General features: G+C 39.5%; 1 protein-coding gene and 1 long non-coding RNA gene across 3 annotated transcripts in view; both read left to right on the top strand.

Moving 5' to 3' along the window:
- Positions 1-28152: 28152 nt before the first annotated feature.
- ACTR3 (actin related protein 3) lies at positions 28153-104431 on the top strand. 2 transcript variants are annotated; one of them, XM_063595110.1, is made up of 12 exons: positions 28153-32298; positions 55150-55205; positions 58876-59000; positions 69335-69445; positions 73289-73384; positions 76276-76383; positions 81650-81793; positions 83876-84049; positions 97304-97396; positions 97545-97670; positions 101462-101545; positions 103196-104431. In XM_063595110.1, the coding sequence occupies exons 1-12, from the start codon at positions 32255-32257 to the stop codon at positions 103289-103291; spliced, it is 1257 nt and encodes a 418-aa protein (XP_063451180.1). In that variant the 5' UTR covers positions 28153-32254; the 3' UTR covers positions 103292-104431. The 2 variants fall into 2 exon arrangements, with proteins under 2 accessions (XP_063451180.1, XP_063451179.1); XM_063595109.1 differs by having other exon boundaries at positions 101462-104431.
- A 21213-nt stretch (positions 104432-125644) lies between these two features.
- The window catches only part of LOC129397246 (uncharacterized), a 24914-nt gene continuing 6379 nt past the window's right edge, over positions 125645-144179 (top strand). The window contains exons 1-3 of the long non-coding RNA XR_008624469.2: positions 125645-126116; positions 133209-133333; positions 134536-144179. The exon at positions 134536-144179 is cut by the window's right edge and continues 5567 nt beyond it. This is a non-coding gene — a long non-coding RNA (uncharacterized LOC129397246). The remainder of the gene's footprint in view (positions 126117-133208; positions 133334-134535) is intronic.

Below are 144179 nucleotides of genomic sequence, written 5' to 3' on the forward strand. Positions count from 1 at the left end.
ACTTTCTGTCTCTGTTTGTCATAGGCATGTTTTAAACCCATTTGAATTATAGAAGCCTTCTTTGTTTCATTTAAGTGTCTATCAGAAACAAGCTTTCCATAAGTGAACAGTCTTCAATCTTTTGCACAGAAAATCAACTCTAAAATGTTTGCAGAGGGCAAAATATAAAAGGAAGAAAAACAGAGAGAAAAAGGGTCATTCCAGGATACCTATTAAAAGATGAAAATGTACACAATTTATAAGCAAGTATACAACACAGGTCAAGAAGTGAATAGGGATTCTTTGATTCTTTCACTTTCTTAGTTTAAAAAAAAAAAAAAAAGAAGAAGTAAATAGGGCCAGGAGCGGTGGTTCACGCCTGTAATCCTAGCACTTTGGGAGCCAAGGCAGGTGGATCACCTGAGGTCAGCAGTTCAAGACCAGCCTGGCCAATATGGTGAAACCTCATCTCTACTAAAAATACAAAAAATTAGCCAGGCATGGTGGTGGGCGCCTGTAATCCCAGCTACTCGGGAGGCTGTGGCAGGAGAATCCCTTGAACCCAGGAGGTGGAGGTTGCAGTGAGCCAAGATCGTGCCATTGCACTCCAGCCTGGGCAACAAGAGCAAAACTCCATCTCCAAGAAAAAAAAAAAGTGAAACAGCACTAGGTCAGATTATTGAAGAAAGGAACCTTTTCTTGGGTCTGATGGTTTTACTATTGTGTTATCCTCAAAAAAATTTTTTGACCAAGGCAGTACATGCACATATTTACAAAAAAGTCAACAATGCTGAAGAGCTTATTGTAAGAGGTAAGAAAGCTTTGCCAGTCCATCCCGCCCCCAACCCACCCCGTTGCCTTCCACTCAAGCCCTAGAACAAGTCTGACTTTTTAACGGCTACAGTTTTAAAAATTCTTCTGGGTGGTTACTTCCCTATCTCTAAATAATACAGTTATATCACCACTTCTTTATTTATCAGACAGACAGGCTTTATCTGTGGACTTCCTTCCTATTCTGATAGATGAGAACTTAGTTCACTTACACCCTCCTCCCTCCCAATATGGATGTCTCATTATTTTTAGTTCCTCTATTGTAATTTTAGGTAACTTATTTACTTGAATTCCTCTTTGTAATTTTCTTAATATATGAATATTTGCTTCCTGTTCTGCTAACTGTAACTTGTATCTCTCAAGTCCCCACTTTGTGTGGATCTTCTTCCCTTCTACTTCCAAAATTCTGTCTGCATGTTGTTTTCTATAAGATTTCAATAGACTAAGTGAAAAAGTTCAAAGGACCAGCACAATGGAATATGAAGTTTTAACAAATGACATTCAAAAAACTGTGAAGTGGTTCACGCACATAAGCAAGAAACTAATATAGGAACACACATCCATCCATCATTCAGCTTTTTCAAATCTTAACATTATCACATATTTGCTTCCCTTTAAAAAGAGAAAGCATTGTCAGTCCACTGAGACCCCATGTACTATTGATTGTATTTCTCTTTTACCTCAATGTTCATCATTATATCAAAATCGCTCTTATTAACTCAGCATTTACCATTCTACCACTTGATTTTATACTTTTGACACATACTTTGGCATCCATAAACATTATATATTAGGCTGGGCATGATGGCTCACTCCTGTAATCCTAGCATTTTGGGAGGCTGAGGTGGGTGGATAGCTTGTGGTCAGGAGTTTGAGACCAGCCTGGGCAACATGGTGAGACCCTATCTCTACCAAAAATACAAAAACTAGCTGGACATGGTGGTGCACACCTGTAATCCCAGCTACTCGGGAGGCTGAGGCAGGAAAATCACTTGAACTCGGGAAGTGGAAGCTGCAGTGAGCCGAGATCGTGCCACTGCACTCAAGCCTGGGTGACAGAGCGCGACTCTGTCTCAGAAAAAAAAAAAAAAAAAAAATATATATATATATATATATAATATACAATTTTGTATGTCACACTTAAAATTTAACATTTTTATTGACACAATTTCATTCATTAGACTTACCATTCCAAATATCATTTGATAGTGTGCCTATCATCCTAATTGCTTACTATTATAAATGATGCTGCTATAAGTACATTGGGTATTCTTAGCATAAATGGGGGAAGGGAATGCTAAGAAAAATTAGCAAATAAATTTTTAAAAGGAAAAAAGATAAATGTGGGATATTTAGAATTTACCCTTGGATTCAGTGGAACTGGGTTCTGTCTCTTATACATTAATTATGTTTTAGCCTAACCTAATAGCTATGAAGTTCTGCTCACAGAATTAAAAAAAATCTGGAGACATTTATAAATGAGAAAAAGCATAGATGATAATAAAAAATATATGTGTACCTACAATTAATCAATGTTCATCACAGTTTTTTTTTTTTTTTTTTTTTTTTTTAGAGGCAGGGTCTTGCTCTGTCACCCAGGCTGGAGTGCAGTGCTGCGATCATGGCTCACTGCAGCCTTGAACTCCTGGGCTCTGGCAATCCTCCTGCCTGAGCCTTCTGAGTAGCTGAGACTATAGATATGGGCCACCACACCTGGCTAATTTTTAATTTTTTTTAGTAGAGATGAAGTCTTGCTATGTTGACCAGGCTTGTGGGAGTTCAGTCAGGCTGGTGGAAAAAATTTTAAAGATAGTTATAAGAAACAGACACAAACCTTCTTGTAAGGCTGGAGAGGGTTTACATTGCTTCAGTAACAGATTTGGCTGAAAGCAGCCTAATCCTCTCTACCTTTAGCTGATAGGAAAAATGAAAATAACAAGGGAATGTGAGGAAGTTTATCTAAATAGCTTGCTTACTCATGTGGTCCTAAAACCAAACTTTGATCAACCTCAGGTGCATAATTGCTCTCTACTCAGGGGGTGAGCAATGTTAATTACCCTCTAGTGGTGTTTACTCGAGACCTTTGTCATTTAATCTGTATTAAATAAATGTGAACTTTGCTAGCTTATTGAGGTGATGCTCCAGATGCAGAGCAGAGCCCCTTAGCCAGACTGACAGGCAAAATATCTGTGTCAGTGTATGTCTCTCATCCATGACTGGTTCAGGGTCTGCGGGCTGGATTCCTGCACAGGCTGGTCTTGAACTCCTGGGCTCAAGCAATCCTCCCGCCTGAGCCTTCTGAGTAGCTGAGACTACAGATATGGGCCACCACACCTGGCTATTTTTAAAATTTTTTAGTAGAGATGAAGTCTTGCTGTGTTGCCCAGGCTGGTCTTAAACTCCTGGGCTCAAGAGCTCCTCCTGCCTTGGCCTCCCAAAGTGCTGGGAGTACAGGCATGAGTTATGGTGCCCAGACGGACATTTTTTTAAAAATAAAGGAATACTCCTGAAACGCTGAAGTCTTCTTTGTACCTCTCTGTGATGACATGAATAGCCTCTTAATGACACCAAGGAGCAAGACAAGTTAGTCCCAAAGTAGCTCACATAGATGGTGATAAAGGAATGAGGGGTGGGTGTGATCCATGCAAAAAAACCCTTACTCTTTAATGGGTTGCTGTTTCCAACACAATTGCAACAGTACCCTATGTTGCTATAATGCATTATAGTTTTCAAAGTGCTTTTGTGGCCTCCATAATAGAGAGGTTGTGAGGTAAGCTTCAACCACGGCTGCCCCACTACCCAAGAGTGGACACACAATGATGAATAGGGCAATTTCTGCCTCTTAGTTTCTTAGCTAGGGAGGGGCACTTACTGGAACAGCACAGAAAACAGAGTCTTTGGCCCAGTTGGGGAATCTTTATCAGGTTATGCTACTGCAAGCTTTCCTCCCATTAAATGTGAGAGGAATAAAACCCTGTTCCTTGGATCAGTGTGACTCTGAAACAGCTGGAGGAGAGACAGCTTTAGGCAGGTTGAAACAGAGAGCTCCAGCATATGTACTTTTTTTTTTTTTTGAGACGGAGTCTTGCTCTGTCGCCCAGGCTGGAGTGCAGGCTCGATCTCGGCTCACTGCAAGCTCTGCCTCCCGGGTTCACGCCATTGTCCCGCCTCAGCCTCCCGAGTAGCTGGGACTACAGGCTCCCGCCACCACGCCCGGCTGATTTTTTTGTATTTTTAGTAGAGACGGGGTTTCACCATGTTAGCCGGGATGGTCTCGATCTCCTGACCTCATGATCCGCCCGCCTCGGCCTCCCAAAGTGCTGGGATTACAGGCGTGAGCCACTGCGCCCAGTCTTAGCATATGTACTATTAAGAGAAAAGACTCCTAAGGGCTAACAAGAGAGCAATGCTGGGCATGGAGCATCTCCTCCAAATAAAGAAAGCAGCACTTTCTAAAGCGCAAGCCGATTTGAAAGTTGCTGAATCAAATGGAGCTTTGAAAATAGAAACAGGGGCTACATATAATACGATAATACTGGGCTTGCTCAGCTCCCACCTTTCCAGGGATCCAGGTGCACACTGCCGGGTCCCAGGCTGGTTGATGCTGGCAAACTATAAGACAAGCATGGAGAAGAAAATACATGGTGAAAAGTAAAGATGGAAGTCTTAAAAAAAGAAGAAAGAAAGATATTTTTGGAATTAAAGTCAAAGGAGTGTGTGTGTATGTATGCATATACATACATATATATAATAATAACTGTACAGTAAGGTGACCCCAGTTTCAGCTTATTCAGGGGAAATCACCAATTATATCTACAATGTATAACAGAAGAGGCATGGCTTCAAGCCCTTGAACATTTAAGCTAGAGAAGCAAGAATAGTCACAAAAGAAAGCCCAGTATTTCTTTTTATTTTATTTTAATTATTATTATACTTTAAGTTCTAGGGTACTTGTGCACCATGTGCAGATTTGTTACATAGGTATACATGTGCCATATTGGTGTGCTGCACTCATTAACATTTACATTAGGTATATCTCCCAATGCTGTCCCTCCCCCCTCCCCCCACCCCACAACAGGCCCGGGTGTGTGATGTTTCCCTTCCTGTGTCCAAGTGTTCTCATTGTTCAATTCCCACCTATGAGTGAGAACATGCAGTGTTTAGTTTTCTGTCCTTTCGATAGTTTGCTCAGAATGATGGTTTCCAGCTTCATCCATATCCCTACAAAGGACATGAATTCATCATTTTTTCTGGCTGCATAGTATTCCATGGTGTATATGCCACATTGTCTTAATCCAGTCTATCATTGATGGACATTTGGGTTGGTTCGAAGTCTTTGCTATTGTGAATAGTGCCGCAATAAACATACGTGTGCATGTGTCTTTATAGCAGCATGATTTATAATCCTTTGGGTATATACCCAGTAATGGGATGGCTGGGTCAAATGGTATTTCTAGTTCTAGATCCTTGAGGAATCGCCACACTGTCTTCTACAATGGTTGAACTAGTTAACAGTCCCACTAACAGTGTAAAAGTGTTCGTATTTCTCCACATCCTCTCCAGCACCTGTTGTTTCCTGACTTTTTAATGATTGCCATTCTAACTGGTGTCAGATGGTATCTCATTGTGGTTTTGATTTGCATTTCTCTGATGGCCAGTGATGATGAGCATTTTTTCATGTGTCTGTTGGCTGCATAAATGTCTTCTTTTGAGAAGTGTCTGTTCATATCCTTTGCCCACTTTTTGATGGGGTTGTTCAATTTTTTCTTGTAAATTTAAGTTCTTTGTAGATTCTGGATATTAGCCCTTTGTCAGATGGGTAGATTGCAAAAATTTTCTCCCATTCTGTAGGTTGCGTGTTCACTCTGATGGTAGTTTCTTTTGCTGTGCAGAAGCTCTTTAGTTTAATTAGATCCCATTTGTCAATTTTGGCTTTTGTTGCCATTGCTTTTGGTGTTTTAGACATGAAGTCATTGCCCATGCCTATGGCCTCAATGGTATTGCCTAGGTTTTCTTCTTGGGTTTTTATGGTTTTAGGTCTAACATTTAAGTCTTTAATCCATCTTGAATTAATTTTTGTATAAGGTGTAAGGAAAGGATCCAGTTTCAGATTTCTACATATGGCTAGCCAATTTTCCCAGCATCATTTATTAAACAGGGAATCCTTTCTCCATTTCTTGTTTTTGTCAGGTTTGTCAAAGATCAGATGGTTGTAGATGTGTGGTGTTATTTCTGAGGGCTCTGTTCTGTTCCATTGGTCAATGTATCTGTTTTGGTACCAGTACCATGCTGTTTTGGTTACTGTAGCCTTGTAGTATAGTTTGAAGTCAGGTAGCATGATGCCTCCAGCTTTGTTCTTTTGAGAAAGCCCAGTATTTCTAATATATACATATCCCTGACACACATATGCATACATATATGTATGTATGCATACATTCACCCACATATATACACATATGTATACATATATATACACACATTTGTGAAATAAACATTTATGTATAAACTGAAAAAATCAGCCAGGCACGGTGGCTCATGCCTGTAATCCCAACAATTTGAGAGGCTGAGACAGGCAAATAGCTTGTTCTCAGTTCAAGACTAGCCTGGGCAACATGACAAAACCCCATCTCTACAAAAACTATAAAAAAATTAGCCAGGCATGGGGGCATGTGCTTGTAATCCCAGCTATTTGGGAGGCTGAGATGAGAGGATCACTTGAGCCCCGGAGGCAGAAGTTGCAGTGAGGCAACATCATGCCACTGTACTCCAGCCTGGGTGACAGAGCGAGACCCTGCCTCAAAAGAAAATAGAAGAATAAGGACAAACCCGAGCTTTCAGAAAACTCCATAACTTATTTCATTTTCACATAATAACTGCTGGCTAGATCCAACATGAAGACCCTAATTAGCATCTGTATTCCCCATTGTGTGACACTTTCTCTTTATCCCCTAGCTAGAACTGACCATACCCCCTCTGATAACCACAGAGGATTTTCATCTTGGCTGACATTTTAGCATGAACCACCATCATAATGTGTTAATATTTCATTTGTCCTTTCCCACTAGGCTTTGAAGTCTTTAGGATAAGAACCATGTTCTTACCTTCCCATCTCTGGCACCTGATGTGGTATTTGGCCAATGTAGGTACTCAGCACATCCTCACTGAGTCAGCACATCCACTGCCAGTCACAGAGAGATGGGTTGTGCTGTTGAAGCAACTTCTTCCTACCATCTCGTGCAGCCCTTGCAGCTTGTTCTCTTCTTTAAGCAGACAATCAACACTATGGTATCTAATTCACAGGGGTTTTCTTATATTTTCTCCCATGGGGGACTAACTAACATCCCTTTTCCTCCAAAGCTAAGATACAAATTCTTCCAATATGTTGTTAAAAAACAAAAAAGACTATTAGGGACCTAAGATTGTGACTGAAAGGAAAAGTTTTACTGCCAAGTGGGGAATCTGGCACAAATAGAGGCAACAGTCTAAGAGACCCTCAGGGATGAGGGTCTTTAAAACAGAAACACCGTAACTGTCTCTATCCCACATTATGAAAGTAAAATGTCTGGGTGATGTTGATTGGCCGGCGAGGTCTGGGTTTGTTGTTACATAATTCTGGGGCTCATTGGGCTGGTCACTTTGCACTATTGGGGCCATCTTGGGATTATGGTATCCAGGTGGACCTCAGGCAATCTGCCTGCCTCAGCCTCCCAAAGTGCTGGGGTTACAGGCATGAGCCACCGCACCAGGCCTCACTTCTCTATTTCTATGGAGATCGCATCCTACCCTTGTCTCCTAAGCGGTGGGTGACTACTCTGTTTGGCAGTGCTCCTTTGATGAGACAAGGGAGAGAAATGAAACTCCTTCAATGCCTACTAGATAGCAGGAACCCTACCGCACTCAGAAACTTACAAACAACATTAAGTGGATATCACCATTTACAGAGGACACCACAGAGCTATTAAATGGTAAATTTAGGGTTCAAAGCCAAGTCTAGTCTGGCTTTCAAACTTTGGGTGATAGCCCTGGATGACCTTCAACAGCCTCAATAGGCCACAGTGGCTCTCCCACTACCAATGAGTGACCGGGCAGCTGGCTATGACACAGGAGGCCAGATATGTATCCCAACCTAGACTTCTAGGTCTTACAAGTCCTGGTTAGTTCACTAAGTGAAGGACTAGCAATTTGCCAGAGTCAAGAGAACTGCCCAACAGCATAAAATGCTCTCTAGTCAGGAGAAAAGAGAAAGGAAACAATAAAGAGAAAACTGTGAAAGTTTGAAGTATTGAGGTTACAAGAAACTAATTAACTATGTTAACCAAATATTGGTTTTGATAGTGGAAAAAGCAGTATGTAAAAAACACATGGTATAGAAAATGCCTTTTATGCTAGACTGTACTGAAATTTAAATGAGGTAATGCACCTGAAAGTGCATTAATTTTTTTTTTTTGAGATGGAGTCTCACTCTGTTGTTCAGGCTGGAGTGCAATGGCACGATCTCGGCTTACTGCAACCTCTGCCTCCTGGGTTCAAGCGATTCTCCTGTCTCAGCTTCCCCAGTAGCTGGGATTACAGGCACACACCACCACACCCAGCTAATTTTTTGTATTTTTAGTAGAGACAGGGTTTCACCATGTTGGCCAGGCCAGTCTTGAACTCCTGACCTGAGGTGATCCACCTGCCTCGGTCTCCCAAAGTGCTGGGATTACAGGCGTGAGCCACTGAACTTGGCCAAGTGCACTACTTTTAAAAGTTAAAGTATTACGCAGCCATGAGGGAATATTTGTGCAAGAAGAAAGCTTTTACAAGAAAAACTTGAAACATTGGTATTTTTGCCTCCTTTTTAACAACTAGAGTCGTTTTGGGAGTTGTTTCTTGTCGAAGAAACAACCCATGTTTATTTTCCCAGTATGGCAGGACCATGTAGGAAAGCAAAATTACCCCTCAGGAGAGGAAATTCTCTGACACTCTATAAGGCTCCATAACCCTCCTCTGAACTGTGGCCAACAAGATTGGGTAGCACTTTTTAAGGTAGTTTAAGAAAAATAGGCTGTGCGTGGTGGCTTATGCCTGTAATCCTAGCACTTTGGGAGGCCGAGGCGAGTGGATCACCTGAGGTCAGGAGTTTGAGACCAGCCTGACCAATATGGTGAAACCCCATCTCTACTGAAAATACAAAAATTAGCCGGGCGTGGTGGCGGGCACCTGTAGTCCCAGCTACTCAGGAGGCTGAGGCAGGAGAATTGCTTGAACCTGGGAGGCGGAGGTTGCAGTGAGCCGAGACTGTGCCACTGCACTCCAGCCTGGGTGACAGAGCAGGAATCCATCTCAAAAAAAAAAAAAAAAAAAAAAGAAAGAAAGAAAAATATATAGTGAGCACAATAAAGCTGTATAATCTAAATCAAACATGACTTGCATGCCTGGAGACTTTGCACTAGAAAAATATTTCTACCTAAAAAAATCAAATTTTATTTTCTTTCTCACAAATATTCAATCTGCTTTCATCTCAGTTCTTCCTACCTTGTCAAACCTCTCCCCACATTTCCTATTCTTTTTCTCTCCAGCCTGATGTCTCTCATTATACTGCTTAAGAGAAATGTTATGTTACTATTCTTTTCTCCCAGAACTGTTTCTCTGGTTCTTTAAGGTGTCTGAGTACACACTGTGCCTTCTTCCTTTTAGCCCTCCCTTCTCCTTGTTCCCTGAGCCCTACCTTTACGACCTTAGAACTTCAAGTTCCCACTACAATTTTAAATATAGACTATTTTGCTTTTCCTCCTACTAGGGAGCTTAAATTGCCTCTAATTACACTGTTTTCCCGAGTCCTTCCTCTCCTTTGCAATTTAGATATAGCACAGAAGCACATTTTGCTTGACTGTCCTCTCAACTGTCATGCTGTTTTGATGTGGTTCTGTTGTCCAAGAGTCTTGGTTAAATAATAGCCCAGCACCCCACCTGTGTTTAAAAGAACTGCTTCACAGGCAAATCAAAAAGCCCATGGATCCGAAGTCACAATGGGCGTTGCTATTCAAATAGCACCAGATTGCTATTCAACGCTTGGTTGAAAAATAAATTTCAGTTTCATTCACCTAATATATTTCCTTCTATTTTGTAGGATGATATGCTCTTACTTCAATTTGGACTTCTTCACAATTGAACGTTAACATAGCCTTATAGATTAGCCTGTTTTCATTGGTCCAGAGTATTCTCCAAATAAAGCAGGGTCTGTGCATTTTAAGCAACTCCCCTGAACAATTTCATGGGCATTCTCAAACTTGAGAACGACCTGAAAAGCTGTGTTGGAGAAAAGAACAACCAATGAATGTGGCAGGACAGAATATTGAACATTAACTTCCTTTTTCCTCTTCTCTCATCTGTTCTCTTCCATTATCCCTACCCGTCCGCTCAGTCTCGTTATTCAGGCAACAGTTATTTTGCCTTTATTTCCTCAAGAAAGGAACAAAAGTAAACAGAATTGCTTTCTGATTTTTTTTTTTTTTGCATTTTAAAATGGACTTTGAAACCATAAGCAAAGAGGTGTTTAAGAGTCTTTCCAAAGCCAAAAATGAAGGTTTTGAAATTTCAAAGTCACTGCCTTGAAGAGACTCGAGGTTTGGAGTGTGTACAGTATGTCAGAGCTGGACTTTTCTCCTTCCTGAGACTAGATAACGATCTGAATCCAAGACAGTTTCATGATTTCAGAGGAAGTGGTCAAGTGGTCTGTGAGGTAGACCTTCTGCTTAAGAGCAGTCAGGAGGCTGGGTGCCGTGGCTCACGCCTGTAATCCCAGCACTTTGGGCGACCGAGGTGGGCGGATCACCTGAGGTCAGGAGTTCAAGACAAGCCTGACCAACATGCAGAAACCCTGTCTCTACTAAAAATACAAAAAATTAGCCGGGCACAGTGGCACATGCACTCCAGCCTGGGCAACAAGAGTGAAACTCCGTCTCAAAAAAAAACAAAAAAAAGAGAAGAAAAGAAAAGGAGCAGTCAGGATGTGTGCCTCCAAAGCTGAGGTAGACAGAAAGATACCAGAGTTCTAGAGGCCTGCCAGGCACAGCAGCAGCAGCAGAAGGAAGGTGTGGGGGAGAACAGGGCAGCCAGGCGTGTGCCACCTCCCAGACACAATTATTGGGAATGGAGGGCAAGTGGTGATGGGAGAAAATCTTGACTTAATTGATGTCAAGATTAAAGAAATGCCACCTGGTGGCATTTAAGTTCACACATAGGTAAAGAAAGTTATGCATTTACTGTGAAAGTCATCCCACTATTTAATAGAAACAGGAGATCTGGATTCTGGTCAAGAGTCTCTTTTGCCAACTGTGGCACCACTGAGCAGTGGCTCAGCTTTTGTGAATCCTGGGTTCTTCATTATTAAAATGGGGACATTAGCGTTGGGTTGAGTATAAGAAATTGACATTTTTGCAGGTCAAAAATGGTTGAATATTTGCATTTTCATATGATTCAACCGAATACTTACTTCACAGGCATAAGGAAAAAAACAGAATAACATACTAACAACTGTCCCTGGAGTAAGCACTTAACAAATACATGATTGATAAAGAAGACATGTGAAAGATATTTGTAAGTACATGATTTATAGAAAGATATGAAAGTATGTAAACGCTTGTGGTCTAATGGTCACAGAATAATCTGAGCTTAATATCCCTGCTCCCTACCATACAGAAGGCAAAATGCCTATTAGGGGTGTTCTCTCTTCACCCTCTCCTTCTATTTCCTCCTCCTCTTGACTCCTCCTCATCCTCCTCTTTCTTCTTCCCCTTATTAATGTCTAAAAAGGGGCTGAGCATGGTGGCTCATGCCTGTAATCCTAGCAGTCTGGGAGGCTGCGGCGGGAGCCGCACCACCTGAGGCCAGGAGTTTGAAACCAGCCTGGTCAACATGGCAAAACCCCATCCCTACTAAAAATATAAAAATTACCCAGGTGTGGTGGCAGGCACCTGTAATTCCAACTACCCGGGAGGCTGAGGCAGGAGAATCGCTTGAACCCGGAAGGCAGAAGTTGCAGTGAGCCAAGATTGTGCCACTGTTCTCCATCCTGGGTGACAGAAGGAGACTCTGTCTCAAGATAAATAATAATAATAATAATAATTTCTAAAAAGGTAATACAGTTTCATAGTTCAAAAACCAAAAAGTATAAAAGGAAATACAGTAAAAAATTTCCTATCATATCGCTGTCTAGAGTACTATTCCTTATATATTTTCCTGATTTTTGAGTATTTTAAAATGTGAGTGTTGGATATGAATGTTGGATTTAAAAAGTTTTATGATAATTTGTGTATATTTGTGTGTGTGTGTGTGCGTGTGTGTGTGTATAGTAGTCCAAGACTATCAGTTTATGAATAATAAGAGGAGACCCATGGAAAACCAGTCCCTTTGACCGAGTTCACTCAGATAATCAGCAGCAGGGCTTGGACATTAATTACACTTATCCAACATCCTTTGAGGTCTCACATGACAAATTACAAATATGGAGTGTAAATGGAACCCACTTTGCTAGGCAAAAAAAGCCCTGTTTTTTAAAAATATATATATTTTTGGCTTATGGGCAACAGAAGCCAGGGAGACGTACAGTCAAACCTCATTTCTCATGGCTTTCACATCTGCAAATTCTCCTGCTCATTAAAAGTTATTTGTAACCCCCAAATCAATACCCACAGCACTTTTGTGATCATTGGCAGACATGTGCAGAAAAGAAAAAAAAATCGAGTTGTTGATTGCACACATTCCCAGCTGAATTTCAACAAAGCAACACTCTGCCTTCCCACTTCAGCTTTCTTACTATATGTGTGTCCTTTTTCTGTTTATTTAGTACCATATTTTTCACACTTTTGTTCTTTTTGGTGGTGATTTTGCTGTTTAAAATGGCCAACAAGTGTAGTGCTAAGTGCTGCGTAGGGTTCTTAAGCACGAGAAGGCTATGAGGTACCTTATGGAGAAAATATGTGTGTTGGATCAGTTTCACTCAAGCATGAGTTATGGTGCTATTAGCTGTGAGTTCAATGTTAACAAATCAACAATATATGCTAAAGTGTCTTTAAACAGAAACACACATAAAACAAGGTTATATGTTTGGTTGGCAAAAATGTTATAACCAGAAGCTTGCAGAAACCTAACCCTGTACTTCCCTTAAGAGCAATGGTTCATTATTCACTAATTCAATGTTTAAAGCAACTTTATAAACTATAACTACCATGAATAATGAGAATTGACTATGTTTTAGATCATAATACCTGAAGTGAAGTTTTCCATCATGGTTTTTAGTTCTTAGAGTCCATTTAAGTTTTTTAAAAATATGATAGCTATCCTAACACATCCCACATTCTTGAGATTAAAAAATTAATCTTTTATTTGGTACAGAAAAGGCTCCTGCGTGCATTTTTGGAGGGGCTGGACCGCTGAGGAAGTCATGGTTGGCTCAAGTGGTTTAAATGTATTGCTAATTTCATAGCCTCTGAACCACTTATGAAACAATACTGATGATATGTCAGTAGCTATGTTTGCAGCTCCTTCAGGAATGCTTATATCTTTTACTGCTGGTAAAGAAGAAATTTATAGTAATAGATTTTTTTTTTTTTTTAGATAGAGTCTCACTCTGTCGCCTGGGCTGGATTGCAGCGGCTTGATCACGGTTTACTGCAGCCTGGATCTCCCAGACTCTCCTACTGTAGCCTCCCCAGTAACTAGAGCCCCCACACAGGCATCACCACACTCAGCTCATTTTTTTATGTTTTATAGAGACAGGGTCTTACTATGTTTTCCAGGCTGGTCTCAAACTTCTGGGCTCAAGCAATCCTCCTACTTTGGCCTCCCAAAGTGCTGAAATTACAGGCATGAACCACTGCACCTGGTTTATGGTCATCTTAAGTAGAGACTTATGAGTGTGTATCATTGTATCACCAATCTGAGACTCAATTTTATCTTTCTGTTAATAGACAATGCAGTTTTTCTGTTAATTACAATGAAAATCAAGGGTTGCTTAGCAAGTTTTTACTCATAACTCCAAGTTTTGTGACTTACAGTGAGAAATGGGTATAATTCTTTGTGATTTGTTAAAATGCAGTATTTCGAGGAGGGATAACATATAAAATTTAACAGTTTCCTATCATTATTTTTATCCTTTTGAACCACTGTATACTACAGATAGACAAAGGCAGCTTTGGCCACTTACTCCTCAGTGTGACTAAGTTGACCAGATGTTTTCCAGACCACAGGTTCTGTCAAGAGACAGTGTGGAGAGAAATGGGTAGGCAGGTATGGAAAGAAGAGTCAGAAACAGATAGTGAGCTAATCTCTACAAATGGCTTGTTATGGGCTGAGCTGTGTTCCCCTCCCCGCAAAAAGATACGTTGGAGTCACAATCCCCAGTACCTCAGAATGTGGCCTTATTTGGAGATTCGATATTTACAGGGTAAGCAAGTTAAAATGAGATCACTATAGTGGGTCCTAATTCAGTACGACTGGTATCCTTACAAAAAAGGGGAAATTTAACCACAGATACAAACACACACATAGGGAGAGTGCTAGTGAAGGTGAAGTCAGAGATTGGAATGATGTAGCAGAAGCCTAGGAATGCCAAAGATTGCCAGCAAACCACCAGAAGCTGGGAGAGCCACATGGAACAGATTCTCCTTCACAGTCCCCTGAAAGAACCAACTCTCCTGACACCTCGATTTCAGACTTCTAGCCTCCAGAGCTGGGGTCAATGAGCTTCTCTCATTAAGCCATCATCCAGTGTGTGGTACTTTGTTACAGCAGTCTTAGCAAATGCATGGTTCCTCACTGGAACCATGCATTTCCATGCATTTATTTCATTTAAATAATAAAACGGATCCCCTTTGTGGCTTGTAGTTCTGTTCCATTTCAAAAATCCAGAAAAAAGATTTGTTCAGAAGCTAGACACGATGAACTGGATCTTGCCCAAGGTCATAAAATCACAAAACCCCTTACAGAGCACGAAAGTCTGATTTTTCAAAGCTTGTCTCAAAAGATGGGTCACTCCTTAGTCATTTAGGCCACTGACAACTGCCCTGGACTCTTTATTTATTTATTTATTTATTTATTTAATTTTTTTGAGACAGAGTCTTGCTTTGTCGCCCAGGCTGGAGTGCAGTGGCGTCATCTGAGCTCACTGCAAGCCCTGCCTCCCGGGTTGACGCCATTCTCCTGCCTCAGCCTCCCAAGTAGCTGGGACTACAGGCACCCGCCACCACGCCCGGCTAATTTTTTGTATTTTGTTTAGTAGAGACAGGGTTTCACCATGTTAGCCAGGATGGTCTCGATGTCCTGACCTTGTGATCCACCCGCCTTGGCCTCCCAAAGTGCTGGGATTACAGGCGTGAGCCACCGCGCCTGGCCTGGACTCTTACATATAATAAGCTTGACTTATTATACAACTTATAATTGATGCTTTCACATCATGGGAAGATCAAATTAATGCAGAGAGCGACTACATTTCTGGTGGGAGAGCAGCAGGGGTCTTGAGAGGAACAGCAGTGTTGACTGTTTCGCTACCTACTCTGGGTGCTGATTACATCTTTCTTTTGTGCAGGCAAATCCACTTGGAGCTATTTTGGGCTCACTGTGGGCATCATTCTTTGTATACTCTGCTCCTTTCCCCCGTAGTTTCTCTATTGATGGGGGATTACTAAAGAATGAAGAAAAGAACAAAATGAAAGTGGCTTTTGAAAAATTTTAAATGACTGTCACTATGTAACATATTCATTATTTCATGTCTCCACTGGACATTTTGGAGATGTGAGCCTTGCAATACCTACATGAATGCTTCTATGATTGTGATTATTGTTTTGCTCTTCGCCTAACAACTTGCCAAGTATTGTCAACCTCAGTGTGTGAGATGGGGTCCACTCAAACATCAGGGCCGAAGTCAGGTAGTTCAGTTAAGTGAATTTAATACCAGGAACTAGTTACGAAGGAGTTGGAAGGGCTGGAAAGCCAAACTGGAGAAGAAGGGGAACCCCAGAGTAACAATAGCAGGAAGCCTCTACCGTCTACCTCTAGAACTGGGGAGGAGCTGAGTTAACAGAGTCCTGGACCCATTGCTGGGGAAGAAGAACCCCAGTTGCAGAGGAAAAGTGGCCATTGTGAAGAAAGTGATGGTGGAGAAGTCGTCTGAATCAAAGGGGAGAGGATATGTTGGCTCCTTTATCTTTTTATCTTTCATTGTCCTAATTCCTTCCGGGCATGGTTAAATGAGCCCAGGAAATGCAGTTGGCAGGAATCAGCTTCCTGTGACATAGACAGAGTAAGAGAAGGACAAAAATAATGAATCTGAGAGCAAGCAGGCAAATGACCAGCACATTAAGCCTAGCATACAGTATGTTATACGGGATTTGGGGTAGCAAAAGATGAAGGCAGGTCAGAGAAGCCACAACTAGGGGATGGGCAAGGTCAGTGAGGTATTGTATACAGGAAGAGGGTCATAAACAGGAGTGGAGTCAATACAGGAGACTAACATAGACACATCATAAATATTAGTAGAGAAGCATAAAATAGTCTCCTGGAGATCAGGGAAACAGGAAATTATAGATTTTCAGGATAATTCAGCCATATCCAGGAAACACACACAGTGAAGTAACAAAGAGTCAAGAGGCTTAGAGTGGTACAATTCATTATGCACATGTAGGAATTCATTCCAAATAATAGGCTGAAATGTAGACATGAGAATCCAAAAAAGATGTTTTCTTAGTTTTTGCCAATATCTTAGCTACGTTTTTTTTTGTTCAACAAAGTAAGTTAACATTCATATCTGCTTGGAAATTGTATTTAGGCCAGGTGCAGTGTCTCACGCCTGTAATCCCAGCACTTGGGGTGGCTGAGGCAGGAGGATCCCTTGAGCCCAGGAGTTAGAGGCTGCAGTGAGCGACAACTACACCACTGCATTCCAGTCTGGGCGACAGAACAAAAACCTATTAAAAAAAGAAAAAAAAAAGGTTGGGCGCGGTGGCTCACGCCTGTAATCCCAGCACTTTGGGAGGTCGAGGTGGGCGGATCACGAGTCAAGAGATGGAGACCATCTTGGTCAACATGGTGAAACCCCATATCTACTAAAAATTCAAAAATTAGCTGGGCATGGTGGCATGCACCTGTAGTCCCACCTATTCAGGAGGCTGAGGCAGGAGAATCGCTTGAACCCGGGAAGCAGAGGTTGCAGTGAGCTGAGATCGCACCACTGCACTCCAGCGTGTGGAGACTCTGTCTCAAAAAGAAAAAAAAGGAAAAGAAACTATTGAAATAGCTGATATTAGTTTGCTTACTTGTCGTTACTCTTTTTCATGATGGATTATAAAGAAAAGTTATAACTATTTGAATTTTCTGCTGATTTGAAATCTCTATAAACAGTACATTCCTTTTTGGTACTCAGAGGGCACTTATCTGCAAGAAAGGCAAAGAAAATGGAAAAGTTAATGAAAGAGGAATCATCCAATCCACGAACAGAATGAAACCACATACACAGTGAAGAAACTTGTCTTACATTTTCTTCCTGATATTACTTATCATTCATGGTAGTGACTACTTTGGGGCTTGAGTAAAGCTTCTCTAATTTATTCCATGTAGCATCATATGTGAAAAAGACAAATAGATACTTTAGACATGATAATAACACTTTATTTTTTATTTATTTGTTTATTTTGAGACAGAGTTTTGCTCTTGTTGCCCAGGCTGGAGTGCAATGGTGCGATCTCGGCTCACTGCAACCTCTGCCTCCTGGGTTCAAGCGATTATCCTGACTCAGCCTCCCAAGTAGCTGGGATTACAGGCACGCATCACCACACTCAGCTAATTTTTTGTAATTTTAGTAGAGACAGGGTTTCTCCGTGTTGGCCGGGCTGGCCTCAAACTCCTGACCTCAGGTGATCCACCCGCCTTGGTCTCCCAAAGTGCTGGGATTATAGGTGTGAGCCACCATGCCTGGCCCATAATACCTTATTTAAAAATAATCTGTCTGGATCCATACAACTTGTCTGAATAACTAAATTGAAAATTATTCCTTGTTTTAAAGTAATTCAACTGAAAATTTTTAAATTTTTTTGTTAATCAAGCACTTTTTGGTGGAATCTAAATTAACACATGTAGGAGATGCCTGTTTCACTAATTACACAGGCATCTTGCAGTAATTAATGTCTGGGAGGAAGGAATGTCTTTTGCTTACTCTCTTCTTCTTCACAAAAATGTGAATTTTGGAAAGTAATAATGGAAGCATGTAGAATTATAGAAATACAAATGTATATAATTATCACAAAAAAATGAGGCCAAAGGACTATTCAGATATAATTAGGCTATGGTAGCTGTAATTATCTAGGAAATTAATAAAATTCATTCACCTAGAAATTATTAGTGAGCATCAAATATGTGTCAGCACTAGGCTAGGGTCTGAGAACATACAGATAAATCATAGTTCTGGCTTCAGGGAGTTATATAGATTAGAGATAAAACCTAACTACAGGGGCTGGGCACGGTAGCTCACACCTGTAATCCCACCACTTTGGGAGGCCGAGGCGGGTGGATCGCCTGAGGTCAAGGAGTTTGAGACCAGCCTGGCCAACATGATAAAATCCTGTCACTACTAAAAATACAAAAGTTAGCCGGGAGGTAGTATGTGCACCTGTAATCCCAGCTACTCGGGAGGCTGAGGCAGGAGAATCTCTTGAGCCTGCGGTGGAGGTTGTGGTGAGCTGAGATCACGACACTGCACTCCAGTCTGGGCAAGAGAGTGAGACCCTGTCTCAAAACACAAAACAAAACAAACAAAAAAAAACCAAACCTAACTACAGGGCTATGAGAGATGACTACTGGCAAGGAGCCACAGGTAGAACAAAGGGGACGTGTCCCCAGGCAAAGGGTAGTCAGCAAGCCTGCAACCTCAGGGTTCCCGGATCTGAGCCTCTGGCTCTTGGCTAAGCAAGCCCCAAGCCTTGGCCTCCTGCCATGGCAAGCTCCAGCCTGGTCTCCCACCTTGAGCTAACATTCATATGTTGTATACACAGCCACGCTTCCTGCTTACCTGTCACTTCCAGTTCTCGAAGGCACCCTTTTCAAATTAAAATCCACCCCTTTTCACATCAAACAGCTCATTTGGTCCTGTAGATTACATTTCTCAGAAATGCCTCTGAACATTCGCCTCCTCTCCACCCCCACTGCCTCTGCTACAGTGCAGGTGCTCACCATTTCTGATTTGTTCTGTCACACACTCTCTTATCAGGTCTCCCCATCTCCTGTTTTGACATGCTGTAAAGCAATTTGCCACTGGAAAAAAGGGCTCTTTTTTTTTTTGAGACGGAGTCTCGCTCTGCTGCCCGGGCTGGAGTGCAATGGCATGATCTCGGCTCACTGCAACCTCTGCCTCCCAAGTTCAAGTGATTCTCCTGCCTCAGCCTCCCTAAAGTCTGGGATTACAGGTGCACGCCACCAAGCCCGGCTAATTTTTGTATTTTTAGTAGACGTGGGGTTTCACCATATTGGCCAAGCTGGTCTCGAACTCCTGACCTCAGGTGATCCACCCGCCTCGGCCTCCCAAAGTGCTGGGATTTCAGGTGTGAGGCATCGTGCCCGGCCTCTCTTTCCAAAGTATGTTATTATTTTTCCCAAGACCCTTTGACGGATCCTCATTTCCTACACACAGTGGTTCTCAAACTTGGATGTACTCCAGAATTACACAGGAAATTTTTCATTTTTTTAGACAAGGCCTTGCTATGTTTCTCAGGTTGGTCTCAAACTCTTGACCTCGTGTGATCCTCTGGCCGCAGTCTCCCAAGTAGCTGAGATTATAGGTGCGTGCCACTGAGCCCAGCTGGAAATTTTTTTAAAACACAGATTCCTCCGAATCAAAATTTCTAGAAGTGAGGTCTGAGCAATCTGTATTTTTAACAAGTTATCCAGATGGCTCTTTACTGTCAGTCTGGTTCCAGCTGAGGGAGTTTTAGAATTACAAGGCAAAGTCCAAACTTAGCACACAAAGTCATTCACATCAACTCTTCCCCTGTACACACCCTATGTCGTAGCCAGAGTTGTAACCCATTTCTTAAACACCCAGGGTTCTTTTAAGTCTCTGTGTCATTGCATGTTATTTTCTCTAGAATTGCCTTTAACCTCCTTTCCACCCTGGAAAGCATTCCCTAAGCCATCTTTGAAGCTTTCTTTGATCTCTAACTTAGAGTCCTCCTCTCCTTCTAAAGCCCTGTGTTAATCACTTGCCATGGTGTACTTTAATTTTTACTTGTCTGTTTCTCTTTACGGTACTTTGACTTCAAAGGGTGGGACTGCAAATTAGTCATCTCCTTAGAGTCCAGCCTTGTTCCTAGTTCCTAACTGGCACTTAATATAAACGAATGAATGAATGGACAAATGAAGAGAATGCTAGTTATGATAAAGAATTGGCTGTGTATGAGACTACTTCTCTTTATGAACTAAATAATTATATGCCTTTCAATAAAATACTATTACATGTAGCTAGCACAAGCTCATCAGCATTTGAGATGATATGGAAACCAAAATAAACAAATGCTACCACAAAAACATAATGACTGCTTTCCCCAGTGCAGGACTGATGGAATCATCAAACATTGAGATTAATGTAATGTTTGGCAGATGTCCAGTGTTTTTATTTTTCATTTGCCTTTGTGTTCATTTATGGACTAACAATATAATAAACACACACATACTCACAGTACATCTTTTTTTTTTTTTTGCAAAGCCCAGTTTTCTTCATCGCATATCTTCGTTTTCTTCAAGTATCCCCTTACTTAATGTTGGTAGTATTTTTTTTAATGAAATATAAATCCCTAACCACTAAGCAAGAAATGAGACTCTAAATTGCATTAGTTTACAGTGCAATGTGAGTGTAAATAGTGTAAATTGAATTTTTAATGGACTTTTTTTTTCCCCCTGTTTTTGCTTGCCTTACATTCATTATCCCTCTCTGGGTAATAAACATTTATTTTTCCCTTTGTAACCACTCCTCCCCATCTGTCCATGTGGTTCTTTTTAGTGGAGCTGGTGGTAGGGATGTGGCATGAGATTCAAGCTTGGCCACCTGGAGTCACTGTGTTGTGCTCCAGAAGGACACCTGATCCAAGTCAGCCAATAAGAGTGAGCCCCAGGATTTTTGCTTGGACCACTGAGGAAAAGTGTACTCTGCCCTGTGGTGGATCAACCATTAGGATATAAGCCATTGTTGTCGCTGTGTGAGTCAAGCTACCTGAGAATGAGGACAACACAGTGGCAAGCAACACCAAGAGAGAAAAAGAGGCAGATTCTGATGACATTTTTGAGCCTTTGCATCCAGCTATGCCTGAATCCAATTTATCCCCTGGAATTTACACTTACTTGAGCTCCACCCACTTAAAAGAAAACATTTCTTTTTATTCTTAGCCTGATTTGAATTTGGCCTCTCTCATTTACTACCCAAAGTGTCTTGACCACTAGAATATTATGCCAGACTTTATAGCATCATTGAATTTGCCATTTTCCAGAAGAGTTGTGTGAATTTTCAATGTAGCTTTTACCTTCTATGAGTATCTAGAGATATATTTAAGTAGAAGTACTCCACTAGTTTGTTGTGAGATCCCAAGTCACTTAATTTCTCTGTACCCTAGTTCCCTCATTTGCTAGACTAGGGAGCTATAATGTTCCTTCTGCAAAATTCTTATTTTGTGAAATATTCTAGAATGTCTAACTGATACACTGCTAGAACAACTGACTGCTATTTAAGAACAGTTGACTGCTATTTAAGGATCACAATTCTCTAGGCATAAGTGCTGTGATGGCACAGCGTGTGCATCAGGGGCTGGGGGGTGGGGTGGAGCAGAAAGTAGGAGGAGAAAGTTTGATAAACTTCCTTTTGGATAAATTGAAAACAGTCAAATAATTTATAATTTATTATATTATCATTATTAGCTTCTTCTGTAATTAGGAGACTTGTTCCAAAATGTGAGAATTGTCACAAATTGTCAAATTCATCAAAGGAAGAAAATGGATGTCTCACAAAAAAAGTATTCTCGGTCCAATTTCTTCTCGTCACACTGGAACAAACTGAACAGTTTTACACTGAGATGAGAAGCCTGGACATTTTTCAAATATGTTTTGAAGAGAATGGCAATGCCTGAGACAGAAGTAGGAAAAAGCAATGAATATTTAAAAATCTGAGCTGGTGTAAAACTAGAAATAGTTTTAATAAGAACAATGTGATGTGCTACACTAAGTGAAATGTATACACTGGGCCACATTATAATCTAAAATAAGAATGTACTTTTATTCATCTTTTATTTAAACAATAATCAAGGTGGCGGGCGCGGTGGCTCATGCCTGTAATCCCAGCACTTTGGGAGGCCAAGGTGGGTGGATCATGAGGTCAGGAGTTCAAGACCAGCCTGGACAACGTGGTGAAACCCCGTCTCTACTAAAAATACAAAAATTAGCTGGGTGGGGTGGCATATGCCTGTAATACCAGCTGCTCGGGGGGCTGAGGCAGGAGAATCGCTTGAACTTGGGAAGTGGAGGTTGCAGTCAGCCAAGATTGTGCCATTGTGCTCCAGCCTGGGTGACAGAGCAAGAGACTCTGTCTCAAAAGGAAAAAAGAAAAAAAAAAATCAAGGTACCATTTGTACCATTTCCTGGATTTTCTCCAAAGTGGCAAGGTCACATGTTTATACATTAGACTCCCAGTTTAACACACAGCAGACAATAACTTTTTTTTTTTTTCTTTGAGATAGAGTCTCGCTCTGTCACCCAGGCTGGAGCGCAATGGCACAATCTTGGCTGACTGCAACCTCCGCTTCCTAAGTTCAAGCGATTCTCCTGCCTCAGCCTCCCGAGTAGCTGGGATTACAGGCATATGCCACCATGCCCAGCTAATTTTTGTATTTTTAGTGGAGATGGGGTTTCACCACATTGTCCAGGCTGGTCTCGAACTCCTGACCTCCTAATCCAGCCACCTCAGCCTCCCGAAGTGCTGGTCCACCCTTCCTTCTCTCCCTTCCATCCTTCTCCCTTTTATTCCATTTTTCTAAATATTAGACCATAGTACAAATCAAAAGTCACAAACTGATAGGCTGCAATGTAGATACAGCTGGGAAAATGTTTTGTTTGCAGAACACTGGGGAAATTTAACATGAAAAACTGGAAGATCTCAATCCACATGGCCACATGGTAATATTATTAATGTTGCAGGGGCTTTCCAATTCAACATGCCCTCTGCATCCCTACTATTTATACTGCCACTCATCCACCTTTCTATATTACTGGCCTATCACCTATACACGTTTGAGTTTATATTCTTCTGGCTTTGCTTAGCAACTTACCTTTTATATTTAACATTACAACATGGTATTATCAATTAGTATTCGATTCAGTTGCGTATAACCAAAAATGCCAAATTATACTGGCTTAAACACTAAGGATTTATTTTTCTGTCATATAAAACAAGTCTGGAGGTGGGTAGTCCAGGGCTAATATGACACTCCAGTGTCACAAGGTACCTGGGCTCCTTCTATTTATCTTTTTTTTTTTTTTTTTTTTGAGACGGAGTCTTGCTCTGTAGCCCAGGCTGGAGTGCAGTGGTGTGATCTGGGCTCACTGCAAGCTTCGCCTCCCGGGTTCACGCCATTCTCCTGCCTCAGCCTCCGGAGTAGCTGGGACTACAGGCATCCGCCACCACGCCCGGCTAATTTTTTGTTATTTTTAGTAGAGACGAGGTTTACACCGTGTTAGCCAGGATGGTCTCGATCTCCTGACCTCGTGATCCACTCATCTCGGCCTCCCAAAGTGCTGGGATTAGAGGCGTGAGCCACTGCGCCTGGCCCTATTTATCTTTTATAGGACATGGCTTCCAGTCTCAAGTTCAGTTTGTCACCCATAATGGCCAAAGAGCAGTAGTCACCTTACCTGTTTCAGGCAGGAAGAAGGGTGGAGGGCAAGAAACAAAATGGTGCTCCTCCTGATTGAGTCAGCATTCTTTAAAGATGTTTTCCAGATGTTCCACCCAGCCACGTATTTTTTTTTTTTTTTTTTTTTTTGAGAGACAGGGTCTTGCTCTTGTCACCCAGGCTGGAGTACAGTGGCATGATCACGGCTCACTGAGGCCTCAATCTCCCAGGCTCAAGCGATCCTTCCATTTTAGCCTCCCAAGTAGCTGGAAGTAGCTGGGACCACAGGCACATGCCACCATACCCTGCTAATTTTTTCATTTTGTGTAGAGACAAGGTGTCACTATGTTCTCCAGGCTGGTCTGCAGTTTCCAACTCCTGAGTGCAAGTGATCCTCCTGCTTTGGCCTCCCAAAGGGCTGGGATTACAGGTGTGAGCCGCTGTGCTTGGCCAAGCTACTTCTACTTATATCTCATTGGTCATAACTTGATCACACAGCCACATCCAGCTACAATGGAGATTGAGAAATGTAGTCTTTTGGCTGGGTACACAGCATCTGAATAAAATCCAGGCATTGTTACTAAGGAAGAAGGAGTAAGTGTCAATCTCTGCTCCATAACTCTCTAGGTTAATACACACAGATGGAAGAGATTGCTAGTTGCCCCTCAAGATCCAGCCTTGCCTTCTGGGCTAAGAAAGCCCCTGAGATTTACCTGGCCATAGTGGCACTGGGAACAAACAATGTATTTCTAAATCTTCTGATTTTAAAATCTTTCAGAATCACGATCTCTCCGACATCAGTATTTTTATGTCTTTAGAATTCGACAAAATGAAATTCCTAAGTCTAATATATGTGAATATTAAGTTTTAGCAGATACTGCTACATAACTTTCCAGAAGGGTGTGGCAATTCACATCTCCACCAGTGATCAGCATGTTCATTTTCCATACAGCTCTGGATATTTTGTCTATTTTAAAATATCTTCTTCTAATCTATAATTTAAAAATGTAACTTAGTAGGAATTTAATTGTTCATGTAACCAAATCTTCCCATTAATGGCTATGGGTTTCTTCTTTTACTTCAGAAAGTCCTCCCCACCTTGAGAGTATATAAACATTTTTTTCTAAATTCCCTTCTAATTTCTTATAATTTATAGTTTTATTTTTGTTATTTGATTCATTTATTCTCTCAACAGATATTTATTGAGCACTTATTATATGTCAGGCTCTCTTCAAACTCTGGTGGGAGTATTTTCTAACTGGGAGAGACAACCCTAGTTGATAAGAAACAAACAAACCAATAAGTAAATAAGACATTTCCCCCAGATAATTAATACTTGGTGACGGGGGAAGACAGTGAGACAGGCTACTTTACACTGGCAGGTCAGGAAAGGCTTCTCTGAGGAGGCAAGTGATTCAGGATTAATTGATGACTGGTGGAGAAGTCCGGGGAGTGGATGCAGGTGGGAACAGCCTGGTGGGTGTGAACAGCAACAAGAAGGTTAATGTGGCTTCATGGAACAGGGTGAAGATGAGACAAGCTGAACACTGAGGTGGGCACCAGAACATGGAGGGCTTTGTAGGTCCCAATAAGGAGTATGGATTTTATTGTATACTGGAGATTTGTCATCCATCTAGAATCTGTTTTTATATATAAGAGAAGGTGTATATGTTTGCGCAAGTGTGTGTGTGTGTGTGTGTGTGTTTGGGGGGGGGCGGGGTGGGGGCAGACAGGGCGTAACTTTTCTTTAAATTAGAGTCAAAATTTAATTAAACTATTCATTCTTTACAGGCAGTGAGGGGATTAGGATCTTATCCCACAGAATCTCACCTCATTTCAAATGTTGTACAGATATTATCTGAGATATATTTTCAGGCCGGGTGCGGTGGCTCACGCCTGTAATCTCAGCACTTTGGGAAGCCGAGGCGGGTGGATCATTTGAGGTCAGGAGTTCAAGACCATCCTGGCCAACATGGTGAAACCCCATCTCTACTAAAAATACAAAAATTAGCCGGGTGTGGTGGTACATGTCTATAATCCCAGCTACTTGAGAGGCTGAGGCAGGAGAATCGCTTGAATCCAGGAGGTGGAGCTTGCAGTGAGCCGAGAACACGCCACTGCACTCCAGCCTGGGCGACAGGGCAAGACTCTGTCTCAAAAAAAAAAAGAAAAAAGAAATATATTTTCAATGAAATCAAGCATATAATGACTATTTTTATCCCAGTATCTTGGCTTCTTCAGGCTGCTATAACAAAGCATCCCTAGTGGAGCATCCCTAATCTGAAAATCCAAAATCCAAAATGTTCCAAAATCTGAAACCTTCTGAACACTGACATGACACCACACATGGAAAATTCTACATGTAAATACACGTAAATACAAACTTTGTTTCATGCACAAATTAAAAATATTGTATAAAATTACCTTCAGGCTATGCGTATAAGGCATATATGAAATATAAATGAATTTTGTGTTTACCCATGGGTCTCATCCCCAAGATGTTTCATTTTGTATATGTGCATATTCCCAAATCTGAAAAAATCCAAAATCTTAAATATCTGTAGTCCTAAGCATTTTAGATAAGGGATATTCAATCCCTTATCCATAAACAATTTATTTATAAACGACACAAATTTAGGCTTTGTAAAAAATAGAAATTTGGCCGGGTGTGGTGGCTCACGCTTGTAATCCCAGCACTTTGGGAGGCCGAGGCAGGCACATCACTTGAGCTCAGGAGTTTGAGACCAGCCTGGTCAACATGGTAAAACCTTGTCTCTACCAAAAATACAAAAATTAGCAGGGCTTCGTGGCATGCGCCTGTTGTCCCAGCTACTCGGGAGGCTGAGGCAGGAGAATTGCTTGAACCTGGAAGGCAGAGGTTGCAGTGAGCCAAGATTGAGCCACTGCACTCCAGCCTGGGCAACAAGTGAGACTCCACCTCAAAAAACAAACAATCAAACACAATATAAATTTATTTCTCATAGTTCTGCAAGCTGAGAAGTCCAAGATCAAGATGTGAGCAGATCCACCTTTGGTGAAGGGCTGCTTTCCATTTGATAGATGGCTGTCTTCTTGTGTCCTCACATGGTGGAAAGGGTGAGGCAGTTTTTTGAGGTCTCTTTTAAAAGAGAACTAATCCCATTCATGTGGGGGTCTGCCCTCATGACCTAATCACTTTCCAAAGGCCCCACTTCCTAATACCATCACCCTGGGGGTTAAACTTTCAACACACGAATTGGTTGGAGAGTGAGAGAACATAGACATTCAGTCTGTAGCCCCCAGGGATGTAGCCACTGAATAAAATAATCTAGAACTTCATCTAGAGGCAGTTTATAAGTCACATAAGAAAACCAGTTTTACTTATAGTCACATAAAACTTTTGATAAAAAACAACCCTAGTTGATAAGCCATTTGTTTACTGGACTTGGCTCTGAAGAAATGACTTTTGGCTAATCCTCAAAATGAAATCTACTCACAGAGGGCAAGATCTGCCACCAGTGAAGACGTTGAAAACAATGTGCTGTAGGCTTTGAAGGCAAGTCTAAAGAAGAGCTTCTAAAAGTATTTTGCACAACGGTAGCGTTAAAAGAGTAGGCACATGGGCCCCGAGATAACATCTGTGAAGAGGAGGACCAGGGTGTGTTTCCTTTTGTATGTTTAAGTAATAAGTCAGTGATTACTTTATAATTAAACCATATTCCTCTTGGTCTGTCCATAATAAGGTCACTCTGTAATTTATAATAGGCTTCTCACCAAATTCAAGCTTTACAACAACCCTATAGGTTAAATATTCCCGTGAATTTTATAGATGAAGAAACAGAGTAAGTGAAAGAGTTCATACTCAATTCAAGTCTCTTGAGTCTAAAATCAGTGCTCTCTCTACATAAGAAGTTAGTTGCTAAGATCACACAACTTGAGAAGGGAGAAGACAGTTTTCACAGTCCCTCCCCTCTGACCAGTAGGCTGCTTGGGGTACTTTTACAACTTACCTGCTCTGAATTAAGGCTCTCTGTGAATCTGATTCATCTGCCAATTTGCAAACAGTCAGCCCTGTAGTACGTACCTAAGTTGATTTTTAAAATACTATTTCTCATCTTAAAATAATGGAAATTGAGTGACATAAATTTCCTGGACACTTTTTAAGATCCAAAGACAATTTGCTAATTTGTCGTTACAATCAAAGAGCCCCCCAAAAGGCGTAAGAACTGGATTTTGATTTGGACTCTGTTCCTTAGTTTCTTTAACATATTGGGGGCCGGGAGTGGTGGCTCACACCTGTAATCCCAGCACTTTGGGAGGCCGAGGCGGGCAGATCACGAGGTCAGGAGATTGAGACCATCCTGGCTAACACAGTGAAACCCCGTCTCTACAAAAAAAAAAAAAAAAAAATTAGCCGGGTATGGTGGCGGGCGCCTGTAGTCCCAGCTACTCGGGAGGCTGAGGTAGGAGAATGGCATGAACCCAGGAGGCAGAGCTTGCAGTGAGCCGAGATCGCACTACACTGCACCCCAGCCTGGGCGACAGAGCAAGATTCCATCTCAAAAAAAAAAAGAAAAAGATATTGGGAAAACTCACTTAAACTCTATGGGCTTCTGTACCACTAAGGCTTCTCAAATTTGATGCAAGTAATGAGAACTTGCTGTGGCTAACTTAAGCCACAGGAGAAGGATACTGCAAGACTCACAAATGCTTGAAAGTTTCGGAACAGGTTTGGAAATGGGTAAGAACCAAGGACCGGGTTGACCTGAACTGAAAGGAAATTGAGGTGCTATTAGGGACAAATATGAAATGAAGGATGAACTGTCTCTGACATCCTTTGCTTCTGTGTTTGGAGATGAGTAAGCAGGGAGGGGGTGCATATGCAAACAGGGTGGTCAGAAATGCTTTGGCCGGATGTGTGACTGAAGGCTATGTGCAGCTGAAGAAGGCTGGGCCACCACAGTAGCAGAGAGGCTGACCAATTTGGCATGCAGCAAGCAGGAAGTAGAAGGGATCTTAAGCAAGCAAAGTGTTTGGGTAGACAAGATTATGAGGAATGAGCACCAATGACATTTCCAACAAGCACTGAAAGCTTCCAAATGCTTCTAACAGTTACTGCCTTTACAAACACAGGACAGTCTTGACTATGTGAGACTGTGACAGTTTCCTCATGCCTATGAAATGAGAGATAGTACTTAGCACTGACATGAGCTTCATATTTGAAGGCAGCAAACTACTGAACCACATGTAGCTTCCGAAACCAAAAGATGCAAACTGGCAGGCCACAGGTCAGATATGACATGAAGAAAAAAATTAGTTACTATCTTAGCCTAGTTTGTGCTGCTTACAGAATATCAGAGACTGGGTAATTTATAGAGAACACAAATTATTTTTCATAGTTTTAGAGGCTGGGAAGTCCAAGATCAAAGGGCCATCACCTGGTGAAGGCGTCCCTGCTGTGTCAAAACATGGTGGAAGGCATCACGTGGGCAAAAGAGAGAGAGGGAAGCGGGGGCAAACTCCTTTTTATCAGGCACCCCGTCCTGTGATTCCTTCATGAAGACAGTGTCCTCCTGGCCTAATCACCTCTTAAAGCTCCCACCTCTCAGCACTGTTGCACTGGAAATTATATTTCTCACACAGGAACTTTGGGGAACACATTCAAACCATTACAGTGACCAAAGATAAAAATGCAGATTTCAGATTTCTCTTGCGGAAGAAAAAAGGCTCTGGCAATACCAGGGCTGTATTTCCACATGGCAACAGTTGTCTGTTGCCCTCTGTTGGGTTGTGGGCTCTCACATTGCCATACCCTCCTCACGGCCCCCTTCACTCATGACAGTACCTGCCTAGACCTCGAAGCACTAGTTTCCAACCCTGCTTGAGTTAACTACTTCCATGACAACTGTGCAAGGCCAGAGTGTGGGCAGCTACCTTGAGGGCCACCGGCATGGGCTGCCCAAGTGACCGAGGGCACTAACCTCTGCTCTCGAAACTTCTTTGGTAGGATCTCTTCACTCCTGACTTACTACTTGTAACTGCTGGAAACAACCATTTATTCTACCCCTACTAAACCACATCTGTCTTTTCTGTCAGAGCCAATCTTCAAGCATATGCTTCCTCAAAAGACTTTAATTACCAGGTAGTAGAAGCGGCAGCAAAGAGTCCCCATCTAGCATCTTCTAAAATGTAGTGGAGAAACCAACGACAACGAATCCGAGACAACCAGTTGTTTGACTTCTCTGAAAACAACCTCTAAAAAAAGCCTTCTCTCGTGAATAGCTGCAGACATGCTGGGCACTAATTGATGATGATGCCCTTTAGTGAGTCTCCTCTGCACATACCTGATTCCATTTGGATGCTGGCCCTCACATACTTCTATCTGCGAACTCCGGAACACAGAATATCATACAATGTATGATTCAATCTGGACTCGCCGGAGCCATTCTCTACAAAGCAGACACAACTTTTTCTTGCCTAAATCCTTTCAAGTTGCTTTATTTTTATTTTTAAACTAATTACCATAAATCTAATTTATCAAGCTGCTTTTAAGATAAACTTTAAAATGCTTAGAGCAGTCTACAAATTCTTGCACTGTTTCACTCTTCCTTATCTCTCAGGCTTCATCTCCCATTGCATCTTCTCTGTCTCTTTCATATGGATCTTCTTTCAATTTGTGGAAGAAGCCAAGCTTGTTCCTGCCTCAGGTCCTTGACACTTGCTGTTCACTCTCCTGGGAGACTCTTCCCCCCATCTCAGCTTTTAAACACCAGCTGGTCAGACTCCTTACCCGCCTTCCACCTTCCTCTCATTCTCCCACTCCTTGCCTTCATTTCTCAGAGTCCTCCGCTCTCTTCTTTCTATTGCTCTTAACACAATTTGTCTGTTTTCCGCTAATCTGTAAACTCTACAAGAGAACTTAACTATTTTGCATCCCACCGAATATTCGGAGTCAGCACAGACCCCGTCATAATAGAGTAGGTAAGCAATGCTTACCTGTCAAATGAATGAATGAAACACCCGATTCATCCCCCAAGCCAGCTTAATACCACATTAGATGATCTTATGGACTGAATAAGACATCCTTCCTTTTAAAGAATATTTTTATTTTAGCTTCACATCAGCAAACCCCGAACGGTTCATCCTAAGATAAGCCTGGTAGAGAGGAAAGATATTAACCTTCTAGGGTCCTAAAGTGGAACTAGGAACTTATTAGATATGCAAATTCTCAGGCATTATTTCAGATAGCCCAGTCAGAGAATTCTGGGGGTGTGGCCGAGCAATCTGTTTTAACAAACCTTTCAGGTAATTCTGATACACACTAAAGTTTGAAAGGTTTCCTTAAGGCTTTCCAGTTTTCTTTTCTTTTTTGGAGGGATGGGGGGGGGTCTCCCCATGTGGCCCAGGCTGGTCTCGAACTCCTAGCCTCAAGCTATCCTATCCTCCCACCTCGGCCTTCCAAAGCATTGAAATTACAGGCATGACCCACTGCGGCCCGCCTCCGTTTTTAACTTAAAAAATTTTTCTTTGGGGGGGAGCCTTAATCCTTTCTATTACCCTGCTAGTAGAATCTTACTACTCCTGAGGGTAATCTTTGTCATAATCCAAAAGCCTTGAATAAAGGCCTATTTGTATAGTTATGCAGAATATATTCCTGGGAGGTTTGCCTTCCTTAGGAGCACAGGTCGGTCCTGGGAGGTGGGGGTTGGGGGGCAGGGCTACATTCTAAAGTCCTGTAACAACGCACAAGTACAACTGAATAAAACTCGGAACAAAGGCATCAGGGCCACGGTGCAAGTCTTTGTTCATCCGTTCCCCGACTGCTCACCCTGTCTGATACCGCTCTTTTCCACCCAGAAAAGCAGCCACTCAAGTTTTAAGAATGGATGTATGCCGCGGACGTTTTCGATTAGGCCGTTTTCTCCCAGGCACTGGAGGATATTCGTGGCTGCAGGAGGCGCTTCCACCCTTTCCTCAACCTAGCAAAGAAGTAACTGAAACTAACCCAAGGGTTACAACCGAAAAGCCCCTTCCAGCTTCAGAAGCAGAACTGGAAGCTCGGATAGACTTCTCCGCCTCTACACTCCTGGAAAACCCGCAGTGGATTTCACTAACTTCAGGATCGGAGCCCAGGCAGGCGAACGTACCTTATTGCGCATGCTCGCTAGCCCCTCCCGCTCGGAGCGGAAGGGGGAGCGCTGGGGGCCTGGGCCTGGCCTGGCCGGGGCGTCGGCACCGGCGGCCATCTTGGCTTCCCGGGGAAAGGCGGCGTGAGGGGAAGAAGTTGTAGGGTGGGGGCAGGAGTGAGGAAGAGGGAGGAGAGAGGGGGAGGAGGCCGCGGCGGGGCAGGGCGGGGACTGCCTGCCTGCCTGGGTTGCGGAAGTGATAGCCGCTGACCGAGCCTGCTGCTTTCTTGCTACTGCTTCGGCTTCCCGGCTACCCCCCGGACGGTGAAGGCGGCCCAGCTGTGGATGGTCAGATAGCCCTTGTCTCCCGCCGCCAATCTCTGGCCCCTAGCAGCACGGAGCACACGGCGGCAGCAGCAGCAGCAGGCGAGGAGGAAGATGGCGGGACGGCTGCCGGCCTGTGTGGTGGACTGTGGCACGGGGTAAGGGGGCTTACGGGCGGGGGTGGGGAAACTGAGGCGGAGGAAGGAAAATGGCGGGGGAGGGAGGAGGCCGGGAAATGAATGGTGCGGCGAGGTGCCGCCGCCGGCTGTCAGTCCTAGACCCGCCGGCCAGCGAGGGGTGGGGCCCGGAGCCAGGGCCTCGCGGGTCCCCTCGTTTCTCTCTCCTAGGACTGGGGCGGGGGCGCGGGCCCGAGATTCAACCCCCAACCCTCCCAGCGGCTTTCTCCGCGCGACCCCTCCCGGCCCTTCCCCCACTACGGTGGGCAGTGCCGCCCAAAGAGCGCTGGGGACGGTCGTCTTGGGGGTGGTCCCTGGGCCCGACCCATCCGGCTTTCCTTTCTCTCCGCGCCCGTTTTTGCCAGTCGGTTTGGGGACCCGGGGGCCGAGCTCGGGGACTGGCCTGGCAGGGGAGCTAGAAAAGAGAAGCGCTCCTGGTAGGTTTTGCAAGATCGCTGTGACAACATTCTGCCCAGGGTGTGGGTGGGGAAAGGGAAGAATCGGACTCTGCAAATGGGAACCTACAGTGGGGCTTTCATTTGACCACCCACCTTCTCCTTTCGACTCCTGGTCATTTCCATCTCCCTCTGCGTTTTAACCGGTGAACCAAGTCACATTTTAATTCGAGGGAGAAACATGTCATGTGTTACTTCTGGAGCCTGAAAAAAGTCCCCCAGTGAGCAAGCGCGCTGCAACTTCCTTAGTTTTGTCAAAGCCGCTTCCTGCTTTCAGTCTTTTATACCCTTATAAGGTAGTTTTTAGTTTCCAACCTGAGCACATCTTACTAGAACTTTTAAAATTAAGCAGGTTTTAAAGAGACTGAATTACCGGTGCTTGGTGTCCATTTATATGACTTAAAAAAATGTACTTATGTTTCATGGAGTGGGGGAAAGGAAGCACCCTGGAAAATAAACTAATTTAAGTTGTATTCGTTCATTCTGTGATGGTATCTTGAAGGAAGCAGGAAGGTATAGAGGTATATAGGAATGTGTTTAAGTTGCAAATAGTTACTCGTAGATACGTAGGGTAGTTTGCGAAAATGTAGAATGGCTTTAAAGTGTGGTCGTTCATTTTGTATTAATAGACATTTTAGAGAGTTGTACCACACTCATAACTGCATAGAGAATAGACTACCCTTATTTTTATGTAGAATCACTGCTTCACGATGACATATAGGAAAGTGTTTTTTTTTTTCTGTGCTGATTACATCTCTCCAATTCCCAGAACACTCCCAGTTTTTTTTTTTTTTTTTTTGAGGGGGAAGTCAGTGAGGGGTGGACTGTCAGGCTTGTTTTTTTTACTATTAATTATAATTATTGATTTCATTATTGTTACTTAAAAGATTGTGTGTCCTTCACTCTTTATGTGAAATTTCTTTAATCTTCATTCTCATAACTAGCTAGTGTGGCAGTTTCTAAAATCCCAGTTAGGTAGAGAGAAACCACCAACTTCTTAATATTCTCCTAGGAAAACACTAGCCTTGGAACTTCTATGTATTTTTTTGATGAACACTTTATTTAAAAGTTTTTCCTTAATTCAGTCTCATTTCTCTGAACCAATAATTTTTTTTATTTCTCCCTTCTTAGTCTAATTGGTGAGTATTTTTATGTCTAGGTTCAGTTTTAAAATTAGATTTGGCCTGAGTCAGTAGGATAGGACTTTTCAAATGTGTTTTGTTAAAGTGACGAATATTGCTACATAATTAATGCTTTAGAAATTACTGAGTTTTCAAAAAAAATAGTGTAAATAATTGTGGCCCTGAGAAATAATATGGTAACATCTCAAGTAGTATGTTACTTTTCTAATCTCCATTTTCCCCCTTTTGAAATAGTTTCGAATTAGTATACAAGATGTCTCATTGAGGTAAACTGTCCTTAAGTGACCTCCTTTCCTAAAGGGCAACCTTGAATTTAAAACATGCTGAATGACCAGTAGGATCGGGAAGAGGGGTTCAATTTCACCTAGGCTATTTCTGTTTTAAAATTACGATTATCACAATAGTATATTTTTAAGTTATTACATTGGTTTCTCCAATAAGGAGAGGTTATTAACTGCACGTTGATGATTTGAATGGAACTGATTAGGAGTCCCCTTGCCACCTCACTCTCTTTTACCATTTGTCACAATCTGAAATTCCCCCTTTAGAGTTTCAGTTATTTTGGTTCTCAAAAGGCTTTTTGGTCTTACAAGTTTCCAGTGGTGCCTCCTGGGAAGTTACACCTTCAGCTTTATTTGCACATGGAGGATAAGTCCTTGAGGTTGAGGACCCTGAGATAAACATCTCTAAGTATGGCCTTAACAGGGAGCTTTTACATTTCAAAATTCTGTGGTCCCCGAATGCAAATTGTGCACCTCTAATTTGTCTAATTTTTTTTATGCTTTAGAGAATGCATTCAGCTCTTAGGTCTCTAAATTACAATTACTCACTTAGTTTAAGTAAAAAGTTATAACCTGAATCAGGTTGCTCGTTTCATTCATTATATAAATTAGGGGAAAGGTGGCTGAAAAAAAAGTGGCCATCTGTAAAACTTGATCGTCTTAGATAGGAAAGCTGTTAAGAGTTAGGAAACTTGAAACTTAATCCCAAAACTTTTAGGGATCGTCCAGCAAAACTCAACATATGAATCACCTAGATTCAGGTCATAAAAGAGAATACTTATTTTGAAAACAATTTGAAAAGAAATCATTCACATTGATACCCTTATCTACACACTTTTTTGGTCTGTATTGGAAAGCATGGTAAAATACAATTGGGGCACATAGATTCCCATTGGTGGCTTGAAAACTAAATAACAGAACTCAAACCTGCTGTTACTGGTGAGAAAAGCATTTTCTTTAAAAGGCATTCACAGACATTTTTTAAAAAAACATTGTAACACTTGTACGATCATCCTAAGGTTTTTTTTTTTCTGGGCGGTGGAAGGGATCGTTTTTTAAATGTGTTTTTTGCTTTTTGTTTTTTTGTTTGTTTGTTTGTTTGTTTTGAGATGGAGTCTTGCCCTGTCGCCGGGCTGGAGTGCAGTGCCACGATCTCGGCTCACTGCAACCTCCACCTCCCAGGTTCAAGCTATTCTCCTGCCTCAGCCTCCCGAGTAGCTGGGACTACAGGCACATGCCACCACATCCAGTTAATTTTTCTATTTTTAGTAGAGATGGGGTTTCACCATGTTGACCAGGATGGTCTCCATCTCCTGACCTCGTGATCCACCCGCCTCAACCTCCCAAAGTGCTGGGATTACAGGTGTGAGCCACTGCGCCCAGCCTTAAATGTTTTTTTTTAAATGCATGTTTTTACTCAAGTTTCTCCATCATTCAAGCCAAATGAGGGCGCTCCTTATTAACTCCTTGTTATATCGTAGCTTGGTTACAGAGCTGCATTGTGAATTTCCTTTTCCCTTTTATGTCTTTTTTTTTCCCCTGGTAAATAAAATATTGGTAAATTAGTTCCACTGATTATGATAGCAGAGGTTAATATAGCCCTATGGTCAAAGTCTTGGATATATTCATATCTGGAGCGGATTAAGGAATTTTGCTAACTGACTTCAACTTCTTAGCAATCTTAAAATGTAAGCTTAAATATCTTGTAGGAGTCAGTGAAAGAGGAGCATGTTCATCTTGTGGCCACAATTCAGCAATTAGTGCAGATAAGAATGATCTTGTTTGAAGAGCCGTGGGGAAAAGCTGGGTAAATGAAGGAAGGTGTATGTGGGAAGTTCATGTTTCTTCCATGAATTCTGTGCGTATTGTTTAATAATAATGCTGTTTCTTTTTTTTTTTTTTGAGATGGAGTTTTGTTCTCATCGCCCAGGCTGGAGTGCAGTGGCATGATCTTGGCTCACTGCAACCTCTTTCTGCCTCCTGGGTTCAGGTGATTTTCTGCCTCAGCCTCCCAAGTAGCTGGGATTATAGGCGCCCACTACCACGCCCAGCTAAATTTTGTATTTTTAGTAGAGACAGAGTTTCACCATGTTGGCCAGGCTGTTGAACTCCTGACCTCAGGTGATCCACCCACCTCATCCTCCCAGAGTGCTGGGATTACAGACGTGAGCCACTGCACCGGCTTAATAATGCTATTTCTTTAGCCATCTCCAAAGGCAGAAATATTCACAATAGCTTCTTAACCAAAAAGCACTCATTGAAATTCTTATTCCTTGATGAGTCATGCTTTGCATGCTGTTTGAAGTAAGTACAACAGACATGCTCCTAGTGAGAAGTCAGACTCTTACTTAGACTTAGTGGAAAACTCTCCCTCCTTTCCTGCCTGCCAATTTTGTGTTGAAATATTGACTTTGGATTGCAAATACTATATTGCGGTGAACGAACTTTCAGGCTTATTGTAAAACACAGTTCAGAATTTTAGGCACAGAACGGAAAGGTCCTGTGGAGGACCTGCTGGCCATGCTTTCTGTGACAGCTATTTTTTAACCTAATTTTATAAGTGAAAAAACAGAATGAGAGAATTTAAATTACCTTTTTGATGCCGTCTACCTGGCAGGTGGTTCGATCTGCTATTTGGACCTGAGTTCTTCTTTATTTAAGTCCTGTGTTCTTTCTGTTAACACTCCGGGGACTCCTGACTGCCTTTTCAGAACTTTATGTGTTGCTTCATTGTTGTTAGTAAAGTTAACTGTATTTCTGTTTAAAGAACTCTTACAAAAAAAAATCTCAGCCTTATGAATTTGATTCACCTAATTAGAGAAAACCCTCTGTGTAATCTTTACTTGGTTTAGGTCCCCCCCCCACCCCCCCGCCGATATGTGAATGCCTAGACTATTTCCTTGTTACTTTGCTTAAATTTAATCTCTAGAAAAAAATTACTCTGTAGGTTGTGTTTCTCAGGAAATAATAATAGCTAGCATTTATCGAGAATTGTATGTCAGCCCCTGTGCTAAATGCTTTATATTATCTCATTAACTTTCACAACAACCTGGAAAGTATTATCTTTGTTTTATAGGCTAGAAAATTTAGTCTTAAGAGAGGTTAAGCTACTTACCCAAGATACTGTAGCAAGTAAGTATGGCAGAGCCACTACACTAGATCTTCCTTCCGTAGAAGATGAACGTTTGACATGGCTTGGTGCATAGTAGGAATTCAAATCTTTGTTGTATGAATGAATGAACAAGAATTAGGAGTATGGTTTTTAAAAAAACTATGCATCAGAAACACCCCATACCCAGTGACTCAGAATCTCAAGGGTTGGACTATGAATATTCATTTACATAGGCTTCCTAGATGATTCTTCAGCAGCCCATTCAAGGGCTAACTTTGCAGAAATTCTGAAACCTGGTATTGGTGGTGGAGTTGGAGCAGAAGAGATAAGTTAGGAAAAGATTGTTTTTTTCCTTTCTTTTTACGTTTCTTCTGGCAGTTATATTTTGTGTTATTTTATTTACGGGTAGCAAAGGCTTTGTAGTTATCTGTTGTTGAGTTCAAGCTCTATCACTTAATAGCTATATGACTTTATACACTTCAACCTCTGCAGGTCTTATTTCTTCCCACCTGTAATTTGGAGATGATAGTGTATACCTTATAGGTTTTTTTTGTTTGTTTTTGAGACTGGGTCTCTGTTGCCCAAACTGGAGTTCAATGGCAAGATCATGGCTCACTGCATCCTCAAACTCCTATGTTCAAGCTGTCTTCCTGCCTCAGTCCCCCGAGTAGCTGGGACTACAGGCACATGCCACCATGTGTGGCTACTTTTAAAAATTTTTTGTAGAGATGGGGTCTCACCGTGTTGCCTCAGGCTGGTCTCAAACTTCTAGCACAAGTAATCCTCTTGCCCTGACCTCTTAAAGTGTTGAGATTACAGGAGTGAGCCACCATGCCCAGTTTTGTTTTGTTTTGTTCTGTTTTTTGATAATGCTTGAAAATGGTTCAGCACAGTGCCTGGCACACAGTAAGGGCACAATATATTTTAAATATAATAATTGGTTGGCTTTCTTTTTTTTTTTGAGTTTAAGTTCTTAAAGAAAGGAATACAGTGTGTTATGCTTATTTTCTTATCTCCTGCAGGCCTTGGCCTGCCTACCACACACAGTCCTCTGCACAGTCAAAATGTTTTTGCTGATTTGAGAGATTGAAGGAGGTATAGCTAGGACTTGGCAGTTGATTCCAGTGGATTGTAAATAGGCATCAATGAATAGTTCAAGATTGTAAGCCTGAGTGATTGGGACAATAAGGGAGTTAGTTTTAAGAAACTGAGTAAAATTGGAATTTGTTGTTGAATTTGGAATGATGATTTATAATTGGAAACATTCTAGAGGAAATTAGAAATACAGGACCTTTGGGAATGAAGGTGGATATTTGGGAATCATAATTTGTTAACTGAAGCTAATAAGATGAGAGCATTCAGAGAGAAAAGAACGGAAAGATTGACTATCAGTTTCCCTTCTTTAAAAAAATTGTGGATATGTGATCTAGCTTCTTGAGCATCACAGTGACTGATTGGCTCGTGGTAATTGATCGCTATGCTGACAATCTTATCTCCACCTATGTCATTCAGTTTTCTAAGAGGCAAAATCCTTAATCAGGAGGAGAGTTTAGCTCTAGCTAAATTTCCCTTGTCCAGCATGCTCCTGCTCCCCCAACTTGTGGAAACAGCTAAAGGATTGGACTAGGAGCAGAAGTTTGGAATGGTTAAAATGTAGCAACATGTGTTTCCTGAAACAAAATTCCACTATAATAAAAAAGCATTTGAATGCTCCCCTGTAATTCTGTTGGAGCTTGTCGCCTTTTTTATGACACAACCATAATCAGTGATAGACAGTAGCATAAAGAAGCAAGAGCAAAGCAATTAAGTAATAATAGCACTACAAAAATGTGTGCTGTAGCTTACCAAGCACAACATTTATGAATTATTAGGAGATAAGGTGCTGTTATTGGATTGTTTTAAATTTAGTTCTTTGAAATAGGATAGTGACTAATATTAGTTTGTGTGCTGATTTTATAACTTTATATGGGCCTTTATATCAGGAAACAACGTAACCTACATAATTGACTAATACCAGAGCAAAAAAAAGAAAAAAAATTCTAGTTTTTTTAAAGGACGATTTTGCAGAATTTTAATAATAATTTTGTTTCAGAATTTTCAAAATTCTTTCCAAACTGTCGATTTAAACTCAAGCCATTCTTACATACTCCTTGGAACCAGGAAAGGAATAGCTTGAATTTGTGTGGCCAGATGTATTTTTTTTTTTGTTTTTTGAGGCAGAGTGTTGCTCTGTCACCCAGGCTAGAGTGCAGTGGCGTGATCTTGGCTCGCTGAAACCTCTGTCTCCAGGGTTCAAGCTATTCTTCTGCCTCAGCCTCCCGAGTAGCTGGAATTATAGGCACCCGCCACGACGCCTGGCTAATTTTTGTGTTTTTAGTAGAGACCGGGTTTCACCATATTGGCCAGGGTGATATTGAACTCCTGAGCTCAAGTGATCCACCCGTCTCGGCCAGATGTATTCTTTCAGCTTTCCTTCTGCTCCCCAACCCTAATACATACCTGAGAAGAATATTCATCTGTTCGGATACTCAACATGCCATCTTTTCCTCCTGCCGAAGGACACTACCTAAACGTTTTATTTTTAAACATTTTGTCCTTGCTTTAAGACTTTGTGTCATTTGTGAAAATGCAATGCTCTTGGGAAGGGTTTCTGTGCTTTTCAGTATTTAGTGTAAAGGAGAGGTTACAATGAGGAGGATAAAAGTCCTAGAGAGAGAATTAGGGTGCAGAAGACCTTGTAGTTTAGGGTTGGCTTAATCTACTGTAAACATGTAAACCATGTTTTTAGTATTAGTGAATGACAGGACACAAGTGTTTGCCTAGTTATAGAGATTATTTTAGTTAAATCTAGTGTGCTTCTGCTATAAGCATTTTTAAAATTCAGTTACTCAAGGGTGCAAATATAGCATTTAATGTGTATTTGTGAAACTTGCTTTAGTGAATTAAGGGAAATGCCTAATGACTCACACAGAATTATAGAGCTGAAAAGGGATTTTGAGAGATAATTTAATCCAGTCTTCATTTACAAATGAAACAGAGGCTCAGAGTTGAGAAATGTCTTTTGGGAGTGTTCCTAATTATTAATTGATAGTATTGTTGAGTTCTCTTAAATTTTCTTGTTGAGTTCACATTTATGAGTTAATAGTTGAAATTAAGTAATTGGAATAACATAATGTATTTTATTTATAGTTAAAGTAGTTTTGGTTGAGGCCTGCATCAGAATTCTTCAGTGTTTCGTTGTAATGCAGAGGCATACTGTATGGCACACATGAGAAACTAATTTTATGGTTCCCAATAATAATGTTTTAAACCAAGTTTAGAGATATTTTAAAAGTTGTGCTCTGTAGGTGCCAGGACAGATGACTTTCATAAAATGAATGCTCTTTTTAAAAAAATTTTTCTTTATGGTTTCAGAGATTTATATCTTTGGATTTTAATTATTAAAGATGTATTAAATGGGATGTGTACCAATCAGCCATTTCAAGGCCCTTTGCACGTTTTGTTTTGGATGTTATTACCTTTTCAGAAGCCCTGTGAGGTAGTTACTATTATAAATAATCCCATTTTAAAGATAAGTAGTAGATTTAGAATTTTAGTCCTGGGGTAGTCTCATTCCAGAGCTCACTGCTCTACTGTTCCCTAATTGAGATACATCCAAGGAGAGTGGTCAAATTATTAGTCCAGTTTTTAAGTGTCCATTTTATACATACTTAAACCCAAAGCTACTAATTTTTAGTACAAATATGAAACATATAGGGAGGTCTTAGTGACCAGTTCACTGATTTGATTAACCTGTAACACATTAAAGTGAAATATGGATTTGCTTACTGCTTATTTGAGTATTGCAAGGACTGATAATTGCTGATAAATTCAGGGCAGCTCAAGGAAATGATGCTAATTACATATATCTTCAAAAGGAAGGCATACATATTTCTGAAGCTGCAATTTGAAAATGAATAATCTCCACTGATGCATTACTTACTGTAATTATTTTACTCACTATGTATTATGTGCTCATTAATGACTGTACAAAACACATATGAAAGTAAAAAAATAGAAGAACTTAAAGTAATCAAGTATTTATTTCAGTCTCAGTTCTGTGCTGAACACTATGGTATATACAAGAAAACTAAGGCATGATTTTATACTTGAGGTTTACAGTTTAGTTTCAAAGATGAAACTAATATGTGTGAAATAATTATGGATGGCTTACTAGCATTTAATTGTTTGGGCAGATTAATAAGGGCTGTAGTATTTGGAGGATGATTTATGAAGAAGCTGAACTTGATCAGATCCTTGGAAAAGCATAAATAGGATGTGATAGATATATGGGAAGAAGGACTTCAAATCTAGGATGTGAGCTAAATTGAAAGCTCCGTAGTGGCAGGGATTATTTCTTTTTTGTTCATTCTCTATTCAAGTGATAGCGTCCTGCATAGTATTTAATAATGCCCAGCAAATATTTTACTGATAAAGGGAAGTCATGAAGGAGTTTCAAAGTATTTGGGGGATGGATCAGTTAGGAAATTGCCCTGCCTGGAATTCAGATATTTCTGTTGGAAGCTGCGGGACAGCAAGTAGTTTATTTACTCATCTTGCCTTATTTCAGAAGGATTTTAAATGGGGCAGAATGGTTTGCGATTTATTTGATAGACAGTAGTGGATTGTGTAGATCATTAAGCAAAAGAGTGATAAAAGGTAAATTTATGCACTATTAGTCTGGGTCTAGTATTTTATTTTATACAGCTTTATTGAGTTATAATTCACATACTGTAAAGTTTACTCTTTTAAAGTGTGTAATTGAGTAGTTTTTAGTATAGTCACAAGGTTGTGCAACTATTTCCAGTCAATTTCATTTTTTTTTAATGCCTGGATGCCACTTATTGGAATCCAGTCAATTTTAGAACATTTTCATGACCCCAAAAAACCCCACACCCAGTAGCAGTCACTCTCCGTTACCTGTACCCTCAACCCTTAGCAAACACTAATTTACTTTCTGTCTTTATGGATTTGCCTATTTTGGCCATTTCATGTAAATGGAATCATACAATTTGTGGCTTTTTGTGACTGATTTCTTTCATGGGGCAACTGCTGACTGCTGTAGTCGTTGTCTTCAGTGGTGATGGATGTATAGCAAAGGGACTGGGAAAACGTTGAGAATCTTTGAAAGCAAAATTAAAGGAATGGGTAGAGGGATAAAGGAAGGCCTATGGATAAAGGAAAATCATCTTGGGAAGGAAATGTTTACCAAATACTTAGTGAGTTTTATTCACTGTTAGGTCCTTTAATCCTTACGACAACCTCATGAATTTAGTTTTATTCCCGATGCATTAGGGCTAGTCTATGATCACAGGATCACAGGCTAGTAAATAGTGGAACAAGCATTCACTCATGTCTTTTTTATTTCAAGGTTCATGTTCTCCCCACTAGTGAAAAGGAGTTAAGATTTTAAGGTTTAGGCTTGAAGGGACCAGGAGAATGTTTCTGTTGACACACAGAGTAGGCGTCCAGGTTCTTCACTCAACAGTCCATCAGTATTTTTGTGTCAGGTTAAACATTGACTTGCATGTCGTGAGAAAAATGTTGGAGGGAATTGGAAAAGTTTTTTAAACCATTGCTGTTTATCTTTATAGCTAATATTGTCTTACTCTACTTGACAAATTTCCCTGTGAATCAGCCACTGCATTCTTGTTTTAAAAGTTTCTGGCTGGGCACGGTGGCTCATGCCTGTAATCCCAGCACTTTGGGAGGCCGAGGCCGCAGATCACCTGAGGTCGGGAGTTTGAGACCAGCCTAACCAACATGGAGAAACCCCATCTCTACTAAAAACACAAAATTAGCTGGGCGTGGTGGCACATGCCTGTAATCCCTGCTACTTGGGAGGCTGAGGCAGGAGAATTGCTTGAATCCAGCTACTCGGGAGGCTGAGTCAGGAGAATCGCTTGAACCTGGGAGGCAGAGGTTGTGGTGGGCCAAGATCGCGCTGTCGCACTTCAGCCTGGGCAATAAGAGCGAAACTCTGTTTCAGCAACAACAAAGTTTCTAACACCAAATTACCTTTTTGGGCTTTGGTATTGTATGACGAAAACTGGGTAAGCTGAGAATTAAGATATGGGAGTAGGCATTGGGATCAATTAGTAAACTCTATTTTCATTTGGGATTTATTTGGTAATCATATCTTACATAAAATTATATAAGATGTACTTTATTTTTATGATATGGTAAGAGTATAAGCAAGTCATTCATATTAGGATAGAATTATTTGAACTTTAGTGGTTGTCAGTGTTAAGGTTTTGGAAAGAGTTGTGCTAGATCATTAAAGTCTCTTCTATCCTTAAGCTCTGGGGTCTTATATTTATTTTGTTATATCATTTCATTTGTTGAACTATTGAAAGTTAAAACTTGTTCCGTATGTAGAGGCACAGGCAGAGTAGATTTAGCATCATTCTTAAGGGCCCTATAATTTTCAGAATTGTAATGGAACATTGGCTTCAAAGTCACCACTGTATTAGCCCCTAGCAAGAGAGTGTAATTATACATGTTTTAATGTACAAGCATTTGCAATTTGTAAAATTAAAAATAATATCCAAGGCAAAGGATGTTAATGCTTTTACAATACAGGCATAAGTTGTTTTACTACTGAAAAAGATTCTATTAATGGATTTCTTTTAGGTAAGTACAATCAATAATATAACAGATAACTGCATTTGTTAGAATTATGACCCATGAACATTTAATTATACTTACTTTATCTTTCTTGTTTTAAGGAACAAAAGAGCATTATTGATGACTGTCCCCAAATCCACTTCCCCTTTCCTCAGAGGCAGTTACTGTTGTGACAGACTCGCCTTTTTTTTTTGTATAAAACTCATCTTTCTTTTGCTGTTGATTTCTGCCAGTCCAGCCTCCTCTCTCACCTAGCCTTCTTATATTTCTACTATTATTCTTCTAGTCACCAAGGCTTTGATAGCTTCAAAAGTGCTTTTGAATTCTTTTCTCTATATTCCTTTCTCTAAGCAAGTTGTTTTTCTTTTTTTTTTTATGTAAAATGATGTATTATATATTTTATACAAGCAAATTGAGTACAGCTAAACCTCAGCTACAGGATTTTAGAGTACAATAGCAAGTTGTTTTTTAAGTCCCTTACCATCTCCCTTTCCCAGCCAAAATCAGCATTGTAGATTTTTTTCATTACTGCCATAGTAAGAGCTTTTCTATATATTTAACTTGTTTCTCTAGATCACAAAGAAACATTTTTGGTTTAGTTTTTTTTTTTCTTTTTGGAGACAGAGTCTCGCTCTGTCACTCAGGCTGGAGTGCAGTGACGTGATTTTGGCTCCCTGCAACCTCTTTCTCCCGGATTCAAGCGATTCTCCTGCCTCAGCCTCCTGAGTAGCTGAAATTACAGGTGCCCGTCACCACGCCTGGCTAGTTTTTGTATTTTTAGTAGAGTTGGGGTTTCGCCATGTTGGCCAGGGTGGCCTCAAACTCCTGACCTCAGGTGATTGCCCGCCTGGGCCTCCCAAAGTGCTGGGATTACAGGGATGAGCCACTGCTTCTGGCCACAACATGGTGTTTTGATATAAGTAAACCTTGTGTCAGGAGTCTTACAATCAAGCTAATTAATGTATTTGTTACCTGACATAGTTATCTTTTTTGTGTGATGACACTTAAGATCGCCTTTAGGCAAATTTCAACTGTAAAATACTGTATATTATTAACTGTGGTTACTATGCTATAGCTTAGATCACTAGTACTTATTCATCTTATAACTGGAAACTTGTACACATTGATCAACAGCTCTCCAATTCCTCCATTTCCCAATACCTGGCAACTCCCATGCTACTTATTTATCAGGTTCTATTTTAGATCCCCATATATGAGTACATTGTTTTCCTTATCTTTGATTTTCAGTGGTTTGTGCCTAAGTGTGGTTTTCTTTATATTTATTCTGCTTGGGTGTTCTTGAGCCTCTTAAATCTCTAAATTTCTGTCTTTCACTAAATTGGGAAAATTTTTAGCTACTATTCCGTTTTATTTGTTTGTTTCTGAGACTGAGTCTTGCTCTGTTGCCCAGGCTGGAGTGCAGTGGCGCAATCTTGGCCCACTGCAACCTCTGTCTCCCAGGTTCAGCGATTCTTGTGCCTCAGCTTCCTGAGTAGCTGGGATTACAGGCTTACACCACCATGCTCGGCTAATTGTCTTTTTTGTTTTTGAGACGGAGTCTCGCTCCGTTGCTGGGCTAGAGCGCAGTAGCGCGATCTCGGCTCACTGAAACCTCTGCCTCCTGGGTTAAAGCAATTCTCCTGCCTCAGCCTCCCATAATTTATTTTTAGTAGAGATGGAGTCTCGCCGTGTTGGCCATGCTGGTCTTGAACTCCTGGCCTCAAGTGATCTACCCACTTCGGCCTCCCTAAGTGCTGGGATTACAGGCGTGAGCCACCCCATCTGGCCTGTCACTATTTCTTTTTAAAAATATTTTTACTACACTCTCTTCTCCTTCTGGGACCTAAGTGTGTCACCTTTTTTTTTTTTTTTTTTTTTGAGACAGAGTCTTACTCTGTTGCCAAGGCTGGAGTGCAGTGGTTTGATCTCAGCTCACTGCAAGTTCCGCCTCCTGGGTTCACGCCATTCTCCCGCCTCAGCCTCCTGAGTAGCTGGGACCACAGGTGCCTGGCACTGCGCCCGGCTAATTTTATTATTGTGTTTTTAGTAGAGACGGGGTTTCTCCTTGTTAGCCAGGATGGTCTCGATTTCCTGACCTCGTGATCTGCCCACCTCGGCCTCCCAGAGTGCTAGGATTACACGTGTGAGCCACTGCGCCTGGCCGCGTGTGTCCCCTTTTTGATATTGTCCTTGATGAGTCCCTGAAGCTCTTTCCTTTTTCTTTGTTTTCTTTCCCCCTGATTTCAGAATGAATAATTTCTACTGCTTGGCCTTTATTTTCATTTATCTGGTGATATTTCCTTTATTATCAATTACAGGTCTATGTTAATACTCATTGTTGATTGGAAGTCTTTATCTGATAATTCCAGCATTTGGGTCATGTTAGAATTGCCTTCTGTTGAGTGTCTTCTCCCAGGAGAATGGGTTATGTTTTCCTGGTTCTTCCTATGTGAAGTAATTTTGGTTTGTATGACTATAACACTCTTGTTTATTCATTCTCTTGTTAAACATTTGTTTTTCTTCCAGTTTTGGGTCTTTATGAACTATTCTGTTGTGAACATACATGTACACAATTGTGTGGACAACTGTTTTTATTTTTCTTGTTTCTAGTAGATTCTAACTAGAGGTAGAATTCCTGGGTCAGATGGTAAGTGATAGTGAAATTGTTTTCGTAAGTGGCTGTATCATTTTGCATTCTAACTAGTAATGTTTTTTCTTTTGTTGTTGTTGTTATACAACCCTCCCTCCAACTAGTAATGTTTGAAAGCACCTCAGTGCACTTTTAATTTGCATTTTAAAAATCCCATGGAGTTGAGTCTCTTTTCATTTAATAACCATTTCTGTTGTTCTGGGAATGGTTAGTGTCTTTTTGCCTTTCCTTCTTTTGTTTCCTCCCTCCCTGTCCTTCCCTCCCTTGTCATTAACATCTAGGTACCCTTTATATGTTAAAGAGATTATATCTGTCTAGATAATTTGTGTAGATAATTTTTCTCTGTTACTCATTTTTCTTTTGGCTACTTTGGGTGTGTTTTTGTAAAGAAGTTTTTAATTTTTACATAGTTGAAATAACCTTTTATAGTGTATGGGTTTTAAGTTATAGTTAGAAAGTCTCCTGCACTCCAGGGTTATAAACTATATCACATTTTCTTTTAAACTTTATATTTGATACATTTAGATTTATCCTGCTTTAACATGTGCAGTAGGTATCCAGTATTATTTTCTTGGTGGTAACTGCTGAGGCTGGCAGGTCACGAGGTCAGGAGTTCAAGGCCAGCCTGGCCAACATGGTGAAACCCTGTCTCTACTAAAAATACAAAAATTAGCTGGGCATGGTGGTGGATGCCTGTAGTCTTAGCTACTTGGGAGGCTGAGGCAGGAGAATCGCTTGAACCCAGGAGACAGAGGTTGCAGTGAGCCGAGATGGCGCCACGGGACTCCACCCTAGGCGACAGAACAAGACTCCGTCTCAAAAAAAAAAAAATTTTTTTTTTTTTGTGGTATAATACTCATAAAGTTTACTGTTTAACTATTTCTAAGTGTGCAGTTTAGTGGCATAAAGTACATTCACATTATTGTCTAACCATCACCATCCTCCATGATCCATAACTTTTTTATCTTCCCAAACTGAAACTCTGCCCATTAAACAGTAACTTCCCGTTCTCTCCTCACATGCGAAGTCCCAGGCAAATACCATTCCACTTTCTGTCTTTATGAATTTGACTTTTCTAGGTACCTTCTATAAGTGGAATTGTACAATAGTTGTCCTTTTGTGATTGGTTTATTTTACTTATAATGTATTCAAGGTTCATCCATGTTGTAAGCATGTATCATGTGTTTCCTTTTTGAGGCTGAATAATATTCCATTGGAAGTATATATCATATTTTGTTTATCCATTCACATGTTGATGGATGCTTGGGTTGCTTCCACCTTTTAGCTATTGCAGATATTGCTGCTATGAACATGCATGTACAAGTACCTGTTCAAGTTCCTGCTTTCAGTTCTTTTGGGTATATACCCAGAAGTGGAATTGTTGGGTCGTGTAATTACTGTATTTAATTTTTGGAGGAACTATTTTATAGTTTTCCACAGCATTGCACCATTTTAAACTCTCACCAGCATTGCACAAGGGTTTCAGTTTCTTTACATCTTCCCCAACATTTGTTATTTTCTTGATAATAGCCATCCTAATGGGTGTAATGGGGTATTTCATTCTGGTTTTGATTTGCATTTTCTTTATTATTAGTAAGGTTGAACATCTTTTCTTGTGTTTGTTGGCCATTTGTATATTTTCTTTGGAGAAATGTCATTACAGGTTGATTGCTGATTTTTCAGTTGGGCTTTTTTTGGTTGTTGTGTTGTTCTTTATTCTGGATATTAATCCCTTACAGATAGTGATTTGCAAATATTTTCTCCCATTCTGTGGATTGCCTTTCCACTGTTGATAGTGTCCTTTGATACACAAGTTTTTAATTTTGATGAAGTTTTTCTCTTTTTTTCTTTTGTTGCTTGTGCTTTTGGTGTCATAGCCAAGAGATCATAGCCAAATTTAGTATCATGAAGCTTTTCACCTTATGTTTTTTTTCTAAGAGTTTTATAGTTTTAGCTCTTGTGTTTAGGTCTGTGATCAACTTTGAGTTAACTTTTGTGTATGGTGTAAGGTAAAGGTACAACTTCATTCTTTTGCATGTGGATATCCAGTTTTCCAGCACCATTTGTTCAAAAGACTGTCCTTTCTTCATCTTAGTAGTTATGGCATCCTTGTTAAAAATCATTTAATTATATATGTGAGAGTTTATTTCTGGGCTCCTGATTCTGTTAGTTCTTATGCCAGTACCATACTGTTTTGGTCACTATAGCTTTGTAGTAACTTTTAAAATGAGGAAGTGTGAGATCTCCAACTTGGTTCTTTTTCAGGATTATTTTGGCTATTCAGGATCCTTTGAGATCCATATGAATGTTAGGATGGATTTTTCTATTTCTGCAAAAATGTTATTAGGATTTTGATGGGAAATGCTTGAATCTGTGGATCGATTTGGGTAAATAGCTTTCAGATATGAAAGTTTGTCCCACGTCTGAATTCTGTACTAAATGCAATTATCCAGATGGCAAATTTAAGAAAAAATGAAGCCATTTAAACTTATTTTTAAAGCTTATTAGGAGGGAATGAGATCAGGTTGTTTACTAGCTGTCCAAAAGAGAGTTTTTGCTAAATGTAACTTAGAGCAGGGGAGAAGCTGCTTTTATGAATTACTTTTTTGTTTATTTTTTATTGTAATATTATAATAAGTTTTTAAAGACGGGGTCTTGCTCTGTTGCCCAACTGAAGTGCAGTGGGGCAGTCATAGCTCCTCCATGGCTCAAGTCATCCTCCCTGCCTCCCAAGTAGCTAGGACTACAGGTGTGAGCTGCTATGTCCAGCTGATTTTTAAATTTTTTGTAGAGATTTGGATCTTGATTTGTTGCCCAGGCTGGTGTTCACCTCTTGTCCTCAAGTGACCTTCCTGCTTTGGCCTCCCAAAGTGCTGGGACTACAGGCGTGAGCCGTCACACCCAGCTCATAAATGACCTTTTTGAATATCCAGGAAATCTTTACAGAAAATTGCAAGGGCTGTAGAAAAATAAATTATACTGATAGGATTTATAAATTCAAAGCAAAAATTTATTTTGGAAAAGTAAGGTTAAAAGTGGGTTGTTGGCCACGCACGGTGGCTCACAGCTGTAATCCCAGCACTTTGAGAGGCTGAGGCTGGCTGATCACCTGAGTTCAGGAGTTGGAGACCAGCCTGACCAACATGGAGAAACCCTGTCTCTACTGAAAATACAAAATTGGCCAGGCATGGTGGCGCATGCCTGTAATCCCAGCTACTTGGGAGGCTAAGGCAGGAAAATCACTTCAACCCAGGAGGTGCAGAGGTTGTGGTGAGCCGAGATCTCGCCATTGCACTCCAGCCTGGGCAACAAGAGCAAAACTCTGTCCCAAAAAAAAAAAAAGAAAAAAAAAGTGGGTTGCTGTGATACACTTGGTCAGTATCCTGAAGAACATCATTATTCTTTAGAGAGCAACAAACATGTGTATATGCTTAGAGAAATGCTTAATAGGAAAGTCATTTGAAACCTATTTGTATTATTACAAAAATATTTGAACTTTGTGTCACTGAAAAACAAGAGCCTTGAATTTAAAGATAGTGATTACATCCTTAAATTACAATTTAAAAAGTTCATATGTCAAATGCCAATTAGCTGTTAGCAGTTTTTTTTTTTTTTTTTTGTCAAAGAAAAAGCGAGAGAAACTTCTACCATCTACTTGTACAAAATTTCTTCTTTATGGTGACTATCAATTTTTAGAGTTCATAAAAATATCTTAAGGATAATATGTAGTTATTTCATGTGTAAAACTCAATAGAATTGGTAGGTTAATGGAGGCTAGTTTACATTTGAAAAGCTTTTATTTTGGAGTTTTAAATAAATTTAATATTTAATATACTTTCTAATTTTTTTCTTTTTCTAATAACAATTTTCAAACCTCTTCCTCTCCTTAAATGTTCCTCATCTCACATATAAGCATTAAAGTATTTTTATATGAGCATTAAAAAGTATTTTTTTAGTCTGAGATTTCTACGGTTGTGTTCTTATTTTTAAAATTATTGCAATGTATTTTCTGTACGCTTATTCTCTGAACTTTGACTTGTGTTTTTTTTAATTTTCAAATCTTAATTTTTAAAGTTTGCTAGTAGTATAAAGCGAGTGGTTTTAAAGAGTGATTTTTTTTGTCATTCAGCACTTTACTCCCTGCTGGAGAAAATGTGACTTTTTGAAGGTTGAGCCTTCAAAACCTTTTTTAAAGTTTAGGAGATAACTTTATTTTTTTAGATTGTGTCCTGTACCACATTTTTTTTGAGCCAGGAACCAAATTAGCTTTTAGAGTCTAAGCAACTTATGAAGTTAAGTAAACTGTGATATTTCCCCTCATATTTTTTAAGAATTGGTGAAAATATTGTTGTCTATGATTATTATCAAATGCTGTAATTTAGCAGTCTGCCTAACTAATGTAGACAGACTTTACATGATTTAGTTCTTTTGGGATATTTAAAATTTAAATCTAAGGTAGTAGAACATTAGTTACTGCTCCCCAAAATGTAGTAGATTATTTTGCTGTGGCATTTAAAATACATTAGAAGTGATTAAATAAATTATGGTATATCCATACAATTGGATACTGTATGCATTTATTCTTGTGTTTTGAGAAGAGCATTTTTGTTTTGATTACATATTGACTGTTTTGTATTAGGTTCATTTGATCCTTTTGGTGTTTATTTTGAAAGTAATTCATTGATGAATATACTCAGCCTAGGAAATTTGATTTTGGCCAAGAATGGGGTCTTGATCAGTCTGGTAAGCTGGTTAAATGAATGTTTCTTAAGGGAATTTCTACTGTAATGTGGTCTGTACTTCAAATATTACTGTAATATTTAGGAGATGATATTTACACACATAAAAATATGTGTGGCTTATGGTTGAAATGAAGAGTAGTCGAAAGAAAGGATGCCTGATAGTTAAAATGATCAGGAAAGACTTCCTGGAGAAGTTTTAAGTTGTGATAAAAGTTTTTTGTTGTTGTTGTTGTTGTTTTTTGGGAGGGTGCAGTGTAAGCGTAGGTAATATGTGAGGGGGGAATAGGGAATAGACAAGATATAAGGGAAAAAAGAGTAGCAGGTGTAGTATGCTTAGAGCTGGGTTTATGTAAGCAAGTGATAGCAGATGCTTATAAAAATTGGAAATGATTATGGAGAACTTTCATATTCAGCTGAAGGAATCAGAGAATGATATAATTGTTCATGTGGATGGGCCTTTAGGAACAATTTTACAATGAACAATTTTACAGAAATGGAAACAAGCTTGTACTTAATCTTGTAGGCAGTAGAGCATCATTTGAAGATTTTTGAGTTAGGCCGTTTGAAATTGGGAAATATGTATTTGGTCTTCAACTCCATTTTCGGACATACAACTCCTATAATTCTTAGAAACTCCAAAGTGATGTCTGTTTGAGTGCTAATGGGATGACTGTTGGCTGGCAGCCCCTAGGTAACTTCAAGATGGGGCTGGTCACTTGAAAGACCAAGGCATGATTAGTGAGTTGGGACTTCCAGCCCCACCCTCCAGCCACTGGGGCTGAAGGTTAAGTTGATCACCAGTGGCCAATGGTTTAATCAATCCTGTCTATGCACTGAAGCCTCTATAAAAACCCAAAGGACAGAGTTTGGAGAGCTTTCAGATAGCTGAACACGTGGAGGTTCTGGGAGGGTGGTACGCTCGAGAGGGTGTGGAACGTCTACGTCTCTTCCTACACACCTCACCCTGTGTGTGTCTTTATCTGTATGCTTTGCAATATTATTTATAATAAACCAGCTAATGTGTTTCTCTGAGTTTTGTGAGCCACTTTAGCAAATTAATTGAACTCAAGGAGGGAGTATGGGAAACTCATCTTCAAGCAGGTGAGTCAGAAGTTCCAGAGGCTGGGGCTTGTGACTGGTGTCTGAAGAAGGGGGGCAGTCTTGGGGACTGAGCCTTCAACCTGTGGATTCTGATGTTATCTCCAGGTAGATAGTATTGGAATTGGGTTACAGAACACCCAGCTAGTGTCCACTGCAGAATTGATTGCTTGTTTGTTGTTGGGAGAAACCCTCCACACATTTGGTCCCAGAAGTCTTCTGTGTTGATTGCTGTGGTGGTGGTGTGAAAGCAGAGGAAAAAACAATTTGAGCATTGTTTTTTAGGTATATTATTCTCTTGTCCTTTGTAGGAGTTCTAGAATTGAAAATACTGTTTTGTCCTGTTTTAGGGTATTGTTGGGTATAGCAGCTTGAATTGTGGTGGTGACAAATAAGAATAAAAGTAGAGAGATTAATATGTGGGATCAGACCAAGGAATAGTTAGGTATTAATAATTCACTATTGGTTAGATAGTAGTAGGCTTTTAGGTAGAGTGTTTTGGTTCAACAGTTTCAGACTGCTTTGTATTAAACACGTTTTTATTTTGGTATAGTAGACTAGTCATTTCCATTTGTCCACTGGTAAGGTATTAAACTATACTGGATGGGAAGGACAGCATCTAATGTAGTAGGAGCAGTGTTAATAGTGGCTTGGTGGCATGAAATGAGTTGGAGTATTGAGAAATTGTCAGCTGTTTTTATGGTTAGGGAGTTTAATGTGGTGTCAGGGCAGCTGGGAGAGGTCAGAGGCCAAATAATAAAGGGACTTTTTTGTATACATTACAAGGAAATTTTTTGTTTTTCGTTTTTTTTTTTTTTTAAACGTGAACAGTGGGGAACTGTTGAAGAGGTTAGTCAGTAGACCAATATCACTTTTTTCAACAGTTTATGGTTTCCCCTTATTTTTAATGATTTACTCTTATTTGGCACACTTTTTTTTTTTTTTTTTTTTTTTGAGACGACGTCTTGCTTTATCACCCAGGCTGGAATACAGTGGCATGATATTGCCTCACTGCAACCTCTGTCTCACGGGTTCAGGCAATTCTCCTGCCTCACTCTCCTGAGTAGCTAGGATTACAGGCGCCCGCCACCACACCCTGCTAATTTTTGTATTTTAATAGAGATGGGGTTTCACCATGTTGGTCAGGCTGGTCTCGAACTCCTCACCTCAAGTGATCCTCTCTCCTCGGCCTTGGCACACTCAATTCTTGAACTTAATTTGGAGGCTAAAACATTCCCCAAAGATATTGTTTATTTATTTGTTTATTTTTTGAGACAGAGTCTCACTCTGTCTCCCAGGCTGGAGTGCAGTGGTGTGATCTCGGCTCGCTGCAACCTCCGCCTCCTAAGTTCAAGCGATTCTCTTGCCTCAGCCTCCCAAGTAGCTGGTATTACAGGTGCCCACCACCATGCCTGGCTAATTTTGTATTTTTAGTAGAGTTGGGGGTTTCACCATGTTGGTCAGGCTGGTCTCGAACTCCTGTCCTGGTCCAGTAATCCACCTGCCTCAGCCTCCCAAAGTGCTGGGATTACAGGCATGAGCCACTGCTCCCAGCCTAATTTCTATAGTTTTAGTAGCGAGGGTGTTTCACCGTGTTGGTCAGGCTGGTCTTGAACTCCTGACCTCAGGTGATCCACCCACCTCAGCCTCCCAAAGTGCTAGTATACAGGTGTGAGCCACCACGTTAGGCCCCCAGTAGATTTTTTTTTTTCATTTTATCTTAGAAAAAAGATTCTTCAGATATTAGAGTCCAAGAATGTCACAGCAATTACCTGTCTGCTATTTATCAGTGAGTTTGAATATGAAATAATATAAAATGTTACATTCTCTTTAAAGCCTGCTTATAGTTAATAGCTTTTCCCACATAGCTAAAAAATGCCCCACTATCTCCTAAGTAGCCCCCACATACTGCTTGTCAGAGCTCAGCTTTTATAATTTCTAATCCTTATTTATGTTGTTATTTTGTTAGAAGAATGTAGGCCAAATCTACTGTGACAAAACATTAAATCTTATATTTATTTTTGAATAGTAATTAATTTGAATGGTATGAAACAATGTACAATGAAAACAAATCTCCTTCTCATTTCTGTTCATCACGCCCCAGTTCCCTTTTTTGGAGACAACCAAAATTATTCTTGTGTAGTCTTCCAGAGATACGTTGTGCCTATACAAAATATTTCATATGTTTTTACTCCTCCCCATTACTTTTATACAGATATACCATACTTGATACATTGCTCTGTATCTTTGTTCAATAAGTAATATATTTTGGGAATTGTTTCCTATCACTATACTAAGAGCTTCCTCATTCTATTTTTTGTAGCTGCATAATATTCCATAGTATAAACTTAGCATATTTCAATAGTTTCCAGTTTGATTGATATTTAGGTTATTTCCAGTCTTTTGCTGTTAGAAGCAAGATTGTAGCTAATGACCTTGATTGTGTATTATTTCACATATATTCCTGAAGGATCAATTTCTTGAAGTGGAATTTCTTTTCAGAAGCTCTGTGCATTTATAATTTTGATAGAATTGTGAAAGTAGGGGTTAAATGAAGTGAAACTATGGAATTTGGTATATTATTTACCTACGATGGAATCTCACTTCATAACAAATGAAATTCTAAGAAAGAAATGTATAGTTGCTAAAATATTAGTGAAATCTTTATAAATTATTTTGTTTTGCAGGTATACAAAACTAGGATATGCTGGAAATACAGAACCACAGTTTATCATCCCTTCCTGTAAGTATTTCTTTTAAGCCACAAATGAGCTGATTTAAAAGATCTCCTTCCCTAATAATTTAAGTAAAAGAAGTAATCAGTTCTGAAATCCTAAAAGAGTTAGTCCTTTTAAAAACATGATTTGCCAGGTTCTAAGTGTGGCCTCATTTTTGTACGTCTGACTATTCATTTCAGCTTTATGTTTAGCTCCCCATTTGCCATGTCTACTAAATACCTCTTTTTAAAGAAAAAAAGAAATTAGCTGATAATGAAACAGTACCCCAATTTTTAGGGTGATATTGCAGTTAACAGTATGGGGGTATAACTAATTATCAAGTAGTCCATTCCCCATCATATACCTATGAAGACTGTCCTTTGGTTTGTGGATATGACTACTGTTTGTAGGGCCCGTATCTGTTGACGTCCTCACTAAGTGCCCATGTTTCAAAATATGGATGGAAGGACAATATCTCACTATCTCACCTTTAGAGATGTTGACCTCAGCTGTTTTCTAATATCCCATAACCATACTGTTGTATGTCTTTAGAGTATTTTTGTTTTATCCTATTTTTGTTAATCTTGCTTAAGCTTACCATTAACTTTCAGTAGTTTTTAAAAAATATTCTGACATTGGTTTGTTAGTGCTCGTTTGTTAGCACAGGTCTGTTCCTTGATTAACGTACTTTTACACTTTTGACTTGCAAACAGTTCACGTTTTTTGTACATAATATAGTAACACTTCTGATCTATTTGTCTTACAGCCAAATTAAAACTTTTGCATACCAAGTGACAAACCTTTTGAGCCGTTGCTTAGTGGTTCTCACTCCTAGACATTTTAATTTTGAGAGTGTCACTGATTTTTCACAATCTTATTTATGTGACTGAATTTTTTATATTTCATTGTTATTCATTTATGAAAATAAGAAAATGGAAAAATGAATATGTAGAGAGTAATGAAAGCAGTGTATGTTTCAGAATCAATGAAGTTGAGAATAAGATAGGAATTGTTAGGCTTTGCCAAAAACTGGATCTTTAGTATCACTTGAGCACTCATTGGACACAAGAGGTCAACTGTTTTGTCATTTGTGTAGTAAGAACAAAATTAAGTATGTGGCATTAAAGAAACAACACTGTCTGGCCGGGATTGGTGGCTCACGCCTGTAATCCCAGCACTTTGGGAGGCCGAGGTGGGCAGATCACGAGGTCAGGAGTTCGAAACCAGCCTGACCAACATGATGAAACCCCGTCTCTACTAAAAATACAAAAATTAGCCAGGCATGGTAGTGCACACCTGTAGTCCCAGCTGCTCAGGAGGCTGAGGCAGGAGAATCGCTCGAACCCGGGAGGTGGAGGTTGCAGTGAGCTGAGATGGCGCCACTGCATTCCAGGCCTGGGGGGTGACAGAGCAAGACTCAGTCTCAAAAAAAAAAAAAAAAAAAAAAGAAAGAAAAAGAAAAGAAATACACTTTCAAAATTGCACCTAAAAGGGGAAATGGTTTTAGGGTTTTTATCTACTCCTCACTTTCTAGAAACAAACTTATTTGACTTGTGTGTTTCTCCTATTTTGATATACTTTTCTAGGAATCGATTATGTAAGAACTTAGGCTACTGCCTAAATCTAATACTTTTTTAAAACCCAGAATGGATTTTAGTTGATATTGATGAAACAGCTCATTCGTGTGTCTAGTGGCCTTTATTATTACCTTTTAAATATTTTATTCATGCATGTTTGTTATCTACTGAACATGAAGAATAGGTTTGCTTTTCTTTGTAGTTTTTCTCACATTTATATGTCAATACGTTGATTGTTTTTTGTCTGTTTTTAAGAATTCGGTGATACATGTTGGCTTTATTGCTGACTAACGTAGAGGTACTTTTTTGGGCTAGTACTTGACTTTAGTCGTATTTCAGTTTAGTGTTAGACCATCGTGTATGTACTTACTGGTTTCTTTAAGCTACCGTACGTAACACAGTACCAAAAATTGGGTGGCTGAAAACAACAGACACTTACAATTCTGGAGTCCAGAAGTACAAAATCAATGCGTCAGCAGGGTCACGCTCTTGCTGGTGTCTTCTGGCTTCTGATGTTTCCTCAGGATCCTTGGCTGATAGGTGCGTCACTCCAGTCACATGGCTGTCTTCTTGCTGTGCGTCTTTACATCATCATCCTTCTGTGTCTGTGTTCAAATTTTCCCTTTCTATGAGGACACTAGTCATATTGGATTAGGGGCCACCTTGATAACTTCGTTTTAACTGTGAAGACCCTATTTCCAAACACAGTTACATTCTGAGGTACTGGCAGTTAGGACTTCATATCTTTTTGGTGGTACCCAATTCAACCTGTAACAATGCTGATGACTTTTAATCTTTTGTGTATAATCTTTTGTTATGATTGTATATTTCAGGAGACTACTAAAGTTATTTCTGCCATCTTAGCAAAATTGGTTTTGGTTATGTTCGTAAATGGCTGTGTTAACTTTTTGTCGGAGGCCTATATAATCTTGATTTTTTGAACCATTGGATCTCATCACTATTGAATCCATTTTTTATCTTATCTCTCTGCCAAAATATGAAGTCTTTGCCATGACTAGTTGCAGTATGTTAAAAATTCATTTGCCTGCTGTAAGAAGGTTTTTGATTTTTGAGTGTTTTTTCTCACCCACCCAGTTTTAATGCTGCAGGTACAGTGTTTATAATTAGCAGATAGAGACATTGCCACTGTCTTTTACTAATGAGTATTGATATTTGATCTGGAAAGCCTGTGCAAGTGGTTCAAGGTTTTTTTTATATACATGCATATTTATTTTTAGGAAATTTATAGTGAGCCACCTGGATGTCTATGTACACTGTAAGTAAATTGCTGGAGAGAATTTCTAGCATTTAGAAGGACTAGATGGTGGATTAAAAATTTTTTTCTTCCAGTTATTTTCTGCCCACTTTCTTAAGGATATAGCTGTTACTAAATGAAAGTAACAGTTGAATGCCAGATCAGTTTAAGTGCATTCAGACAATTATTTTGAATGAAGAACTGAACTTGATGGATTCGTACATTTATAACTTAATCTAAAAATACATAACAAGTTTTAGCTTTCAAACTGTATGCTGGATTTCTGCAATTATTTAAGGATATTGTTGTGGGTTTCACCTAAATGAATTGAGATTTCCTTTTATATATGTAGTTTAACAGATCTGTATTACATTTAAATTACTAGACCACAATAGTAATTACTGTTACTAGACCCAATCACTATTACTAGACCCAGTAGTGATAGGGTAGAGATGTAAAGAAAGTTTAAAAAATTATTCTTGAAGTTTTTTTCTCATTCGTGTTTTTCAGTTTTTTTCTTTCCAGTTGTTCATCAAGCATATGTGGATTTGGTGGGATTACAGTTTTACTGAGAATCAAAGGAGGATTTATATAATTTAAAAAATATATATTTGAAACTTTCCCACAAATGTTGTTTTTCTGGCTTTTTGCATTTGAGGTCTTGTCTCCGAGTGGAAGTTGAGGTTTCGTTGTGTGAAATGAATTTTGTCACTGGTTTCTTATGACTTTTGTGAATTAGTTTGACAATTTAAATAGGCTAGGTCATGTTTTACTTTGTAGCACTTTGTAATGGGAGAAGTGTAAGGAAAAGTCTTTCTCATTTGAAGAAAATGAATTCTTTGACATGTCTAACTTATTTTAAAGGTATTGCTATTAAGGAGTCAGCAAAAGTGGGTGATCAAGCTCAAAGGAGGGTGATGAAAGGTGTTGATGACCTAGACTTCTTCATTGGTGATGAAGCAATAGAAAAACCTACATATGCAACAAAGGTATGTTTTTATGACTTGTATAAATAACATTTTCAAAAAATAGTTTGTTCAATGCTTGTGCCCTCTGGAATTCACTCTATAATAGACTTTATTAATATCCTCAAACCTCTTCTCAGTAGAAATTTCTTTTTCCCTGTGGCATCCTTCCCTGTTGCTTTAACTTTTTTTTTTCTTTTTTTTAATAACCCCTAAGAGGAAAATTTTAGCCCTTTCAAATGAGCAGTATTTATTTTTCCACACCCACTGGATCTCAGGGCCCTCAATAAAATTAGCTTTACTTCCACATTGCTACTTCTGCAAACATTTTTTCCCCATCTTTATTCAAACTTACACCATTTTTCTCTTTTTTGAAGTTTATGCCATCTGTAAGTGCTGTTCTCTTTCTCCCTCTTTTTCTTTTTCCCTTTTTCTTTTCTACCCTTTTCCCTCCCTCCTTTAATTGAGGTGTAAGTATGTAAGTGTTAATTATACAGTTCGAAGAATTTTTATGACTGTAATCATAACAGGTAAAGAAACAGAACAAATCTGGTAACCCTGAAGCTTTCCTTGTGCTTGTTCACACAGTCACTACTCCATTCCCACCAAAAAATAAATGCTATTCTGACCTTTATCATCTTATTTTTTGACATTGACTTTGTCTGATTTGCAAATATCCTCCTTTGTACTTCTTCCCTTCTCATAATTTATTCGTTAATGAACAACTACCATGTGTAAAATACTTTGCCATGTATCGTGAGTAAAATGGTGTATAAAAAAATTTCCCCGACTGCAAGGCTATTATAATGTGGTGGAAAGGAAGACATTGAAGAAATAATTACAAGTGTGTTGGGGGTTAGAAGAAGGGAAACACACACACAGTGCTCTGTGCATGTATCACAGGAGTAGCTAACCTAGTGTGGGGAATCAGGAATGTCCTTGAGGAGTAAATCTTTAAGCTGAGGCTTGAAGAATAAAATAGGAGTTAGCTGCTGAGGTGGGCAGGCTGAGTTGTTTTAGGTAGAGAAACCAATATATGAAAAGGCTTTACAGTATGAGACGGACTAGAAGTGCGTGACCAATATGCCTGAAGCATGGAGAATGAGGTGGAAAGAAGTGAGGAGGCTGTATAGGTAGGCAGGAAAGAGCACTGAAGATGTTGTTAGACCATGTTAAAGAATTTGAACCCTGTCCTATAGGCAACATTAATGAGTATACCTAGAGGAATAATTTTTGCGCTTAAAGTGCAAATATTGGAATCTGCCTGTTTGAACTTGAATCCTGTCTATGCTCATTTCTAACTTTGTGATATCATTCAGTGACTTAACCTTTCTGAATTTTGATTTCTTCGTCTGTAAAATGGAGATATTATTAGTACTTGAAGATTTTTTTCTTTTCTTTCTTTTTTTTTTTTTTAAGACAGAGCCTCACTTTGTTACCCAGGATAGAGTTCAGTGGCATGAACATGACTCACTGCAGCCTTGATATCCCAGGCTCAAGTGATCCTCCTACCTCAGCCTCCCAAGTAGCTTGGAATACAGATGCATGCCACTATGCCCAGCTAATTTTTTGTATTTTTGGTAGAGACGGAGTTTCATCATGTTTCCCAGGCTGGTCTTGAACTCCTGGGCTCAAGCAATTTGTCCCCTTGGCCTGCCAAAGTGCTGGGGTTATAGATGTGAGTTACCACGCCTGGGCCAGGATTGTTATAAGGCTTAAGGAGATATGTATAAAGAAATTGTTATACTCTAGTGCTTTGAACATAATGGTTACTCAATATATGTTGGCTTATTTTACTTAGAAAAGATTACTCAGGCCACATAGACAATGAAGAGAAATTATTTGGGTAAGGTAAGCATGATTCTGGGAAAACCAGATAATTGACTATTGCTATAGTCTAAGCAAGAGATATTAGTGACGCCAGTGGGGATAGAAATGGAAATTGTGTATGTGCAATCACACACACAGACATTTAACTTTTATTGTGGAAAACTTCACATGTCAAAGAACAGAAAATAATATAATGAACCCCCATGTGCCTATCATACAACTTTGGTGGTTATAATCTATGGACAATCTCATTTTGTCTATAATCTTTCCACCCTCAACCTCCAATTATTTTAAAGTAAATTGTACATACTGTTTCACTTAACAAATACTTAACTCTTAAATATGAAGGCTTTTAAAAAAGGTAAATATGACACCTTAATTTAGTATGCAGTTTCTTTATCTGATATCTAGTCATTGCTTAAATTTCTTTGATTATTTACTATATTGGTTATTCTGTTTGAATCAACATTAAAATGTGGTCTACTCATTGGATTTAGTTGATAAATCTCTTAAGTCTCTTTTTATCTATAGGTTATTTTCCCTGTGTGTTATGTTTCTTTTCTTTTTTGTTCTTGCCATTTATTTATGGAAAAAAACTTGAGATGTCTTGTAAAATTTCCTATATTCTAGGGATTCTGATTATTACATACTCATTGGGTCATTTAACATGGTACCCTACTTCCTATATTCACTTTTTTTTGTTGTAAATGGTAGTTAAATATAAGTCTGATTAGATTTATGGGAGGTTTTTGTTTGTTTGTTTTGACAAGGAAAAAGTGGATAATTAAAGAGTAACAGTGCGTGATGAATGGGATATTGGTGATAAGCTAGATGTATCAATTGAGGGTAATTCCCAGCTCCGAGATAGTCTTATTTATCCCTTATCTGCTGAAATTGAGAATGTTAAAGGAAAAACATCTAAAAATTATTTTATTTTTTAAGACAAGCTCTCAACTTTGTCACCTAGGTTGCAGTGCAGTGGCACAATCACAGCTCACTGCAGCCTCAAACTTCTGGACTCGAGATTTTCACACTTCAGTCTCCTGAGTAGCTGGAACCACAGGCGTGTGCCACCATGCTTCGCTAATTTATTTTATTTTTATTTTTATTTTTGAGATGGAGTCTTGCTCTGTCTCCCAGGCTGGAGTGCAGTGGCGTGATCTCACCTCACTGCATCCTCCACCTCCTGGGTTCAAGCGATTCTCCTGCTTCAGCCTCCTGAGTAGCTGGGATTACAGGCATGTGCCACCATGCCCGACTAATTTTTGTGTTTTTAGTAGAGATGGAGTTTCACCATTTGGCCAGGCTGGCCTTGAACTCCTGACTTCAGGTGATCTGCCCACCTTGGCCTCCCAAAGTGCTGGGATTACAGGTGTGAGCCACTGCGTCTGGCCTTTTATTTTATTTTTTATAGAGACAAGGTCTCCTTCTGTTGCCCATGCTCGTCTCAAACTCCTGGGCTCAAGTGACCCTCCCACGTTGGCCTCTCTCAAAGTGTGGGATTACAGGCATGAGCCACTGTGCCAGGCTTTTAAAAAAATTTTACTTGACATATAATAATTGTACATATTTATGGAGTATGTAGTGATATTTTGATATGTACAGTGTGTGGTGATCAAGTCAATGTAAGTAGCATATTCACCTCAAACACTTATTTTTTTGTGTTGAGAATATTCAGAATTCTCTGTTCTAACTATCTGAAAATATATAATAAATTAACTGTAGTCATCATATAGTGCTATAGAACACTAGAACTTATTCTTGCTATCCAGCTGTAATTTTGTATCCTTTATTCAAGCTCTCCCTATTCCCTTCTTTCCCCTACCCTTTCCAGCCTCTAGTAACCACTTTTCTACTCTCTACTTACATGAAGTCAATTTTTTTAGCTTTTGCACATGAATGAGAACATGCAATTTTTTATCTTTTAGTCCCTGGCTTATTTCACTTAATGTCCTTTGGGTTCATCTGTGTTGCCAGGAATGACAGGATTTCACTGTTTTTTTATGGTTGAATAGTATTGTGCATATATACTACACATATCCGTATGGACACTTAGGTTAATTTCATATTTTGGCTGTTGTGAAGAGTACTGCAATAAACATGAGGGTGCAGGTATCTTTGATATAGTAATTTATTTTCCTTTGGGTATATACCCAATAGTAGGATGGCTGGATCATATGGTAGTTCTATTTGTGGTTTTTTGAGGAGCCTCTGTACTATGCTTTATAGTGGCTTTACCTATTAACATTCCCTCCACAGTATATATGAGTTCCCTTTTCTGCACATCCTTGCCAGCATTTGTGATTTTTTGTCTTTTGGGTAATAGCCATTCTAACTATGATGAGACGATATTTCTTTCTGGTTTTGATTTGCATTTTCCTGATGATTAGTCATGTTGGACGTTTTTTTCATGTATTTGTTGGCCGTTGATGTGACTTCTTTTGAGAAATGTCCATTTAGATTATTTGCCCTTTTAAAAAATCAGTGTTTTTTTTTTTTTTTCTTGCTGTTGAATTGAATTCCTTATATATTCTGGATGTTAATCCTCTGTCAGATGTACAGTTTGCGGGCATTTTGACCCATTCCATAACTTGTATTTTCCCTCTGTTGATGGTTTTCCTCACAGAAGCATTTTAATTTAATATAATCCCATTTGTCTATTTTTGCTTTTGTTGCCTGTGCATCTGAGGTCTTATTTGTAAAATCTTTTCCCGTACCAATGTTGTGAGAGGTTTCCCCTAAGTTTTCTTCTAGTACTTTTATAGTTTTGGGTCTTAGATTTAAATCTTTAATTCATTTTGAGTTGATTTTTGTATAAGGTGAGAGCTAGAGGTCTTGTTTCATAAGGAGAAACAGTTTTGACTGGGTAGTGTAGAGAGGAGAAAATAAGTTTAATTTTGAACACATTGTATTTGAGGTACTTGTGAGACATCTGAGATTTTGTTAGAGTCAAATATGTGGATTTTGGAGGTAAGAAACAAGGCAGAGCTGGAGACAGAGATTCAGAAGGTGTCAATTACCTTAGAGGGGTTGACATTACCTAGGGGAACATATCACAGGGGAAGAGAACTAAGACAGAGCAGTGTGCCAGTTAGGTTTGAGTAGAGGAGGAAAAGTCTGCGAAAGAGACTGAGAATGCATGGGTTGATATGTAGAGGTAAGCACTGTAGAATGGTGCTGAGATGAGCTAGAGCCCATAGATAATTTGCTGTCTTTCGCTACAAGGTGGTGATTTGTAACCTGAATGAGAATAGTTTTAGAAGAGTAGTTGGGCTAGATGAAAGTAGGCTTTTGAGTGATAGGCGAGGAAAAAAGTAACAGTAAGAGTACTGTTCATTGAGTTTCAATTGTGATTGGGAGGGAGAGAGAGATGAAGAGACACATTTCAACGTTAAGATGGAAGACATGTCTGAATGCTAATATGAAAGAACTATTAGAGATTAAAGTAACAGGAAAGATAAGGTATAATCAAGGTCTCTGAAAAAGCTGGAGGGATGAGATCCAGAACACAGATGACTGAATTGACATGAGGAATATCTTACATTATAATGGAAGTAAATGAGAAAAAAGGCTAAGTATGGAATCCATTTTACAGATTTGGAATCCATTTTACAGATTTGAATTCCTGACTGTTGGCTTCTGCTGCTTCTGCGAAATATGTAGTGGCATCATCTGCTGGTCATGGATGTGGGGAGAAGGTGGAATCTTAGTGGTAGGGGCGGCATTGAAAATCATCATTGTGAAGAGTAAAGATGAACAGAGTAGAAGAGCAAAGACTTGCCAGGCAAGGTTAGGTCCATTTGAGAATAATGATTATGAATTCTTAGTTTTAGCACCCTAGTACAAATGTTTCTGCAGTATAATCAGCATTCTGGATATAGGCAAGTTTATGTTAGGGATATATGCTGGGTTGGATTTTGGTAGACAGGATGAAAAAAGCATATGTGAAATAAAGGTGATGGGTCAAAATCTAGACTGTGTATATTGATGGCTAGGGAATAATTAAAGCAACCAGTGGACCAAAAGTCTTAATTGGTGTTCAGAAGAGATCTCTTGAGGTGGTTGAGTATGCTAGAATAATAAGAGGTTGTGATCAGAGAAGGGTATACCTGCATTTCAGCGATTGAGAGGTGATAGTGATGATGATATAAGATCTACACTGTGGCCAAAATGGAAAAGAGATACCATTGAAAGTGATGAAGTCAGTCAGTCGAGAGGCCAGAGTTCCTTTCCACTGATTCTGTCCACTCATTTTAAACGCATTTTTAAGTCTTCTAAGTGCTACTAACAAACCAGAACAAAACTTCTCTCAATCTTTATTCCTACCTTCTGTGCTCAGCAATTTAGCTATTTTTCTCTTTCCTTTTAAAACGACACTTCTTAGTGAGTCTCAAGATATTTGATATGCTCTTTGTTAAATCCAATTATATGTAACAGTTTTCATCCTTCTTGATTTGTCTTTCTTTTGCAGGATTACTCTAATGGTTATCTTCCTGACATGGAATATTTGTTTGTTTGTTTGTTTGTTTGTTTTTTGAGACGGAGCCTGGCTCTGTCACCCAGGCTAGAGTGCACTGGCGCGATCTCAGCTCACTGCAGCCTCGACTTCCGGGTTCACGCCATTCTCCTGCCTCAGCCTCCCAAGTAGTTGGGACTATAGGCGCCCACCACCGTGCCTGGCTAATTTTTTATATTTTTACTAGAGATGGGGTTTCACCGTGTTAGCCAGGATGGTCTCAATCTCCTGACCTCGTGATCTGCCCGCCTCGGCCTCCCAAAGTGCTGGGATTACAGGCGTGAGCCACTGCGCCCGGCCTGTTTTGTTTGTTTTTATTTGTTGTTTCTATTGTCACTGATTTCTCCTTTACCCACTACTCAAACGTTGGTTTCTCCAGGCACTGCTTTCAGTTCTCTTTTTTTTTTTTCTCTTCTCATAAAATGGGGTGACTCAATCTTTTATTCTTTCATTAAAGACTTTCTCTAGGTGATCTCCTCCATTCCTTTGTCTGCAACCACAGACCAGATCTCTACTTTCAGTTCCTTGACTACATCTTCACCTACCTATTTCCTGGCTCTTGAGTTTTAGTATATCTAAAACAAAACGTGTTATATATACTCCACTCTTGTTTATTCCAAGATCAGACAAAACACAATTTTTATGTTTTGATTAATGGATCTGGTCCATCCTAACTTCAAAGCTGGAAACCTGTTGGCATCTTCTGACTTTTTTCTCTTTTTTTTTTTTTTTTTTTTTGAGACAGGTGTCTTGCCCTGTTGCCCATGTTGGAATGCAGTGGTGAGATCTTGGCTCACTGCAAGACCCTCCACAATCACTTTGACCCTCTGGGCTCAAGTGATTCTTCCACCTCAGCCTCCTGAGTAGCGGGAACTACAGGTGTGTGCCACCACACCTGGCTAATTAAAAAAATTTTTTTTTTTGTAGAGACAGGGTCTCACTACGTTGCCTAGGCTGGTCTCAAACTCCTGGGCTCAAGCCATCCTCTCACCTTGGCCTCCCAAAGTGCTGGGATTATAGGTATGAGCCACCATGCCCAGCCCTTTCTTATTCTTATTGACTGAGAAATCTTCAGTGTGGCCCCTTGTCGTCCATACCACTATTGGTACTCTTGTTCTCACTTGGTTCTGTTAAGCTTCATTTGAGCTTTCCCAATGCTGCTATAATAGTCTTCCTAAAAATTAAAGCTGTTCTTATTCCCCTGCTTAAAAATTTCTCTGCTGTTTTATTTCTTATAGAATAAAACCTAAATAAAAGGAAAATTTTTGAGAATCTAGTCCCTTTGATCTAGAACTGGTATATCTCTCTACGCACCTTACTTCAAATCTTTTGGCACATAAATTTCTCATTGATAACTTCAGTTTTGTTTTTGTATACCATGCAGTGTTTGTCTTTCTATACATCTTTTTCTGTTCTCCACAAGTTCCTCCATACCTCTCATTCCCCTGCCAAAAAAAAAGCCAGAAAGCAGAACTGAGTTAAGACCCGGCTTAGATATGACCTCCTCAGCGAAACCTTTTCTCTCACAAAACAAGGTGGTCATCTTATTCAAGGAACTATTTATTTATTTATTTATTTATTTATTTGACAGAGTGTTACTCTGTTGCCCAGGCTGGAGTGGAGTGATGTGATCTTGGCCTGCTGAAACCTCTGACTCCTGGGTTCAAGAGATTCTCCTGCCTCAGCCTCCCCAGTAGCTGGGATTATAGGTGCCTGCCACCATGCCTGACTGATTTTTGTATTTTCAGTGGAGATGGGGCTTCACCTTATTGGCCAGGCTGGTCTTGAACTCCTGACCTCAAATGATCCACCCACCTCAACCTCCCAAAGTGCTGGGATTACAGGCGTGAGCCATCGTGCCACTTTTTTTTTTTTTTGGAGACAGAGTCTTACTCTGTCGCCCAGGCTGGAGTGCAATGGAGTGATCTTGGCTCACTGCAACCTCCGCCTCCTGGGTTCAAGTGATTCTCTTGTCTCAGCCTCCCAAGTAGCTGGGATTATAGGCATGCACCACCACGCCTGGCTAATTTTTGTATTTTTAGTGGAGATGGGGTTTCACCATGTTGGCCAGGCTGGTCTCAAACTCCTGACCTCAGGTGATCTGCCTGCCTTGGCCTCCCAAAGTGCTGGGATTACAGGCATGAGCCACCACGCCCAGTCGGAACTTTATTTTTTTTAAAAACCTGTAGTGTAATATTTGTTCGTATATATTTCTTTTTACTAGACTGAGTTTTTTGTATGCTGGATGTCTGTGTCCTTACCATTTGTGCCAGTGGCTTACAGTAGGTACACAGTAATAATTGATGAATAAATAATACTTAAAACATTTGAATTTGTAAACTTCTAATAATGTTAAAAATTGAATGATAAAGTAAACTGCAATTTTTTCCTTCCTTAAAGCAAACTGGGGAGTAGAAGTCCTTTTATAAGTATAATGCCTTAAAAAGTAGTGTGGAAACTAGAGTAAGAAGTAGATGTTAGGGATTGATACTGCAAGATATTTATTTCTTTGTTCATTAATTTGTTTAACTTTAGGTATTGAATGTGTATTATGTTCATGGAATTATATTCTGTTGCAGAGGTTCACAAACTTTCTCAGTGCCGTTAGTGTCTCAGTAACATTTTTCACTGTGCCACCTAGATCAAAAGAAATGTCTGATTGTTCTGTTTATTAAATACCTAGGTCCAGGCAACTTAGTAGCCACTTGAAAAAAAATAAGACACTTAAATTGGAAACATTATTTCACTGCTGAGTAATCACATTTCTGTTAGGATGCTTAGGCATTGCTCAGCTTCTCAAACCTGGAATCAGATGGGACATTGCCACCCTGATTTCTTGTTTTATATCGATGTTATTTTATGTGATAACTTGGTTTTTATGCCAGCAACTGCTGACAAACCAACTTCTCTAAGAAATAATGTCATTGAAAGGAATATATAATAGTTTGATTTATTGTTGAAACTGAATTACTGTGACTTGTAGATCATGCAGTATCCAACTGATGTTGAGTAACACTATATTTCCCTGGAAAATTTAAAATAACTTTGCGGCGCCCTTGTGAATTTATGGTAGTACACTGGGGTGCTGTCTCAGTTCATTTTCTGTTGCTATAATGAATACTTGAGACTGAGTAATTTATAAAGAAAAGAGGTTTATTTTGGCTCGTGGTTCTGGAGGTGAGGAAGTCCAAGATGAGTTGGCCACATCTGATCGACCTCTGGTAAGGACCTCATGCTGCTTCATAACATGTTGGGGAATGGAAGAGGAAAGGGACAAAATACAAGGGACAACCTCACTTTGTAACAGCCTGCCTTCAACTCTCTGGAGAATTAACTGAGTCCTGCTGAGAACTGCATTAATTCCTCTAATGACCTGATGACCTTTTAAAGGCCCTACCACCTCTCGATACTATAACACTGGGAATTAAATTTTAACATGAGTTTTGGTGGGAACACACCACATCCAAATCATAGTAGGTATCTTAGCACACAGTTTTGGAAGCATGACTCTTAAACATTTATAAAACTTTTCTTATAACATTTTATGTGCTTGATTCTTACAATTATTCTAGGTATGTACTTACCAGGTGCACTTTTTATATTCGGCATACAACAAATACTTGTTAATGACCTAATGCATTAAAAATTAAGGAAATTGTGATAAAGTATAGTTTTTTAGGCTTAATTTTTGTAGGCTAACTTATCCTTTTATTACAAAACTTTTAAAATCTAGAAAGACTAGTACAATGGTCTTCCATGTAGATTTAACAGTTTTTAACATTTTGACATATTCACTTTGTTTTTATTGAACCATCCATCTGACAATGCGTTGTTGAACTAATTTATCTTTAAATCCTTAAGTACACATCTTTTAAGGATGTTCTATAGTATCACACCTATGAATATATCCTCATCTAATATCCACTAATGATCTGATATTTCCTTTTTTGTATTTTTATTTGTTTTTTGTATTAATAAGATTTAATTTGTGTTTCCCTTTTTGTTTTAATAGTGGCCAATCCGCCATGGTATAGTTGAAGATTGGGACTTAATGGAAAGGTTTATGGAGCAAGTGATCTTTAAATATTTAAGGGCAGAACCTGAAGACCATTATTTTCTTTTGGTAAGTTACAAGTTATAATTTCACTGAGGAAATTTTTGAATACACTTAATGAGAACATTTTCATCACACTTCTTTGGTATACTTTGGTTATTAAATTGTCATATGTCTAAATGACTTTGTAATAAAGCTGTATCATCTTTAAGACCATCTAGTTATGGCTACAGGAGAATAGTAGTATGTCAAAGCACCACATTTTAAACACTTAAGAAGTGCTTTTGGTAGTTAATGTCTAATCTTTATGATAGGAACAGTAAGTAATGTTCAGAAAAATGTTGGAAACCTGTGGCACTTACTTTTTTGCTTAAAAAACAATAGTCTGATTATTATATCATTGGTATTTCTTCATAACAAAAGTACAATATAATCTAACTTTTTATTAAACATTTTTATTAAAGCAATGCATGTTCATAACTTAAAAAATCAAATGACTTTATAAGATTTAAAACAACAAAATAACACTTTCCTTTCTTACCTCTCCCAACCTTTGGTTCATATTCCCCGGAGGCAAACATTTTCAATTTTAACAAAGTTTGCCCTGCTAGTAATCTTTTAACATGTTTCTTTTATTTAACATTTTTTTTTATTTTTTATGTCTTTAAGAATATTATACATTATTTACCAACTTCCTAATAGGAAAAATGAGAATTTCCCTTTTTACCTTTTCTCTCCCTCAACACAAAATACCTATCCTTTCCCACTCCTCGCATTGTAGTTATATCACAATTTTTGGTTAAATCAATATTCTGTGTCTTTCGGTGATTGTGATGGACTGTAAAGTTGAAAGAACCATACTATGGACACTCATACACCCACAGTCTAGATTCGATGATTAACCTTAACATTTGGCTATAATTGCTTCATGACGTCTATCCATCTTTCACTTCATTTTAGTTTTTAAATCACTTCAAAGTGAGTTGCAAATGGGAGTCATTTGACCCCTAAATACTTCAGCACGTATTTCATCAACTAGAGCTATCATTTGTGTATGGTTATTCTTTTCATATAAAATTTACATATCATAAAATCACCGGTCTGCACCATTCAGTGGATTTTGGCCAGGGTTTGGCAAACTTTCTAAAGGAGCAGATAGCAAATATTTTTGGCTTTGCAGGGGTTGTAGTCCCTGAGGAAACTTAATGAGAACTTTTTATACGATGGTCCCTGTCACAGCTACTCAGCCGTGCTGTTGTAGCATGTTAGCAGCCATAGACAATACTTAAATTCATAGGTATGTCTGTGTTCCAATAAATTTTTTTTTTACCAAAACAGGTGGTGGGCTGTATTTGACCTGCAGGATGCATGATGTGATTTGTCCAATCTTTGTCAGTTACATACATCTGTGTAACCTAAACTCTTACCAAGATATAGAGAAATTACTATCAGCGTGGAAAGTTTTCTCATGCCCTTTTGTAATTAATCTCTGCCCCCGTGCCCTAGTGACAACCACTGTTTCTTTTTCATCTGAGATTAGCTTTGCCCATGTTTGAGTGTCAAATAATGGAATCATGCAATATGTGCATTTTGGTGAAACACTTTTACTTAGCATAATCTGGAGATTGAATTATGTTGCATATACCGGTGATTTGTTGCTTTTTGTTGCTGGGTAGTATTCCATTGTATAAATTTGCCTCACTTTATCCATTTTCCTGTTGATGAATACCTGGGCTATTTTTAGTTTTTTTTTTGTTTTTGTTTTTGTTTTTTTAAGACAGGGTTTTGCTCTGTTGCTCAGGCTGGAATGCAGTGGATCAATCATGGCTTATTGCAGTGTTGACCTCCCAGCTCAAACAGTTCTCCCAGCTCAGATTCCTGAGTAGCTAGGACACACAGGCCCGGGCCACCACACCTGGGTAATGTGTTCTGGTTTAGAGATGGAGTCTCACTTTGTCACCCAGGCTGGTCTTGAACTCCTGGGCTCCAAGTGATCCTCCCGCCATGGCCTCTCAAAGTGCTGCCACCATGCCTGGCTTAGTTCTAGTTTTTGGTTATAGTAAAATAATTTGACCGTTGTGAACCTTCTTCTACAAGACTTTTTGTGGACATATGTTTTCATTTCTCTTGTCTAAATACGTAAGTATGGAATTGCAGCGTCATAGGATAGGTACCTGATTGGTTTTTTAGGGAAACTCGTGGAAACTTTTCCCAAGATGTTGAACCTTTTTGCACACCCCCCAGTGATGCATTAGTAATCTGGTTGCTCTATTCAAGATTTGGCTTATCAATCTTTTATACTTTTTTTTTGAGACAGTCTTGCTCTGTCACCCAGGCTGGAGTGCAGTGGTGTGATCTTGGCTCACTGAAACCTCCCCGCCTCCCAGGTTTAAGGGATTCTTGTGCCTCAGCCTCCTGAGTAGCTGGGATTACAGGCATGCACCACCACACCTGGCTAACTTTTGTAATTTTAGTAGAGACAGGATTTTGCCATGTTGGCCAGGCTGGTCTTGAACTTCTAGTCTCAAGTAATCTGCCCACCTCGGCCTCCCAAAGTGCTGGGATTATAGATGTGAGCCACTGCGCTGCTAGCTTGTCAGTCTTTAAAATTTTAGCCATTCTGGTGGGTGTGTAAGATTTTTCATTTGCTTTTAATTTTAATTTTCATTTTCTGATAATTATGTTGAGCAGTCTTTCATGTACGATTGTTATTATTAGCTATTTGTATATTTTCCTTTGTGGGGTCCTCTGATTATCTTTTATGTAGATTTTTTTTCTTGGAGCTTATGATTTCACTGCCTTGGTTTTTAGTTTACTTAATTTTGTATGTATTCATCAGTAAATTATCTCCAGACTTTTCAACATAGCTCCAGAACTCTTCTAAAGAAGTTGAAACACCGCAGGGAGTTTAGCTTATAAAGGTTTTATGTAGGGTAACAGTATACTTAGTTGTTTTGCTTTATATTTCTTTTGAAATAATAATTTTAAAAATATTTAATTTTTAATGGATTCAAGTTTTATCACTTTTTCCCTTTGTGATTTGTACTTCAGAAATTTAAGGAGTTATTCCTACCTTAAGGTCAAAAAGAGAATTCTGTGTCTTTTAAATTTAAAAATTTTTCTTTTACATTTAAGTATTTGAGATACCTATTAGATTGCCAGTCAGACTCATAAGAATCAGAGGTCTTACCCAGTGTTAATCTTTAAAAATTGAAACAGTTTAAGTGATCATGAGGCATAGGTGAAATATGAAGTCCAAGACTGCCAGATCTCTGAGTCCTTCCTTGCCTCTTTAGAGTGTGTTCTGTCCCAGACTTAACCTATGAGGTTTCTAAGTGATGTATGCAGTCACATAAACAGAAGAGTGCTCTGCAAACATCTTGATTCTATGCTCTTAACAGGTAAATTAATATAACATTTTTCAGAAAGCTGTACCATTAGATCTGTAGAATCTTGGCTTGTTTACTGTAATCCTATATAGTTCGGGGACATTCATCTAAAAGCATTACTTAGATGAGGGCTCTCCCACTGGCAAATACCATTGATGTTTTTTCTGGAGGTTTGTCATTACCATATTTAAAGGATGATTTGACTGGACCACCTTTTCCCTACCTCCAACCCTCTCTCTCCCTGCTTCATTTCTTTTTAATGTTTAATCTGTATGAGTGGTATGATATAGGCATTCAGGGTATTTTTTTTTTTAAATGTGAATTACCATACTGTTTTCATATATGTATGGATGTTTGAATTCTCTATAGTTTTCCTTTGATCTCTGTGTCTGTCTTTCTACTTGTAAATTTAATGCATTTTAAATAAAATGTTTGAAATAAATTACTTCTCATTTAAAAATTGTCAAGAAAGTTATCAAAATAATCTGATGTTATCTATTTAAAATGTTATTTATTTCAATAGACTGAACCTCCATTGAATACTCCAGAAAACAGGGAATATACTGCTGAGATAATGTTTGAGTCCTTCAATGTTCCAGGCTTGTACATTGCTGTGCAGGTAAGCAAGTTCATACTTTCTAAGTTTGATTCTTACATTTTAACCTAGTTTAATTTGCTGCCTAAAATACGTACTTTTTTTTTTTTTCTGCAAAGGTTTAAACATAATGTCAAAGCATGTTATACTTCTCTCCTGAATTGTTAATTTAGAAGTAATATTATGGGAAGTGGAGATATTTAGTCAGGAAAAGAGAAGTGTTAAAAAAGTAAGTTAGTGGTGTTTGGGTATTTCAAGGGCTTTCATAGGACAGAAATAAAGGAACTAATATTTATGGAGTGCTTTCTCCATGACAAGAACATTGTATATATATTTATCCTTGTAAATAATCCTTTATCATTTATCCTTATAAATCTTTTTGTCCTTTAGTCTTTTTTGATTGACTTATCTTTAGGTATATTTGACACCCTAATATTTCACTTCTCTTAATTTGTACGTTTATCTGTATGGAACAGCTTCTCTCCCACCCCTCAGGATCAGAGCTTACCTCATTTTTTTTTCCTTTGTAGCAGAGGCAATCCCTGACAACACAAATGCTTTATATGTGTATTAATTCATTATTTCTATTAAATGTAGATATTTTTGTTTCTGTTTTTTGTGGAGGAAGAAAACTAAAGCTGGAAGGCACCTTATTCATAATTAAATGGTTAGCTGTGATACCAGGCAGCTGAGGTCTGTCTGACTTTGCTCTTTCTTGGGATCACACTGGTTTTTGTAACTCCACGGTACACAGAATCAATAAGTGATAATTATGGATGAATATTTTAACTTGGATAGCAAAGAACTTTTTAATGTTTAATGCAATCCATAAATTTAATGAACTGCCTTTTAAATTCTCTGCTGCTAAAAATATTTAAGGAGTCACTTAAACCTGTCATGAACTTTATAGAAGAATTCAGTCTTGAGTGGGAGCACCTTTTTTAGTTCTTAGATTATGAATAAAATGAGGAGTTGGGAAAATTCATCTTTCACTTGGGAGTTTTTGCTTCTCATCTTATATTAAATATAATAAACTTATGTTTAACCATATTGTCAGGTAAAGCTTACTTTAAAACACTGGCATCATGAGCTTTGTTTCATTCCTCTGGAGTCGTAATTTGGTGTTTCAGTGATTTCCTTAGTGGCCTCTGAGTGCTCTTAATTTCATTATTTAATCTCTGTTCTGTTTTGTTGATGTTCAGTAGTCAATAACATTTCTGTAACATGATGTGCTGATACATATCTATTCTAGTTTGGGACCATAACTGTTTACAAAAGACTTGTAAAAGTGATCAGAGATAATTCTTGGTTGTAGATGATAGTTTTGAACTTACTTATAGAGGAAGGATATCTCATAATGAAGTCTAAACAGTATATATATATATATATATATATATATATATATATAAAACTAGTATTAGGATGGAATTTTTCATTGTAAGATTGTCAAAAAATAATGTATAGTTCTGTTAGCCTATAGTGATTATGTGGTGATTGTGTTAATATGATCTTGTGTTCAGATAGGAGGGTGACCTAGATAGCTTTCTAGGTCGTTTTTAGCTATTACAGTCCAGGTAGGTAAAATAAGTCCAGTATAAGTTTACTTGTTTTTAATTACTAGTCATATACTTTGTTTGAGGCTTGGATTGTAAGAAATTTAGTTTTTTAAAAAATGAACTATGTTAATTTCTTAATTCTCACACTTAAAAAAGAATTGTGTTGTATTGTCTGTACCACGGTTTTTCATAGAAAAATTTTATCAACATTGCTCCATAATTAAATCATAGTAGTATTTGGAGGTGTGCGATGGCGTTTTCTGTATGTCATATAGTCCTAAACACATGTTACCTTAAAAAAATTTGAAGGTAGGCCTGGCACAGTGGCTCATGCCTATAATCCCAGCACTTTGGCAGGCTGAGGCAGGTAAATCACAAGGTCAGGAGTTCAAGATCAGCCTGGCTGAGATGGTGAAACCCCGTCTCTACTGAAAACACAAAAATTAGCCGGGTGTGGTGGTGGGCACCTGTAATCCCAGCTACTCCGGAGGCTGAGGCAGAGAATTGCTTGAACCCAAGAGGCGGAGATTGCGGCGAGCCGAGATCGCGCCACTGCATTCCAGCCTGGGTGACAGAAAGAAACTCTGTCTCAAAGAAAAAAAGAAAAAGAAGGTAATCTTTTAGTAATAGTTGTTTATAGCCATATATGTATTGAATAACTGGAGGTAGGGTGGTTGTGTACTTTTTGCCTTACATTGCAGTTTGTAACAGGCCAGCCCACGTGGACATAGTTTAAGTTCTGGCAAGTTAGTTCTATACAATTTTTTTTTTTTTTTTTTGAGATGGAGTCTTGCTCTGTCGCTCAGTCTGGAGTACAGTGGCATGATCTCAGCTCATTGCAAGCTCCGCCTCCCGGGTTCACGCCATTCTCGTGCCTCAGCCTCCTGAGTAGCTGGGACTGCAGGCGCCCGCCACCGCACCTGGCTAAGTTTTTGTATTTTTTAGTAGAGATGGGGTTTCCCCGTGTTAGCCAGGAAGGCCTCGATCTCCTGACCTCGTGATCTGCCCGCCTCGGCCTCCCAAAGTGCTGGGATTACAGGCAGTTAGTTCTATACTATTTAATGCAGTCTTCCACATTTTTAGCTTTAGGACAGAAATAGCCTTTATAAAATATGTAAATCTTACAAATCATGCTCCTAAAAGCAAATGCAAACCTCTAAGTTTGTCTTAATAAAATGTAGGGAGTGAGCTATTTTATTGCATAATACAAAATTAATTTTATGTATTTTCTTTCCACAGATACTACATTTAAAATTGAATAAAGTACTCCAGGAAACTAGTTTTTTTTTTTTCGATTAACTCTTTGTTTTTTTGTTTTTTTTTTTGTTTTTTTGCCTTTCTTCTTTCTTTGTGCTCAAGGCTGTTCTTGCCTTAGCTGCATCTTGGACCTCAAGACAAGTAGGAGAACGGACGTTGACCGGTACGGTAATAGACAGTGGAGACGGTGTCACTCATGTCATTCCTGTGGTAAGGCTATTTTACAGTTACTGAACAGAACATGAAATAACACATCTGGCAAAGTTAAATTATACGAATTAATGTTACTTTTAAAAAACTTTAAATGCTGCACTTTAAAATTTTGCTATAATTTGGCCATTTGTTCAGTTATAGCTATGTTTTGCTCACCATTTAAAACTTTTATAAACAATTCAAAATGTTTCTTTTACTGTAGGTTTGTACTGCAATTAAGAAAATTACAAATTGCAATATCTGGAATGGAAGTATATTAATGGCTTTCATTCTGTTTTCCAGTTGGATGTGTGTTAGCCATTTGATGACCTCTTTTATTCATAATTAACAGATTTCAGACTGGTGTACAGGGTAACTGTATAACAGTTAGTTGTAAGTACATGAACTTTAGTAGATGCTTTATGATTTGTATTTAATAAAGCATATTAAGAAAAATGCATCAAATTAGATTGTCAGAAATAACATTTTTCTTCCAAGGAAGGCCGTTGTGCTTCAGTTCTTAATGATACATCAAGCTTTAAAAAAATTATGCCTAATGAATTCAAAATGACTACTAGAATTCATACTGTTTATTATTAAATGGGTATATAGAGAAAGGTTTATCTTTTAAAGTAATTTTTGTATTATAATGAATATCACTTAAGGATTTACATTATTTTGAACTTTTTTTTTTTTTTATTCTCACTCCAGTGTTTAATGCATCAGGCAATGTCTGTTAAAGATTACATCCTCAGGGTGACTACCTTTGGATTAGACTCCTGGTCCTCCACCACTTTCACCCTCATGATATGTCATAATGGTTTTAGTAATAACTGCCATTGTTTAACGATAGCTTAAGATAGAATTCATATACCATACAATTCACTTCTTTAGAGTGTACAGTTCATTGATTTTTAGTATATTCACAAAGTCCATCCGTCCCCACAATTTTAGAACATTTTCATCACCCTACAAAGGAACCCTGTATCTATTAACAGTCACCACCCATTTCCCCTTGATTCCTTCAGCCCCTGGCAACCACGAATCTACTTTTTGTCTGTGTTAGATTTGCCTGTCCTGGCCATTTTATGTAAATGGAGTTAAACACTGTGGTCTTTTGTAACTGGGTGCTTTCACTTAGCCGAACATTTTCAAGATTCATCCATATTTTAGCACGTATAGTATTTCATTTCTTTTTATTGCCAAATAATATTTCATTATGTGGATATATGAGATTTTATGTAGCCTTTGGGAGGATTTTAGTAAGCTTGGAAATTAGGACGTGTCCAGCATTTGATAGCTTTTTTTAGTTTACTTGGCAGTTTATTTTTCTTTCTTAGTGGTACATAAAATAATTGTTCATCTTAAAATTATTGTTTAAATTTGAAAATCAGTCTGTGATAAATATTATATTTTTCTTTGAGTACCTCAGTTTACTCATTAATAAAATGCAAATAATTGACTTGCCTAAGGTCACCAAATAATAGGTAGTGAGGCTAGGATTTGACCTGGTTCTGCCTTTCTTCAGTCTTTTCTTAACACCTGCACATCTGAGCAGTACTATCAGCATGTTGATAATTAGAATAGGTAATTTGCAGAATAGAAGTTATCAATATGTAAAAGAATGAGTTTTAGTAAGGACGTTAAGAGTGGGTATTCTGGCTGGTATGGTGGCTCATGCCTGTAATCCCAGCACTTTGGGAGGCCAAGGTGGGCAGACTGAGCCTAGGAGTTCAAGACCAACAGGGCAACATGGTGAAACCCTGTCTCTACAAAAAATGCAAAAATTAATTGAACGTGGTGGTTCATGACTGTAGTCCCAGCTACTCCAGAGGCTGAGGAGGGAAGATAACCTGACCCTGGAGAGGCTGAGGCTGCAGTGAGCCATGATTTCACCACTGCACTCTCGCTTCTCGAGCTTGAGCAACAGAGTGAGACCCTGTCTCCAAAAAAATAAAAATAAAAAAGGTTGGGTGGGGGCTATTCCTGTTTATTGTTTACTTTTCCCGCCTTCTTTAGAATTAGTGGAGTATTTTTTATTATTCTGTTTTCTCTTTATTGACTTATTAGCTATGCTATATCTGTTGTCATTTGTTTGTTTTTGGTGGTGGTTGTTGTATGGGTTGTAGTAAACATCTTTAACTTACCACTGTCTAATTACAAATAACATTCTACTACTTCATAAATGATAATTATACAACAGCTTTGACCTTCTAGTCTTTGTTCTTATATTGTCATTCATTTTACTTTTATATGTTGTGAACTCAATAATACATTGTTAACTTGTTTCATTTTGAGTGGTGTATTAGTTTGCTAGAACTACCGTAATAAAGTACTACAGACTGGGTACCTAAAGAATAATGTACTTCCTCACAGGTCTGGAGGTTAGAACCAAAAATTGTGATATAACTACAATGTGAGGAGTGGGAAAGGATAGGTATCAGGATTTTGGCAGGGTTGGTTTCTTCTGAAGACTTTCTTCTTGGCTTCTAGATGTCCATCTTCTTTATACGTCTTCACATAGTCCTCCCCATACATGTCTGTGTCTTAATCTCCTCTTCTTAAGGACACCACTTATATTGGATTAGAGAAAGCAACCCTAATGAATTCATTTTAACTAGATACCACTTTGAATACCCTATCTCCAAAAAACAGTCACGTTCTGAGATAGAGATTAGGACTTCAGCATGGGAATTTGGTGGGGAGGAAAAACACAATTTACCCAGTAGCAAAAAGTTATCTTTAAAAGATAACTTTTTTGGAGACAGAGTCTTGCTCTGTCGCCGAGGCTGGAGTGCAGTGGTGTGATCTCAGCTCGCTTCAACCTCTGCCTCCTGGGTTTAAGCGATTCTTGTGTCTCAGCCTCCCGAGTAGCTGGGATTACAGATGTGCGCCACCACACCCGGCTAATTTTTTTGTATTTTTAGTAGAGACGGGGTTTCACCACGTTGCTCAGGCTGGTCTTGAACTCCTGCCCTCAAGTGATCCACCTGCCTTGGCCTCCCAAAGTCCTGGGATTACAGGCATGAGCCACTGTGCCCGGCCTTGAAATTGAGTTCTTTTATTCACGTACCATATCTAGTGCTCTCTATTCCTTTATGAAGGTCCAGATTTCCACCTAGTATCATTTTCCTTCTGTCAAAATGACATCCTCCAACATTTCTTATAGTGCTGATCTGCTGGCTTTGAATTCTTTCAACTTTTGTACATCCTTTGAAAAAGTCTTTATTCTCCTTTAGTTTTGAAAGATGATTTTTGCTTGGTATAGAAGGCTGACAGTTTTCCCCTGTAGATGTCACTCCACTGTCTTCTGGCTTACCTTGTTTCTGAAAATAAGTCAGCTGTTATTCTTGTGTGTGTTTCTTTGAATGTAATATTTATTTGGGTGGCTGTCTTCAAGATTTTCTTTTTATTCCTGATTCATTGGTTTTTAGCAATTTGATTGTGATGTACCTAAGTAAAGTTTTCTTTATGTCTCTTCTCCTTGGGGTTCGAGCTTCTTGTATATATAGTTTGTAATTTTCATCATATTTGGAAAGTTTTTGTCTGTTACTTATTACATATTTTTTCTCTTCCTCTTTTCTCTCCTTTAGGTACTCTAATCACATGTATATTAGACTGCTTCACAGTGTCTCAAAGATCATGATGCTCTGTACATTTATTTTTTTATAATCTTTTTCTTTTTTTTGGATAGTTTTTATTGCTCTGTCTTCAAATTCACTATTTTTTCTTCACTGTGTAGTCCACTGTAATCTCATCTAGTGTTTTTCTTTTCATCTGGTAGATTTTTAAATTTTAGATACTGTATTTTTTTCTTCAGAAGTTCCATTTGGGTCTTTTTATATCTTCCATTTCTCTCTTCCTCATCCTTATTGTTGACCTTCTTCATTATATGGAGTATATAGTTGCTGTTTTATTGTCCTTGTCATTCCTCTGTATTGTTTGGTTTTTCTCCTCGTTAAGTGTTGTGTTTTTCCGCTTCCTTGCATGCTTATAATTTTTGATTTGGCACTCTATACATTGTTGTGTACTGTATTTTTGGAGTTCTTTAAAAGTATTTAGGATTTTTTCCTGGGACATAGTTAAGATACCAGGAACTAGTTTGATCCTCTCAGGGGCTCCTTTTAAATGTTATTAAGCAGGTCCGTAACAGGTTTTTGTCCAGGGCTGGTTTGTCCCCATTCTTGAGGCAATATTCTTCTGAGGACTCTACTTCATGTCTTGTGTTTGAAAACATCTTTCAACTTTGGCTAGTGGGATCAGGAACTATTTCTGGCTATGTGTGAGCTCTGGTGGTGGTTCTGTCTACTTTTTTCTAGAGGTCCTTTCTCTCACCTTGATGGTTTCCTCACAGGAGTGTGCTGATCAGTATTCAGTTAAGGAGGTACTCTCTTCACATCTTCCCAGCTCTCTGTTGGTTCAACTCCTCCCCCTCCAATAATTTGGCCTACAAACTTCAGCCACTTTGGCCTTTCTGACCTTTAAATTCTATATCCCTAACTTAATGAGACCAGTTTGAGTTCTCTTTCCTATCGTTGTGGCCTAGTAACTCTCCCTAGGCAGTAGGATAGAGTGTAACATTCACGTTATTTGTTTCCCTTTTCTTAGAAAGTATCTCTGCCCTACTCTGCCGATTGTCAAATGTCTGAAAACCTTTATTTCTTATAAATTGTCCTGTTTTCTCTTTAAGTTGAGAGGGTAAGTTCAATCCCTAATATTCTGTCATGCCAGATGAAGGCATCCTTAATATTCTTTCCTAATGAAATTTAATTTTGCCACACTATTTGTTATACTTCTGACACATCAGTAAATTTGTGAATCAGTTCTACAGAATTTAGTTATTTGGCATTATGATGGTGTGTGGAAAGCTTCAGGTTTGGGAAATGGATACATACTTGATTAGGAAAATGATAAGCACTTTGTCAAATTTCTTATGACACAATCTAAATTTTTTACTGAAATTATAAATGATTTAAAAATAGTACCATCTGATATAAAGTCTGCTATCTAAACCATTTGATATTTATATTTTGAAATATATTATTTCTATATTGTTGAGTTATTTTAGTCATAGTTATAAACTGTCAATGGGAAAATAAATCTAAGTTGCTGGCCATTCTTAGTTATAGTTTCTGAGGAATAAAGGTAAATTCTGAGATAAAGCAGTACTTGAGACTATAAATACACTAACTTAATAAATTGGTCTTTATTGGTTCATATTTTTAGGTTATATTAATTTTCAAAACATTGAAAGTAAATTTGATATCTTTTTTCCCCTCTCTAGGCTGAAGGGTATGTGATTGGCAGCTGTATTAAACACATTCCAATCGCAGGACGAGATATAACATATTTTATTCAGCAACTGCTGAGAGACCGAGAAGTAGGAATCCCTCCAGAACAATCCTTGGAAACTGCTAAGGCAGTAAAGGTAAAAAGTGTGATAGAAGTGTAATTTAGTTAAAAATTAAAATCACATTTATAACATTAACGTGAGAAATTTTTAATAGAAGAAGAGTACTTCAAATAATCTTGTTAACCAGTTATAAATTATTACCCTTAAATATATTTACATTTTCTTTGTGTTTCTTAAAAGAAAATTATTACAGCAGTTTGTCTGTTTTCTTCATATTTTATATTTGAGAGGAGTAATATAAGAACATTTTACCAAATGACATTAACATAAATTTTTGTGATTATTCTCTTTATTAAAAATAATTATTTCACTATAAAGTCCTTGCATCTCAGTTTCTTCACTGAATTCTTTATTTTAATTCTAAAAGCTTTTGTCATAAAAATTATTTTGATACAATTGATTCATTGTGCTATAGTATAGAAGCAGTGCTTGGCTCAAGTGATAGGGCACATAGAAGAAAAACATGAAGGCTATCTAAAGTATTTTATTAATTTTTTTCTGCCATGTAAGTATTATATCAGTGCTTCATGCAAACTATCAAAATACTTTAGCATCGTCTTTCAAACTTATTATTTGCCACATAACCAAAAAATTTCATTGGGTTTCACGTGTTTTGAAAAGCAGAACTGCCATGGCAAAAGTAACTTACTTGTCTCTGTTTCCATGGTTTTTTTTTTTTTAATTACCTGTAAATTTTTAAAATTTTTAATTTCTTATTTTTATTGATTTTTTTTTTTTTTTTAAATAGAGATGGGATCTTGTTCTGCTACCCAAGCTGGAGCGCAGTGGCACAGTCGTGGCTCACTGCAGCCTCAAACTCCTGGGCTCACGTGATCCTCCCGCGTCAGCCTCCTGAGTAGCTAGGACTGCAGATGCATATCACCATGTCTGGCTAAGTTTTTGTAGAGATGGAGGTCTTGCTATATTGCCCAGGCTGGTCTTGAACTCCTGGCCTTAAGCAATCCTCCTGCTTCGGAATCTCAAAGTGCTGGATGTGAGTCACCATGCCTGGGCCTCTTTGCTTGTTTATGGGATTTTCCTTGCTCGTCAGAGCTTAAGAATGAAAATTTATCAACTACTTCCTAGGTAGTAAATTAGTAAATGACTACCAAAAGTTACCCCAAGTTGGTGGCATAAGAATTAAATATATAAAAAGTTAATGTGAATACTACTGATTCAACATCTTTGGGAAATCTGTGAAATTAAAGCAAAACGAGAAAACACCAGAGATTTAAATCTATTCCAGAGAAGATTGATGGTCATTCTGAATGTCTTTAAAGGAATATCATTTCTTTGTCATTCTCACTTCTCCACTATTGGAGAAGACCTCAAATAGTGTAATCAAATGTCTTTGGATTCCAGTATTTTTTCTCTTTGTGTATTTTGATTATTACTGGTAATATTTGCATCTATCTTGGATGGTGCCTGTGATGTGTAAAAATACTGGAAAAGGAAGTTTTTTTTAAAAAATAAAACAAATATTGGTTGGCAGTTGGGAGTTTATAAATTACAAATATGATGTTATAATCTATAATATATTTTTCAGTGTTTTTGATGAAAACTTTTACTTAGGTCATATAACCAAATATGCAACAAAATAGAGTAATTTATATTTTTAGCCTTTTTTCTTTGCTCTTTTATTTACTCAGACCGTAATCAGTTTTGTTTCAGATAGATATTAAGGATCTATATTAATTTGTGTGGTTATCACAATTATTACTTATTCTTCAGTTCTATATTTTATTTAGTCTCCTTACCTACAGCACAAGATTCATTATTACTGAGACAGAAAATGTTGAATGACATTAATGAACATTTTCAGGAAATAACATTGAAATAGTAGAAATCAGCTCTCCAGTCTCTCAAATACTGTTTATATTTAAAGTCAGAAAATATGTGTAGGAGATGAGTATGTTTATTTGTACTACACATATGATAATATCCTAACAAATTTTTCTTCCAGCTTAATTTCCTAATTTTATTTTCTGAAGAGTTTTTTTTTTTTTTATTGGATTATAGTTTACTGAAAAGATGCCATTCTTTTTTACTGTTCCTATAATAAGCAAAAAAAGTTACTTTTGTTTCTTTGTTTTTCAGGAGCGCTATAGTTATGTCTGCCCAGATTTAGTAAAAGAATTTAACAAGTATGATACAGATGGGTCAAAATGGATTAAACAGTATACTGGAATCAATGCTATCTCAAAGAAAGAATTTTCTATCGATGTTGGTTATGAAAGATTTTTGGGACCTGAAATCTTTTTTCATCCAGAGGTAATTTTTTTTAACGGAATTGTTTAAAAGTATTCAGCAGCAAATATGAATTAATAGATATTCAGAGAGAATTAATCTCAGAAACTTTTATTAGTACACTAAAAGTTTGAGTTTTTATGAAAAGTTTATAAAACATTTTATGAACTTTTTAAAGAAAAAATTTGCTTTTGTTAAAATAAGCAAAATTGTTGCTATTTTTTGCAGATTTAGAAAAAACTTTTAAAAAAATATGTGTGGCTTATGGGGGGGTCATGAAAAGAGGGGAGCCCTTAAATTTTTTTTTTCTTCCCTCCATCATGGACTCAGGTAAAGTTTTGTAATTTAAATAAAATATTTTGGGAAAGGTTCTAGAAAGCTCCCCCCCTCCCTATTTGTGTAAAATGACCATTATACAAAGAACCTTCAATTAACCATTAAAATATATAACTAGTAGCAAAATAGTCTTCTGTCTATGAAGTTTTAGCAACTTAAAGGCTTTATTAAATTAAGAAATACATACTTTTAATAATGGAAAATTCTTCTGGTAACTTAGTATCAGAATTGTAACTTTATTAATAGAATTACTAATATTACGTACTTACTCTGCTTATTTAATGTTAAGAATAGTTATTTTTAAAATTTTGTTTATTCACTCAGCAAATGTTAAATGGTTTGAATTTTCATGATCTCAGCTTAAGCACTGGGTATTCAAAGATGAAAAATTATTTTATCTTGCTCTTATTGAGCTCAAAGAATAAAAGAGATGAGTATTTAAACACGTAAGGTTATAGTTGCTTTAATGAGTGTATGTATCTGCTGAGGGCACAGGAACAAAGAGCATGTAAGTCTGCTTGGGAGAACATCTCAGGGGAGATAATGGTTGAACTGAGACTTAAAGGATGAATGGGTGTTTGTCAGTCATGTGTGGTAGGGGAGTATATGTATTTCTGTCAGAAGGTTAGCTAGGCAGAGGTCTTAGACAGGAGAGTGCTGGATAAGAAAAGTACAGAGGACAGATTGGTAGGAGAGGGATCCAGATAGGTATTCATGGACCCAGTCTTGAAGGGCAGATATGCTATGCAAGGGAGTTAGCTAGATTCTGTAGTCATGCAAAAATTTTAAGCATAGAAGATAATTGTGTACCATATTAGAAAGGTTACTCTCGCAGCATTGGTTTGGATGGGTTGGAACAGAGGTGTGAATTGTGTTGGAAATAGGTGGTTTTACTATAGTATTTTAGATATGAAAGATGAATAGTATTTGTGGGTCAGTGAGAATGAGGAAGGAGGTGAGAGAAAAATAGAATCAACATAATCAGAAATTGCTTAGATATGAGGGGAGTAAGAATATGAGGAATCTGTGATAATTCACAGGTTTGTAACTTGGGCAACCCAGTGTGCCATCCACTGAAATTTGTAATACTGAAGGGGAGGAGTAGGTGAAATAGACAAAGATGAGTGTATTATATGCATCTTTTAAAAGGTTCAAAAACAAACACTTGGGTGTTGTAAAGTCATCACCCTTTGTGGGGCACAAAGGAAGAGGTTGGCTGAGAAGGGGCTGTGGAGTAGAAAGGTGAAGAATAGGGCCTTCGTGAACACAGACACGTGGACAGGCCGAGTAAGTAGAACCTGCAAAGAATACTGAAGATGACAGAGAGGTAGAAAGAAGCCAAGCTAAAGGATTATGGTCATAAAATTGAGAGAAGTGAATGTTTCAAGAAGTGAGGGTAAATAGTGCCAGTTGCTGCAGTGAAGTAACATTAGAGGAAACCTTAGAAGTACTTGGAGTTTTTCAGCATCTAGGTTATTGATGATCATAGGGGAGGCGTTTCAATGGAATGATATGTTAGAGCAGCTTGTTACTTACCACAGTGAGAGGTGAAGGTTTGGAAATCAGCAGTCTGGACATTCTGAGAGATGGCTTTGAAAGAAAAAGACAGTGGACGAGTAAGAATTCAGTTGCAAGAATAAGGCTCAAGATAGTTTTAAATTTTTAAGAGGGCTTACTCTAGTTACAGGAGGGAAGGAATTAAGTATAGGTACAGGAAAATGAACTAGGAAGGGCAGAAGCACAGGTAGGTAGTTGAAGAAGTTCATCATCATAGTTCATAGTTTTAATTTTTTTATGAGGTGGAATCAAGCTTATGTTTTGGGAGAAGGGACTGGACTAAAATTGAGGCCGAGGCGGGCAGATCACGAGTTCAGGAGATCGAGACCATCCTGGCTAATATGGTGAAACCCCGTCTCTACTAAAAAAAAAAAAAAAAAAAAAAAATTAGCTGGGCGTGGTGGTGGGTGCCTGTAGTCCCAGCTACTCGCGAGGCTGAGGCAGGAGAATGGCGTGAACCCAGGAGGTGGAGCTTGCAGTGAGCCAAGATCACGCCACTGCACTCCAGCCTGGGCGACAGAGCGAGACGACTTCTGGGAAAAAAAAAAAAAAAAAAATTGAGGGCTTGTGAAGAATAATGACTTTCATATTTACTGTTGAGGGGAATTGAGAGGGTGACTAGTGAGTACATATTAATAGTATGGGGCATCCATTCTTTACTCAAGGTAGCAGGTTAGATACCCAAAAACTTTTAGTTGTACAATAGTGTCCCCTCGCCTCCCCCAGACAGTTGTGGGAAAGGAGGAAAAGGTTTTGATAAAGCAGAGATTAAAGTATTACAGCATAGAGGAGAGAGCAAGTCCTGAAAGCTGAATTACCTAGGGATAGTGAGGGTACAGGGATTGGAGATCATGATGAAATGACACATAATAATTGTGAATTGGTAGCAGAGGAGTGAGCATGAGAAGGATAAGGAATTGTGGTCAGACTAGTATACTGGAGTGTGAAGGTTTTTGGTGGTACATTTTCTTTGCACTTTCTCAAAACATAAAGATTAAGAGGATGTATACACACAGTTTTAAAGGTCAAATAACACTGACAGACTTAAAATTAGCAGCTCTTCACCCTCCTGCTGCCATTGTGTTCTATAGAGCATCCACTAGCTTTTAGTTATTGCTCTTGGTAGTAACCCCCAGATTTCTAAATACTGTGATGGTATTGCAGGAACATGGATGGAGCTGTTTCTTGATATGTCACTGTTAGTGGTTTAAATGCTAGCCTCCTTTCAGATTAGTTCTTTCTAGACTCTCTTTTCTTCCAGCCTGCCAACATGTTAGGTTATTGTTATTAGGTAAATCAATAGTATTGTAATATTTATAGTATTATACCTGAGGCTGTTGTTTACTTTGGAGGCAAGTAGTGTAATGTGATTCTTTTCCCTTAAAATTCAGCTTTTCCTACACTTTCACCTTGTTTATTCATTTGCTTCATTTTCTTTTTTTTTAACTTTAAGTTCAGGGGTACATGTACAGGTTTTTATATAGGTAAACTTTTGTCATGGAGGTTGTACAGATTGTTTTGTCCCCAGGTATTATTAAGTCTAGTATCCGTTAGCTATGTTTCCTGATCCTCTCCCTCTTCCCACTCTCCACCCTCCGATAGGCCCCAGTGTCTGTTGTTTCCCTCCGTATGTACATTTTTACTTATCATTTAGCTTCCACTTAAAAGTGAGAACATGCAGTAATTGGTTTTCTGTTCTTGCACTGGTTTGCTGAGGATAATGGCCCCCAGCTCCATGCATGTTCCTGCAAAGAACATGACCTCATTCTTTTTTATAGCTGCATAGTATTCCATGGTGTATATGCACCACATTTTCTTTATCCAGTCTACCATTGATGGGCATTTAGGTTGATTCCATGTCTTTATTTTTGTGAAGTGCTGCAGTGAACATACATATGCATGTGCCTTTATGATAGAACAATTTATACTCCTTTGGGTATGTGGGATTGCTGGGATGAGTATTTATGTTTTAGGTTCTTGAGGAATTGCCACACTGTTTTCCACAATGGTTGAACTAATTTACACCTAATATACACCAAGAGAGTATAAGCGTTTCTTTTTCTTTCCAGCTTTGCCAGCACCTTTTTTTTTCTTTTTAAATTGTATTTATTTTTTAAAAATATTTTCTCTTTCCTTCATTTTTTAGGAGGGATGTTGTGAGAATATTTTTTGAGTTTTTAATAATAGCCATTCTGACTGGTATGAGATGGTATCTCATTGTGGTTTTGATTTACGTTTCTCTAATGATCAGTGATGTTGAGCTTTTTTTCTTAAGATTGTTGGCCACATATATGTCTTCTTTTGAAAATTGTTCACGTCCTTTGCCCACTTTTTAATGGAGTTGTTTTTTCCTTGTAAATTTATTTAAGTTCCTTATAGATGCTGCATATTAGACCTTTGTCAGATGTGTAATTTGCAAAGATTTTCTCCCATTCTGTAGGTTGTCTGTTTACTCTGCTGATAGTTTCTTTTGCTGTGTAGAAGCTCTTTAATTAGATCCCATTTGTCATTTTTTGCTTTTGCCATCTTCATCATGGAATCTTTGCCCATACCCGTGTCCAGAATGGTATAATTTGCTTCATTTTGTTTGTACAGTCATTTATTCATTCATTTATTTATTGGGGTTTGAATTAACTTTCTTGTTATACAAGGTCTGGAAGGGAACCGAGGAGGGTGGGTCTCATTCTATATAGAGGATTTTAACAGTTTCTTTTCCAAACAGGATTGAAATATTGTATTCATTGTTTTTTTGCCCCTTGATTCGTCCTTGGTCATTTACCTTTCCTTTTAATTCTCTTGCTGTCATTTTAGCGGAGAGTCAAGAGACGGGAGAGATAACCACATGTAGCTGGAAGTTAGGACAGATTTTTGTATGGGCCATTTATATGTGAGTAGATTAATAGAAGTGTGTCAGACCTCATTTCATTTAAGGCACATCAATTAATTTGAAATTGAAATCTTAGAGAAGAATATTAAAGCTCCAAGTTGGGGACAGGAATTAGAAAATTGCAGAAGATCCTGAGCAAATGTCCTGCATGAATAGGATCATGACCACAAGATGGATAATAGCATGGGATATAGGAGATGAGCATTTGAATGGAATATGCTTGACAAATGAGCTTAGCTGATGCCTTGGCTTTCTTAAAAACCTTGAAGTAGGCTGGTTGTGGTGGCTCACGCCTGTAATCCCAGCACTTTGGGAAGCCAAGGTGGGCGAATCACTCAAGCCCAGGAGTTTAAGACCAGCTTGGGCAACATGGGAAGAGCCCGTCTCTACCAAAAAAATACAAAAAATTAGCTAGGCATGTGGCGTGTGCCTGTAGTTCCAGCTACTTGGGAGGCTGAGGTGAGAGTATTGCTTGAGCCCAGGAGGTCCAGGCTGCAACGAGCTGGCATTGCACCATTGTACTCCAGTGTGAGCAACAGAGCAAGACCCTGTCTCATAAATAAATAACCCGAAGCTTTAGATATGTAAATAAAATGTGTTTCATATTGCTTGGGAAAGGTATAGTTGGCTGGATGAAAATGTGTCTTGCTGCTAATGTTTCATATATCATTTTTTCTATTAATTTGAATAACCTTTATTGTTTCATACACCAATTTTTCTTTATTTTTTAACTTTAAAACATTTTCTGTTGTCTATAGCTTTATGTTCCTTATAAGTAATTTCTTCTATGAGAAACCTGTTTCTCTTTTTAAAAAACATGTTTTGTTTTCTTTTTTTTAAAGGCTGTTTTTAAAAATCGGTTATATATATGCACATGGTTTAAAAGTCTTGGTCTACGTATCCTAACAAAAACTAGGGGTGCCCTGCATGTTTCTTTCTCTTGTTTTGTATTTCTAGAGGTAACCACTTCAAACTCTTCTTAGTTGCTTCTTTTGCTGATTACCTCCTTAGTTATGAATTGCTTGGTTATATTGCAACTTCAAATTTTTTTTCAGTGTTAGGCTTTTTTTGTTTTCTTTTGGAAACAGGGTCTTGCTCTGTCACCCAGTGCAGTGGCTGAGTCATGGCTCACTGCAGTCTCCCCAGGCTCAGGTGATCCTCTCACCTCAGACTCCCAAGTAGCTGGGACTACAGGTATGTGCCACCACTTCCAGCTAATTTTTGTATTTTTCGTAGAAACAGGGTTTTGCCATGTTGCCCAGGCTGGTCTTGAACTCCTGGGCTCGAGCAATTCACCCATCTTGCCCTCCCAAAGCGCTGGGATTATAGGAATGAGCCACTGTGCCCAGCCCTGTGTTAGGCATTGTCTATCGAATTCCAACTATGGAAGAGGAAGATTGTCTTTTTTATCCTTCTTCTGTCATCACAGACAGGACCTTTCTATTCCCTTTTCATCTCATTTGTTACATTATAATTTCAAGTAGGTTGAAATTCAGTGCTTATGTTTTTGTGACCACCAATTTTGTTCATATCTGAGCCATGTAGTTAACCATGAAATCTTTTCCCTTCCTATAAGTAACTTTGTTTTCCAAGAAGTCATTAATAAACTGTTTGCTTAGTGCTAAAATAATTACCATTCATTCACCTCCAAACTCTCTTCAGTAGTTATATAAATCTCTTCTCAGGATATTCAGATGTATAGGGTTTATTCATCAGTTTAATTTTCTGAAGTGTCTTTTACATCCCAATCTGAACTTGCTTCTGTCTGTTCCCAGTATAGAGTTGCCATATTCCTTTACTATCATTCTAGGGATTCCCTTTCCCTCTCTCTTGTGTTGGATCTCTTTTTTGTATATCCTATGTCTTTTTCACTCCTACTGTCCGATTCTTTATTTTGGTGATCATCTTCCAATAGAGTTCCTTTTAGGGTGCATGAGAGAGGAAAATGTCTGAAGTGTATTCATTTTATCTTCACACTTGTTGATAGTTTGGGTATAGAATTCTAGATTGGAAATAATTTTCCTTCAGCATTTTGAAACCATTGCTTAATTGCTTTCCATTATAACTTGAAGTTAATAAAAGCTGATTTATATGTGTAGGACCTGTTTTGTTTTTTTTTTCCCCTGTACAAATGCTTTTAGGATCTTCCCTTTGTCCCCTAGCGTGTGTGTGTGTGTGTGTGTGTGTGTGTGTGTGTGTGTGTGTGTTTTGTCTTTTTGTTTTAATCTGTAGGTTATTTCTTCAACTTTACCTACTGAGTTTTCTATTGGATTTTTAAAATTTCTGGCAACATTTTTAATTCTCAAGAGCTTCCCCCACCCCTGCTTTTGAATATTCTTTTTTAAATGCTACCTTGTTCCTATTTCATTGTTGCCTATCTTCTGGCTCTTTAAGGATGTTAATCATAGGGTTGTTTTTTGTTTTTTGTTTTTTTTTTAAGTTTTCTTCTTTCTATAGTCTCTTTCGAGTTGCTTTTTCTCTGTTTCGATTCCTATGTTTTTCCTGCTAGAGACTTTTGCAGGCCAGTCATTTAAGAAGGGGACACTAGGCTGGGTGCAGTGGCTCACGCCTGTAATCCCAGCACTTTGGGATGCCAAGGCGGGCAAATCACCTGAGGTCAGGAGTTAGAGACCAGCCTGGCCAATATGGCAAAACCCCGTGTCTACTAAAAATACAAAAAATTAGCCGGGCGTGGTGGCGGGTGCCTGTAATTCCAGCTACTCGGGAGGCTGAGGCAGAAGAATCGCTTGAACCTGGGAGGCAGAGGTTGCAGTGAGCTGAGATCGCACCATTGCACTCCAGCCTGGGCGACAGAGCAAAACTCTTTCTCCAAAAAAAAAAAAAAAAAAAAAAAAAAAGACACTAAAAACCTGATTGGATGGCTGAGTTTTGTGGGTGGGGCTTGTTGACTGTTGCCTTTTCTTTGGGGGAATGCCATATATGTGTTACTTTAGGTCTTTTTAGGTAGTCTAGTTCCCAGAGAAGACTCCTGGCTGCTAGGTAAAGGCTGGCAGCCAGCGGGAAGAGACTTTGCAGGTTGCCTACCTTCATGTAAAACTCCCCTTTTAGTACTTTCTGCTGTGTATTAGAGTCCTAGAAACTCTTTTCTTCAGTTAAGAGAATAGGGTTAACCACTTTTCTCTTTGGATAAGGAGGCAGCATTTGATGCTTCTTTGGAGAGGATCTAGACCTTTAATAGCTTCTCAGAGAGACTTTCAACCCATCCTTCTTCCTGCCCTCCTTCCACCTCAATTCAAAGCTACCTGGGGCAGCCAGTTATTTGGGGGATGTGGAGAGGGAATTTGTGGTATAAAATAGCTTGGTTCTTAACTTGTTTTTTTACTGATGATTTATTAAGTGTTTTGGAGTGTTTGCAAAGTCTTGTCCATCTGCTTTCCAGCTTACCAAATTTGTTGCTGGTTTTGTTTTGCTCTCAATACTTTTATTTTGCCTTTAAAAAAAATTCTCAGGCTGGGCGCGGTAGCTCACGCCTGTAATTCTAGCGGTTTGGGAGGCTGAGGCGAGTGGATCATGAGCTCAGGAGTTTGAGACCAACCTGACCAACATGGTGAAACCCTGTCTCTACTAAAAATACAAAAAAAAAAAATTAGCTGGGCGTGGTGGCGTGTGCCTGTAATCCCAGCTACTCAGGAGGCTGAGGCAGGAGAATTGCTTGGATCTGGGAGGCGGAGGTTGCAGTGAGTGGAGATGGTGCCACTGCACTCCAGCCTGGTGACAGAATGAGACTCTGTCCCAAAAAAGAGAAAAGAAAAAGAAAAAACAATTCTCTTTACTGGTATTTTTTGAATAGTGTCTTGGAAGAGAACAAAATTAGATACATATGTTTACTTCACCATGTTTTCTCAAAATAGACCTGATTTTTGTATTTTTTAAAGTGTGTCATACACACACCTTTTTATTTTATTTTTTGTCATTTTAAATGGATACTTCTGTGTCCTAGTTCTGTCATTTGAAGGATTCACTTGGTTTTTTGTTTCGGCTAAATGAAAGTGTAGGCATCTGAACTGTCCAGTACTTCAGTGCTGAACATAAAATGTATGAAAGAATAAGGAAATTTATTTTTGTACTTCTATAAGTTCATCACAAATACTAGAAAGAACTGTTTTTAGAAAGAGTGGGTTTGAAATGTGGATTTTGTTTTTGAAAGGGAAATTTTTTGTTTTTTTTAACAAAATCATCCTAAGTTCTTAAAACTTGTGTAATGAGTTTCCAGGTACAGGAAAGATTTGGACTACTGTGTTTACTTGGGTATATTTGCTACTCCCTGTATTTTTTGGAGGAGAGAAAAGATACTCTTTCCTTGACAGTCTCTTCTAATGTTCTCAACATCAGGAGTCTTAAGACTTGACCAGGGAGCAGTTAGAGGCAGAACTGACTCTTTTGCTGACAGTGAAAGAAAAGGCCTGAAAAATTTTATGAGAGACCCTAGGTTGAATCTGTTAGTATTAAAGTATTGAATACTGTTAACAATTTATTGTCACTTTTTAAAATTGTTAATTCTTTTTCTTCTTCATTTATGTAACTAAATAGTCATTGCTTGCTGCTTTACTCAATATTTTACCAGTTCTCACTTGGGGTTCTGTAGTCCAGTAGTCCCTATACATTTTTCAAATATATACCCAAGTCAGACTTCATTTTTTAAAATAAGTCAGCATTTCTGTGTGTGGATCTAGGGGATGTTAATATTTAAAAGTTCTATTTTTTTTTTCTTCTGTGCATTCTTTTTTTTTTTTTTTTTTTTTTGAGACGGTGTCTTGCTCTGTCACCCAGCTGGAGTGCAGTGGCGTGATCTCGGCTCACTGCAACCTCCACCTCCTGGGTTCAATCGATTCTCCTGCCTAAGCCTCCCAAGTAGCTGGGATTATGGTGCCTGGCCTCTTCTGTGCATTCTTGGTTAAAAACTACTATAAAAAGGGTACAGGGCCTGGCGCGGTGGCTCATGCCTGTAATCCCAGCACTTTGGGAGGCCGAGGTGGGTGCATCACGAGGTCAGGAGATCGAGATCAGCCTGGCCAAAATGGTGAAACTCCATCTCTACTAAAAATACAAAAATTAGTCAGGCATGGTGGCGGGTGCCTGTAATCCCAGGTACTCGGGTGGCTGAGGCAGGAGAATCGCTTGAACCTGGGAGGCGGAGGTTGCAGTGAGCCTAGGTGGCGCCACTGCACTCCAGCCTGGGCGACAGAGCGAGACTTTAATCTAAAAAAAAAAAAAAAAAAAAAAAAAGACACAGAGATACAGCACAGTACTGAATAACCCTATTCGTTACTTTTGCTTGAGGATGGTATAGCAGATAAACTATCTTATAGGTAGGAAAAGGACTATGGGAAGGTTCATGTGCGTGTGTGTTATTGTTTTAGGCAAATACTGAAGAGTATAGCCAACCAAGGACGACGTAAAGAATTTACAAGTTCTGTGTTAGCAATTTGATACAGTTTTAAAAATGAGTATTATGGAACACATTTTTGTCAGGTTAATATTCTCTGTACAGATTTTGGAGAAGTAAATTTTTTATAGTTAAAGTAAATGATAGGTTCTCAGGTTAAAGTGTCACTATGGGATCATAAAAATACAGTGGTTTGAGAACTGAAGGCTCTTTAGAAGATTTCACAGTCTGAAGCTGAAAATGATTGTCGAAGATCATGGATGCGTTCATGGGAAATAAAATTTTTAGGATTCTGATTCTGCTGCTCACTCCACTTAATCAGTAATTAAGTCATTTTCTGCCAGCACGTGAGCTTGTCTTTAAATTAGTTATAGAGCCAGCTGAGTTGAGCTCTATTCTGTTTTCCCTGACAGATAAAATTTACCCTAGTCTGTAGGTTGGGTTCTAAAGGCTCAGTATGAGCCACATTTTCATACCTAGTATATATTCCTCTTAGAATTCCGTATGTACACTCCTCAGCATGCTTCAAAAAGAGATTTTGGCTGCCAGGTTCTTTTCTTTTATTATGATAATAAAGGTCAGTAGAATCTTTCTTAGTGATGTTTTTACATGATCTAAATGAAAAGATTTTGTATTAGTATGTGTCACTTTGATAACATTAAATCTCTTTTCGTTGTATGCACAGCCTGTAAATAATTTAGAACTAATCTTAAAAACTGGAAAAAGGCAGGGCGTGGTGGCTCACACCTATAATCCCAGCACTTTGGGAGGCTGAGGCAGGCGGATCACCTGAGGTCAGGAGTTCGAGATCAGCCTGGCCAACATGGTGAAACCCCGTCTCTACTAAAAACACAAAAATTAGCCGGGTGTGGTGGCGGACGCTTGTAATCCCAGCTACTCGGGAGGCTGAGGTAGGAGAATTGCTTGAACCCAGGAGGCAGAGGTTGCAGTGAGCCAAGATTGCGCCACTGCACTCCAGCCTGGGTGTCAGATCGAGACTCGGTCTCAAAAAAAAAAAAAAGAAAGAAAAAATTGACACATGCCTAATAATTATCAATACAGTTATAGACTCAGTTTAATAAATAAAGGAATATTGTCTCTCAATTAGGACAACCTAATGATAAAAATGAATGGCTGAGGAGATATACAATATTTGTTTGTTTTTGACTAATTAGAGCTAGATTTTGATTATTTATTTAGAGACAGAGTCTCTCTCTGTCACCCAGGCTGGAGTGCAGTGGTGTGATCATAACTCAGTGTAACCTCGAATTCCTAGGGTCAAGCAATCCTTTTTCCTCAGCCCTCTCAAGTAGCTGGAACTACAGGTGTGTGCCACCATGCCTAGCTAGTTTTTAAATTTTTTGTAGAGACAGGGTCTTGCTATGTTGCTATGTTGCTCTGGGTCTCAAGCAATGGTCCTGCCTTGGCCTCCCAAAGCACTGGGGTTATAGGTGTGAGCCACCATGCCCAGCATCAAGTTGTTTTTTGTTTTTGTTTAAGTTAGTTTTTTAAAAAGTATGTTTTTCTTGAGTGCCAGCTGTTTGGAAATAGTAAGTTTATTTTGACTATGGTATATCATCGTTTGAATATATAGCTGATGTTTGTTATTCAAAGTAGATGTGCCAAAAAGTTCTTGAGAGCGCTGAATTAGTGAACACTGAGCTAGCTATTGCTCCTAGGGGAAATACAGTATTAGGTTTCTTTGAGCCTCTGGTAACATTTTTGTTATCCCATTAACGTATACCCTTGTTTCATGTGTGTTTCTTTTTAAAGGCACTGCATTTAGTATATCATTTTAGTATATTCATTTATATTCAATAGCACTAGAACACATGTCTGAACAAAGCTATCTAACTTGCTTTTTCTCTGTAAGACACATCACAGCCTCCTTGTGTTTACTAGCCAGCACTTGAGCAGTATGCTTGGGGGCCATTTTAAATAATGAAATCACTAACAAAAATATGAAAACCGTGCCACTAAATAGAACTGTGAAAAGGACACTTGTTTATAGTATGAGAGCTGAAACTAGATAGCAGAGTATCATCTTGTTCAACCTCAATGGGGAATGTGCACATCAGTGGACTCAAATTTTTGTTGCTCTACACATGTGCATGTCCATGAATAACCATATTTTGATTTGGGGAGTTATAAATATGTTTTAGCGATTAGGTAAATTCACAAATATGGAATCATGAATAATGAGATTAGACTACATTTATTTATTTCATCCCCTATTGATGGACTTAACGGGTTTTTCCTCTTAGAAACAAGGCTATAGTAAATATGCATATGTAATAGCATACATGTTTGGGGAGTTTCTTCAGGGTTTGTTCTAAGAAGTGGAGTTACTGGTATGTGCATTTAAAATTTTATTAGCTATTTGTATTAGTCCGTTTTCATACTGCTAATAAAGACATACCTGAGACTGGGCAATTTATAAAAGAAAGAGGTTTAATTGGACTTATGGTTCCACATGGCTGGGGAAGCCTCACAATCATGGCAGAAGGCAAGGAGGAGCAAGTCCTGTCTTACATGATGGCAGCAGGCAAAGAGAGAATGAGGAAGACGCAAAAGCAGAAATCCCTGATAAAACCATCAGACCTTGTGCAACTTATTCACTCCATGAGAACAGTATGGGGGAAACCACCCTCATGATTCAATTCTCTCTCACCAGGTCCCTCCCACAACACGTGGAAATTATGGGAGTACAATTCAAGATGAGATTTGGGTGGGGACACAGAGCCAGACCATGTCACTATGTTATTATTGCCAAATTATTCTCCATAGTGGTTACATCAGTGTATACTCTCACAGCGTTATATGAAAGTTTCCATTTACCCAGATTTTTGCCAGCTCGTAGTATATGTATGACTTTACATGTTTGCTATTCTGATAGTTATAAAATGGTATATATCATCATAATTTTGAGTTTTCTCTGATTTCAGTGTCTTCAATCTGAATCTGTTAGAGACCAGTATTAGTGGTTTCTAAAAGGCCTTTTGTTTTTGAACTGAAAACTTTGTTTAACCTTTTATTGTGATATTTGTCAGTAGTGATATGATCTCTATTATATATCCAACTTATTTTTCAGTTTGCTAATCCAGACTTTACACAACCTATCTCAGAAGTTGTAGATGAAGTAATTCAGAATTGTCCTATTGATGTCAGACGTCCTCTCTACAAGGTATTTATAGCAAAATTGTTATTCAAGGTCTTACTTTAAAAAAACTTAAACACCTCTCATAAAAAGGATATAATAGCATTTCAGTACTATATATTATATCTTTAAACTTTTCTCTTTTTAAATATTATATTTATTTTCTCTCCACTAGAATATTGTCCTCTCTGGAGGTTCAACCATGTTCAGGGACTTTGGACGTCGCTTGCAAAGAGATTTGAAAAGAACTGTAGATGCCCGGCTGAAATTAAGTGAGGAATTGAGTGGTGGTAGATTGAAGGTTGGTTTTCCCCATTATTGGTGAGAAGGTTGAGGGTGCCTTCCTTGATTAGGATGAGAAATATTTGCCAGCATTCACTCTGATTTAGAAAAATAAGAGGAACCTGTCAGGTATTCTAATGGAAATGGTTAATGTTATAGATTTATGTCTGTGATATTCTGGATCATTTGATTCTTCTAGGATATTGTCTGTATTTCTGGAAAATAATTCTTAGTAATACCTGTGGAAAGACTTTTTTTTTTTAATACCTCTCTCATAGATAAATACAGTAGATTTCTTTGCATACACCAACAATCAAATTAATTATGGATCCACAAAATGTTTTATACTATAGAAGGACAGCAAAGCTGAGTTGAGATTGATGCCATTGTTGAGTAGTCAAGCCTGCTCTCAAAAACTGACTTTAGCTCCCACATAGCAACCTCAAAGTGTGCAGTCAAATCGGTGGTTTAATAAAGTAACCTTTGTATTACATGTCCTGGACCTTTAGGCTTGAGGTTAAAAAAACTCAAAATTAATTTAAAATTCTTAGATGTCTACTTTCTATATTTAGAGATAGATTCTTCATTTTTTTCATCCTTGTTAAATATTGAAGCAGAACGTTGATTTAGAGGAATGATATGGCTTTTTTCAAAGCTGTTTGAAAAAAGGTATTTTGAAAAAAGGTATTTCATGTGAATAAAATACCTTCTGCTTGGAAGATTACCAAGAATGAGGACTTTATCTGAGACTTCCACAATCATTCAGAATTACTTAAAAGTAAAGCACAACACTCTAGGGTTTGCTGATTGTTGAGAAATTGCATGATGGCTGACTATTGTCAGTGCCTGTACTTTGATTATCTTGAGTAAACCTATCCCTAGGAATGCAGTAAAAAGTATATGTTTTGGGTGGAAGGCAAAATATTGAACTCTGTCCCTATAATGTCATGACTTCACACTTCAGGAAGTCTACTCAATAGACTTTTAAAATGTTGCGTTTGCTTTTGCATCCCCTTCCCAACCAACCAAACCACCAGCCCACCCCCATTCATCCATTCATTTGCCCATCCATCTACTCCCCTTACCCACATATCTATCTACCCTACCTCCTACCTAAAAAAGAAGTCATTGGGTTTTGCAAGTATAAATTCTCTGTACTGAGAATCCTACTAACCACATTGATTATGTGAATGAACATAGTGCATGTTCTGGTTTTTTTGTTAGAATACTTAAAAGATTGAAGTTGATTGTCCTAATGGTATGGTTGTGGATGTATTAAAGTAGCTGTTTAGTTTTTAATAACTCATTACAGATATATAAGTACAAAACAATGCTGTATGTTTCTGAGTATAGTATTTTAATAAAGTGAGATTGTTTAACATTTTTAAGCTCTTTTTACACTTGTAAATAAGAAATAAATTTACCCAGTGATCAGTACCGTATCGACATATTGAAAGAAACAGATTGGGTGTCCCTTTTTTGAATTGCTTCATACCAGAAGTGTTGCAGGTTTTGAGTTTTTTCTGGATTTTGGAGTATTTGCATTATATACTGGTTCAACATCCTTAATCCAAAAATCTGAAATTGTGAGCATTTCCTTTGAACATCATGTTGGTGCTCAAAAAGTTTTTGGATCTTGGAGCATTTTGGATTTTCAGACTTGGGATGCTCATCATGTATAGGAAAAACCTTGTGTTTTGGAGGACTCTGCCTTCTTCATCTTAGTTTTACTTGCTAGTAACTTTTATAGATCTTAATAGCATGCCTTTATCTATCTATCTCTGGCTTTATTCTCCTTCAGTCTGTAATTTTTAATGGCAACCAAACAGTTTTGAAAAAAGCCATATCATTCTGTTTCTATAAATAGGTGTGTGTACACACACACACACACTAAATTGTAGATATGATGGTTCATTATCCCCAAACATTTTAGTATATTTCTAAAATCAAGAACATATTACAATTATCAAAATCATGAAATTAACCTTGATCCAGTGTTATCTAGTTATAGAACTGATTCTAATTTTACCGGTTGTTTCACTAATGTCCCTTATAACAAAAGGAAAACAAAATACCTTTTTCCCCCTTATCCAGGATCCAATCAAGGATTGCATGTTTCATTTACTTATTGTGTTGCTTCAGTCTGTTACATACTCAATGTTTTTTGTCTTTCATGAATGAATGTGACATTTTTGAAGAGTACAGCCATTTATTTTGTAGCATATCCTTCAGCTTGGGTTTGTTTAATATTTCTGCTTGAGTAGGTTCAGATTGTGTACTTTTGGCAGTGATGCCACAGAATTGATATTGTATCATTTTTAGTGCATTGTATCAGTAGACACGTGATAGAATTTGTCCTGTGTGTGAATTTTGAGCTTTTGGTTGAAGTTGTGTCTGCCAGGTTTTTTCACTATAAAGTTACTATGTTTTCCTTTATATTTAATAAGAATCTTATGAGGAGACACTTTCAGACTATCCTGTTTCTCTTTTAAGTTTCAGTCACTAGTTTTTAGCATCCATTGTGATTCTTCCCTAAAACAGTTATTACTGTGGTAGTTGCTAAATGGCGTTTTGCAATTTCTATCATTCCTTCTATGTTTTTAAGTCTTGTTTTACTATAAGCAAGAGTTTTCCCTTCTCCCACATTCATTTATTCTTTTAGTAATATCTATATGAACTCCTGATTTCTCATTTTGTGGTCTGTATCTTTAATATCACTGTAATATCATAATAGTAATACCACTCATCATTAATTTTAATCCCACATTTTTTTTTTTTTTTCAGATTTGACCAGTGGGAGTTATTCAAATGGCTCTTAGATTTTTTTTTTTTTGATGCAGCCACATCTTTTTTTTGCCTACTTCTGTACTTCCCGGCACAGCAAGGTGTTTCAGGCTGATCTTGTACTTTCTCTTTTCTGGCCCTGGAATCAGCCCTTTTTTTCTCCTTTTCTTTCTTCAAGACACCCTTGTCTTGTTCCTGTTAGTGGAGAACGTTGCTAAGAAACCAAGCTTTGTGCTCATTGCTGCTGGGGTATCACTGAGTCTAGGCCTTCTCAGTGATTAGAGCTAGGGGTGTGTGTGTGTCTATACATCTATATCTAATTCTCTACATAAATTAAAACCATGAATTTTTACAGATGTCTCCAGTTATAGAAGGTTCACTCTAGTTTTCTGCCCTTCCATATTGTAATGCCCTTCTCTGACAGTGAGAAACCTGGCTCCTGTTATCTATAATATATTTATGTTTTTGCTTAATCCTGGAATATGTATATGATAGTTTCAGAATTGTTAATCCACACCACTGTGAAAAATAGACCCAAAACTAGAATTTAATATTTGCTTATATTTTATCTTCAGCCTGAAGGCTTATAAGATTCAAAATACTATGCTCACAAGTTGCTTGTGTTAGTCCCTTTCCTCACCTTAGTGTGCTTATGTTTGAAAAAAGTACAATTAGTTTAATTTGTTTTTGTTGTACTTTGTTTTGCCCCAACCTCCCCTTCTTTTAAGGTGTTATTTTTTAGTATGTAAAACACTAACATTTAGATTCTTAAAGTCAGAACTGTATAAAACGTGTGCTCATTGCTATTTCCCTTCCATTTATTCTGCTCTGTTCCCTCCCTGTCTCTTCCACAGTGTTCCCAACCCCTTTCCTCTGAGACAGCCAATCTCAATTGTTTCTGGTTTGTAAGATACCATCTGAATTTAGTACAGATATTATTTTTGTATATGTACATTTAAGGTTAAATGACACAGAAGTTGTTATTTGAATTTACTATGAAGATGATCATACTATGTCTTTCTTTAGCCAAAACCTATTGATGTACAAGTCATTACACACCACATGCAGCGATATGCAGTTTGGTTTGGAGGATCAATGCTGGCTTCCACGGTGAGTGTGATGAAGCTTACTTTTATTTTATTTTATCATTATTATTTTATTTATTTATTTTTGAGGTGGACTTTCGCTCTTGTCACCCAGGCTGGAGTGCAATGGCATGATCTTGGCTCACTGCAACCTCCACCTCCTGGGTTAAAGTGATTCTCCTGCCTCAGCCTCCCAAGTAGCTGGGACTACAGGCATGCGTCACCACACCTGGCTAATTTTGCATTTTTAGCAGAGACTGGGTTTCATCATGTTGGCTAGGTTACTCTTGAACTCCTGACCTTGGGATCTGCCCACCTTGGCCTCCCAAAGCAAAGTGTTGGGTTTACAGGTGTGAGCCACTGCTCCTGGCCTTTATTATTATTATTTTTTTTTATTGAGATGAGGTCTTACTATGTTGCCAGGCTGGTCTCAAACTCCTGGGCTCAAGTGATCCTTCCACCTCAGCCTCCCAAAGAGCGCTGAGTTTACAGGTGTGAGCTGCTGTGCCTGGCTGAAGCTTATGTTTAAATTTATATATATATATTTAAGATAGGAGAGTCCATCAATACTTGGAAAAGAACAAAGCAAATTCCTTTAAATTGTATTTCAAAATAATAGGAAACTTTGTATATATGTGTTTGTAGTATTTTAAAAATTGGAAGTAATTTAAATTTAATTGGAAGTCATTTGAATTTAATTTTTTTTTTTAGCTTGCTAGACATTATTTTAGAGTGACCATTTTATACTATGTTTTAAAGTTTATCTGTAGGGAAAGTTCTGTTAAAACTGGTAATTCAGTCATCAGAAGGTCCTTGTTTGTTCTGTTTAAGTATTTAAAAACATTAAGGTAAAAGTTAAGCTTCATTGCATAGAAAGTATGATGTTTTACACTGAATAAAGGGAATTATTCTAAGAATCCTGTCCCCAAATTAAAATGTCTTTAAAGCCCCCTTAAAAGGTGTTCTAGTGTTCTAATACCATGAACCTAGGAAGTATTGGTGCTTTGTTCTGGTAGTGCATGCAATATTAAAATGAAGGAGCTTTTATCTGAATTATTGAATAACTGTACAACTTTGGATTTAAAACCATTTCCAACATAAGAGGTGAAAGTTATTTTCTTCCTCAATTTTAGTCTTCTTCAATTGGGCCATATAACCTAGTTGAGTTTGTGACTTTGCCTTGAGAAATGAGGTAACACAGCATGGAACAGTCTATCTTTTCCAGACCTTGAATGAGGAAGGCAAATGATCTAGACATTTCTTAGAACTAGACGAAAAATAGTCATAGCATGACTAGGAGTAGTTTTATCTGTAGTTAGGCGAATGCCGCTTCTTTACATTATTGGTGCAATGAAAGTATGGGAAAGTCTCAACAGAACAGACTGGACATTTGAGAACCTTCCATTTTTCAAAATTTCAGAATCCTCGCAGCAGGTGTGTGAGACAAGGATTGGGGACAGGAGTTAATTCCTCTTTTGGAGTTCCGATAAAGATTTATAGCTGATTTTAAGTCATGGCTGCTAGAATTTCTAAGCTTTCATGCCATGAATGGACTAACAATAAACATTTTAGACTTAACATCTATTTTAAAGCATCACTCTTAAAGTTTATTTCAATATACCTTCAAGATGGTAGATTTTTGACCCTTATAAAAACATATATTTTTTGTTTTCAGCCTGAGTTCTACCAAGTATGCCACACCAAAAAGGATTATGAAGAAATTGGACCTAGCATTTGTCGTCACAATCCAGTGTTTGGAGTCATGTCGTAAAATTGGCTTCATAGTTATTGGGGTTAGGGAGGTGGGGAAGAGATAATCTTTCTGATTACCTGTTTTGTCTGGATGGCTGGTTTTGAGGTTTTAAACCTGACTTGAAATAGTAACACCAAACATGATTATACAGGAATATTTTAATAAGTGTATCACCATGCAGATGTAGAAGAGAGCGAAAGTGATTGTGTTTTTCTTTAGATTGAATATTTGAATCTTTATGTGTAACAAAAAGAAGTGGGTTTTAGTTCTTTCTGTGCCCTGATATTTTGTATATTAATGAATTATCCAAGATTCGATGGGATTTATCAGTGTGTAGATAGCTCTATAATGCTTGAATTGTACACTTCTAAGTGTGCAGTGCAAGAGCTTGTTTATATTTCATACTTTTTATACTTTGAGGAAAAAAAGTCAAAGAAAAATTGTATTTGAGGGAAAAAACCATGACCAAGTAAAGGATAAATTCAAAAAATAGCCTCATGAGACTTGGCATACACACTCGTGGGATTCCAGTTATTATGGAGTGCTTCCATCCCTCTCCACCCCTTCCCCCCAAAAGGTTTTCTTTGCAAGTGCTTTTGGAACTAAGAGCTAGTATCTTGGATTAACTGATGCCTGCTAGTGCTTTCTGATTACTCGCATTCTGTTTCTTGCTTTAAAAGAAGAGTAAAGACAAGAGTGTTGGACCAGTATTGCAGTTCTGTAGTGTCATTTCTTATAAAAAACAAAACAACAACAATAATTTATCAAAATTGGCATATTTAAAGCCTAACATTCTAATAAAGGCACAAATTTCTTTTTAATACTTGTTTCAGGCTCTTTAATCTCTTTATAAGTTAACTAATAAATCTATTTTCTTCAGACTTCTGCAATAGTTCTTTAAAATCACAACAGTTAGCAAGCTGACTTTTGTAATGTGCTCAATACAAATACCTGTGAACTTTTAATATGTTGAGTGCTTTCATTTTGATAACTGGATCTCCATTTGATATTTTCATTTGTATAACTCATTTGCAGTCTGAAAATTTTTTTTAGTGCCAGTCCCTGAACATATCATTGAAAGTTAATTTTCTTTGCATTTTAAAATATCTGGATTATGAAGAAAAAGTGATGAAAATAAATTAAAACTGAATTACCTTTTCTAATGTTTTTTTTTTTTTTAAGTAATGTAATTCTATTTTGTTTTTATGTATGTGATATCTGTTTCTGTTGAGATTTGGGAGTTATTGAAATCTCTGTAATGTGTATGGTAGAAAATTTCTTGTGACCTTAAAATTTTACCAGTTATTTATAGAAAGAGAAAATGGGAAATGTTTTATAGGCTTTTTACTAGCAATATCAGTGAACACTTGAACTCCATTATTCATGAAAATAACACGTTAGGATTAGAATACGTCTATTCAAAAGTGAAAGAATATAAAGTGTTTAGTTTTTTGTTTTTACTCTAAAGATAGAATTGGGGAGTAAACTTCAGTTTTTGTTTAGAGTGGATCTGAATATTTAAAATCCTATAATAATTTTTGTGAATCCTCATTCTTTGAGTATGGGATTGTAAAAGACAAACTATATCCTACAGTAGTATCATCATCAGTATCAAAGGTCTCCTTTTTTTACTTGGAAAAGTAATTCACAAACATTATAAAAATACTATTCAAACAGTACCAAAGAGTAGATTAGCAAAAGTAAGTTTTTTTCCCTAGCCTGTCTCATTTTTCCACCATTACACAGACTACTTGGAATGTCTTAGATGTCCTTGTATTGTAATTTTCTGTGTAGGTAGAAATAAACGTAGCTTTCTTATTTTACACAAATAGGAACTTACTGTATATACTGTTCTGCACTTTGCTTTTATTAAAGATCTTTTGATAAAGAACTATATTGATAAGCAGTAAAGATGTCATGCTCCTGGCCCAATAAAATATTGTTAGCATTGTCATAAATATGTCTTTTCCACCGGCGATGGTTGGGTAATAAGTGAATAAGCTAGAAAGACATGTTTATAAAGCTATTTGATGACAATCTCAGGCATATTTATACAGAGATGTTCTTAACTGTTTGCTACAAAAACATGAAGATCAAAAACTTTCTTGAAGCTTACGCTTAACTTATTTGGGGAAACAAAACTCCAGCCCTTCTTGTGTATTTTCTGATATCCCTTTGCTCTACTTTTAGAGGAGTGAACCCTAATAGGATGGTAGCAGCATTCTTGTTTCTTTATATCTCTCCCCTGTGATTGTATACCGTTTTTTCAACTTAAAGCAACTTCAGTTGGAAATATGTAGAGGTTGGCCAAGGTGAACTAAATAGTCTGTAACACTGATTAGATATCAAGCAACGTGAGCGTGGTAGCAAAAGCATTAACTGAAGCCAGTGATTTAATTTTTAATTCTGATTCTGATAATTGATGATATAGCTCCTCGAACTTTGTCTTTTGTTAAAGCTTGGAAAATATATTTGTATTATTTTGGACAAATTGTTTGAACTCTCTGGACCTTGATTCAATTTATATATAAGGTAAAGGCATTATACTGGATTATCCTGCAATTTCTTTGAGTTGTTAGAATATAATGTAGCTTAATAATAGCAATATTAGCAGTGTAGTAGATTCTGACGGCAAAACCTAGCCTTTTCTATTGATTCATTAGTAGTAGTAAAGGTATTATCTGATTTATCCTTTTTAATAAGCAGTGCTTTGATCAAATGGGAAATAGTAATGGACAAATAAAATCAATGATCATTATCTAACTTGATGCCTGCTTTTCAAAAAGTGAGCAAATTTCACATCTTCACCCTTAGACATTAATTCATGGCACCTACTATAAGTACTCACTCTCTTCTTACCTATCTTCTTTTCTATAGGAGATAAAGTGGTTATTCAGACCCCCCAATACAATTTTTTGGTTTGTTTTCACAGCTACTTAAAAGATTAAAATAACTATTCTTGCAGATATTTCTAGGAATATTTTTAGAAATAATATGAAATACAGGGATAATATGCCAATTATGATCTTTATTTTAATTTCTACAGAAAAGTACTAGAGAATATATCTATAGAAACTTCTTTCAGATAACCCTAAAGATGATACTAGAATGTTTATAAAATTATTGAGAAGATTATTTGTGTTATAAAAGCTTATTTGTACCATAGTAAAGGATGTTTTTGTTCCTCTTCATTCTGGGCTAATCTGTCAATACTGAAGTCCAGTCTTTTCCCCCTTTTCTTACCAGCTCAACCTTGATTCCTGTGACCCATTCTTTCTGATCTTTCGTAGTTCATAGTCACCAGGCATGCGTACCTTGGATAGCCCTCTGAAGTCTGTTAGCACCCAGATTTCCAACTCGGGTTAATTGGTACTAATTCCATTAGCTGGTATAAATAATCCAAAATCTGTGCAGACTCTGGGAGCAAAATGTTCTACTCAGTTTGGAATACTGTGCCTTAAAATATATTTCATTGTAACAGCACCTCGTATATATAGTTGGCCAAGGACAGAGTTGTTACAAGTTATGTGGAACTTTCATAGCAAATCTTGACAGTAAATACTTTGTTCTTGTATTAGGTCTATATCCTGAATTGACCTTTAGCAAGAATCTTTAGATCTGCTGGAGGGCTGGGATGGCTTTTGGACTTCAGTGAAAAAGAATTTCTGCTACTCATTGTTGATAACGCTTCAGTACTGTATAAGTGTTTATCCTTTTCCACGTAATTTGTTTTCTATGATATGAGAACTTTTATTATAATTTGCCTCGGTCTTGATAGAATCTTAACAAAAATAAAATCTGTGGTCGTCTGAGGTATTCTCCATGCTGTAACCCAGTTTAGCGGATGCATGTGGAGCTTGGGTGCTGAAATTAAATGTAACCTATTTGGGTTGAGGATTTATGACTAGTGCTCCAGTGGTCACGGGAGCAATAAAAAAGGAACAACGATAGAAATACGTGATCTAGGAAAGGAGGCAGCTGAAAAGCCTGAAAGAAAAAAATGAAAGATTAAAAGTAGACGATATTCTATTTTGATTTAGCAATTACTTGTTTTCTAGTGTTCTGTCAATTTTTGGTGACTTTTATAATTACATTAAAACTAAGATGCTGAATTAAAATAAAGTTTCTCTTTTATTCAAGCACCAACATTCACTTATATTACCTATATATTGCATCAAGTTTTGAGCCTTCAATCCCAGAAGCATTGATTGACTGTCTCCTGTGGTTCAAGTACTGTGCATAAAGATGAATAAATATTCTGTCCTTGGCTTAGTCTAATAGTAAAGGCACTCTTAGAGGAGGGACAAATATTTTGCCTAGATAAGATTTGAGAGATAGTAAGTGCGGAATTTCTCTTCATAAAAATGGTAGTGTTAGTTGTTTAGAGGGAGAAGTCCAGCTATGTAAGGTGAAAGTGGGGCTTATAAAAGTGGATCTGTGGTTTAAAAATTAGTACTTTGCTCCTAAAATTTTTACCTAAATGTTACATCCAACAACAGATGAAAGTAATTCGACAGTAGCATCTGCTTTATTCATTTCATATTTCCAGTGCCTGACATATTGCTTGGCATATAGTAGTTTAGTGGATGTGTTTGATGAATGAATGAATAAAAATTATTTTTCATGTTAAAATAAAACTTTGAATTACATGAGTATACAACTTTTGCTCCTTCAAAGTACCCATATTTGTCAAATATGACCGAATTACGACTTTTTTTCTGTTCCACTAGTTTCTACCTTAGAAGTGACATTCTGCGTAAGGTAGTGGGGGATTACTAAGTGATCATGACTTTTCTGAAGCAGGTCTTAAATAATTATCGAAGTCTTCAGTCATTTCAAAATCTCTGTAGTGTAAATGATCATAGGCCCTAAATCAGATTGTTGTACAAGGTAATTGACATGTCCTGAAATGTAACATTCAACATTAGCAGTAGAAACAGGCCTCATTTCTCCCTCTGGCTTTTATTGATCAATTTTGATATTGTCCAGATCCCATGTTAAACCACTTGATTTAGAGATGACTTAATTCTAAACTTCCTCCATTTTTGATTAATAAGATTCAAGGTTGCAGTAAATTGTCAATCTTATTTGGAATTATATTAGAAAGTCGATATCGGAATTGGAACCACACATCTTTTTCTTATTGTGGGTACATGGGATCTTTCCCAAATAAATTCCTGAGCAACAAGAAAATCTGAGACTTGTTTTAAATGCTATAATGATTAGTTGGAATAATGTATACATTCATGAGATGACTAAAGCACTAGTGGGGTAGTTTCTACTGCAGTAGACTGATTTTTCTTAGCCCAAACCTTGAAAGATGAATGTTTTAGTAGATGGAGAGTAGGTGGGGATGATATTTTAGATATGGCAGAAGCAACTTGAGTTAACAGCAATTGGGGAAGGGATTAGAATATTGTGATTAGGAGAAGTGAGGAGAAGAGTGGGAGAGAAGACTGAAGGGTATCTGACACCTTCAAACACACCCTCAAACACAAACATTGGGTAAAAAAGTTGATGCAGTTCAGGGTGAAATCACACACATGATTGACATAAATAACATTGTGGAAAAGTGACTTTGCAAAGACTACACAGGTAGTTGCAGAATAGAACTTATCGGTTATAAATTTTTTTGATATTTTACTGAATAGCATATGGTTTATTAAATTTTTTTTTCAAAATTAATTTGGCAACATTTCTTAGCTTCTCTGACTCATTCTATTGGGAAAGCTGATAGCAAGATTCCTGTGCTAGACTGCTAGAGGGAGGTATCAGATGACCAAGTCATGTCTGATACTATAGTTACCAGATAGTTACCAGGCTAATGTGCTGAACTAATGAAGGAGCCTAAAACTCAGCAGTCTTTTTGAGATTGGATTGGACTTTATGAATAGGCAATGAGCTCTTAAAAACGACATTCCATATACAGAAAAACTATGGGGATTTCAGACTGCCTAATTTAGCTTCTCCACGGGGCATACTTGAGGTCTTTCACATTTTGGCTATGTACCTCCACATTGGTGCTAAGTTTGTGTACCTCGTTTCTGATTTCACTAATGCTGAAAGTTCAACTTGCCAGTGACATAAGTGGATCTTTTATGAATTAAAAAGTACCTCACTGGGCTTTTGAAGACTGGTAAAACATTTTTAGGCTACAAATAAAAGGGAAGTTTGTAATGATGTTATAAAATACAATGCTTGGCATGTGGCAGATGCTTAAACATTTGTTGAATAAAGTTATCTTCCTTTTAAGATGGTCCATTGAAAAAATGGAGCAGCCGTTATCTGTCTATATATGTTTTAATGACCTCAAGCTCAGAAATCTGCTAGTGATCTCAGCTTTAGATAACATCTGAGTTGAATGTCTGTGGAGTCCCCTGCCACTGGTATATCTCAAAAGAGATAGCATTATTTGGTCTGGGCAGTACTGTCTTTGTCTATCTATCTTCACCTCTATAAAGTGGGAGGTTGCAACTCTGTGGGCAGTATTCCTCAGAGCACTAGAACAATGAATGAAATGGTGTTACGTATTTTCCCCTCAAGGAGAAATGACTTCTTAAACCCCAAGTGGAAGATTTTTCATTCAGTCGTTAGTATTCTAGTATTCTTTTTGAAATTGAAGTAGCAACATGCCTTTGACCTGTTTCACAAAGTTGACAAACGACTTTTTGAGACATTTAGCCAAGAGATGGAAGGAGTGGCAGATGTGGCTTCTGAGCTTACTCCTTCCGTCCACCCACTAGATGTCTCTCTTTTCTGCCCTTATCTGTAAGTGAATATATTTAAATGAGGCTTGCTATTAAAATCCAATTGAATCTGGACGATGGAAATGATGCATTTCATTTTCCTATTTAAAGCCATTTTCAGTGATACACCCATGACTTCAGTAAAACCAAAGATGTTCTTTAGGGTGCGACAGTAATTTGCAGTGGGATTTATTTATCAGCAGTATTGATTTGGAGCTTTCTATATGCTAAGCACTCTTCAAGATGCTGGGGGTAGTGGTGAATGAAATACGTGATTTTTTGCATTCTGGAACTTTAAAAGTATATTCAAGCTACAGCAGAGTAATGTTAAAATTTCGAAATCAGAAATAAGATTGTTTACATTCTTGCATTAATGAAATCCAGGAGAGGTAAAGGATTGAGTAACATTCTAAGATTTATTTATTTTTTTGCCCTTGAAATTCTTTTTACAGTACTTGCTAGTGTTCTCTACATTTTTTTAAGGTTAGACTTTGTACAGTTTCTCCAGTTGAAAAGATGCGAAGTTAATTGCATAATTACTGAAACGTAAGACATGTTCATCCCTTAATATTACATTACACATACATGATAACTGGCTTTAATTCATCGTGCAGATTTGAGGCACTCATAAACTGGCCCTACATTTGTCCATTGAAAATATATGTACTATAAATGAAGGTTTCTTCCCTGGAAGAGAAAGTTCAGAAACTGTTTCCATATTTGCAACATGTGATATAGAACTACATAAGTGGTACGTTTTTCATGTTTCAGTCTGAATCCTAAGTGATAGCATGGATTGGTTTAACCAGTTGCTCTTTATTATTTTAGCATAGAACTGACCATTGGCATCCCGCTCCCAAGATAATTTTCCTAAGGTGAGCTTTACCATGGAAGAAGGTGGTGATTTTGATTTTATATCCCAAAATATATTTACTCAAAGTATGCTTTCCTCTGTATCCTAATAATTTAAGTTGGCTATTTTCCACAGAAAATTTCAATAACTTAAAAATGCTCAAAGTTATAAAATTACGTTAAGAACTAACTCAAAATGTATGGTGTTCTGAGGTTCAGGCGTTTTGTGCTCGGGGTCCCTTACATCCTTGGCTGGATCATTACCCTTTCCAAAGCAGCTGGCCTCCTTGGGCTTATTATGAACTTACAAATGAGCAACTATAGAAGGAAGTAAAGTTCCTTAAGAAAGTGGATGCGGGCCATTTTAGCTTAAGTAGTAAGCAAACGAGCTGAAGCTACACTTATCAAGAAAGCAAGCAGCTTTCTTCCACGTGCTGCCAAATTCTTTTAGAGTATCCTTATAAAACCTGCAAAATGGACTCAAAATTGATAGCTTAAAGCTAACACTTATAAAGAAGATCCTCATCCCAGGTTGTGAGTTTTGGGGATAGCACTTCAGAATGAGATAAAAGCTGCCTGAGGTTAGATACCTATGAAGGCTTGTAAATATTTTGAAAAATGGAATAAATATGTGTTCTGACAGCACAAAAGTCTTTTAGGTAGCCTTGAGTTATTTTAGAGTGAGGGAGCTTTCCCTTCACATCTCATTGTGCCAAGTAGGACTCCTGCTCCTTTAAGATGTCTTACACACCTGGCTCTAAGCAGCAGCTGTAGTAATGCATATGTGATGTCGCTGCTGACCTCAAGAGGGGGCCCCACACATTGAGTAAAAACAAAGCAATCTTACATGGAGAGGCCTTCCTGACACTTGTCATCACTGCTGCCTTTGAATGTGTACTTTAGTGTCATCTCTGAGATAAGGGCCAGTTCTAATACATGTGGCTGATCAACAGGACATGGTTGAATACTTGGTAAGGACTTCTCTTTAGGAATGGTTTTCATGTATTAATCTAGTTTTAATTAAGTCATCTAAACATTGATGAACTTGATTATATTTTGGTGCAGAGCTGAACTGCTTTATCAGATGGGAAGTTTTGTCTCATGCTCACTAAATCCCAGTAAGTTTACCCTAGAATTATTAAAAACATAGAGAAGTTCTAGTTTCATGTCTTTCACGCTTCTGAACAACAACTTTCTGTGCTATCTGTTCTCTGATTTACACCCACCAGACTAATTTACAAACAAGTCCTTGCAGTGTATTAACATTTCATGATGAGATGAAGTGGAAAGTGTTCTATGACACAAAAGCCCTTTACTCAAGGGGTACCGCAGGGTTGAGAACAGCTTTCCACTCCAAATGGTGTCATTATGTTCTCTATAATGGGTGCGATTGTTTCATAATGACATATTTGAGCTGAGATGATTGAACATACATTATTTGAGTAATAAAACCTCAATAGGCTATGCCTTTTTAAGCAGTTAATGTGTGCCTAGGGTAAGATAAGACAGAAAAGGCTCGTTGTCATCCTCCATAAAAAGAGCAAAATCTTAAAGGTGCAGGTTTGAAAGTATATTTCTGTAAACGGGATTTACACAGAAGGCTATCCTGTGTGCATAGCTGTTTCCTTTGAAAAGTTCCCTTTGTAGGAGCAACTTTGTTGAATAGATTCCTATTGAAATCCTATTAAAATAATGTTTGTTTCCAGCTGAGGAGGAGTGGCTTGCCTTCAGTTTTGCAGGTGGGAAGCTCTTCTAATTTTAGGAGAGCTCCCTAACCTGCCACTTGACCTAACCTCTTTAGGTTGATGAACTTGAAATACTGCTGCTTCTTGGTAATCAGGTTCAGTCCAGAATTTTTTTCTAAGTATGTACCATATGAGAGACACTGTGCCAGACCTTGGCGGGAATACAGTGCGCTTTGTATTTACAGTCTTGCATGGAGACAGCCCTGAATGTTACTAACCAAAATGCAGGACAGTGTGTGTTTAGTGTTGTAACGGAAGTGAGTGAGTAAAAATTAACTCAGACTGAGGAAGTATAAATCTGTCTTGTCCTTCATCACACACAGATAAAGCCAGGAGACAGTATTTCTCCCAAGGACCTGCTACAGCTATAACCTGCCATAACTCCCTTCGAGTGACTATTTCCCTTCTTACTCACTGAGAAACTTTCTTCTCTAAAATCATAGACTATCAGAAAATCTACTGTTGAAAGTTCTCCCAGTAAGAATGAAACATCCCACTTTTACATAATTCACTTTGACACAGAGAAGCAGCCTTGATTCCCAAAGGAAATGCAGAACTTCAGATAAGGATTCTTGGACACACATTCCACATCCATCTTAACTATAGTTTCCATGGATACAGGATCCTGGGCCACTTGCACACCTGATCCCTTTAGACACAGCCGTGCTTTGTTCTGAGCCTATGGAAATGCTGATTCATTTGAATTTTACCCTACCCTTAAATCTTAATTTCTGTGGTTCCTCTGTGTATAGTTTCCTTCATGATAATGGGTCATCTTTGTCAGACTATAGGTTTGTTAACAGTATTTGATACTGCAGACATGAGACCACGAAAACTGTATAGATTTTTTTATTTCAGTAATTCTCAATTTAGCATTATATATGTGTGTGTATTTACGTAATATGTAACATATATCCCTTTATCCTGTTTTTTCCACTTTTAATGGTTTTGCCTTTTTTTTTCCTTTTTTTTTTCTTTTTTTCTTTTTTTGAGACAGAGTCTTGCTCTATCATCCAGGCTTGAGTGCAGTGGCATGATCTCGCCCCACTGCAACCTCTGCCTCCTGGGTTCAAGAGATTCTTGTGCCTCAGTCTCCTGAGTAGCTGGAATTACAGGCATGCACCACCACACCCAGCTAATTTTTGTACTTTAGAGACGGGGTTTCAACATATTGGCCAGGCTTGTCTCGAACTCCTGACCTTAAGGGATCTGCCCAACTCTGCCTCCCAAAGTGCAGGGATTACAAGCGTGAGCCCCCGTGCCCAGCCAGTTCCACCTGATTTTTAAAATTGCGTTGGCCAGCATTGGACACACAGTAAATGTTTAATAAATACTTTCCACGTTGAGTCAAAGAAGTTTCCTATCTTAGCTATTTCCTTGAAACTTTCCTGAAGTTTGAAACCTAACAGATCATCAGTGACGTCCTCATCACAGTTTCACCTCTGCCTAATAAAGCACAAATTACTCTTAAGCAATGAGGCGCTGTGCAATTGAAGCCTTTTATAGCTCCATTTGTCTGCAGTCACCTAAATGTCAGTGGACAGATGTGTTTGTCATAGTGTGTGATAAGCGCAAATAACCCTTGTTAGTAGTGTCATTAGAGATGAAATAGATGCATAGGAACTAAGAGGTCATAAGCTGTGAGGTTTTACTCTAAGGAAATATAGAATGTCATTTGCACCTGAAAATGTGCAGAAGTAAATGGACAATTCTTCACCCCAATCTGTTTTTCAAAGCTTTGCATGTTTACATTTGTTCATCCACTACCTTAGTCACGGCATAGTGAAATAAACCATAAATTAAAAATAGCTCAGCGTACCACTGAAGAATCAATAGATCTGAATATAGTAGCGTAGAAAAAGCTTCGGTTTACTGGATGCACCTTCAAGGTGGACCATACCCTTTAGGTAGAGGATTAGTGGAGAACAGAAATCTCTGCCTCTCTATGGCTAGAAGTGGATCTATGTCATTGACCTACCTACAGTGGCACTTTTCCTTACTTGAAAGTTGGGTATACAGTGACCTCACCTACTCATAGAACCTGCAAAAGTGGGAATTAATAGAAAAAGGCTTTTGAGTAGCCAACAAGGATTTGATAAAGTTAATATTCTGAGTTAGCCTGTTCTCTTACCACATAGTATGTCTCCTCAGTTCTTGTTTGCTTGATGCAAAGTTCTGAAGCTTTGTTCTCTGGTATTTCTTCTCTAACAAGTGCCACTATATTATATTTTGAGCTAGTGACAAGGGACTTACCTTTGTCCCTGTTCCTACATCCTTCTAGGCTCTAACTGGGTTTGATGAAGCATGAGTAGCTCAGAGATTATACATGCCAGGAACGGCCTGGAACAGTTTTATTGCCCCTCCCCTGCCCAACTCATTGAAGGAAACAGGAGGGAGTGAACCCGTCTCTTCTGCTGAATCCATTGCAGTCCACTTTTTTGTGTTCTAATAAGTATATTAAAATTGCAGTCTGAAGTCATTTCAGAGCTCCTATCGTTTACTACAAGCTGACTTAGGTGGGACTGCTCCAGCAACTTGGGGCTAAGAGGCACAGGGTCTGACTTCTCTCCCTGCTTCCCTACTCCTGCTCCATTAAGGGTGAGAGGTTGGGGAGTTTGCTGTCCTCTCTGTGATGACTTGTTGCTGCCAATCTGATTCCTAATGCTATAGATTTATTAAGGCTAGATGGTGGAAGATTGGGCCCTGATGACAACGGAGCCATCCTGGGTTCCTCTGACCGTGATGAACCTCCTGGGAGAGGCAGCCACAGCTGAAGCACACACAGCTCCCTTCTGCTGTGGCAGCCCCACGAGCCTGCAAACCCCCATCTCATCACAGCCTCGGTTCTCAGCTCTGAGGCTGGCCAGACCTCCAACTGGTGGGTAAAACGCAGACATTTCCAAACACCAGGAAATATTTTCTTGGGTGGGTGGGAGTTGGGGGACAAACTGAATTTCTCCCTTGGACCATGAGAAGGAGAGAGAACCATTCTTGAGAAGGAAATTATTGTGAGGTGGTAATGCTCTCTCCCTCTGCAGCTGTCTTTATTGCCCCAGTTGGGAACCACTGTTTTATACATCACTATCTTATGTGTCTGCTGATGGAGTTTGCTGATGCTAAACAATGTCTCCAGGTCTCCAGGATGGTTTTCTTCCTGTCTGGGTCTCTTTCTACACCTTCTGCCAAGTCCTGCCTGCCCCAGTCCTTCTCTGGGGAATGGGTCTAGTTTTCAGGACCAGATGCATTGCCAGAGATTGTCAGACTGTGTCGAGCTCCTTTTCTCACATTTGATGGAAACAGTCTACACGCATCAGCAAGCCCTGAATGCACTGTGTTAAATTAAAAATAACTCAGCTTCCCAGTCATGATCTTAAGTCTGGTTTTGATCATTTTTCCATGAAAGATTATTTAATTAAGTTAAATTCTTTAAGACAAATCGGGTTTAGAAATGATTAATGAGAAAGTACTTGAAGGAGTACATCCGGAAAACAAAGCTGCCAAGTAGGTACATATAAAATTACTGTCAAGCACCTACTGTGTGCCAGGCAATGTTTTAGATATTTTGCATTTGATCCTGCAACCATTTCATGAATTAGCATTGCTAACTCCATTTACAGAGGAGAAAATTGACAGTTGGTAAGGATAAAAGACTTGACCAAGGTTACAGAGAGTATTGCCTAGACCCTTTTGGATACAAGTAACAGAAAAATCCAATTCTAATTATGAATTAAATAGGAATGTCCTCTCACATCAAAGCAGTCTATAGGTAGGTATCTCCAGGACTGATTGATTTAGTGGCCCACCAGCATCACAGGGGTCCCGTATTTTCCCACCTTTTGTTGTGTCATTCTCAGCATGGAGGCTCTGTCCTTAGTTTGTCTTCTCCCTTTGTTGACGGATGGTGGTTGCTATTTCAGGCCCAGACGTAATCAAATCCATGTGAAGAAAAGAGATTTCTTCCTGCGTGGCCCTTCGTAAGAGAAAGAAAATGTTCCCACAAGTCTTCCAGGGGAGTTCTTAATGGTGAGAACTGCACCACGTGTCTAGGTTGAATAGATTTCAAAGACAGGCTTAGTGAGACACCAAGTGAAAGGGTGTGTCCTACTAGAACAAAACCAGTTCTCTGTTTGGAAGAGGTGGGGAATGTACACGTTCATTGTTGGATACACACCAGCATTGTCTGCTGCACACAAAGTAGAGCAGGGATTCAAACCCCATTGTGTCTCATCTCAAACCTGCGTCTGTGTCTCATTCCCTAAGTCACACGCATGTGGGGGCTTACTGTGTTTGGCTATTATGAAAAATAGGATTGTAATAAACCCCAGATTTTGAGCAATTTACACTTAAGATTATGTTTGGGTTAGATAAATATTAAAATTTGTTCACTTTCTCTGAACATGGGCCAAACGGTGTGTGGAACCAGTTATGGTCTTGCAGAGTGTGGCTTTCTAATATTTAAAGCATTTAAAATTTATTTCCTTCTATCTGGTGTTAATAATCTTTTTAATATAGTGTCCCTCTCTCTCTCTCCCCTACTGGGGAGTGGTGGCTAATGAGGTTGGAAAGGTAGAGAGGGAGAAGACGCCCTTGAATGTTAGGTTAAAGGATATAGATTTTCATGTTCCCTAAGGAATATGGAATCATGGAAAGTGTTATCCAGAGAAAGACATCACCCAAGCTATACTTAGGAAATTAATTTGTCGGAAGTGGATGAGAAGAATTGAGAGAAAAATTTGAGGTTTTACTTTTGTACGGGGTATGACTCTCAGTCACCTGAGTCTGTTTTGCAGGAAATGCCCATTTCCTTATTTTCTTCAGGTTGTGTTTCAAGTTCCATTCTGCTGGGCTTGCAGGAAATTCAGTCTGAATATCATGATTTGGTACTCCTGCTTTCCCAAGCATGTTCTCAAATACGGAAAGATGACTAGGAGTCTGGGAGTCCTGGGAAGGATTCCTAATTTCCATCCCATCATGGTTGCCGTGGACGTCTTTGAAGCTGGGAGGCCTCCTGTGGCTTAGGGCATAGGAGCTTGGTCTCTAGGGACCAGGCTTTCTAGAGACACCACACAGCCATCCCTTCTGAAGTAGTGCTGCCTCTTCGGGTCTGCCATCAGTATGGCTTAGGAGGTTGCTCTCTTCACCCTCTCAGTCTCTGACCTCTTTGCAAACTGCATTCAGTGAAATTTATAGATCTTATTTATAGTTTGATGTGCTCTGATGAATTGAATACTCACATAAGCACACCCCAATCAAGATATAGCATATTCTTGTCACTCTAGAAATTCTCCTGTGCTTCCTTCCGGTCCATCCCTCCCTACCTGAAAGCAGTCACTTTTCTAAATGTTATCCCCATAGTCTAATTTGCCTGTTCTAGAAATCCATATAAATAGCATCACGCAGGATACACTCTATAGCGTCCTGCCCCTTTTACCCAACATTGTATATGTGAGACTTGCCTGTATTGTAGAAATCAATAGTTCATACCATTTTGTTGTTTAGTATTTCTTTTCTGTTGCTGAGTAGTATTCCACTTCTTTTATCTTTAAGTCTTTCCCTCTCCTCCTGTTGTCCTCAAAAGCACTAAATGTGCTTTCTTCAATAAAAGCCAGGAAGCCTTCATCTGAAGCCAAGGATGCACAGGGTGCTTATTTTTTCATGGAATAGAGGAGGGAAAAGGCAGCACAAAAAACACAAGTTAGTATCTCAGGCAATTGGTCTGCCACATAATTATTCAGAGAAGAGACTATGAAGGCCTGGATTAGGGTGGAGCATGGGAACAGGGAGGAGAGGGGGCTATGAGAAGGCTAGGGCAGTGGTGGCATTGATGGGATTTAGGACATAATTAGACCTGGGGAAAGGCAGTGGAGGAAGGCCAATGCTGAGTTGTTTAGCCTGGGAGGTGACTGAGGTGACTGGTGTAGAGGTGAGGATGGATGTTGGTACAATATCTAAAATAAGAGGAGCCTATTTAGGAGGGAAAATGGTAAGTGCAGTTTGGTACCTGTTGATTTTGAGGGGTATATGGGAGATAATATCCATTATCTAGAAACGGATCGCTAGCAGAACTGAAAGTGAAGATAAAGAGTAATACATGAAGAGGTGAATGCTGAAACCTTGAGAAAGGAAAGGGAAAGGAGGGAAATAAGCCAAGAACAGGGCTTCGGGGAATGGCATGCAGGGGACCCAAGGAGGAAGAAGAGCCACAGAAGGAAGGAGGGGGTGGCCACAGTATTATGAGTGGGAGCAGGGTGTCCTGGGAACCAGGAGAGCAAAGGACATGAAAGAAATAGCTGGCAGAAATGCCAAAGCCTACAGAGAGATGACAAAGATAAAGACTGAATAAAAGGTCATTACATTTCCCAGTTGGAAGATCACTGGTGGCCTTTGAGGGATCAACTTAAGAAGGGAAATGGGAATTGAAGAGGATTGCAAGGAGACCTGGAGTAAGGGAGAATAATGAGACAGCTCCAATCATTGGAAACAGCTCTTGTTATTTTTTTTTTTTCAAGAAATATGCACTTAAAGAAGGAAAAAAGCTCAATGGTTGCGTGAGGGCTGGAGGATAGGTTGGAAGCGGGTTGCTTGGGTTTGTTCTCCTGGAAGCCTCGAGCATACCTGTGCGCTGAGGCTAAGGAGGCAGAAGTGAGAAGGGGCGGGTTTTGACTCAAGCTCCCAGAGGAGGTAACAGATGGTGGGATGGAAAGTGAGAGAAAAGTGGATTAATTCTGGAAAAGAGTGAGGGGTCAGTCCTCTTCTTGGAGAGCAGTGGAGGAGAGGATGGGTGATACATTCCAGGATGAGGAGGGAGCAGTCCCAGCTCTGGTTGTTTCCAGCATGACCACAACCCCTCAAGAGATTTTTTTGCTGTATTTACTCTGAATACGTGCGATTTATAAAATGTGCCCTTTAAGGACCGGGAGGCAGGATTTTGAAGCAGCACCTATAAAGGAGGCCTTTTCCAAGCTCCAGGCAAGACAGTGGAGATGATCCCCCAAAAGTCAATCGGTAACCACTCTATCGTGTCCCCCAGAAGTCAATCGGTAACTACTCTATCGTGTCCCCCAGAAGTCAATCGGTAACCACTCTATCGTGTCCCCCAGAAGTCAATCGGTAACCACCCTATCGTGTCCCCCAGAAGTCAATCGGTAACCACTCTATCGTGTCCCCCAGAAGTCAATCGGTAACCACCCTATCGTGTCCCCCAAAAGTCAATCGGTAACCACTCTATCGTGTCCCCCAAAAGTCAATCGGTAACCACCCTATCGTGTCCCCCAAAAGTCAATCGGTAACCATTCTATCGTGTCCCCCAAAAGTCAATCGGTAACCAGTCTATCGTGTCCCCCAAAAGTCAATCGGTAACCAGTCTATCGTGTCCCCCAAAAGTCAATCGGTAACCACCCTATCGTGTCCCCCAAAAGTCAATCGGTAACCACCCTATCGTGTCCCCCAAAAGTCAATCGGTAACCACCCTATCGTGTCCCCCAAAAGTCAATCGGTAACCACCCTATCGTGTCCCCCAAAAGTCAATCGGTAACCACCCTATCGTGTCCCCCAAAAGTCAATCGGTAACCACCCTATCGTGTCCCCCAAAAGTCAATCGGTAACCACCCTATCGTGTCCCCCAAAAGTCAATCGGTAACCACCCTATCGTGTCCCCCAAAAGTCAATCGGTAACCACCCTATCGTGTCCCCCAAAAGTCAATCGGTAACCACCCTATCGTGTCCCCCAAAAGTCAATCGGTAACCACCCTATCGTGTCCCCCAAAAGTCAATCGGTAACCACCCTATCGTGTCCCCCAAAAGTCAATCGGTAACCACTCTATCGTGTCCCCCAAAAGTCAATCGGTAACCACTCTATCGTGTCCCCCAAAAGTCAATCGGTAACCACCCTATCGTGTCCCCCAAAAGTCAATCGGTAACCACCCTATCGTGTCCGTAGCGAATGGCAGCAAGCCCTGGGTTAGGAACCGTACTGTGAAGCGTTAATAAGAGACACTGGGCACATGTCCTTTGATCAGATTAATCAGAGGCCAAACTACACGGCATTAACAATGGAGATTAGCATTGGCTGGGTAGGTTGGCAAGGCGAAAGTGGGAAATACCAGACCTTGGATTCAGAAGCACTTGTCTGCACTCATTTTCACAATTATATCTGCAGCACAAAAGGGACTCCCAGCATGTTGAATTGGCTTCACAATTAACATGATGCTTGCAAGCTCACGGTTTGCTCAGGCTTGAATTGTTCTGTGCTGCTTGAATGCACATCCGTTGGTGGCACACACAGGGGAGCAGTGATGCTGTGGTGTTTTCTACCTGACCTCCACAGGCCTGGCTATGTCCTGGAGGGCTCTGCTTGCTAGAAATTTGGCTACTCTGTAAAGGAATGTTACAGTTCTTGGAAATTCTAGTGGGTGTTCTCAGTATGCCCAGTGTAACAGGCCCAAATATACATCTATTAAACATACAGGAATGTATTTGTTGACCTTCTAGGGAGAAGGCATGGGTCCAAAGCTGCCCCACTCGCTCACATTGTGGTGGCTTCTGTATTCTGTATTACAGATTTTATCACTGATACCTCTAGAGAAAAGTGTCACTTCCCACCTCCCTTTCCCATTCCTGTGGATCTTGAGAATTTTTGTCAGTTTCTTCTCTTATCATGGTCTAACCCCAAATAACTTACAGTGGGTGCCACAGGTGTTAATATACAAAAGAATAAACAATATAGCTAGGATGATCTCTTCTTTCTGGAAGATTACCGTATGCAAAGACACTACTTTTTCTAAACATTTAGAAATGAATTCCTAGAATTCTGTCATTGCAAACTGACTGGGAACAATTCAGAAACTGAAGGCTGCAACGGTTTGTCTCCTTCCAACTTCAGCCTTCCTTTCCCTCTCCCACAATGACCCTGGCCTTTTTGTGTGTATAAATTACCTCTGTCTGGGGTTGGATGGGGCACTGCACTAAGCCTCTGGGAGAGGATGTGCTCTGGGCCTCCAGGAACTCATACTCTGTGACAGATGGTGGCAAATTAAACTGGCAGTTGAAAAAGCCAGAGTGTTTCCAGGGCTTCTGCTAGAGGAGTGGTTCCAGAGGGGTAGAGTCAGGCAAGATGAATAGCTGGAAAGTGGCCAAAAGCATTCCGTGCTCCGCATCAATTTGGTCAATAAGTACTTCCCGAAAACCTATGTAGAAGAAGCTATTCTGGACCCTGTGTGTGCACACAAAGATAAAAGAGACCTATTTCTGTCCTATAATCTAGTAAGATTGACAACACACTGAAGGGAGCAGGGACAATGCTAGGCTGAATAGGAGTAGGAACAAAGGCTTATATGAGAGTGAGCCGAAAATTATAGCTGTAGTGTGGAAATGTGTGTGGATGGGTGAGCCTTGAATGACATGATAAGAATGAGAGAAACTGAATGCTGGGGCTGGCTGGGACCCTAGGGATGACCTAGGCAATCCCCTAAATTTAAGCATGAGGAAACTGAGATCCCTCCCCAGCAAGGTGAAGTGACTTGTCCAAGGTCAGGGTCACTTAGGTACTTGATACTCAGTGATTAATAGCACAAATAATATAACCGGCGGCTAAGATGATCAAGCACCTATTGTACTCACTAGATTAATCATGTCCTCACAGTAGGTTATTTTCGCTTGACAGATGAAGAAACGGAGACAGAAGAGGGTATAAGTACCTTGCCCAAAGTCATGGAGCTGGTAATTGTTGGAAATCATGAGACTCGCACAGCAGTTGGGCTCCAGGGCCTATGCTCCTAACCTCTGAGCTACATGGCCCCTTGAGCCTCTAATTCCTGGGCCAGTGCTGCTTGTCCTTGAACCGGGCCTGGAAGGGGTTGGGGAGACACTGTACTCTCCTAAACAAGGGAGTGACCTGATGAAGGTGGCATTTAGTGATGCTTCATATGGCTTCAGTGGTCAAGGCGGACTAGAGAAGAAATGGAGAAGGGAGACCAGGTAGGACATGATCTAAATCCAGTTGTGATGCACATCTGGACTGCAGCAGGAATGGAGAAGATGGCACTGGACTGGAATGATTACTTAGCAGTCATTTATTCTACAGTGTGAATTAGCCTGTCCTGTTGCTTATCCTGTGGGAAAAGAAAAACAACTGAAGGAAGGAATGGAGAGAGGGGAGAAAATAAAAAAGAGGGGAGGAATCGTATGTAAAGGGAAGGGCAAAGGAGCAAAAGTAGAAATGGAACAAAATTGATGATGACTTCACAATATTCCTCACCTAGTCCCTGGCCTTTTGGGTATAGTTTAATTTAAACCATCTATTTCTGTCAATTTCTCATTGAAGGAACAGAACAAGAACAATGCCATCTCCTAGACAGCACGAGACCTTAACAAGGTAGTAGAGATCTCATGAGGAACCCAGCTGGTGTTCACAGATCAGGAACTCCCACAGGGAAGGACTTGCCACCCCACTGCTAGGACCCCATCGGAAGACAGCCCCATCAGCATGCAGCAGACACTGATAGGACCCCATTAGCAGACAGCAGACAGCTCTATGCTATAGAGACCCTCCTCATCCAAGGTCGCAGCCTTCGTGGGGCAACCCACATCCAGTGACTGACTGACACAGAAGGACAAAGCCAGGCCATTTTAGCCCAACATGGGCAAGCCTGACAGGCCATTAAAACTCCAAAGCTCCCTGTAGGGTGGGCCAAGGCTCCTGCTGTGCCCTCTCACAGCTCAACTCCTCCCTCTACCCACTCCTGCCTCATCTCCCTTCCTTCCACAGGTATGGATCAGAGAACACTCCTTAATAAATCTCCTGCCCACTGAACTCTGCTCAGAGTCGGCTTCTGGGGAGCCCAGGCAGCATCATGGAGATTCTCTCTGGCTGCCTCATCTCTCCCCACCAAAACTCCAACTTCCTTTTGGTTAGGGACTGCCTCCTTTCTCCTGCACCATGCACTTCCTCCACAAACCGTTTACATCATGGGGGATGATCTTTCCTGTGGAGACAGCCTGCTCTTCAGCTGAGGCAGAGGCTTAGCTGAAACCTTCAAACAGGCTTGGGGCAGGTTGGTTTATCTCCCCGTTGACAGCAGGTGTATACGGAACATGGAATCCCCTGACATTTTTTTGATTAGAAGCATGTTTTTTTTTTTTTTTAAATTTCTGTGAGACCCCCTGGGTCAGGCTTCAGGATCTGCTGATAGACCTTCATCAACAGGGGTGTGTGTGTTTCTGTGTGTGTATGTGTGTGTGTGTGTGTGTGTGTGTCTAAATGTAAGTAACCACCAGAGCCTGCTTCAGTAATCAAGGGGAATTCATTGTTATAACAGAATAACCCATGAAGTTCAAGGGCCAGAATGCAGCCCAGGGATGTGGACTGCCTCAGGGCATAGGCAGAAGGGCCTCTCCAGCTGTCTCTGCTCTGGGCTGGTACTCACTCTGCAGGCCAGGCAGGGCTGCTGCTTTGTGCACATGGCAGCAGCAGCATGCCCCTAAGCGCTGGGGTCCACCCCACCGCAGATCCAGTCGCACTTGTTTGTGGTTTCTGAATACTGGTTCCAGATCTCAAGAGAGTGAGAATCTGACTGCCCAGCTTGAGCAAGTGGTCAACCCTGTTCACCCTGCTGTTTGGGGGCTAGTCCCACAAACATGGCAGACACCCCCGGCCTCCTATAGGGGGTGCAGAGTCTCAGAGAGAGGGGCTGTGGTGAACAAAGGGGACAACCCTCCACAAAGGGCCCATGACACTGTGCGAACATGCCCACAGAGGGGTGAGTGCACCAATTAGAAAATGTTCGCATGAGATATGACTAGATTTCCCAAGAGACAACTCTCATAGATCAATGTGCCTGTCACGGAGGAGCAAGGAGTACGCTTGAGAGGAAGAGACAATGAGTAGCTATTTAAATTCATTGTAAACTGAGAAAACTGTAAACAGGGATGACGCTGCTTATGACATAGTCACATACACAACGTCACATAGTTAAGGGGATCAGCCTCACTGAGTGTGGATCTCTCCTCCTCTCGGAGCAACATTCCCATTGACATTCGGAGAGGCACGCTGCCCCCAGATGCTCATTTTCAAACACAGGACGTGAGCAGTTTCACAAATATCCACCAGATGGTACCTTCCTACCAGAAATTAGGTTTCAGTTTGTGAAAATCCAAATTGTTTTTCCATTCCACGGACAAGCTATAGAATTAGATGCCTATCCTGGCTACGGTCAGAGGAAAGAAAATGGGTGAGAACCAATTCCAGGGAACGACCCACGGTGTTTTTATTCTCAAGAATACCAAACAGAACTTGCAGGGTCCTTTGTGTGGTGGAGGGAGGCAGCTGCTGTGGATGAGTCATGGAAAGGCCATGTGCAAGGGAAAGACCTTGAGGTTATCTCCTGAGAGGGGTTGGTTGTAAACATCCTCAATGGCACCTTTGTTTTATCCCACTAGTTGCCAAATACCTGTGATTCTGCACAGCGCTCCTGAAATGCTCAGAAATTATGACTGGTTACTCTGTCAAAGAAAGTCTTTGTTGTAGAAACTTCCTCATTTGTTCAGGCCTTTGGGTTCTAAGCCCTGAGCCACAGTCTCCCCCGGTTGTTTGCCTGTGTGGGCTAGGGAGGGTAACTGATGTTCACTATGGGGTGACCACCTTGTCCTGGTTTGGCAGCTGCCGTCCTGCCTTTAGCAGTGACAGTAAAGCAAACCCAGGCGGTTGGTCATCTCGGTGCACTGAGCTGTACACACCAGGGACAATGCTGGATCCTCACGCGGGTTCAATGAGCTGGGCGACTTGAGGTGGTAGGTACTATCTTCACATTATTAATCATTTTATTCTTGGCATTTTCTTAGCAGGTCCCCCTGCTTCATTTTGCCAGGGAGGCATATGTCAGAAGAGGTAAAGTTCTGGAGAAAGAGGTTTTTTCTTGGCTTTTGAGTTCAGGCCTTACAGAGGTGAAACCGAATAGATGTGGGAGAACATGTGGTAAATAGATACAACTTTCCCGGGATGGGGAGAGAAAAAGAGAATAGTGAAACTCCATCTCCACTAAAAATACAAAAATTAGCCTGGCATGGTGGCACGCGCCTGTAATCCCAACTACTTGGGAGGCTGCGGCAGGAGAATCACTTGAACCCGGGAGGTGAAGGTTGCAGTGACGCTGCTCCCTGCATTGGGAGTGCTCCCCACCTCCCCACCAAACTCTCTTAACAGACAGGGTGGGATCTGCGGGCTCCCCGGGTGGCCTGATTTCAACACCCTGTGGGCTGCCTTCCACTCTGGTACTTTCCTCTGCCTGCTGATGCTTGAAATTCCTCGAACCGGCCACACAGACCTGCTTTCTGGAACCAGAGCTAACACTGGAAAGGCAAGGTTTCCTGGGACGGGGAAAGAGTGATTTACATTCTTGCCGGGGTGTAAGCTGCGGATGGCAGGTTCTTTCCTGAGAACCGGCTTCCACTAGGAGGAGGAGGTTGGAAGCAGGACCCCGAGCTGACCTGTTGACCAGGAGAGGAGTAAGCAGAAGGGAGGGAGGGGGGGTGGAGGAGAGAAGGCGGGGGAGCCAGGATGGGGGTCGCTGCCCCCACCCCCGTGGTGCGGAGCTGAAAAAGGCAGTCTCCAAGTAGGATAATCCTTTACACTAGATGCATATAGCTTTATGGAGGAAAAATGACTGTTTTGCTGTCTTCTACCGCCTTTTGCCGCGATCCCATGAAAATGCTGGCATCCGGGCACCAACTGGCTTTTGCAATCGCTCCCCGCTCCCCGCCCGGATTCTGAGGCCCGGAGCCGTTCACAGTTTGAGGCGCCAGATGCTGCCCCCTGGTGGCCGGAGGGCGTTACTGCCGCGGCTAAAGGGCGTCCCGGTGTACACACGGCGGGCCCGGTCCCGCCACACATGCCGTGCTTTTTGAACACCCGCCGTGGGCTAAGCATGGGACCCACGTGGGGTGAGGACACATGGCGATAAAGAGAGCCAGGCCCTTGCTGCCAAGGAGCTTTCCCGTAACACCGATGCTTCAAACAAAAGGTAGTAAAAGTGCCTGGGTTTTTGCGTTGAAATATCTTTCCCTTCAACTGCTCACCAAGGTGCTTTTACTCCCTGTCACCACCGCTGCCTGCCAGAGGCAGTGACCTTGGGTCCAGCTGGCCCCTGTCAACCTACATAACCACACAGTGAGAGGCTGCCTAAAGAAAGGCGTTTATTCAGGAGCAGAGCATTGCAACGGTAATACGCATGTCATAGTAAAATGTGCATATTCGAGGAGGCAGAGGAAGAAAGGCAGAGGAAGGTTTTCAAAGAAAAAGTAAGGAGGATTTCATAATTGTTTTCAAATGGTTACCCTTGGCTACAGAGATCAATAACAAGGGGCTGCCAGTCCAAGGTTAGACAGGCAGTTGCTGGGCGAATGTCCTTGTGGAGGTTTTTTTTTTTTTTTTTTTTTTTTTTAATATATGTGTAAGGCTGTGATAGCCTTTGTGCAAGGTTGTGGTTTTGTGGAGCCTTTTGTGTTAGTTTTTGTTATCAGGCATACAAGTGTGGGAGCGCTTTCTTCTTAGCTTTCCCTAGCTCTATTTGTCAAGTTTTTTTTTGTTTGTTTTTTGTTTTTTTTCCCCAAGATGGCGTCTTGCTCTGTCACCCAGACTGGAGTGCAGTGGCGCGATCTCGGCTCACTGCAACCTCCACCTCCTGGGTTCAAGCGATTCTCCCGCCTCCGCCTCCTGAGTAGCTGGGAGGCGCCTGCCACCACGCCCAGCTAATTTTTGTATTTTTTGTAGAGACAGGGTTTCACCATGTTGGCCAGGCTGGTCTCAAACTCCTGACCTCAGGTGATCCGCCTGCCTCAGTCTGCCAAAGTGCTGGGATTACAGGCGTGGGCCACTGCGCACAGCCTGTCGAGTTTTTTTTTTTTTTTTTTTTTTTTAAAGAAAAAACATTAGTAACTCCATTTTGATTCTTACAACTTCCACACCACCTAGCACTTTATCTCCAACCCTCGGGGACAGCTGGTCTTGTAGACTCTGGCAATTCTAGACAATAACCTCACAGACAAACCATGATTACTCATTTCCCTGGGGCATGGCTGCTCTCAGCCCTTCTACATCCCCGGTCCTACCTATTTGCTTATCTCCTGGCCAGGCAAACCTCCTTTCCCCATGAAGTCCTTCCATGCCTGCTCCAAACCCACATGGCTTCTTTATTCTCAGGACTTCTCTCTACCATTATTTTTTTCGTTTTTTTTTTTTAATTTTTATTTTCCAAGTAGACGTGAAGTTCCCCGATGGCTGAGGCTGTGTGATACCAATTTTCTACCCATCCTTCCTTCTCAAATTATGCCCCAGAGCTCCCAAGTTTCTCTTTTATTATGTACAGAAACTGCCTTCTTCCTTTCAAATACTGGGGCTACACTTAGGCCTCATCAACATATTCCCTCATCAGAGATGGGAAGTAGTTACGTCAGGATAGGCTAAGTTATTGGCAGTAACAATCCCCAATCTCTGTGGGTTAAAATAACAAGGTTTATTTCTTCCTGATGTTTCACGACTACCGTGAATCACTTAAGGATAGGGTTGCCAGATTTAGCAAAGAAAAATACAAGACATTCAAATTTGAATTTCAGATGATCGGCGAATTTTTTAGTATAGGTATGTCTCAAATGTTGCATACTAAAAATTATTATTTTTTCCTAAAATTCGGGTGTAACTGGCCATCCTGTATTTGAGCTGACAATCTTGCTGAGGGGTCTGCTCCGTCTCCTCACTCAGGACTCAGGCTAACGGTGCCTCCGCTCGTCAATATCCCAGAAGAGAGAAAGGGGATGTGGTAATTTGCACACTGGCTCTTGGAGTGTTTTTGGATGGAGTAATCTACAACACTTCCAATCGCATGTCTTTGGTCAAGGCTAGCCAGGAGGCCATTCCTAACCTGGAAGGGGTGGCGAAATGAAGTCCTACCCTGTGCTCAGAAGAAGTGAGCACTAGGTTATTGGTAAACAGCCCAAATCACTACCATGGTTAGAGGTATTTCCATAACTGCTGTTAGGAAAAACTGATTTCTCCATCTTATTAAAAGAAATTAGAGGTGAGGCTGGGGGTGAAGGCAAAAGAAAAAACCAGAAATTTGTATGAAGCATAATCTTTTTCCTTGTAATTTCTATCTAGTGGTTAACCATTGCTTTCTAGTGAGCAGAAAAAAGCTTTCCATACCCACTTAAATATGTGAAAATAAGTAAATGTTGCATTCTCTTATCTTTTCTTCTCAGGATTAGGTGCCTCCCCATTTTTTTTTTTTTTTTTTTTACCACACTTTCCTCATACGATGTAGTTTCCAGAACTTTATTTACCATTGGTAATATATACTAACTGAATTGTAGCAGGCTGTATTCACTAAGTGAATGCAGTGGGAGAAAAAATTTAAAAAGTAGTTTCTGGTAAGGAGAATCCAAAGATGACTTTTTGCCTAGGCCCCTGAGTTTCTTCACCGGCATCGCCCGTAGAAGATCAGCAGCTTCTCAACCCTCAACCACAATGGAAGCACCTGGAGAAATTAATCATTGCTGCGGGGGCTTCTCTACCGGAGACTCTGATTGAATCGGCCTTGAGTAGGCCTGGGTATCTGTATTTTTAAAACAATGTTCTTCTGTTATCTAGCGCTGCATAACAAGCTAACCTAAAAGTAAGGGTCTTGGAGCGAAAGTAATCATTTTATCTATTTATTTTTTTGAGACGGAATCCTCTGTCGCCCAGGCTGGTGTGCAGTGGCATGATCTCGGCTCACAGCAATCTCCACCTCCTGGGTTCAAGCGATTCTCCTGCCTCAGCCTCCCGAGTAGCAGGGACTACAGGCGCGCGCCACCACGCCCGGCTAATTTTTGTATTTTTAATAGAAACGGGGTTTCACCATGTTGGCCAGGATGGTCTCATAATCTGCCCGCCTTGGCCTCCCAAAGTGCTGGGATTACAGGCGTGAGCCAAACCGCACATTTTATTATTATTTTGTGGTTCTAGATACAGACTAGACTCAAACATAGAAGAAAGCAATTTACTTTGTAAGAGAATTGCACAGGCAAAGGAGCCAGTGGCTGGAGTAAAAAGACTGTGCCTATCTGAGACTTAAAACAGCCTTTGGACTCCAACATCTGTAGGTGGGAAGCAGGTTGAAGGCCAGCTTGGCGCCCCAGGGAGTGCACAGTCTTTAAGGCCCATTTCAGCTGCAGCTCAGGCAGGTAGGAAATTGACAGGCCCTCCCAGTGGGCAGAGCCTGGGGCCAGAGAGAACAATTGGGCGGGAAGTTTCTCCCAGGGAAAACAATCAGTGGGGCTGGTCAAGGAGTATTCCCCACCCTTAGGAAAAGGGCTGCTTACATGTCCCCTGGGGGGACTTTAAAACGACATGGCTCAGTGACTGCTGTGTGCCTCCCATGCTTCTCTTTCCAAGTGAGAGTGTTTATCGTGTCCCTGTCCCCAGTTGCATACTGGGTTTGTGTGTGGGAGCAAGTGACTTGCCTTGTTATTTCTTAGGTGTCCCCATCTAAAGGAGGCGTGTCCAAACCTGCTCTAGACAGGCCTGTGCTTTGGCACAGATCCTGGACTTTCAGCTCCAAGCAGTGCCTGGAGGGGAATTTTGGGTTGTGTCCCTTGGGGAGCAGTAAGTGTGTTCCACTGTGAGAGAAGGGGAGAGAACTGTGTATTTGGTAACTAGAGAACAGACTCTGGAGGATCATATGAATGTTCACCAAATACTGTGTCACCCTCCTCTGCAGGGCTTCTCCCTGCAGCGGGAGGATTCTGCATCCTTGCTCTGTTGAATGCAGTGTGACCATTTGACTTGCTTTAACCAATGACACTCACACGTAAGTGACAGGTGTAGCCTCTGAGCAGAAGGATTAAGAATCACTGTGTTTACCTTCCCTTCTGTGATGGCAACTGGCACTGTCCCAGACAGAAGCTGCTTTCTCAGTCCTGGTCCTAAAGTAAAGATGATGCAGAACAAAGCCATAACTGACACACAGTGAAGGCAGCACATGAAAAGTTAACCTTTTGTTGTTGCAAGCCCTTGGATGCTCTCAATTAATGGGGAGGGCTTGGGGACCCTGAGAAACCTAAAAGGGCCTGAGTTCTTCTTGCACAGTAGCTATCAGCTGCAAAAGGACACAGCCTTTTCAGACACCCAATTTCCCTGTCCTTCCTGAGAAAATGGAGTTCCCCTCTGCATGTCAGCAGGCTTGCCATCAGGAAAACAGTAGTTGACAGAGAGCATCTGGGGGGCGCCAGCCTCTGGACAGCCTCCCATCCACAGTACAGGTCTCTGTGAAGCAGACATTGTGAGGAGTCTTTGGCTTTCCAGGTTGCAGGCTGATGAAAGGCAGCTGAACACAGCAGATATTTTGAGATGGTGGCAAGTCAGGGGAGCCTCTAAGTCCTACTTGTTGGAGTTTTTTGGTTGCCCTGTGACCTCTCGCCTTTGGCTTCCTCATTAGATATTAAAGACATTGGCGGTGACACTGGAATGGATGCGAAGATGGGAGAGGTCTACCCATAGCCCTTTCTACAGAGCAGAACTGAGGCTCAGATATTGAAGTAGATTAAAGATGGCTGCCAGTTCAGTGCTACTTGTCCCTTGAACTGTGAAGTCTTATCTCCCTCCTTGGGTCTGCACCAGCCTTGATGACTTGCCCACTGCAATGTGGTAGAAGTGATGGTGCATGACTTCCAAGGTTAGATCAGAAGAAGCCTTGAAGTTCCTGCCTTGGTCTCTTGAAACAACTTACCGTGTAAGAAGTCTGACACCCTGAGACCGCCATGTTGGCACAGTTATGGGTGGATGCTCCAGTAGACGGATCCAGCTGAGCCCAGCCCTCCAGCCATTCCCACCCCCAAACCATGGGTGAAACTGTCTTGGACCCTCCAGTCCAGCCCACTCAACATCTAAATACCACAGACTGACCTCAGCTGATACCATCACCCAGTTAAAATGTGCCTGAAACTGACCCACAAAATCATGAGATAAACTAAAATGGTTGTTGTCCTAAGCCACTAAGATAATAGAGCAGATATATATGCACTTAACACTCTCTCCTGGGGGTCTGCTTTTCCTTTCCCCATTTTGTGTTGCATGCCTGGTTGTTCTCACAGGTTTCACGAGTGGGGAGGTGTGATGAGCCTGGGATATTCATCTTCAACAGAAACAATCCAGATAAACTCTTCATTCAAACAGGGTTTGGGCTGCACTGCAATTTTGTTGTCAAATTGGATTTGGAGTTGCTCAGGTTTAGCAAGCACTTCCATGGGAAAGAGAACTCTGTTGGATGGTAATGTAAGAGGACTCTGTCTACAGAAATAAGGTGAGACAGCTCAGTGCAGTTTAACAATTGTGCCATGTGCTTAACTAATCTCTTTCTTACAGTTACTCTTTGAAGTGAGTATTGTTTCCATTATACAGACAAGTAAATTGAGGCCAGGCAGCACAAGCAGTAAGTGCCAGATGGGATTTTAAACCAGGCTTGTTTACCAGATAGGCTACCATGAGGTTAATGCCCAAGAGACAGACCTAAACATTCATTTTATAAATGGGAAGACTGAAGACCAGAGAGATTAAGTAGTTTTGCTGCTGTGCTCTATAACTAACCACACATTTTCTGGCCAGTAGACTCCAGCCTGATCCTCAAGGCTCTCTGGAGTGTAGGCCAAAGCCATGCTAAGTGAGTGTCTTCGGGAGTGCTATTTTAGGAGGGAAATAGAAGAGATGATATCTGTACTTCCATTTCTAGTATGTTCCCAGAGAAAGCAAGTCCCTGATCACCTTCTGTTTCATTCGTGGCAGAAGGGTGGGGACTGTGCTTTGGTGGATGAACAGTTGGTGTGTCCGAAATGCTGGATTGCTATCATGTGCTTTTCTCCGGAGAGAGCATCCTCTCATGAAAACATCCATCCCTGTGATCTGGCAGAGGTCACAAAGATAGTTCCATCTTTGCTCCAGAGCACAGAAAACGGGAGATATAGTAAATCAGTGGAGCTATTCTGGGATCATAGGCTACTCAAAAGACCATTCCTGGCTTCTCTTGCATCTCTCAGGCTGCCTGGATGCGGGACCCAAGTCAGCATCCATCAGCAGCAGGGGAGTGGTGCAGAGGCTGGTGCGGAACATTACATATTTACAAATAGAACAAGGACCCGGTGTGACTTGGATAAAGAGAAGTCCAAATAGGGTCAGAAATTCTAAGTTGAAGTCACTCTGGAAATTAAGTATTTATGAAGCACTTTGTACCCACAAAATGAATTTGAATCATTTATCATCCAAACTCACAGTATCATAGTAACATATAAGTATCTGGGTTATGGCTAAGGACCCAAACTTGAACTACTACCTGTATGAAAAGGGGACATTTTTATGCACGTGGGTCCTGTTTTTAATGCTATTGTGGAGCAAAATCAAGAATTTTAAAAATAAATACCTGAGTCTTGATCCAGACCCATCATGACTGTGGAAACCTGTAATTCTCTCCTGTGACACTTCTGAAATGGTGGCTCTGCTGTCGCAGGCAGCAGTGAAAGGCGGATTCTTTCCGATGCATCTCTAATAACCCTCCCTTCTTTGTCTCACAACAGGATGATTTGCCTTGTGTAGCTCTTTATGTTCTGAGATGAGCAGATGACAGATTGGGTTGCTGGAGATTTTGAATGTGCACACCGCTGGGAAGACCACGCCAATTGGCTTACACGCCGAATTCAAGGTGAAAACTGCTTTGCATTGTGGTAGTTGAAGCTGTTTGCAAAATCAGGAGCTGACTGTGGCTCTGCTGGTTATCCAGAAGCCTCCAGGAAGTCATAGTACATCTCATTTCTCCTCTGACTGTTCAAATGACCTCTTTTACAAAAATACTTCTCTACTTAATCTACCCTCTCTCTCCAATTGTCTAAAACCCCACTTTACTTCTTAGAATTATTGACCATAGGATCTAAAAGGAATTGTATAGATTATTTCATCCAACCTTCTTATTTCATTAATGAGGAAACTGAGAGTCTAAAATGTTAAAATAAGACTAGAATCCAAGTATTTCAAGTCTTCTTTCAATCTTGTAATGTTTGATTTTGTTAAACATGTATCCCACAGCTACATTGAATGCTTTTTACTTTGGATTCTTCTCCATTCCCTAGTATGCCTTACTCAGGGCTCATTCACAGCACAGAAATGTCTGATCAGTAGTTGACTGGTAGTGGCTGCCTGGAGTGCTGTGCTCAGGAGGAGCCAGCGGAATAGATCTCACGGTTTCTCTCCAGATGTGACCTCTACTGAGATAACTTTGATCACCCTAGCTAAAAAGTGTCCTCTGTCCCTGATTCCCTTAGGCACACATTATCCCCTTTCCTTACCTAATTGTACTCCTATCACCTCTCATTAACTAAAATTATTTTTCTTGTGTATTGCCTTATTTCCCCACGAGAATGTAAGTTCCAAGAGGGCAAGGACTTTGTTTATCTCAACCACTGCAGGGTCTGCTGTGCTTATGAGGTGCTGACATGTAGGAGTCACTCAATAAATAACTGTGGAATACATGGCCAAATGCTGCCATTGATTAGTGATGTCTGCTGTGGGCAATGGAGAGACAAATTACCGGGGTCAACGCAAAGCTTTTGTCACCCGTGGTTATTGGCCAACCAACCAATCCCAGATGCAAGACTGGTTTCCTTTTGACATTCAATTTAATTCAGGGCCATTGTGGGATAACCAGTTATTAGATACTCCGGAAGGAAGAATTCCCTGAATCAGTAGTTAGGCAACTTAAAAGAAGAAAGGCACATTTTCTGCTATCTCTTCTCCTCATTGTCTTATTCATCATGACACTTCTACAACGTTGCAGAATTCTTAGCACATAGTAGGCGCACAATAAATATTTATTCACTGATAATTTGTGCTTTCTCAATGTCATTTTAGGAGGATTTTGTAAAACTTTCCTGCTAATCTGAAAGAGCTGCACCACAGAACACAGTATATGGCTCAAAGTACACAGTACGTATTGGTGTGCCTGATTGAGACTCAGGTGTACAAAGCCATGAGCGAAGTTCAGGTAAATATCCAAATTAAACTGTTCTAAAGTAGGTTGAGCAGCATCCATTACCTTAGCCCTGAATATTGGCTGTTCTTATCCATCTTCTCCTTGAAGTCAATATTTGAAATAGGCTTTTATGAGGCAGGAGAGGCTTAAGAAAAGTAAAAAAACCAAAGAGGGATTTAGTGCTTAAATATATTTATGAATTCATCTCAATTTCTCTTTATCTCTTTTTAAAGAGCTGTGGTATATGTGAAAACGTTTGTAGCAGGTAGAGGTTTTTGAAAGTTGGCTCATTTTTAACCCAGTCGATACTGTTGTTTCATGTCAAAAGCAGGATATGATGCAGTGCCCTGATAGATCTGATTTAATATTCTCTAGGACTCTGGGGTCGTATACCATCTATACTCTCCCAAATTTGATGGTGTCAATATGACCTGACATTTAATTGTTTGCATAGCCTATTTAAAATTAAAATAGCAACAGGCTCTGAGTTCTTTTCAAGCTTTAATACACTCTCCCTTTAAAAATACATTTTTCATAAATTACTCTGCTGTCTGGCAGGCCATCCCATTCTTCAGTTCCTGTAATAAAAGGGGATGGTGTGATGTGGGTGTGAAACACAGAGGAGAGCACCACGGTTAAACAAGAGCGGACACTGATCAAGTCCATTAATCAAAGTGCCTTTTAAATCTCTGCAAGTTGAGAACTGTAGCATCCAGGGATTTGATTAAAGAGGAAACATAAAATGGCAGAAGAGGCAAATAGCTGCCTGGGCAGGTCACCTCTCAGAGCCCCTGATTAATGGAACGTAATGGAACGTGGCTTTCAATGGAATTTGTTTTCTCTGGATCATCTTTTGGAGCTTATTTGCTAAGAAAAGGTGGATTTGAGCTGCAATATCTCCTTGTGGCTATTGGAAAAACACCAATACGGCAGAAACTTGAAAATCTCTTCAGGCCGGCCTCTTATGCCTTTTCCTCTTTGGATTATCCCAACTCCCCTGATTTCCACGTAACCCAAATAACTTCACAAGGGTAACATCACTGTCCAATTTCAGTGTTCTAAAGGCAAGGATTCCTAAGCACTACTGAAGCAGGTTTTTACCCTAGAGGTGAATACCTATTATCATCAGTGCCATTCAGTCGTTTGTTGGCTTGTTTGTTCATTATTTTATTTAATCCATTTATTCAGAAATACTTCTTGAACATTTATGTCTAAGCCCAAAATTATATGTCAGAAGAAAGGTGAAAAGCCTCCATGCCTGTCCTCTAAGTGCCTTCAGTGTGGTGGCGAGAGGTCAAGAAACACCTGCTATAAAATACTGCGAGTTCTGGCTACCCTGGAGGCTATGCCCTGGAGGAATGATGGGAGCAAGTAGGAAGGAACTCTGAAACCTCTGGGGGGTGGTGTTGTGGAGTGTTCCCAGGGAGGTTCTCAATTGGAGAGGAGTTGGGAGGTTGGGCAGGGGGAGAGCCAGGGCGAGTGAAGGCACCTGCACTGAGTAGAGGAGAGAGCATAGAGTGCTTGGGAATGGCAAGTGCAGCCACAGTGTGGAGGATGCAGGTGCAAAGTTGTGGATAGGCCAGCAGGAGCCTGTGGGAGAGGACTTCTATTTCAGGGGGAGATGGGAAGCCATTCCAGGATTTTCAATGAGGAACATGCTAGAAAGACAGCTCCTGGGGCATTGTGGAGAATAGGTAAGAGTTGGAAAAGATTTGAGTGAGGGAGAAAACTAGGAGCTGTGCCCAAATCTTGGAGACAAATGGCTAGAGTATGAGCTAATAAGGGAAGTGGAAAAAGGAAATTTGAGATGTATTTGAGAAATCTACAGGATCAATGTGAGGCAAGCCAAATCTGGCGAGAAGTAGGACTTCACCTCTGTTCAAGGTTGCATTTACTTTGGTTTGCTTACAAAACCTCAAATCATCAAACTAATGCCATTTGTGGGATTAGAACAAAGACCTCCCACTGCCCTTCTTGTTTCTAGAGGTTTCCCATATTTTGCAGATGTTGGTAATCCACTTAAGTGACATGCCCACCAGGCCAGAGAGGTTAAGAACTGTGAGTTTTATGGGCTTGGTTACATTAGCACCTAGAATCACTAATAGTTCCATGCAAGGCAGGTCACACTCCTGACACTAAAGTCTGAATTCTGGGTCTTGAAGTTCTGGATTGAACAATTTTTCTTTTCTCTCCTTATGATTCTGGACCTGAACACTTCTTATCTATTTTGTGATCTTTCTCTGGGTAGGACTGGCCAAAGCTTATGATACAAAGGTTTGTATCATGAAGGGAAGAGTGTAGGTGGTCTCCCAGGCTGCTGGTTCAGGTGAATGGGTACATGGTCGTGCCATTCATTCACCTTCCTGGTAAACACAAAGAAGAGATAGGATTTGATAAGGGAAGAAACTTTAAGGTGTGTGTGCTTGAGCTGTTTTTTGGACTTCAGAGAGGTTTAGGTCTGGAGTTGAAGTTTAGGTCTCCCTGGGATAGTAGTAGATATTTGAGATTTAAAAAAGATGTGGCAAAAACCATCATTGTGTGTGAAGGATGGAGGATGTGTAGAACATCAGGACAGAGCCCTGTGAAACATTCATATTTAATCAGAGGAAGAGAAGTGCTATGGACTGAAGGTTTGTGTTCCCCTCAAATTCATAAGTTCAAGCCCTAACTTCCAGTTTGATGGTATTTTGAGATGGGGCTTTGAGAGGTGACTAGGGTTAGATAAAGCCATGAGGATGGGGCCTTTCTGTTGGGATTAGTGGACTTATAAGAAGGAAGAGGGAGAAGTCTCATTCTCTCTTTATGTGCATAAACTGAGAAAAGGAATGTAAGGACATAGCAAGAAGGCAGCCGTCTGCAAGCCAGCAAGAGAGCCCTCACCAGGAACCAAACTAGCTGGCACCTTGGTCTTGGACTTCTCAGCTTCCAGAACTGTGGGAAACAATTTCTGCTGTTTAATCTGCCCCGTCTATGGTGTTTCGTTATAGTAGCCCAAATTGACTAAAACAAGGAGCCTGTAAAAAAGAATAAAAAGACTAACAAGGCCAGGTGCGGTGGCTCATGCCTGTAATCCCAGCACTTTGGGAGGCTGAGGTGGGTGGATCGCCTGAGGTCAGGAGTTTGAGACAAGCCTGGCCAACATAGTGAAACCCCATCTCTACTAAAAATACAAAAAATTAGCTGGGCATGGTGGCAGGTGCCTGTAATCCCAGCTACTCGGGAGGCTGAGGCAGGAGAATCGCTTGAACTCTGGAGGCAGAGTTTGCAGTGAGCCGAGATCGCACCACTGCACTCCAGCCTGGGCAACAAGAGCAAAACTCCTTCTCAAAAAAAAAAAAAAAAAAAAAAAAAAAAACTAACAAGAGGGCTAAGGGGAGAAGCAGGGCATAATAGCTCCATGGAGGTGAAAGAATTAGGCTGGTGTAAAGAGAAATGGCAGTTCAACTGTGTGAAAAAAAGATACAAATTTCGGGTGTGCATTGGGCTCATAGGTCTATTTTGTGCTTAAAGTTGTTGTCCGTGTGTGTTATATGCAGCACTTTCAGATAGAATAAATGAAGAAACACCCATTCTGATCACCAAAATAGTTGTAATTAAAAATTTAGTTTTTTTATATTACAATGGTGACAACTATTTATTGTAGGAAAAAAATTAGATTAGGATAAAAAAACCCAAAAATATGTAAAAGAAATATCTTTGCTAATATTACTATTCAGTGAAACTGCTTTTATTAGGTTGTTGCAAAAGTAATTGTGGCTTTTGCTATCACCTTCAATGGCAAAAACCACAATTACTTTTGCACCTACCTAATTAAATCTCTGGTTCCTGTATGCCCTTCCTTGCTCTTTTATTCTGTCTCTTCCACATTTACATATTCACACGTATATTTACATGTTCACACGTATGTATAATAAATAAACGGGATCGCATTGCTGTGTAACCTGCTTTTTCAATCTAATGAACGCGTTCTATGCCAATACATATTTATCCATAGAATAATTTTTAAAATGGCTATAACCAATCTCCTATTGTTGGACATTTAGGTTGCTACTATAAATAACATTGTAAGGACTATCTTTATAGCCACAAATTAATTCATATTCTTAATTAGTTGCTTGGGTTAACTTCCTTAAAGTAGAATTGTAGAATCAAAAAGCATTCACATTTTTAAGAAAGCATCGTTAATATCCAACTGTTTGTATGTTATATATATGCAATACTGAGAGATAGGCTTTAAGGCAGGCTTTGTTAACTTAGGTAATTGTTGAATTAGGTTATTGACTAATCCATTACCATTTTATTGAGACCTATATGCAGCTCACTATGCATATTTATGTAACATGAATACTAAAATATTTAGAGCAAATTCTGATGGCAACTTTTAGTTATTTTATATCAAGGAAGTGACTAGAATCCATAACTGGTGAGGCCAAGAGAATAATCTCTCTAAAGGCTATTTTAGATATTTTTCTGTTATCCATACGCTGCACTTATTTGTGCTAAGTTCTTAGTATTTACTTGCTCGCTTGTTCAATGTTCTGTCTTAAGGTACTGAATTTTTCTTAAATATTTTCGTTGGAGGATTTTATTGCTTGCTAGTTGCCTGCTTTTCTACAGATGAGAAATGCCACTGTGAGGTCTGTCTTCTCCCTTTCTAGGTAGAAGTTCTGGGCTCCCTGAGGTGATGAGTACTTTTGGGTACCATGATGGCTGAGGAGCACTTTAAATCTCTTCTGGTGGGAAGAGCTCCGTCTAGGTGGTAATCTGAGCTGAAAATGGATCCTTCACTTAGTAGTATTGCGGTGATTCCCATGCAGGGCTGAGCACATGACTGCTTACCCACTTCATTCATCCATGCAGTAAATAGTTATCAAGGATCGGCCATGTGTTGGGCACTGATTGATGACGCTTGGGAGCAAAACAGACAGCACCTCTGTCCAGGCGGGGCTTTCGTTCTTGCAGGGGGCTCAGAATAAAAAAAAAATCAAGATTGTATTACATGATTATAAGTGTCATGGTGGCAATAGAACATATTCATATAATAGGTGTGACCGGGGTAGTGGTAGGAGACTGTGCCATTGGATCGGTTGAGGAGTTAATGTTTGAGCTGAGAACTGAATAACAATTAAGAAGTAGCCAGTCTTGGGAAGATCTGAGGAAATGATACTTAGCGGAGAAGAATGTAAATGCAGAACCCCTGAAGAGGACTAAGTTGGGTATGTTTGAGCCACAGAAAGAGGGCCAGTGGGGCATTTTGAACACACAGAGGGTGGTTAGAGATGAGCTGCAGGCAGATGAGGAAAGATGATGTGGAGTCTGTAGGCCACAGCAAGGAAAACTGGATACATCCAAAGTGTGATGAGAAGCTTTAGTGTGTTTTAAGCCAGAGAGTGACAGGACTGTTTTACATTTAGAAAAGTTTGTGGGAAATGGATCCCTAGTTTAGCCAGGAAATTGCCTGTTAGGAAATCAATAAGGAATTTTTAGAATATGAGAACGCTAAAACCGTGCTGAATTCTTCTGAAAGGCTAAGTAAGATGAGGGCAGAAAATCATCCTCTGGGTTCAGCAGGGTGGAAGCCATTGAGGACTTGGGCAAGAGGGTCTTCATTTCTGAAATGATGATGGAAAACTGAGTAGAGTGGGCTGAGGAGAGAATGGCGATCTGGGGGAAAACTGAGATGAAGAAACTCTGGGCCTGGGTCAGCCACACAGCTAAGGCTAGACGCAAGGCGAGGTGGTGAAAAAGGGACCAAGGGAAACTACATACTGAGCAGGGCAACCTCCAGCGCCCTTGGCTTTCTCAGCAATCACAATACTGGCAGCCATCCCTAGGTGTGCAAGGCAGGAGTCTGGGGGACTTCTGTCTGGAGGAACTGTCTAGTGAAGACAAAAGAACTCCAGATGCTGACATCTGACGAACCGAAAGAAAGGGGCCAGATCCCCACCCCATGACTGTACAGTGAGGCACACCAGTCAGTATACTGCAGTCCCACACCCATGGCTTCTGGCTGCCTTCTCATGCCTTACTTTTAAACATGTGCAGAAACCCAAAGAAGAACATACATTTGAAGCATCCTCTATTGTGAAATACAGAGACCAAACCTGACAAACAGGAAAAAAGAACCCAGAGAAAACAGAAAATGTAGAGATCAAACACTTCAAAACACCATAATTAATATTTTCAGAGACATAAGAGGAGATTTTACATACATAGAAAAAGAAGAGGGTACTATTGAAAAGGACCATTCAGAGAAAAAGATAGAGGATTGGAATTTTAAAATATGGTAGAAGAATTGGCACAGAAAGTTGAGGAAATCTTCCAGAATGTAAAACATAACAAGAACAAAAAGAGATGGAAAAAGAAAAGTTAAAAAATTGACATCACTTTGATAAAATAAAAATGAAAGAGAAAGCTTAGGAGTTTGTCAAAATCAAAATGTTAAGCTACTATAAAACAGAAAATTTTTAATGCTGGGTATTAAATGAAATGAAAAAAGCATATTTATTGACATAGAAAGGTAGTTACAATCGGCCGGGCACGGTGGCTCACGCCTGTAATCCCAGCACTTTGGGAGGCCGAGGCAGGTGGATCACAAGGTCAGGAGATTGAGACCATCCTGGCTAACATGGTGAAACCCTACCTCTACTAAAAATACAAAAAATTAGCCGGGTCTGGTTGCAGGCACCTGTACTCCCAGCTACTCGGGAGGCTGAGGGAGGAGAATGGCGTGAACCTGGGAGGCGGAGCTTGCAGTGAGCCGAGATTGCACCACTGCACTCCAGCTTGGGCGACAGAGCCAGACTCCATCTCAAAAAAAAAGAAAAAGAAAAAGAAAGGTAGTTACAATCATTTAAGTTAAAAAGTATGGTTTACAGAATAATAGCTGGTTTGTTAAATTAAAAAAGTTATATTCATGCAAAACAAACCATAGAATATGTACATCAAAATAAGCTTATCATTGGATTGTGATATTATGGGTTATATTATTTAGGGTAGGCTGAACTCTTATAACAAATAGACCCCAATATTTAATGGGCTCAAACTGTTTTCCAACAACTCTATTGAGGTATAATTCATATGCCATCCAATCACCCTACTTAAAGTGTACAAGTCAGTGTTTTCCAGTAAATTAACAGAAACGTACCATCATCACCATAGTCAATTTTGGAACATTTTGGCCACCTCAGAAAGAAATCCTGTACCCTTTAGTTATCATTCCCCTGCATTGCCATCCTCCCAACCCTACGCACCCACTGGACCTCTGTCTCTGTAGATTTCCCTATTTTGGATATTTTACATATATGAAATCATATGATATCTGGTTATCTTAGTTCAATTTCTGTTGCTTATCAGAATACTTGAAAGTGGGTAATTTGTAAAGAAAAGTCATTTATTTCTTGTAAATATGGAGGCTGAGAAGTCCAAGTTCAAGGGGCCACATCTGGTGAGAGTCTTCTTGCTAGTGGGGACTCTGGCTTGCCAAGGGGGCTGAGTGTGCTAAGGTGCTCTCATGTGCTAGCTCACATATCTCTTTCTTCTTTTAAAAGGCTAACCATGATAACCCATATAATCTGTCAATCCATGAATGGATAGGTCCATTGATAAAGGCAGAACCCTCATCATCCAATCACCTCTTAGAGTCCACCTCTCAACACTGCCACACTGGGAATCAAGTTTCAACACGAGTTTCAGAGGGGATATTAAAACCATAGCAGTGGTCTTTTGTGACTGACTTCTTTCACTCATCATAATATTTTCAATTTCATTCATTTTGCAGCATGTATCAGCACTTCATTACTTTTTATGACTGAGTAATATTCCATTGTATGAATACACCATATTTTGTTTATCCATTCATCAGTTGTTGGACATTGTTTATTCCCCCACCCTATTGGCTATTACAATGCTGCTATGAAGACTTATGTGCAGGATTTTGGGTAGACATATGTTTTTATTTATCTTGAGCATATACCTAAGAGTAGAATATATGTACTTAGGAGGGTCATATTGTAACTCTCTATTTAATTGTGTAAGGAATTTCCAGATTGTTTTCCAAAGTGGCTGTATTATTTAAAATTTTCACTGCACATGAGGATTCTGATTTTTTCACATCCTCATCAACACTTGTTATATGACTTTTTAATTTTAACCATCTGTAATCGGTATTAGGATTCTCCAGAGAAACAGAACCAATAGAATAAATATGTATGTATGCATATCTATCTATCTATCATCTATCTGATATAGACATATGAAAGGCAATTTGTCAGAAGAGGTGACTCATGTGATTATGGAGGGTAAGAAGTCCTACAATGTGTTATATGCAAACTGGAGAACAGGAAAGTCAGTAGCATGACTCCATCCAGCTTTGAAGATCTGAGAACCAGGGGAGCTGATGGTGTAGCTCTTAGTTCAAAGCAGAAGGCCTGAGGAACTGGGTTGGGGGGCACTGATGAAAGTCACAGAGTCTGAAGGCCAGCGAGCCTGGAGTTTTTATATCCAAGGGCAGGAGAAGATGGGTGTCCCAGCTCTAGAAGAGACAGAGAGAGAGAGAGAGAGAGAGAGTGAGCAAATTCTTTCCTTTGCCTTTTTGTGCTATTAGGGCCCTCAGCTGATTGGATGGTGCCTGCTCACATGTGGGTAAGGGCAGATCTTCCTTATTGAGTCCACTAGTTCAAATACCAACCTATTCTGGAAACAACCTCACAGAGAGACTCGAAATAATGCTTTGTCAGCCATCTAGATATCCCTTAACCCAGTCAAATTAACACCCAACATTAACCATTACAAGTTCACTCTTTGTCAACTTGGCATCCACATGCATCTCCTTAAGCCATACTTAATCTTCAAATAAAGACAATAACAAGGTCATAGTTCAACCTAACATGATACGCCTGAAAATGCCCCGAACCGTTCCTGAGAAGAGGAGGTAAAGCCCTTGAGTGACATTTACTCTTCTTCTGATAGTCCATAATTTAAATACTATGACATAAAATTAGCAATACTTAAATACTGATATAAAGTTAATACATCTTATATTACATGATAAAGGAATAGGAGAGGAAATGAAACAAAGATATTTGCTTAACATATGTATATATACACACAAACTTTTTTTTATACTTTAAGTTCTAGGGTACATGTGCACAATGTGCAGGTTTGTTACATATGTATACATGTGCCATGTTGGTGTGCTGCACCCATTAACTCGTCATTTACATTAGGTATATCTCCTAATGCTATCCCTCCCCCCTCCCCCCACCCCATGACAAGTCCCGCTGTGTGATGTTCCCCATCCTGTGTCCAAGTGTTCTCATTGTTCAATTCCCACCTATGAGTGAGAATGTGCCATGTTTGGTTTTCTGTCCTTGTGATAGTTCACACAAACACATTTTTTTTAACACAATAGGGAAAAATACTCTGACAGTTACAGTCCTTACTTCTGTAACTGGTCACATGATCATAGCTGGTAATGGTAATTACCTTTTTGTACTATCCATTCTGTATTCCCATTGTCTTC

Source organism: Pan paniscus, chromosome 13 (assembly GCF_029289425.2).
Source record: "Pan paniscus chromosome 13, NHGRI_mPanPan1-v2.0_pri, whole genome shotgun sequence".
Classification (NCBI taxonomy): Eukaryota; Metazoa; Chordata; class Mammalia; order Primates; family Hominidae; genus Pan; species Pan paniscus.

Coding starts and splice junctions, on each gene's coding strand:
- ACTR3 (XM_063595109.1), top strand. CDS start 32,255: ATGGCGGGACGGCTGCCGGCCTGTGTGGTGGACTGTGGCACGGG. Junction 73,385..76,275: donor GCTTGTACATTGCTGTGCAG/GTAAGCAAGTTC, acceptor TTTGTGCTCAAG/GCTGTTCTTGCCTTAGCTGC. Junction 97,397..97,544: donor TCAGACGTCCTCTCTACAAG/GTATTTATAGCA, acceptor TCTCTCCACTAG/AATATTGTCCTCTCTGGAGG.